The sequence below is a fragment of the Miniopterus natalensis genome, chromosome 11 (genome assembly GCF_054644295.1).
Source record: "Miniopterus natalensis isolate mMinNat1 chromosome 11, mMinNat1.hap1, whole genome shotgun sequence".
NCBI classification, from domain to species: Eukaryota; Metazoa; Chordata; class Mammalia; order Chiroptera; family Miniopteridae; genus Miniopterus; species Miniopterus natalensis.
Window position 1 is genome coordinate 38,133,166 of NC_142091.1, and position 106,990 is coordinate 38,240,155.

A 106,990-nucleotide genomic window follows, 5' to 3' on the forward strand; every position below is an offset into this window, starting at 1 on the left:
GCCTCCGCATGTGTTCATGTTGTCATGTTTTTGGGAAATTTGCTAAGGTAAGATGCTTTAACCACAGTCAGTTAAGGTTACTAGTTCGTTTCACTCCAACTTCCCTTATGTCCCAACTGCCCTTCATGTGAGGTGGTTGGAGGGGCCATGGGCATTTCTGGGATCTGGCTAAGGGGAAGTTGAGTTGGGGATCAATTTAATTTGGGTTCATTGAGATATAATTATGTGGTTCTCAGTCATCTCTGCATATAGGTAAATCATTGCCGGCCACCTCTATATGCAGAATGGCTTCTAGGAACCTTGCTATGCACCATCCAACTCACTCAGAATAGTGACATCACGATGTCATATCCAGAGGTCATCTCATGACATGAATGCTTTTTATGCCACCTGGCCCTGGAAGCGCATGGACAATGGCGGAGAAATGGGAGAAGCAGGTTTGAAATGTATAGAAACAAAAGCTAGTCTGTGGGAAATCCTTCCAGTTGTCAGGGGGAAATTATGTTAGAGGTGTGCACTGCAGTTAGTAAAAAATACTGTGCTATTTTTCTAAATTGTGTGATGTAGTTGTTTCGACTTTTTTTCCTCATTCTAGGTAAATATTCACTTTCTTACCTCATTTTGTGTTCTTTTTCTTAGAGGGCTCAGTTCCCACAAAGTCCAGGTCTAACCCTTGTGCCATCATTTGTTTTCTGTGTGACCTTGGGCAATTTGAACCATTTCCTCTTGGGTAAAACGTAAATGACGGTTTGCACAGGTGAGGACTCAGAATGCCTCCTGCCCTTATTCCATTTCTGAAACCATTACTAGAGGAAGTAGCCCAGCCAAATAAAAATTAGACCAGAATATACAGATAGGGGAAGATGTAATACACAAGAAATACGGTGAGCAGTGAATCCAGTAAAACTTAAATCTAAATAATGGGAAATAATGCGGTTGTTGCAAATTCTAATGCAGTTTGTAAGAAAGGATTTTTGTAATAGGAGAGACATTGTGCAAGGACAAATTTAATAACAAGCTGTATCTATAATTCCAGGTTATTTTTGCAAAACCTGAGAAACAAGAGGGAAGGAGAAGGAATATAAACATACAAACAGCCTCATCTTGTTGGAGACTTTGAAATTCTTGACATTCATAAATACAGGCTCAGATATTTGTTAAACATTTAAAAGTATCAACAAATAGTGGAATAAAATGGAAATCAGAACCTCTGATCTTCCCTCTTCTTTCACGTGAGATAGTCTCAAAGTCTGCTGCTGAGAGCTGCTCAGGGGCCCCAGCCAGTTGTGTTCCCTGTCCCCTCAGCTTCTCCCAGCCCCCAGCACGTGGCTGGACACAGCGCCTGGGAAGCCACTGCTGATGGCTCCCTGTCTCCTGCCTCTGGGGCAGCAGGTCCCAGACAGGTCAGATAGGTGAAGGCAACAGAATGGGCTGGGAGCAGATCAGGAAACTCCCTCCTGATCCATCCCAGGAGGATAACCGGGCCTGGACATAAAATCAGAGAAGGCCTGGTGTGCACAGGCCCAGTTCATTTAGATCCAAGCATTCCACGTACTGACTCACTGCACGGAGCCGAGCGTCACTGCTCCCAGCATTACAGGCTGGGCATTACAAAGAGCTGGTCCTTATGCCAACCCAGGCATCGCGGAACCAGGCATCCATAGAGCCCCAGGTGGCACAGACTCAAGCCCCTAGGAGGAAATGGCAAAATTAGGATTCTAGTTGCAAAAGTCACAGTGACTTTGGGGGCTAGAGGGCTGGCCAAATGTGTGAAATCTCCACAATGCACAGGGTACCAGTGAGTGTGCGTTGGGTGCTTTTGGTCTTTGAAGTTGGAAAATGCCCAAGTGAGGGGCCTAGTTCTCCCTCTCCACTGGAGCCCCTTGCCCAGACTGTGGCTACCTGAGGGCAAGGTCTGAGACTTCCAGAGTCCAGAGAGTGAGTCTCCCCACTAAGCTAAGACCGCTTGGGGCCCTCATACCAGATTTCCTAAAGTCCCTGCCCAGCCTGGATATCCTGAGTGTGAGGCCACTTCCCTCCCCGTGGATCTCTCCTCAGAGCTCAAAGCTCTGCCTCCAGGGGGCGCCAAATGGACACTTCTTGACGAGACTGTCCTGGCCCCACCCCTAGGCTGAGTGGGGCGGGGAGGAGACCTGAGTCCATCCTGACTGCACAGATGGACGCAACTGGAAGGGGGCTGAAAGCTGGTAAACCCATTTCCACCTGATGGATGGTGGCTAAGGCTCAGAGAGGGTGCTCCAGGCAAGCAGCAGAGCAGGGCTAGGATCTGGTGTGCAGGGCAGCCTGGCTTACTGTTGTCCACTTCTCAACTCTAGGGCTCTGGGGAAAAGATGCAGCCCCTCCACCCCACCCAGGAAAGCCTGGTTTCAGGTGAGCCTCTCTGGCTGGGGGTGAAAGAGGGATGACCTTCTTGCTTCAGAAGTGGCCAACATAGCAAACCCCCAAGTAACTCCTTGGTTTAGATGAGCAAACCACACCCAGAGAGGGTCAATGACTTGCCTGAAGTCACACAGCAAGTTAGTGGAGGAGCCAGGATTGAAAAACATGGCTCCTGACAACCAATCTCAGGCTAAGGGCCTAGAAGAGGTACTTGCCGTGGCACCACTCTTGGCCAGGGTGGGGTCCTGGGACAGCTCACATTGTGGATTCGACAGACTTCTTCTCTGGTCCGGGAGTTAATAGCTGCTCCTGTAGGCCAGGGCATGTCACCACCTTGGTCTCCTCCTCTTTGTCCTGCTGCCTTAGGATAGCCAAAATCAAGGCGAAGCAGACCAGGGAGCCCATCTTGAAGAAGAACTGGAGGCCAATAAACCTGGGAAAGAGCAAGTGACCCTTGGGATCAGGACCTCCTCCTGTTCAGGGCTTGGATGTCCTTGGACTGGAAGCAGAACAGTGTCAGTAATCATCACCCATTATGCAGTTGAAGCCATTGAGGCCCTGAGGGGAGAAGAGGCCCCCAGCCCCAGTGGCATCGATGACACCTTAGCCTGGAAGAAAGGGATAGACTATGCAGGAGGAACCCTGGGTGGGGAGCAGAAGCCTGGGCACCCTCCCTGCCCTGTCCCTGACTGCCCTGTGGCCTGGGCCAGCCCTGCCTCTGTCTAGGTCTCTCTAAGGACTCAAGGGGGCCAACTTTGGATCACCCCCCTCCCCCCCACCACCACCAAAGGAAAAAGAGGAGTCCTTCTCCCCCATTTGTCTAACTCAGTGATGATTTTCAACTGGTCTGCCATAAGAAATTTTAAAACATGTAACACTTGATTGTTTAGTCAGGGGAACTGACCTCTTTTCCATTAGGTTGTCAATTGAACACATGACAGCAGCCAACACAGCAATAGCCATCTGGTGTGAATGAATCAAAATTATACCTATATTTTTGGTCAGCTCGGCAAAAAATATATTTTTTGGTGTGCCACAGAATTTTAGTAACTAGTTTATGTGTGCCATGGGATGAAAAAGGTTGAAAATCCCTAGTCTAACTCACCACGTCTCTCATTCGGCTTTTTCTGCCCTAGGAAGTCCCTGGACAGTCCCAGCCCACAGGAACCATGCCCTCCTTAGAGCTGGAAGTGACCAGCTCCATGCTCCCAATCCTGCCAGCAAGTCCCCCTTCCCCAACCTTCGCACCCATCCCAGGGCCAGCAGCCTCTCTGCCTTCAGGTCCCTTTGGGCTTCCCATTGTACAAGTGGGAAGACTGAGCCCTGAAAAGGCAGGTCTCACAGTGAGGGAGAAAGAGCTGGGCCTGGATCCCAGGCCTCCGGTGTTACAGATAGGACCTTCTTCCTACCCCACCCCAATTTCCTTTCTCTCGCAACCGGGCTGCTCTGGTTCTCCTCACACTCAGCCATGACAACGCATGTTCCTGCACTGACTGCTGTCAGATGGCTTGGGTTCAAGGCCCAGCTTCGCCTGTTATCAGCTGTGTCTTTGAACCACTTTAACTCTCATTTTTCTCTTCCATAAAAGGGGGAGACAGTGTTGAGTTGGCAGTACTGTGAGCACAACACTGGATATAGCATCTGTCACCAGCAGGACTTGCCCTCCCTGCTGATGTCCTGCCTGGGACTCCTCTAGTACTTTCAGCACCCTTCCCACAGTCCCCTGGCAGCCCCCACCCTAGGTCTCACCGGTTTCGGAGCAGGTCATGGTCATAGTAGCGGCAGACGGCCCGACGCCCACAGCTCTGGGCCCAGTACACACAGGTGGTGTCGATGGCACTGCCGTGGATCACAGGGCTGGGCATCCAGGCTGGAGGAGGAGATGTTCAGGGGACAATAGACCTGGAATTCCTGCACCCCCACCCCCTTACTCCCTGCCATACACAAGCCCTTAGGGGCTCTGAGCCACTGGAGGCCTCTTGGCCTCTATGTCTTTGGCTCTCAAACCCACCCCTCACCCTGGTATCAGAGGCTGCCTCTGGATAGGCTGTCTAGCTGCTTACACACCCATCTCTGGGTACCTGGGTCGGGTCTGTTTCCCCATGGGTCTGTGAACCCCAAGGTCAGGGACTGGGTCTCACTCATCCCTGTGCCCCCAGCCCTGGCACACAGTATCTGGACCAGTGGTCCCAAGTAGGTCCTTTACCCAAAACTCTCAGGAGCATGAACTGGATTCCCACAGCCAAAGTCTTGTCTTCTTTCTTCACTCCCCTAACAAGCAGGGATATAGGTGACATGAGGATCGAGAGGGTTCCAGCCCTCAAGAGGCTCTCACCATTCCTTCTCTCCCACCATCCAACACCAGCCTCCCCCCCCCCAACCCCCCAAGGTCCTATGGCGGGATGGGACCAGGGCCTCAGGCTCCACACTCCATTTCTGATCAACCTACAGAGCTTGGTCCCCATGTACCAGGCACAGCCACTGACCATCAGGGCCCTGTGCTGACCTCCCTGCGTTTGTGGTCACAGGTGCCTCCCTTTTCCCCCCACCCCTGGCTCCACCAAATTCTCCCTCCCTCCTACACTTGAAAAAACCTGGAGCTGGGCAGCCAGACATGACTTCTAACTTCCTCAACCACTGTAACGCTGTAGCCCAGACACTCTGAAAAGCTCTGGCTCCTCTCCTAAGTGATACCAGTGGCTGGCATTTACGGAGGGCTGACAGCGAGCTCAGTCATTATTGCAGCTCCCACCTCACCCTGTGAGGTAGGTGTATCATTAGCCTTGTTTTACTGATGAGACAGCTTCTTGGCCAAGTTAAGTGACTTAGTAAGGATTCCACGGCTGACGGGCGCCAGGAGTTAGAATTTGTGCAGCACGTTGCCTGCCTGAACTCCTCTTAAGCAGAATGCCTGCTGGGGTGTCTGATTCCTCTACTTTCTTTCTGTGGCCAGACTCTTTAATGAATCTACATGTCTTCTAATATTTGTAAGGGGCTCCATCTCCATTCTAATTTTCTAGAAAACAAATAGGGAATAAAATAATCCCAGCATAATGAAAAATTGATATTATCCTTCTATGAGGTCCCCTTATTGCAGCCCCCCATCCTAGGAGCTGCTGACTTTGGCCTCAGGTGACAATTTGTCGGTCCCAGCAGGCACCTTCAGGACAGTAGGCAGAAATATCTTGGACCAAGAGGCAGTGCTCAGCATAAACTGATTCCGCAGTGGGCACTTAATAAGTGGACCACACTGATAGGGTTCGGTTTTCTGGATGCACCTCCTATGGCCCGCCCCTGACATAGGGAGCAGAGAGTCAGGTGACACTCCTCTGCTTCCTCACCCTTGGGTCTGGGAGGCAAAGGCAGGACCTAGGGTGAGGCCTCCCCTCCCCTGGGGCAAATAGGGGCCTGGGCTCTGGGCTCTAGCACCAGTACTATTCTACTTGCTGCCCAACACATGCTACAGGACCTGGGGTTAGCTCCTGAATTGCTCTGAGCCTCAGCTTTCTTATCTGTAAGATGGGAGAAAACCTCATCTTAGTGGTTGCCATGAGGATGAAGACAGGACAGTGGGAGCCTGGTCTGTTGCGGGGCCCACCTATACACTTTCTTAAAACTCCTGCCTCAGGATTCCTTGTCCTGCCTGTGGTTAAGGACCTCTTGGAACCCACCAGCTCTGGCCCGCCCCTGCTTTCACCTTAGGATGAGCATGAAGGAGGGTGTGTGGGTGACACTGGCCATGGCTGCACCCATGCCAATCAGGAACATGAAGGGTAGCACCAGGTGGCTGCAGGTCGACTCGCAGGAGCCCGCAGGCACAGGGCCACCCCCCACCACGCAGCTGCAGTTGGTGTAGAAAACCTGGGGGGACGGGGGAAAGAGCTTTCAGGAACCTCCAGGAGCAAGCAGCTGGCCAAGGGCCTGAGGCCCCAGAAGCCTTGAGAGATCCAACCAGCTGGGGCAGAGCTGATGGGAGGCTGGGATTTCTGACCCTTTGGCTGTCAGGATGGCTGGAGCAGCCAGGCAGGGACCTGGGCTCAGGCTGTCCATCTGCACACAAATGGGGGAGCGTGCGCCGAGGCGGTGGGGAGAGAGGCAAGTGGAAAAGAGAAAAGGGAGAGGGGCCTAGGAGAGTGTTACCCCAACACACCACACATCCACAGACACACACACACACGTTCACACATACATGCCCACACACATCCACACATCCTCACATCGACGCTCACACATATACATTCACACACACCATACATACACACATCTGCACACATCATATACACACACACATAATTCACACACACCATATACACATATACACATGCATATTTGCACACACACACACAAACTCATTCTTTTACCTGGTGACGTCAGAATGTTCCAAATTCCTGACCATATGTGCAAGGAATCAAAGCAACAAAGAGTTTTGGGAAAGGAGCTATGATTTTTCAGCTCAGTGTCCTCCCTCCCCACTTTCCTGCATCTCCCAGGGTGCTGCGCCCTACAGTGGACTCTCAAGGACAGACTGAAGCAGGATGGAGATGGAGTCAGCCCTGCAGGAGGAAGGCTTTACCAAAGAAGGGTATTGGATTTGGGCTTTGTGGAATGAATAAGAGTTTGCCAAGAAGAAAATTGGAATGAGTAGAGGGAGGGTCACCTGTAAAGTCACAGTGGCATGAAAGATCCAGCAAACCTGCCTGGAGCAGAGAGCGCAGCAGAAGGCTTTGGAGAAATGCTCGGAGGGTGCACTGGGGTGACGCTGTGAGAGAGGAACCTGGAGTGCTGTTTCCAGAGACACAGGCGACCAGGTGCCCCGCCAATCATACTGCTGACAAGTTAAAATACTGGATAAGGCATTGAATGTATTTTCCTGAATGCACTCACAAGCTGGCAGAATGTGAAAATACTGGGGTTCAGTACTAAGTGAGGCCAGCCCAGAAAGATGAGCAGAGTCCTAAAACAAGCTTTGGCAGCGGAGTATAGCTTTCTGAGGTTTGGGGGACTACAGGACCAGAGCACGAGTCCCAGCCCTCCCTCCTGCCAGGGTGAAAAGTCTAATAGGGGACCCCCAGAAAACTGGGACCCCTCTAAGGGCTGAAGTAGGAGTAAAAGCTGACTTCTTTCCAAACTGCAGGGAGCCATCCCAGTCTGGCTAAGGGTGCATTTGATTGCAGCCCTCATTCCTACCCTTTAGTGGCCTGGAAAACCTTCAGCCAAAGATTCTTTCAGAAGTGGTCTAGACTGGCAGTGCCCTCAGGAATCCAGAAAAAGCAAAACTAAGCCAGGAATCCCAGGCTTTTCTTTTGTTCCCCATATACCAGAGTTTCCTGACCAGTGTGCCCCAGGGACCTACGGGCTGCAGCCGGTAGACAGGTGTGCAGGAATCGGTCCCAGTGTGGCCTGGCTGGCCTGGGGCAGCTGGAATGCTCTGGGCCTCTCACCTTCAGCCCTGGCAGCCTCAGTCACTTCCCAGTGTGAAAAGGGTTGGGAAGCCCTGAGGTGGATGCTGGGAGCCTTGGAAAGATTTTAAGCATGGAAGAGAAAAGACCCAATGGTACAGAAGCTGCTCTGGCAGCTGCAAGGGGATGGGCATGGAGAAAAGGGTATTGATTTGAGGGGGGGGGACACCCAGGATTCAGGCTTGGGGAAGTGGGTACTCTGTCCTGCTCTTTCCATTGCTCTGCAGAGCTCCTATGCATGGTGAGGCTGTGGCACCACATGTGTGTGACCCCCGGAGCACACATCCTGTTCCTCTAGTGTATCCACAACCCAGTGAGTCGCTTCACCTACAGGCTGAGCAACTCACTGGGTTGTGGATACACTAGCGGGACAGGAAAGTGGAGAAATCAGCCAGGGCAATTTCACTGGAAGAGAAATACCCTGCCCTATTCTTTTTCTGAGAGGCTGGGGTGGACATAAAAGCTAGAGGCCTTTCTCTTGGGGATTTTCCCAGCCCCTCACTCACATTCATCTAATTCTATGGCAGAAAGTTATTCTTATAAATGACTTCAATCTCTCCATCTGCTTCTGATTCAGCCTTACTCCCTGAGCTCTAGATCCCACCAGCCACCACCGTTCCCCATCTTTCCCCAGTCACTCATAAACAGTTACTGAGCACAGCTGTGCTGGACACAGACCCACCCACCCCTGGGCCCAGGAGCTCACAGTTGGCCAAGGAGGCAGGCTCACCAAGAGACGATTCCAGGCCCAAGTGACAGTTCCTGAGTGCCGACCAGGGCTGGGCTGCACCTTCCTCCAAGTACTATACCAAAACACAACCTCTGAGGGTGCTCTGGCAAGGGGCCTGGGCTGGGAGGTCAGAGCCCTGGGCTCTAGTCCCAGCTCTGGCACTAAGACTTTGAGTGATGCCTAGTCCTTTCCTGGGCCTCCATTTCCCATCTGTTTAATGGGCATAAATAAGAGTGGGTATCACTGAGTGCTTAAAATTCCCCAGGCACTGTGTTAAATGCTTTTCATGGATCATGTCACATGGCTCTTCACTTGTTATTTAATGAATGCATCTGGGGAAAGCATTTAACACAGTGCCTGCCATATAGTAGGCAATCACTACTATCACTTCCATTTTATAGACCAGGAAACGGAGGCCCAGATGAGTTTGCCTAAGGTAACAGAGGCAGAGGCAGAGCAGGGATTCGAAACTTTGAACCATGTGGCTTGGCCTCAGCGCTCAGGGGCCCATATTCACAATTCACTGTCCCCTTGGGGATCCAGCCCCAGCCACTAGGGCCTGGAGTCTCTTGGAGTGACCTTGGGGAGGTCAAACCAGGTCAGGACAGTGAGTGATAGGAGTCTCCAAAGGGTTGTGTTGTGATTATTTCGAATGCAAACAGTTTACACAGCCCAGGTGCCACCTGTCTGGCTTCTGAAGCGCAATCAGCAGGTGCTTCACTCTGCACCAGCCAGTGCGGACCAGGTCTCTCCCCGGAGGAGCTGCAGGCTTAGATAGTGGTGCCAAGTAGGACACAACAGTAGCTGGGGGACTCTGGAGAGAGGGAAGTATTGTAACAACAAGCCTGACCCTACACACACATTCTTTACAACCTGGGGGCTGGATATTGTCCCCCTTTGTCATTTGGTGAGACTGAGGAGAAAGGAGAGGAGGAGCCAGCTGGCCTCGGTGGCCTTTCCAAGGTTCACACAGAATGCACTACTGCGGGTGACGCTGCCCCTTTCCCACCCTGAGAGTTCCTTGAGGGCAGGGCCCCTGGGGTCTGGGTCCCTGACCCAGAAGATGGCTGACTGTGCAGCCTCCCCTCTGGTCTTCTGTTTCTGGGCCTACACTCTGCTCACCTTCCTCCACACCATGGCCTCAGTGTGATCAAACACAGGTCTGGCTGTCACTCCCCTGCTTAAAGGTCATCCAAGGCTCCTCATTGCTCTCTGGATAAAGTTCCCACTCATCGCCTGGCATTCAAGGCCCTTCTTGGTCTGGGCCTTGCTTTCTCTCCGTGAACCCTAGCTTCAGCTTCAAAAGCTCTTCTCAGTTTCATGAAACTGTGTGTGAGTGTGAGTGTGAGTGTGCACGCGCACGTGCGCACCATGTGAATGTGAATGGGCTTGCTTCCAGACTCGGCTTCTGCTCTTCCCCCTGCTTGGAAAGCCCTCCCCCAGTTTGCCTGCTCATCCTTGAATATCCAGCACAAATGCCACGTCCCGTGAAGCCTCTGGGACCCTCCCAGGTGGCTGAATCTCCTTCCATCCTTGTCTGTATTTGCGGGCACCACTTCTGCCCAGCAGCACCCCTGGCATTCCTGAGTTATTTCCTTTTGCATCTCTCCTGCATGGACAGCTGGAGCCAGATCTGGTTCCCCTGTGTTCTGGGCACTGGCACATGGCGGGGCCCAGGCTGGCAATGAAAGCTTATTGAGAGAGTAAAGTTCTACATCTGCCAACAGAAGGAGACAGACAGAAGAGCCAGAGAGTGAGCACATTCAGAGTTGGGGAGTGTGACAGGCACACACAGAAATGGAAGGGCAGAGCCCATAAGAGGTAGAGGGAGCAGCCAGAGGCCTGACCTACCTGGCTTTTGTCCAGAGACTCTTGGACCACCCTGTTTGTGCAGCCTGCGTGGCAGGGTGTGAGGTACTCCACATGGGTGCTGGGGTCGCAGACCGGGTTAAAGTCATCTGAAGGGCAGGAGCAGGGCTCCATGCAGTCTGGAAAGAGCTCCAGCCTAGGCTGGACACTGGTGGGAGAGAAGACCAGAGGGTTGGTCTGGCTCTCCCTCCCTCAGGCCACTAGCTAGATACACCTCAGCCCTCAGCCTGGCTCCCCACCCCAGAGAGCAGTGGCTAGAGATTTCCACCCCATATGGGTTTTTCACTGTCAGAGCTGCTCTACGACTTGGTGGTGAGCTCCTTGCAGTGGAGGTGTGCAAGCAGGAAGGTGGCTGGAAACTTCGGCGACCTCTCGATGGGAGTGATGGGGCATAGAGTCTGTCTGCTCCAGAGGCCTCTGAGATCTCCTCCAGCCCCAAGAGCCTGTGAGTGTTTGAACTGCTTCAGTGAACATCTCTGCTTTTCCGTGGCCCTTCTTTAGGGAACATAAGATAAATTCCTTCCAGAATCTGGTCTTAGATGAAAACGTGCCTTATCTCGATGTAGCTGGATTACTTCATTTTCTTCGGAGAGATGTGTGTGGAACTCAGGATACCGACTAGCTGTGGGGGCTCTGACCTGCTCCTGCCTCTCTCTGGGCCTCAGTTTCTTGGCCTGCCACTTTGGCTGAGGATCCCCCGCCCCATCACCATCATTTGACTCATGACCTCTCACTCTCACTACCCTGTTCACTGTGTCGAGGGCACGTTTTTGTCCCAGGAGAGCCCCTACTTTAGTCAGCCAGGGCAAGATGGGGCAGGAGATCAGGAGAGAGGCTGAGTCCCAGGCGCAGGTCACGCTGGGAGGGGGGCAGAGGAGCCCGTGGGACAGCTTGGAGGGAGAAAATCTGCCAAGGAACCAATGGCCCAGCTGAGAGGAGGAGGCCAGAGGGGACAGCTGGAGGTCTTGCGGGCTTGGGGAGGGTGTGGGCAGAGGCCCAGGCAGCGTGGCAGGTCTGTTCAGCTTAGTGAAACCTCAGTTCCCTGGAGAGGAGTGTTAGCAGGGGCCGGGGAGGTGGGTGGGACAACAGTTGAAATGACCTATCGCCAGAGTTGGTGGGGAGGTGGGACAAAGGTGAGCTCTGCTCTCCCTCTAAGGTGGGATCTCCATCTGAGGGGGCAGAAAATCATGGGCCAGCACAGTCCTCTCCTCCTTTCCCCCTGCGAGGTGGCGCTGTGAGTCTCACACAGTATGGCACTGTCTGAGCTGAGGGCCCATCAGGAGGCGGCACCAGGAGTCTCTGCCCAGGGGGAAGCACTTTTCAAAGCTTCCCTGCCAGCAGCTGTAAGGCTGAGCAGGTGAGAACTGGGCTGTTCCTCAGCCCCTTGCTCCTATGGGGAGAGCTCTGGCTCCAGGCCCTGTCCCCTCCCAGCCAGGCAACCCTGGGTGCACAACTTCACCTTTCTGAGACACACTGTCCTCATCTGTGAAGTGGGGATAATGGCAGGACCCATCTCAGAGATGCTGTGAGGGTGCAGTGAGATGGAAAACAGGGAGAGCTGGGCGGGGCGTTGGATGAGAGGCTGGCCTCTGTTCTTGGCAGCCATCAGTATCATTAGTTGGGCTGGAGTATGAGAAATTCCACTCAATTTGCTCAGTTGGTCCTGAAACGCTTTCTCAGTGAATTAGAACCCAAAGTTCAGTGAGTAAATTGCAAGAACACAGATGAGAACACAGGCAAGATGAGATGTCAGAGTCAAGGTGAGAGGGAGAAGAAGAGAGAAATAGGCTGGGATGTGGTACAGGCTGGCTTTTTTGTTTTAAATCCTCACCTGAGGACATGCTGTGAGAAAGGGGGGGGAACATGGATGTGAGAGAGAAACGTCAATTGGTTGGCTACCTTATGCTCCCCAGCTGGGGACTGAACCTCCAACCCAGGTATATGCACCAACTGGAAATCGAACCAGCAACCTTCCAGTGTACAAGATGACACTCAACCAACTGAGCCACTCTGGCTGGTATAGGTTGATTTTTTTTTTCCCAACTGTGGTAACATATTCATTTACTTTTTATTCCAAAAATCAAGTCAAGGCCCTGACTCCCTCCTCAGACCCAGGGCCTGGCTGAAGCACTGCTGCTGTGCCTAGAACAGGGCTCTGCACATAGAAGGCCCCACCCTGGACAGCAGAGATTCCTCATTGTTTGGAAAAAGAGAAGGAAAGGAAGGGGAGGGGGAGAGGCAAGGGGAGGGAGAAAGGAAAGGGACGGGGGAGAGGCAAGGGGAGGGGGACAGGTCAGTGAGGTGGGACCTGGGACAGAGAAGGCCAGGGCTGAGCATTTGTGCAGCCTGAGCCAAGCCCCCACCCCCACCCCCACCCCTGTCACACCGAAGAAGCCCCAGGTGCAGAAAGCTGGCACCTGGGTGGAGGGAGGAGATGCCCAGGGAGAGGCAGGTACAGAGAAAGTTGGGGAATTCTAGCTGAGTGCAGGCCAGCTCAGGCCTGGAGCAGTTCCCAGAAAAAATGAAATCATTCTGGAGAAGAGTCAGCAATGTAACTTCCAACATCCTCTCCAAGATGCTCCCTACGGGGTATGTGTGGGGTGGGGAGCGGAGTGTGGGAGAGGGAAGGGAGATAGGCACCAGAGGATTTCCTCCTGGGGGGTGGATGCAGGTGCTCCCACAGATGTGGGAAAAGAATTCTGGAATTTTAGGGCCATGGAACAACAGAATTTAGCTCCCAGGCTCTAAGAACCAAGATCTCCAAGGTCTCCAGGCCAACCCCTTCCCAAAGCATAAGTTTCCTCTGCAGTGTCCCTGATAGGGGCCTCCCAGCCCCTGCTCACCCCCTCTTCCCCCCTCCCCACCCCAGGGATGGAGAGCCTGCTCCCTCCTGGGTAGGCCTTTCCTCTGCCTGAGAGCAAAGCCTTCCTTAGGCTGATGGAGGTCCTGCTCCTGAGATGCGCCCCACCTTCACTGGCACACAGCGCTCGTCCATTCTGGAGATGCCATGCCCACAGGCGGCTTTGCCCTGACTCAGCCTCCCTCCCTCTGCAGGCCTGAGCTGTCCTGCTGGTGAAGTTCCTTCCATCCCTGCCCCTTCCAGTGCTGCCTGACACTTTCACTGGAGTCCCACTGCTCACAACTGAGGCCAGTGGGGAGGGGAGGAGACAGGGCTGCGAAGGAGGTGAGATTGAGGTACCCCACTGACCTGGCCTTGTCTGGGCACCCCCTTCCTTGTCCCACCCTCTTCCACACTTTCGCTTACACGCTCTCGCACATACTCACCGCGGCTGGTGGATGATGCCTGCGATCTGGTGGGTAGGGCAGCCCATGAAAAAGAGGGGCAGGTTGAAAAGCAGGCAGAGCAGCGCCCCCAGCAGGCAAAGGGCACTGCAGCGCATGGGGCCCATGTGGAGACGCTTGACCAGGATGCCCCCCACTACGATGCCCACGATGGCTGAGGGGATGGTGAGGCAGCCAATGAGCATGTTGGCGTAGGACGCTGTGACGGAAAACTGGCGCTCTAGGAACTTGGGCAGGAAGGTAGCCATGCCCGCCACCATAGACGACGTGCACACCTGGGACAGGACCACCAGCAGGAAGATGGGGTGGCGCAGGGTTCGCAGCAGCACCCTGGGGAAGACTGTTGGAGTGAATGGGGGGAAGGTCAGGGTGCGCAGCCAACCACGTCATTCGTTCCCGTCCCATCCTGCCCTGTTCAGTTGACACTGTCTCGTTCCTTCCATCCCATCTCATTCCATTTAATTCCGCTACATTCAGCTCTATCCTATTACATATGATTCCTTCCCACTCAATTTCAGTCCATTTTTGAAATTCTGTTTCATTCTATCCCATTGGGTTAGATTGTATTTTATTCAACTGTGTGTCTTTCCATTCAGTTCTGTTCACAATTCCAGTCCATGTCTTGTGCTGCGCCGTCCCGTCCCAGTCTAGTCGTTCCTGCCGCCCCGTCTCATTCCTTTGGAGCTACTTCTCTTCGCCTCTTTCTTACGCGGCCCTTTCCATCCTGTCCTGCTCTAGCTCTTTCGAAGCCAACCAGGCCTTTGTCTTCCCTTCTGCGTCCCCAGCACAGGACAGCATCCCCTTCCCTGAGCTCTCCATCCGTAGTTTATGTTTCTCTTCTCCACGGCACTTTACCTAACATACTGCACATCGTACTCGTTGGCCACTTTTTCTGTCACCCCACCAGCAAGCAGGCTTCACTTAGAGCGGGGATTTTTGTCTGTTGGGTTAATTGCTGAATTTCCAGAGCCTGGGGCACAGTAAGCACTCAACAGATATTTATAGAATGAGTGAGGGAATGAATGAATGGACATACAGACTAATAGGTGATCAAATATCAAAATGTTGGGGCAGAAGCCGAGACCTCCAGATACGGTGAAACCTGAGCGGGCCGGGTGTGGGCGGCTTCCCGGAGGGGAGGCCTGAGGAATGGGAGGCTCGGAAGAGCTTGAGTGAGAAGGAAAAGGGATTCCTAATAGGGGCACAGCAGAGACAGATGCATGGAGGCAGAAATGGAAGTGAGGAGCTCCCCAGTCTCCTGCTGGCCCCTAAACTGGTGCCTGGGTGCAGGTTTCCTCACTGCAAGCCTGTTAAACTGAAGGGCACATAACACTGGGTAAGTCCCAAGCTCTGGGCTTCAGGGCTTCATCAGCAGGGGCTGCCAAGGTCACAGCCAAGAATGCTTCTGTCTGACCTGTGTGACTCTCTCCCCACTAATAACAAAAGAGAAAGAGGTGTGTTTCTACCAGCAGGAGGTACGGTGGAGAGAGGAGGAAAGGCCTTTCTAAGAACAGGTATCAGATAGCAAGCCACTCTCCGGGCTGGGCTGGGCTGGGCTGGGCTGGGCTGGAAGGATGGCCATGGGGCTTCTCTGAGCCAAGTGGGTGGGGTGGGTTCTTTCTCTTCCTGCAGCAGCAAGACAGAGGGCTCTGTCATGGGAGATTTCTGCTTGTCCTCAGAGCATGGTCAGAGTCCAGCCAGCTGATTCCCCTAGCCCCCTGGGAGGGGCCTGGAGCTGTCTTCTTGGGAGCCAAAAAATAAAGACTAAACAGTCCAGGCAGGGTAGGTGGGAACAGGGCCTGTGGAATTCCCCATCCTTTATGTCCCAAGCCTGCCTCCTGTCCCTAGTTCCTTGTCACATACAGAGTGCATTCGGCCAGGATTCAAAGCAAGGAGATGTGACGCCAGGTCTTCACCTCCCGTAGCTGCTCCAGTCTCCCTCTCTCCATGACCTGCCCTGTCCAGGATTGGGCTGGGCTTGGCCCAAGCTGTACAGGTGGCAGGGACTCATCCAAGTTCACCTGTAGAGGCTGGGGCAAGGCCAGGAGTTGCCAGGAGGTTCCTAACTCTTAGTATAAGGGCCTTTCCCCCTTCCACCCTCCACCCCAACCCACATTCCTCGATCTCTAGCTCCCTGACTCCACCTATTAATGGTCTCCGTCCTACTCTCTGTCCTACTCTCAGCACTAATCACTGTGGCCCCATTTGTACTTACTCCCTACCTCCAGCATCTGAGGCCTGTCCTTAAGACAGAGGGAAAATTCCTAGAGGGCAGGGCGGTGCCTTTCACTTGGATAGGTCATACCTGAAGGGCAACTCCAGGGTCCATCTCTAGCTTAGAAGTGTGTCTTCTCTATTAGACTGGGGCTTCCCTCAGCTTAGCGCAATGTCTCTCCCATCAGACAAGCCAGGGCCTCCCTCAACTCAGACACTATGTCTCCCTTATGAGACAGGGGCCTCCCACAGCTCAGAGGCCAGGTACCCTCCCTCAAATAAAACAGGTCCCCCTCTGTTTAGGGACTATGTTTGTTCCACTTGTCAGGGACCTCCCTTAACTTAACGACCATGTTTCCCCCATCAGACAGGGGTCTCCTTCAGCACAGAGGTCAGGTCTCCTCCATTAGGTAAGGCAGGTAGGCTCTCCCTCATTCAGGGACTCCCATGTATCCTCCATTGGAGAGGGACCTGCCTCAGCATAGACACTTGTCTCTCCCTTCAACCAGGGCCTTTCCCAGCTCAGGAACTATGTCTCCCCTATCAGACAGGGGCTTTCCTTAGCTCAGGGACTGTCTCCCTAAGTCTTTAGGGCTCCTCCAGCTGAAGGACCATGTTTCCATCTCCCTCTGCTTTCCCCATGGTTCCAGATGGTCAAGGCCAAGCCTCAGGGTCAGACCTGTCCCTCTGGAGCTCAGCAGAAAGCCCAGAAGCCAGGTTGGCTGATCAGCCACAGATTTGTGGCCAGCCCTGCCTTGGCTTCCTCTAAGCTCATATGGAAGTTGAAACTACCAGAGACAGTCTGGCCCAGGACACCCACTCCAGGATTCAGTTTCAGTGACTGGCTCCAGTTTCTCTCTGGGCAGGAGCCAAAGCAATGATTAATAAGATCTTCCATGGAACAGTGGGCCAGCACCCTCCAGCAGCTGAGGGTGACTTGAGGTTAAGGACCAAGCTCTAGTCCCAGCTTCATGGGGTCTATGTCCCCTTTCCCTGGGGATGCTGGAGAACTGGGGCCTAGATTACCAGTATCCCAACATCATGTCTTAGGAAACGTTTCCCAAGAATTGCGCTTAATTAACTTCCTGTTGCAAAAGTCCTCAGTGGAAACATGATGCAAACCATGTGGTTATCACCCCTTAAACCACAGGCAGCTCAATTTACAGTCCCAAGACACAGTCAGAATAATAACTGTAGGGCAGGAGTAATAATTGAAATAATAATTGTACCTTATATAAGTACAGTTGTTTTTTTTAAAATAATACACAAAGGGCTTTCCATTCATCATCCCATTTGGTTTTTCTAATAGTCCTTGAGAAAGGCAGAGCAAGGATTACAGACCCAATCTTTCATGTGAAGAAACTCAGGTTAGGGGAGGAAAGGAACTTCCCTAACACTGTATACGGGTCCGTGTCGGGGCGGGCCTCTAATCCAGGTCTCTGACTTGCTGTTCAGGGCTGTACAAGAGCCTGGCTCACAGAAGGGAATCAATCAATGGTCAGAATATTTAGAAAGGACCTCCTGGTTACAACATGGACCCTGGTTACTGATCAATTGAGCTCATAGTCTCAGGATCAGAATGACATGAATCTTAGATCATTGAGTCTACCCCTCACTGCACAGATGGGAAAACCGAGGCCCAAAGAGGAGCAATCACCCTGGACAAAACTCCAGGTTTCTGCACTTTAGCCCAGAGCTCCCTCTACCCATACCACAGCCTAGGAATATAATCAATATTTACTGAGAGCTTTCTGTTTGCAGGCTTAGTGGTAGCTGGGAGAAGGATCACAGATGAGCCAGCACATGCCCTGGCCTTTAAGAGCTCACTGCTCAGGGGAAGGACTGGACAAGTATGCAGCACAGGTCTAAGCTGATCTAGAAGCCCTAGGGTTCGGAGCCCTAGAGGAGGAAAACCAGGCTAGGTGAGCGAAGAAGAGAAGTGGCACTTGATTTTGACTTGGAAGGACAGGAAGATTTTGATGGATAGCGATGAAAAAAATGATGTTCCAAGCAGAGGAGATCATATGAGCAAAAACTCACAAGGAGTATGTATGGTGCTCATAAGGGACCTGTAGGTATGAAAGGTGGATCAAGAAAGGCAGGAATGGGCTAGATCTGGTACAGTCTCAAATGTCCTTCCAGCTGCACCTACCCATAGTCTAGCCCGAGCTCACCTACCTTTGATGAACTGGGTCACCGTCAGGTCTGGTGCAATCTGGGCTGGGCTGTCTTGCTTCTCTGGGGACCCCTCAGGGCTCTGCTCAGAGGAGAGATCTTCACACTGGGAAGACACAACCAAGGGAAGTCAACTGAATGAGACATTCTGCTCAGAGATGCTTGTGGGCTGGGGAAGGGAACTCGGAGAGAGGAGAGGGTGGGGTTCTGTCACTTCCTCGGGAGCAACAGGAGCCAGCAGTGTTCCATTTGTTCTTGACCTATAGGTACTTAACAAATGGGGTTTGTTTTTTTTTGTTTGTTTTTTTAAGAAATCAAATTTTATTGTCCAGCAATTAAAAGTATTCAAACATGTATTTTCTACATAATTTATTGTTAGGTGATCAATGTTAAATAAAATATTAATTTTCTTCATTTGCTTCAACTCACGGCTGCTTTGTTTTTTTCTTCCAAAATGTCACATGAAACACCTCTGAGGCAATGAAGACTTTTTAAACACCACAGCTAAGAACTTGATCATTCATTCATCTGTAGTTACTATATGCTTGTCACATGCAATTGTCTCCTAGTGGTTTAGTCATCCTCCATGATAAATTTGTGGAAAACATTCATCATGCCAAGTGGTTTTGAAAAAAATGGATATGGAATTCCTGTGGTTAAACTTTGTCATCACTGGCACTAACATCATAATAATCACCAACATTACCATGAAAATTACCACCATAACTACCATCATCATCTTTATTCCCATCATCTTAAATATCACCCCATTCATATCACCAGTATCATTATGAATAAATGAGCAATATTATTCTTCTATTATCATGGTTTCTGTCATAGTCCACCCACCACCAGCCAGCACAATCATCATCATCATTGCTGTCACCTGATGCTTCAGAATCACTAATGAAATCATGGCTATAAGAATCACCAATACCACTATCATTGTCTCTAACATCATCGTTTTCCCTGCCACTGTCCTTACCGCCATCAGCATCAACAGCCTCTATCGGAGGTTAACGCCACACTGCTCTCCTCAGTGATTACGTCACTCATGGCTATCATCACTTGGAAAGCCACCCTAAGCAAGAGCCTCCAGTGAGCTATGCCTTCTTAGGGGCTGGGGTGTTTGGGGCCTATAGACTTATCTGTTCTGTACCGGCTGCTGTGACAGGAAGAGAACTGTGTCCTGTGTCGGGGGAGCAAGAGGCAACAGCTCCTGTCCTCCTCTTGGCTGAGTCAGGCCACACGCGGAGAGGATTGCTCAGCTCTACCTCCACACTAGGAGGAAGCTCACGGACACCCTGGGGTGTGACCTTCCCTCTGCCTGAGGAGGGCCTGGAGTGTGACCTTCCCTCTGCCTGAGGAGGGCCTGGAGTGTGACCTTCCCTCTGCCTGAGGATGGTCTTTTATCCTGCGAAGGAAAAGACTTCAGAGCCACAGCCACAGTCTTCTGATTGCCAGAAAGGAAGGAGGAAATAATGATAATGATGGATGGTTACTAAGCACCTATTCAAGCCCAGTGCTATTCTAACGACTGACTAACACATTAACCCATTAACACCTCATGGCAATCTTCTGAAGTCGGTGCCATTATCATCCCTATTTTTAGGGAGTAAAACTGAGACGCAGAGAGATGAAATAACTTGCTTGGCTCCACAACTAGTAAGTGGCCTGGCTGTGATCTGAACTCAGATAGCTTGACTCTAGAGCCTCTATGCCTTGGCTGGTTCACCCTGAGGGAAGGGGAGACCAAGGTCACTGAGTGCTGGGTGTTCGACCTTCCTTGCTCTAATACATTTTCGTGCAGGTATTAGTATTGTGCACATTTTTATTTTATTTTATTTTATTTTATTTTATTTTATTTTATTTTATTTTATTATTTATTTATTTATTTTTAAATATATCTTTATTGATTTCAGAGAGAGGAAGGGAGGGGGGAGAGAGAAATATCAATGATGAGAGAGTCGTTGATCGGCTGCCTCCTGCACAGCCCCCGCTGGGGATCGAGCCCGCAATCCGGGCATGTGCCCTGACAGGGAATCGAACCTGGACCATAGGTCGATGCTCAACTGCTGAGCCACGCCGGCTGGGCATTGTGCACATTTTTTAGATAAGGAAACTAAATCTTGGAGAAGTTGTTACTGGCACAGGATCACTGGAATATAAGTGATCTAGGGGGTCTGATTTTACTACATTTTTTTATGTAGTCTAAGACCAGAATTTGAAGAAATAAGTTCTTTGGAGGAAGACTAAAGCCTAACGTAAAAAGCACTCTGGATGAGACGACCCTGGGAGGGAGTGAGTTCCCCATACCTAGCAGCATGCAAGCAGACGCTGACTTCTTCCTGGTCATGGGGGAGGGCAGGCTGGGCTGTAAAACTTCTCTGGGGGTCCTCTGGTTCTGCCTCTTATGGGCAAAAAAAAAGGTTCTGTAATAAAACTGACAAGTCTAGTGATGTAAAGTAACCTCACAGGGTGATGTGATCATAAATTCCGAACTGGGCAGGTCATGTGGACATTCATGCCCAGGCCTATGACATTTTTAGTAAAAGATTTATCTCTGCCTTAAGCAAGCCCTGTCCATTGTTCTTGTGCAGCTAGGTTAACACACCTTTGAAATGCCAGAGTAATCCTCTTTTTCAGACCCCTCAGAGACATCCTCAAGAGAACACATAATCTTGTTAACTATCTTGTACCTTGCTTTCTCCCACCTTTATTGCTCCCTAATTCCAAATGTATAAAGAAAACCTCAGAACTGTTATTCTCTGGAGCATTTGAAATCTTGCTTCCCAGCAGTTGTCATCAGGTTGGCTCAAATAAATCTTATAAAGCTCTTCTCTTCCCATGGAGCCTCTTTCTCCACAGACTTTACCCTCTGGTCTGTGTCTAACACTTTCTCTTTCCTTTCTCACCTTTTTTATTTTTAAGGGAGCTTCTGGAGGCAAATACTGGATTTTCCCACATTTCAGAACCTCGTGCCCGCCCCCACCCCAGGGGTACCCTGTTCCAACCTTCTTCCACCTGGCTCCCTGGTGCTGGCTGGCTCAAGGCTAGCCTTGCCCAGCAGGGAAATTCATTCAAACGTCAATTCCTGTGTGTTTTCCCCTTTTGGGCCTTTCCCTTTCTCCTCTCTTTTATTTCAGCAGCTAACAAGGGCTCTGGGTTTCCTGGCTTCAGGGGAGGTTTGTGGTAGGACAGAAAGCAGTGCTTTACTGCCAGATTTTCCTTCCCTGCGTTTGTTTCCAAAGCCTGATTCCATTGGAAAATTATGCTGGGTGTTGTGGGGGATGGGAGGAGAAAGGGAGACCTGGGGAATGGCGGGTGAAGGGGTGGGGCCTAGCAGTTGGTGGGTTCCACGAGCAGCAGAGCCACATAGCCTCTGAGACTGCCCAAGGAAGCAGTTCACCTCCAGGGGCAGTCTGCAGGTTGACCTAGGGAAGCTGAGTTCCCTTGTCCTCAGCTACATCAAACTCCTATGCCCCAAGCATGCTGAGGGGACCACATGGGCCAGGATGGATTTAGGCTGATGCCTGCTGAGTGGGGGTGGGTCTTCCCTCATGCCTGGGCACCCTGTAAGACCGCAGGACCTTTGTTTCACCCTAGTGGAGGAGCCCTGAGAAAGGCCGAGGTTGAATTTCTTGCTGATCTGGCAGGATAGGTGTTCTGAGTGGAAGGTGATTGTCAGAGAAAATAAAGAACTGTCTATCTTACAAACACTTGAGTGTGAGTCACACTTTGTTTATTGTCTCTCCTCTGCTGGTCTCTGAGATGTGCAAGAGCCCGGACCATATTTACCTTGTTCTCTGTCAAAATGCTGGTGTTTAGCCGAGGGCCTGAGGCAAAAAAGCAGATATCTGATAAATACAGAAAAGAAGGAATGTAAACAGACTCTTGGACTGCTGCTGGTTAGGGGAGGGGCACAGAGAGTCCACAATGAGCACCCCAGGGGCCTAGCAGCATGGAGATTCCAGGCATGCCAGTAGGCTCTGCACGCGGGCTCCTGCTCAGTCCTCACCAGGACCTGCAAAGGAAGGAGACTTAAACATTCCACACACAGCAAACAAGCTGTGAGGTTAGGTAACTTGCTCAACAACGCAGAACTAGAAAGTGGCAGAACTAAGATCTGAGCTCAAGCCTGCCTGAGTAGAAAACTCATGCTTTATCTGCTAAGCTCTGTGAGTCAGAGGCCCTGGTGCAGGACTGGCAGAATTAAGAGGCACCTTTGTGGTGTGATGTAAAGGGGCCTGAAATCCACCATTCTGTCTTAATGCTCCTGGTGAGGCACTGAGGGGCTATTACTCATTTATGCCCTAGAGCGGTACTGTCTGAGCCAGCACCGCCAGTCACGTGGCCACTGAGCACTGAAAACATTGCTAGGCCCAACTGGAATGTTCCGTAAGTATAAAATACATATTGAATGTCACAGACTTAGTATGAAAAAAAGAATGGATAATATCTCATCATTAATGTGGACAAAAAGGAAGCTCAGTAATAAAACTGGTAAGTCCAAGTAAACTTACAGGGTGATCTGATAAAAAATTGCTAACTGGGCAGGTCATAGTGCGCAATCATTCCCCAGGCATATAACTTCTTTAGTAAAAGTTTACCTTTGCCTTAAGCAAATTCTGTCCACTGTTTCTGTTCATCTAGGTTAACACACCTTTGAAAAGCCTTTTTTTTCAGACTCCCTGGGAAGCATAACCACCCTTAATGGAGCACATAACCTTTTTTAAAAATATATGTTTTTATTGATTTTAGAGAGAGAGGAAGGGAGAGGAGAGAGAGAGGAGAGAGAAACATCAATGTGAGCAGGAAATAGAAAACATTGATAGGTTACCTCCCACATGTGCCCTGGCTAGGGATCAAACCTGAAATCTGGGTATGTGACCTGACTCAGAATCAACCGGCGACCTTTCAGTGTAGGGGGCGGCACTCAACTGCCTGAGCGACGTGGGCCGGGGCAAAGGAGCACATGATCTTGTTAACCATCCTGTAATCCAGTGCCTGCCTTCCTACCACCTTCGTGTAATCTTCCTTACATTCCCTCTTTAATTCCAAATATATAAAAAAACCACAAAACTGTCATTCTCTGGGCCTTTGAGATCTTGCTTCTGGGCATTGTCATCAGTTTGGCTCAAATAATCACATAAAAATTCTCTACAGGTTTGGAAGTTTCTTATGCTGGCACTAATTTTTTATATTTATGATATGCTAAAAAAGAGAATATTTTAGATATAGTGGGCTAAATAAAATATATTATTGGGGAATTATTGATTCTCCAAGCAAATAACACCCACAGAAAAGCAGGTGTAGCCATGTTTATATCTAACAAAATAGATTTTAAGATAAAAAAAGTAACAAGAGACAAAGATGGACATCTTATAATGAAACAAGGGACACTACATCAGGAAAACATAACACTTTTTAATATATTTGCACCCAATCAGGGAGCACCAAAATATATAAAACAACTACTCACAGAACTAAAGGGAGAAACTGATAAAAATACAATCATAGTTGGGAACCTTAATACTCCATTGACAGCTCTAGATAAATGATCCAAACAGGAAATCAATACAGAAATATCTGCACCTTAAATGACACATTAGACCAAGTGGACATAATTGACATTTACAGAGCATTTCATCTCAGAACATCAGATTATACATTCTACTCCAGTGCACATGGAACATTCTCAAGGATAGACCATATGTTGGGTCACAGAACTAGCCTCAACAAATTCAAGAAGACTGACGTTATACCAAGCATAATCTCTGACCACAGTGCTTTGAAATTAGAAATCAACTGCAAAAAAGGAATTAAGGAAACCCACAAATACATGGAGATTAAACAGCATATTACTAAAAAATAACTGGGTCAAAGATGAAATGAAAAGTGAGATCAAAAGATATAGAGAGACAAATGAGAATGACACCACGACAATTCAAAACTTCTGGGATGCAGGGAAAGCAATAATAAGAGGGAAGTTTATATCGCTACAGGCCTGTCTCAAGAAACAAGAGAAATCCCAAGTAAACATCCTAACATCACATCTTAAAGAACTAGAAAAAAAGCAAAAGCAACCCAAAGTCAACAGGAGAAAGGAAATAATGAAAATTAGAGCAGAAATGAATGAAAGAGAGAACAAAAATACTATACAAAAAAAATTAATACAAAAAGAGCTGCTTCTTTGAAAAGATTTATAAGATTGACAAACCTCTGGCTGGACTCACTAAGGAAAAAAGGGAAAAGACTCATATAAACAAAATCAGAAATGAAAGAGAAGTTGCCACAGACATCACAGATACACAAAGGATCATACTAGAATATTATGAAAGACTCTATGCCACCAAATTCACTAACCTAGAAGAAATGGATAAGTTCCTAGGAATATATAACCTTTCTAGACTGAATCAGAAAGAACTGGAAAATCTAAGTAGACCTATCAGCAGTGAGGAAATTGAAACAACCATTAAAAACCTCCTAAAATATAAAAGTCCAGGACCAGATGGCTTCGCCAGTGAATTCCACCAAACATTCAAAGAAGATTTAAAACCTGTCCTTCTCAAACTCTTCCAAAACCTTGAAGAAGACACAGTACTTCCTAACACACTTTATGAGGCCAATATAACCTTAATACCAAAACCTGGCAAGGACAACACACACACAAAAAAACTACAGACCAATATCTCTGATGAGTACAGATGCAAAAATCCTAAACAAAATACTAGCTTATCGAATACAATGATACATTAAAAAATGATACATCACGATCAAGTGGGGATCATTCCAGCGGCACAAAGACGGTTCAACATATGCAAATCAACCAGTGTAATACACCACATTAACAAAAAGGGTAAAAATCATATGATCTTATCAATAGATGCAGAAACAGCATTTGATAAGATACGATATTCATTTATGACCGAAACACTCAATAAAATAGGCAAAGAAGGAAAATATCTCAACATAATAAAGACCATACATGACAAACCCTCAGCCAATATCATACTCAATGGTGAAAAACTGAAAGCTTTTCCTCTAAGATGAGGAACAAGACAAGGATGCCCACTCTCACCACTCTTAACATAGTTCTGGAAGTCCTAGCCAGAGCAGTCAGGCAAGAGAAATAAATAAAAGGCATCCAAACTGGGAAGGGAGAAGTAAAACTGTCACCTTTTGCAGATGACATGATTCTATATATAGAAAACCCTAAAGACTCCACCAAAATACTATTAAAAACAATAAACAAATACAGCAAAATTGCAGGATACAAAACCAATGTAGGAAAATCCACTGCATTCCTATAGACTAACAATGAAACTTCAGGAAAAGAAATGAAAAATACAACTCTTTTTGCAATTGCAAAAGAATAAAATACCTAGGAATAAACTTAACAAAGGCTATGAAGGACCTATATACTGAAAACTACAAAACCTTATTAAAAGAGATTGAAAAAGCCCTGGCTGGTGTGGCTCATTTGGTTGGAGCACTGTCCCGTACACCAAAAGGTGGCAAATTTGATTCCCAGTCAGGGCATATATGCAGGTTGGGGTCAGATCCTGGTCAGGGCGTATAGGGAAAGCAACCAAAGGCAACTGATTGATGTTTCTCTCTCTTTCCCCTTCCTCTTTCTCTAAAAATCAATAACAATATATCCTTGGGTGAGGATTTAAAAAGAGAGAGAGAGAGAGATTGAAAAAGACACAATCAAATGGGAAGATATTCCATGAAAGACATTTGGTGTTCCTGGATTGGAAGAATCAACATAGTTAAAATGGCCATGTTACCCAAAGCAATATACAGATTTAATGCAATCCACACCAAAATCCCAATGTCATTTTAAAAAAGAAATTGAACAAAAAAATCATCAGATTTGTATGGAACCACAAAAGACCCCCAAAAGCCAAAACAATCCTGAGAAAAAAGAATGAAGCTGAAGGTATCACACTACATGACTTCAAATTATACTACAGAGCTCCGAGAATCAAAACAGCATGGTATTGCCTGGCCTGTATGGCTCAGCGGTTGAGCATCAACCTATGAATCAGGACGTCACAGTTCAGCGCACATGCCCTGGTTGCAGGGGCATGCAGGAGGCAGCTAATCAATGACTCTCATCATGTTTCTATCTCCCTCTTTGTCTCCTTCCTTTCTCTGAAATCAATAAAAACATATTTAAAAACAAAACAAAACAGCCCTGCCCGGCTTGGCTCAGCGGTTGAGCGTCAACCTGGGATCCAGGAGATTGGGGTTTGGTTCCTGGTCAGGGCACACGCCCGGGTTGTGGGCTCGATCGATGACTTTCTCATCATTGATGTTTCTATCTCTCTCCCTCTCCTTTCATCTCTCTGAAATCAATAAAGATATATTTAAAAAAAAAAAAACAACAACAAAAACAAACAAACAAAAATAACATGGTATTGGCAGAAAAACAGAACAATGGAGCAGAACTGAGAGCCCAGAAATAAAACCACAGGTATGTGAGCAAATAATTTTTGACAAAGGAGCGAAAAACACACAATGGAGAGAGAAGGCCTCTTCAATAAATGGCGGCGTTGGGAAAATTGGAAAGCCACATGCAAAAGAATGAAACTAGATTACAGTTTGTCTCCATGTACAAAAACAAATTTTAAATGGATCAAAGACCTAAATATAAAATCTGAAACAATAAATTACATAGAAGAAAACATAGGTACTAAACTTATTGACCTTGGCCTTAGAAAACATTTTATGCATTTGACCCCAAAAGTATGGGAAGTAAAGGCAAAAATAAATGAATGGGACTATATCAAACTCAAAAGCTTCTGCACAGCAAAAGAAACTGCCAACAAAACAGAAAGGCCATCAGCTGAATGGGAGATGATATTTGCAAACGAGAGCTCCAACAAGGGGTTAATATCCAAAATATATAAAGAACTCATACACTCAACACCAAACAAACAAACAATCCAATTAAAAAATGGGCAGAGGACCTGAACAGACACCCCTTCCAAGAAGACACACAAATGGCCAACAGATATATGAAAAGATACTCAACTGCACTAGCTTTTAGGGAAATGAAAACTATAATGAGATACCACCTCACACTTGTTAGAATGGCTATTATCAACAAGACAAGGTTGTGGAGAAATTGTGGAGAAAAAGGAACCCTCATTCACTGCTGGGAATGTAAACTGGTACAGTCACTATGGAAAACAGTATGGAGGTTCCTCAAAAAACTAAGACTAGAGCTACCATATGACCCAGCAACCCTTCTTATGGGTATCTACCTGAAGAACTTGAAAACATTTATTCACAAAGATATATGCACCCCTGTATTCATTGCAGCATTATCTATGGTGGCCAAGACATGGAGACAACCAAAGTGTCCTGTAGAGGACTGGATAAAGACCGTGTGGTACATATATACTATGAAATACTACTCAGCCATAAGAAAAGATGAAATACTTCCATTTGTGACACGGATGGACCTATAGAATATTATGCTAAGTGAAATAAGTCAGAAAAAGCTAAGAACTATATGATTTCACTCATATGTGGGATATAAAACTGTAACTCATAGACACAGACAATAGCATGGTGGTTACCAGAGGGCAGGGGGTGGGGGAGTAGTAAATGGTAAAGGGAGCCAAATATATGGCGACGGAAGATGATTTGACTGTGGGTGGTGAGCACACAATGCAATATACAGATCATGTATCATAGAATTGTACACTTGATCATCAGAGAGATGCAAATTAAAACCACAATGAGGTATCACCTCACACCTGTCAGAATGGCTGCCATCAACAAATCAACAAACGACAGCTGCTGGCGAGGGTGTGGAGAAAGGGGACCCCTGATACACTGCTGGTGGGAATGCAGACGGGTGCAGCCACCATGGAGGTTCCTCAAAAAATTAGAAATGGAGCTGCCTTTTGACCCAGTGATCTCACTTCTAGGAATATATCCTAAGAATCTTGAAACACTGATCAGAAAGACTATATGCACCCTGATGTTCATAGCAGCACAATTTATAATAGCTAAGATCTGGAAACAGCCCAGGTGCCCATCAGTAGCTGAGTGGATAAAAAAGCTGTGGGACATTTACACCATGGGATACTACGCAGCTGTAAAGAAGAAGGATCTTGTGCCCTTTGGGACATCATGGAGGGACCTGGAGAATATTATGCTAAGTGAAATAAGCCAGGCAGAGAAAGACAAACATCACATGATCTCACTTATATGTGGAATCTAAAGAACTTAATAAACCGATGAACAGAAGTGATTCAGTGACATGGAAGCATGGATCAGACTGATGAATCTCAGAGGAATAGAGGCGGGGGCGTGGAGGGGGCGAGAGTAACCAAAGAACTTATATGCATATATGCACAAATCAAGGACACAGACAATGGTGTGGAGAGGGACTGGGGAGGGGGGTGGAAAGGGGTGGAATGGGTTACTGGGGAGAAAAAGGGACATCTGTAATATTTTAAACAAAAATTAAAAAAAAAAAAGAATTGTATACTTGAAACCTATATGATCCTATTAACCAATGTCATCCCAATAAATTTAATAAAAAACATATATTATTAAAATTAATGTCGTTTACTTTTGAATGTAGCTACTAGAACATTTAGAATGAACAGATGTGGCCCACGTGATGTTTCTTTTGGACGTGCTGCCTAAAGAGAGTGAGAATCTCTGTCCTGTCTCAGTCCTGGCCGAGCTGTGGGAGAGCAGCGGGGGAGAGCCATCCCAGGTGCTGGGAAGGTCCTGGCACCTGAGGGAGAGGGTGCTGGGAGCGGGGTGCTGCCCTAGGAATGGAAGTAGGAAGGGCTGGGAGAGACTAATAACTTCCCAGCTTTTCTTAGCACGCAGGAGCAGGATTTCTCCTTAGAAAGGCAGAATCTTGTGAGTTCCTTGCCTGGCACTCCTCGCCCTCAAGTAAACAGTAAAAACAACACAACGTCATCTGCGGCCACATGTACAACCCTATATGGTCTACACTGCACTTTCACTTCCACCATGTCGGTTAATTCCCACAATAGTCTGGGGTAGGGGTTATTACTGCATCTATTTCATAGAAGAGGAAACTAAGACCCAAAAAGGGGAAGTGTCTCCCAGGGAGTACTTGGAAGAATGGGCTCTTAAACCCAGGTCCTCTAGGAGCCTCACCTCATTCCAGTCTCCTGCTGTGAAAAGGAACATGGGGACTGGAGATGGAAGGGGAGGGACAGACTTTCAGGGGCTGGGGGTTCAGGGAAGGCATCCAGGGAGAAGAGAGGTTTGAGATTTGGATAGACAGGGAGGGAGAGGTTATTCGAAGCAGGGGCACAGTGGGACAGGCTAGTAAGCCAGGACAAGTGGAATAGGGAAACTGAGACAGATAATGAAACATCCTAGCAGTTTACAGCCATCTAGTAAATTACAAAATCCTATCTTCCCTAACCAAGGACACTTAAGAGTAAATGGTTTAGCCCTGGCCAGTGTGGCTCAGTTGGTTGGAGCATCGTCCCATATACTGAAGGGTCTAGGGTTCAACTGTCAGTCAGGGCACATCCCCAGGTTTCCTTCGGTTCAATCCCTGGTTGAGGCTCGTGCAGGAGGCAACCAATCAATGTTTCACTCTCACATTGATGTTTCTCTCTCTTCCCCTCTCCCATCTTCTCTATCTAAAATTAATTAAAAAAGCATGTCCTTGGGGGAGGATTTAAAAAAAAAAAAAGAGTAAATGGTTTACACATCTCCCCCTGGTAACCAGAGGGTAAATAGCTTAAATCACCCAGCTCAGGATGATAGATAATAAAAATCCAATTAGTGCCATTTGTGCCAACCCCACGCAAGGACGGATGAAATCAGGTGAATAAAGCTCATTTTGGCTCATCAGTATAAAGCTGAAGACTATTCTATTGAGATTCTCCCCTAAGAACCTCCCCTAAACCCCCAGCCTTTAAAACCCTCAAGACCAAGCACCCAGCATGTGCCTTCCCTTGCTGGAGCATGCCCACCCACACCTTTCCTTCCCCCATTCTTCCTCCCCCAGGGGAGTTACCTTTGCCTTTCTCTCTGCTAAGCTCCAAAGGCCCTTTTGCTTCTGTAACTCGTTTCCTGAGCCTCTGCAGCTCAGCTGGCTCAACTCTACTACCTCCATAACTTTCTAAGTAAACTTTCTCTTATAATTTGAGTTCCTGGCTCTGAATTCTTTCTTTGCTAAACTCATGAACTGAGGTCTGCCCTAGCTGGTTTGGCTCAGTGGGTAGAGAGCTGGCCCATGGACTGAAGGGCTCCGGGTTCGATTGAGGCCAAGGGCACATAGCTTGGTTGCAGGCTCAATCCCTGGCCTGGGTCAGGGTGCGTGCAGGAGGCAACCAATGGATGTGTCTCTCTCAGATCGATGTTTCTCTCCCCCTTCCACTCTCTCTGAAAAGCAATGGAAAAAATATCCACCAACATCTCCAGTAACAACTGTACCTGCAAAAGTGTGTGGGAGGTAGTAGGGAACTAATTTGACTCCGGCCACGAGTCTCTGAGGCAGGAGCTGAATGGTTTGGAGGGCCAGTTCTAAGGCACTTCGGCCTTATTTGTCCCTTGGGTAGCAGGAGCACTGTCTGTCCGTAGGTCCTGTCTCTGTGCTCTCCACAAATTTTCACCCCCCTCCCTGGAACTGTTTTGAAGACTCTTGACTAATAGTGGGCTCCAGAAAAGGAAACGAGCCTCTGCTCAGAGCAGGGCTTGGAGTATGACCCATCTGGCTGTGGTTTGCCCAGGTCAGCAGGCTGGGCTGAGGAAGCTGGTTAGAATCCCTTCCCCCCGCCCCCGGGGCTATGTGCTGACTGCTGCAAGCCTGCAGGACACAGGACACTGTGGACTGGTGCATGGAAGGCCCCACTGTCTGCTGGGCCACCAGGGATCCAGGAGCTGTCCTCAGAGGAAGCTGAATTCCTAGAAGGCTTGGACCCAGAGCTGTGTCCCCAGCCCCAAGGAGCCAGGGCTGACCCTGGCGAGTATTGTGGAGCTCTCTGCCAGCCCTCAGCTTCCATCACATGTGGCCACGGAAAGCAGCCACAGGGATGAGCTTCCTGTCCACTACAGGAGGGAGGTGGTGTTTTGTAGCAGAATGCCAGCGGATCTGAACTTCTGCAAGGAAGGTGACATGCTTCTAGCTCTCATATAATGAGATTCATGCCACTGGCCATGCCTCTCTTTCCCTTTGGCTGCCAGAAAGCTCTCAGAACTAAGTAAGAGGTTCAGTGGTATCAACTGAATTTATCTTTATGGTACACGCTTTGATGCTTCTTTCATCCTGATAACATTTTTCTGTGATTTCTATTTTCCTGCTTCTTGGCCTTGATTGAGTGGTTCAGCACAGCTCTAGCAATGCACTTCCTGGGTCTGAATCCCAGCTCCAACATTCACTAGCCACTTGATCAAGTTATTTAATCCCTCTGTAACAGTCCCTTGGGTGTAAAATGGGAGTAATAACTAAACCTACTTCATAGGTGGGTTACAAAGATTAAATGAGGTGCTTCGTCAAGGGCTTAGAACTGCACATGGTGCAGAGTAAGCAATTCCCGTTAGCCTGATTTCCCACTCCTTTACTAGTACTGTACATGTGTTTGGTGTAACTGTCTTAAACCTTTTATGGAATATAGTGAAAGTAGAATATAGAAAAGCATATGAAAAGAAAATTTTTCCTCTTAAGAGTTGGCTTGATGAGAGAAAGATACGAAGAACAAACACTCCTGGTTATTGAACCTGCGTGTGAGGCATTAAACCGCCTACCTCAGCACTTTGTCTCGTTTCATTCTTACAAAAAACTCAAGATGCAGATTTTATGATTATACCCATTTTACAGATTTCAGAATTAGTATGTGGTAGAGCCAAGATTCACACCCGGGCCAGTATGGTGCAGACACCGTGCATCTAACTTCTGCAGCTGTTGGTACCCCTTGGGCCACATCAGCTACCAATTACCTCTCTTCTTTCGCCTCAGTCTCTTCCTCTGTCAAATGGGGGTATTGGACTAGATAAGTGTTTTTAAAACTGTTTCTTTAAGTAACAGAACCCTTTTCTTAATTGAAATCTCACTCAAAAGACTGGAATAAAACCCACAAAAGTAGAACTTGTCTGACTGAAATGTGTGTGTGTGTGTGTGTGTGTGTGTGTGCATGCTCACACATGCACTTGCACTAGTCTAGAGGGATAGATGGCCCTTAGCCTTGCTGGGGACCACCTTTACTCAGTCTCCCTACACTTGGGGTTCTGTGGGGAGCAGATCACCTCAAAGGGTCCTCCAGCCCCCCCGGAAGCTCTAACATGTACCAGGCTAGGGAGGAGTAGCCTCTCCTTAGCCCTTTGGGGCCAAAACCTGGCCTTGTACATACTGGTTGGTACAGGGGGAGGGTGCTGGCCAAGCTCTGGGCACAGCCTTGACCCTCTCTGGATCTCAATCCCTCCATCTGTAGATGGAAGGGGGTTGAACTGAATGATCACACAAGACCTTTTATCTTAGAGAGTCGAGATGGGGTCAGGGTAGAGTCCCAAGGCCTAGAGGGCCAAGCATAGAGAAGAACACAGAGGGTCTTTCAGGCCAGCTGAGAGGGGGCTGGAGGGAGTGATACGAGGCACAGGAAAGACCTGAGTCATATCGGACTTCACAGGGCCTACAGAGGGAGCACAAAGTCCAAAGGGAACAGGAGCCTCCTGGCTGGGCAGACCTCAATAGAGCAGTCACATAGTCTTGGGTTTTAAGGGCCATTGTAACTGTCACTGCCCACTCCTGTTCCCATTCTTGACCATTCTTCCAAAGAAGCACATCGAGGTTAATGACTGGGAGACAGTGGATTTCACAAACTCTTTGGCCAAAATTCTAGTCATTTAGAAATGTGAATTTTGGGAATCACACACCATTTGAATCATAGAATCTTAGAATGATAGAACACAGGTACCTGAGAATCTTCAACTACTAGAAACAGAATTTTTAAAACATAGAATCCCAGCCCAGCCGGGCGTGGCTCAGCAGTTGAGCATCGACCTAGGATCCAGGCGATCAGGGTTTGATTCCCAGTCAGGGCACATGCCCAGTTGGGGACGTGCGGGAGGCAGCCGATCAATGACCCTCTCATCATTGATGTTTCTATCTCCTTCCCTCTCCCTCTCTTTCCCTCTCTCTGAAATCAATAAAGATATATTTAAAAAATAAAAACAAAACAAAACAAAAGAACATAGAATCCCAGATTCTGGGAGATAGCCCAGAATAACAGACATGGAGACTCCCAAGAAATATAAACCACAGGAAGGTGGCAGAGACCAGTGGTGCTTAGAGGCTGGGCAGGGACAGGGAATCTCAACAGAGGAAGCCCTTCCCAGCCCCAGCCCAGCCCCAAGGGCAAGCACTCAGAAAGACCTGAGGGTGTGGAGGGCACAGGAGGGTTGCTGGCTGAATGGGGCCCTACCACCACAAAGCCAGATGGGGTCAGATGCCCTGCTGGGGAGCCCCTAAAAGACAGTCTTTATTCCACAGGTTCTGCAGAGCCATCTGCCAGGAGTCCTGGGGCTTGACAGGACCTTAGAGACTGGCTGATTGCACACAGGGAGACTGAGGCTTAGAGAGAGGTAAGACCTGTTCTGATTCACTCCTAGAAAGATGTCTGGTGGCCATCAGAGCTCTAAGGTAACAGATTCATGGACAAAGCCAAAGGCAGGAAAGCAGAGCTCCTGTCCCCTCCCATGCTCTGTATGCCCCGCTCCCCTCCCTCATCTCATAGTCTTCTCTGTGGAAACTAATGTTCCCCTTCCCCCAGGCAGAGAACCCTAAGCCCTGGTCATGGGAGAAACCGAGCTGTCATTCAGTCACACCCTGCTTGTCTGCACCTGGCCTTCCTTCACTACCTGAGAGCTCTTTGGGGCAGGGGCTGTGGGATGCACCCTTCTGTCCTGCTGTGAAAATGCTCTAGAGACAGGGAGCCATTTAGAGGAGACATCATTGAGCCTGGCAGGCCTTGTCCAATCTTCTGCCCATTGTACAGACAGGGAAACTGAGGCCAGAGACCTTCTCTGGTCACATAATTCTTGTGTTACATACCACCATCTCCCAGATACCCTTAGAAACTGCATTGACTACTAGGAGGGTATTTAGGGGACCCCTGGGCCAGGGAGAGGGTGCTCAAAGGGATTTCAGGAGTAGTTCCTTCTTCCCTTTCTCCCCCTGCCTGTTCCCGCTCCCTTCAGAAGATAACACATCCCATGTCTGGGGACCTGCACTTTCTGGCAGCCGATTCCACCTCACTAGCCCTTCCTCCTGGTCCATCCACCCCCCCATCAGTGGCCTGAGTGGACTGGGCCAGCCCGAGTAACTGTAAGCACACACCGAGTAACTGTAAGCACACACCGTCAAGGCAGCCTCAGGGGGCAGGGGAACAGTTCCTCCCACATCAATATTTATTGCTTGAGAGCTGCTGGAAGCAGATCATCACGTTCTTAGCCTTGGGTTCTTTTTTAAGAACCTCTCACCCCCTTCCCTCCCCACTCCCCATCCCCAACGTGCTGACAGAATGAAGCCAGCCAGCCAGACAAGTTCACAGCCCAAGAACCAGGGTTTCAAGGCATCACAGAGACACAGCTCTTAAAATCTGAATCTCTGCATCACAGCAGCTTCCACTCAAGGAATCACACATTCTCCAAATCCAGCTGCACAGAATATGCTCTAGAATCCAACCTCAGCATCTTACACAACAGAACAGAATACAGAAGTGACTTGCTCAGGGTCACATGACTCACATGTGACGGAGCCCAGCACAGACAAATCTCTTCCACCTACTCTACCCCAAGGCCCACGTGCCTGTTCTTTCTGTTTCAATTTAAGACTCAACTTGGTAATTATCCATGACCAGCAACCCAGGCTCTCCCCTTCCTCTATGACTACCCTCACTTCTAAGAACTCTTCCCCAAGTTCTAGGAATTCTAGCTCATTCAGATTTTGGCCTGAGCTGGGCAGAACTGGGAAGGACCATCTGTGGTTCCAAGCTTTCTTTTCCCCTGAAACTGGTCCCTCTCCAGCGTGTGCCTCCCCCTATCTCTGATCCAGCATCACCCCAGCCCTTCTCTGTCTCTGGGATGTCCCATACCAGAGCAGCCCCAGGTCTGTGCAGTCCCCTTCTTGGGTGGTTCCTGGACTCATTCCCATGCCCCACCTCACTGCCAATCACTGGTTCCTCCCTGGACCAAGGCCATAGCTGCCACTCAGTCTCCCTGCCTCCAGCTGCTCTCTGCACACGCTACCGTCTATTGCAGTCCAGTCTCTGCACCTGGTGATAGAGCTCAGGACCCCCTGCTTACCCTCCCTCCGGGGCCACCAGCTGCTGTTGGAGCTGGCGGGCAAGGCTTTTCCTGTTCTGGCCCCTGCTGGCTGTTTCAACATCATTTTTCTTTGATCCCTGCGTATACACCCTGTGTTCCAGCAGGGGGATAAAGCAGCCTAGTCTGGGGGCAGACAGACTTGGGCTCAAGTCTCAGCTTTTCTAGGCAGAGACCTTTTCAGTCCTTTCTCCTAGGCCCAAACTTGCTTGCTCTAAGAAGGAGGCCATATCATATATTACAGCAAACATATTTAAATGCACCAACCTGCCACATTGAATAGAATTATTCTTGCTGCAAAATAGTCAACATGATTTTTATAAATGTCCCTTTGAAATTAGAACTACTTATCAACAACCAACTTAATTTATGCTTGTGATTTCTCAACAACGACTTTGCTGCAAAATAATTATATATCGTATATTGTATATAATATATTAAATATTATACATATGCAGGTCTCTGCACCCGGTTCCTGACAGAGAACTCCTAAAATTTTTTTAAATTGTTATTTATTGATTTGAGCGAGAAGGAGACATCAATTTGTTGTTCTACTTATTTATGCATTCCTTGATTGCTTCTTGTATGTGCCCTGACTAGGGATCAAACCCACAATCTTGGTGTATGGGGACGATGCTCTAACCAACTGTGCTACCGGGCCAGGGCCTAAAACTCTGGTAAATAGGTGTGCTAGGAGGATTTTTTGTTCTGGACACAGAGCTCCTAAGATCTCTGGAACTTCCTGAGTGATAGGAGCATCTTTTATTTTGAATAGGAGATTTTAGTGGACTCCTGGATGAGGGCTGGTTTCCAGAAAGACCAAGTTATGATGACAAACTTGGAACTTTCAGCCCCATCCTTCCATTCTTTAAAGAGGAGAGAGGAGCTGGAAATGGAGTTAATCACTGATTGTGCCTAGGTAATGACGCCTCCCAACAATGTGGGACTTGGGAACTTCCAGGTCAGGGAAAACAGCCTGTAGGTGACCTGCCTGTAGGTGACACACCCCAACTCCACAGGGACAGAAGCTCCTGTGCTCGGGATCCTCCCACACCTTGCCTACGTATCTCTTTATCTGGCTGTTCATCTGTATCCTTTATCATATCCTTTATTATGTAATAAACTGGTAAACCTAAGTGTTTCCCTGAGTTCTATGAGCCATTCTAGCAAATCATCAAATCCAGGGAGGGCATTGTGGGAACCTCCGATTTGTAGCCAGCTGGACAGAAGTTGTGGGTAACCTGGGACCTATTCCTTGAGGTTGGCCTCTAAAGTAGGAGCAGTCTCATGGGACTGAGCCCTTACTTTGTGGGAGCTGATGCTATCTCCAGGTAGATAGTGTCAGAATGGAGTTAAGTTACAGGACACTCAGCAGATGTCAAGGAGAATCTGGTCATGGAAGTGTTGCGTGTGTGAGGTGAGGAGAAACACAGGAGTGCTATCCCTTTACACTCCCATGCTTGGGGAAAGAAAACACCTAATGCACAAATTTTCAGAATATAATAAAATTTGTATGATTATTAAGGAAAAATGAATGAAATTGACATTCATGGTGTAATTGAGCATTTATAAAACATTTCTATTTTGCCATTTTCTTTTGTATTTTGGAGCCAATGTATTGTTTTTCAGGCCTTATGTTTTCGTGGGTATCTGGAAAATTTGAAGCCTCCTGGCCTGGAATCATCCCTTCTGCCCAGTGACTCACATGGTCCTGCCCTCTCTTACCAGTTGTGACATTGGGCATATCCCTGTACCTGCTGAGCCTCAGTGTCCTCCTCTGAGGAAAGACCACCCACCCCACAAGCCGAGCAGGGGAGTTCAGTGAGATACCCCTGGAGTACCCCACCTGTTGACCTGTTGCAGTGAGTCTTCGTCCTGACTAGGCTGTGCCTGTTTTAAGGGTGGAGACCACGTACTGAGCTCCAGTGTCCAGCCTGATGCCTGGCGCAGGGGAGGCATTCAATACATGTTTATCCCCTCACTGTCTCTAAATCTGTCATTTCTATCGCAAGTCTTTTGCCCAAGCTGTTTTCACACCAGGAATGCCCCTCCGTCTCTTTCCATGCTTCCACATACCCTCCTCCCAGTTCTCCACATTGCTACAGTATGTTCAGAATTTACCAAAAAAAATGAAGTGACAGGCAGAGAGGAAGTAGCGTGGAAGTTAGAGCTAGAGCCATGGGCTCAGATGGGCTTGGGTTCTCGTCCCAGCACTGCCTTTGCGGGACTTATGACCTTGGGCAGGTCACGTCCATGCCCGGCCCTTGATCTCAGCTGTGGGAGGGGCAGGAAACGCTCCCTGCACCAGGCTGCTGGGGCTGCAGCAGAGCCCTGCATGAGCGGCTTTGTCAGTCGTGAGGCGCAGTGTCCAGGAGGGATGAAGTGTAATGCTACAGAGGTGGACACGCTGGTGGGGGCTGGCGCCTGGACGAGGGTGGGAACAATGGGGGAGCTTACTTTGCTGACAACTGCCAAGACCTTTTGCCGGAAGTGAAGCTCATCTTTCTCCTTGGCCATCTCCCTGGGAAAGAAGAAGTAGGGGACAGCAGCCAGGGCCACGGCAGCAGCAGAAACGAGGAAGCCCAGCCACCAGGCACCCACCCATCGGGGGTCCTTTGAGGTCAGGTTGATACCACCTGGAAGAGAAGAGCATGGTGATGTTAGGTCCAGGATGGGCTGTCAGTTCTTGGCCACCCCCCTGGGATTGACCCTTGAGACATAAGGAAGCCTGGCTGGGGAGTCAGAAGACCTGGGTTATGATCCTGGCTCTGCCATTTATGTCCTGCATGACCTTGGGCAAGTCCCTGACCATTTGTGCACCTCGGCTTTTTCAACTACTAAGGCAGCGTGTGTAGTGATCAAGGTCATGGACTTTGGGAATGGACTGCTGGGTCTGAATTCCATTACTAACATAACTTTGAGCAAGTTATTTAACCTCTTTGTGCCTCAGTTTCTTCCTATGTAAAACACAGATATTAGTAGTACTTACATCAGAGGGTTGTTGTGAAAATCACAGAAAGGAATGCATGTAAAAAGCACTTAGAATAGTACTGGAACATAGTATGTTCTATATAGGTGTTAGCTCTTTTCCATTTTACTGTTACTAGTGTGCCCACCTCCCCCATCAAACCTCTCGACCCCAAGGCTGAGTTAGGTACCCCCTCGGTCAATCGCTACAGTACCTGCAAACACTTTATAATAATATGGACGCATGATGACACCAGCCCCGTGGGACAGACTGGTTCCTAGGAAGTTGGTCTTAGCTCCTCCTGGGCAGAAGCCAGAGTGCACAGTCAGCACTCAATAAATGTATTTGTAAAGCTGGGGATGGAGTTGGCTTTAGCACTGATTCCCTCCTCCACTTATTCTTCCACTTCTGTGCCAGGCTGGTGACAGCATTGCCCCAACTCCTCCACTTCTCACATACCAGTCTGTGCCTGCAGTAGGCATGATTTGCCCACCCCATGAAATCCCCCAGAGGGAAAGAAAGACTAGGAATGTCACATCTGCCTGTGGAGGTGCCACATTTGCAGGATGATGCCAGAAGAGCCAGAAAACATGCCCTCTTGCCCTGAGCTGGGGTGTGTCTTAGAAACCTAGGGAAGCCTTGACTCCCAGGAGTTGTATTTCAAGGGAGAGAGAGGAGTTACTGCCAGAGGTCACATTGGGCTCCTAGGCCCAGCTTTCTAGAAGAAAGGGAGGTGGAGGTGGGGTGGGGCTGTCCCTAGTGACTCTTGTTCAGAGCTGCCCAGACCTGTCCTAGCTGGAGGCGCTGTTGAATAAGACCTGAGACCAAGAAGCAAAACTGCATGGTCACCTCTTTGTATAGGTGTCATCTGAGGCTTCTAGGGCTTTCTGGGAAATCTCCAGGTGAGGGACAGGACTTCTGAGCAGCTGAAGCCAGAAGGCATAGTTAGGGGCTTGGTGTCACAAGCAGGTAGCTGAGATGCCACAGTGACCTGTTCTAAAAGGAATGCTCTCCCACTCCCCGCAGGGCGCCAGAGCACCAAGACCCACAAAACTCCTCCCTTTTGGCTGCCTTCATACCAAGCTTTGGTCCCACTCTTTCGCTCACTCTGACCACTACCTGGATCAGAGACCACTGTTTTCCAAATGTTGTCTTCGACACAGGTTCCCAAATTCTGAGGTTGTCAGAACTAGAAGGGTCCTTAGAGGTCACTCAGTAAATTCTCTTTGGAGAGAGGCCCAAGGGAACTGAGTCCTGCTCCAAACGCTTTCTCTGACTTGCCAGTGTCCTCTGTTTCACCTGGGTCTTTTCCCCCTAGAGATGGGAGCTCCCCACAGGCTAAGAGAGCATTGCCCCTGTCTGCCCACAGTGTATCCGGGCACAGGACTGGGAGCCTGGGGGACTCAGGGATGGAACAAGGTGAAGCCACAATAATAACAGTGACGACAACCACAGCTCCTCATCTGATGTCGCTTTACAGCTTATCTCCATTATCTCACTGGATTCTTGGTTGAGCCTTTGGGAGGTGGACGGGGCAGAAATTATCTCAAAGATGAGAAAAAAAAAAGAGGTTAAGAAGCATGTCCAAGGTCAGTGGGATTGCTGGGATTTGAACATGGACCCCCTGGTTCAGTGTCTCCTGTGAGATCAGTGATCAGTGAGCTAGTGTCTGTGTGCCCTGGGGACAGTTGTGCCCTTGGGGCTCACCTTCTGGCATTCGGTCAATGTCCACATAAAGGCGAAGCATGAGGCCACCCAGCCCAAAGGCCATGCCTGGCCCCATCATCGTCACTGCAAACAGGATCCCTGAAACACAAGACCTAGGTTAGGCCATCTGGCCCTGGTTTCCCTCAGCAGACCAGTGCCTGCCCACTGGGCAAGAGCAGCCTGTCTCCCGGGTTGGGTCCTGGAAACTTTCCAGGGCTTCTCCAGATATTTATTGGCCACGTGGGACAGAAGCCAGTCCCCCTCACTCCAGGCCTCTGGTCCTCCCTGAGCCGGGCCCTCCCTCAGAGCTGAGGGGTGGGACCATTCCTCACCAAGGTAAAGGGGCGAGTTGTTGTTGTGGGCAAAGTCATCAATATAGGAGATGCCGAAGGGCTGGATGGGGACACTGCCCACACCGAGCAGGGTCTGAGCCACAAACATGATCCCCACCACGGTCAGATGCTGGGTCTCCGTGTAGCTTGAACAGCTGCTGCTGTTGGAGTGGGCCAGGGCCCGGGCCGAGGTTGCGGGCAGGCACAGGGAAGACTCGAAGTCCTGCGGCGCGTCTGCTGAGAGGCGATGAAAAACATGACTGTAGCTAAGACTTATACAGCGCTTCCTGGACGCGAGGGACTGTTCTTGCATGTTTCAATCATTTGTCCCCCCTACCCCTACAACAAGCCTCGGCGATGGGCACTCTCATTCCTCTGATTTCACAGATGAGGAGGCTGATGCTCAGGCAGCAACCAGCAAGGGTGGGGTTAGGACTGGGACCCAGGCAGCCTGGCGTTGAGCCCGTGCTCTGAAACCACCCTGTGCTGCCTTTCTGGGCAGAGGTATGTGCTCTTGGGTGGGGTGGGCTGTCAAAGGAGGTCGATTTTGACCCGGGTCAAGAAGAACAAACAAGATTTTCCCAAAAAAGGTAGGGAGGGCTATTCCAAGAAGCAGCCACGGTACATGGCAAACCCAGGGACTTAAGGAGTTCATCACTGAGGGCCCCGGAGCGTGAGGGGCAAGGCCAGGGCTGGAGGCGGGGATGGGCAGGGCAGGGGTGCTGGGCCTGGGTGTGGAGGGCTCTAGTGCCCTTGGCCTTCATTCTGGGGAGGGCGCAGTGTCAGCTCAGGACACAGATGCAAAGTTCAGTAAAGGGGCACTTCTTAATTTAGTACCAGACATATGTTCCCTGTAGCTCACCAATATTTAGTGAGCAAACTTAAGGAGACCCTCATGCTATTATTATCCCAAATGTGAGTCTAGAAGTGGCCCTCCCTCTGTGGCCTGCCAGGCCCTTTCCAGGAGCTGGGCTCTAAGGAAAAGCTGGGTGAACCAAAGTTAACAACCCGGGCCTTCAGTGGAGGCTTCCTGGGCTGAAGACTGTGACACTTTCAGCCCCCTGGGCCTCTGTTTCCTCACCTCTCAAGAGTCTCATGGAATTCAGAGACAAGATAATTCAGTGTTCAGAGCAGGGGTTCTAGGACCAGGCTGCCGGGTGCCTTGGGGAAATGCTGCCCTCTCTGAGCATCGGATTCCTCACTTGTAAAATAGGATAATCAGAGGATAACACCTGCTCAGAGGGTTGTAAAGATGAGGAGTGGTGAGTGGTGGGTGGGTGGTAAACTGGTGGATGGGAGAAGGAAGGAAGCAAATGCTCAGGCCATTCTCTGAGGGCCGGGCCAGGCCTCCATCTGTCCAGTAGGGTCTGGGCAAAAATCCCACTGAACTGAGCAGGGGCTTCACTATTCCTGTATGAAATTCTTTCATTTTTAATTTGTTCATTCACTCATTCATTCTTTCTTCCATCAGCATCTTAGCTTCTTGCGAGGACTAAACCCATCAGTACATGCAAAGTGGTTAGAACAGCACCTAGTATGTAGTAAGTGGTGTGTGACACTGTGACTACGCCAAGGACGTTTCCTGACGACCTACTACTCCCAGGCCCCAAAGTGGGCTGTGGTACAAATTCACCTCCACCTCACAAGAAGCAGTGACATACAAGCAGGCCCTCACCAAGACTGGCCCACAGAGCCTCACCGCAGGCCCACACCCTGCCCCACTCCCAGGCCCACTGGAGCTGGACTGAGGGAGGCAGTGGGGTGGGAGGACTGGCCGGTGTCCTGGGAAACTGGGCCAGGATGAAGGCCTGGGCCCGGGCCCGGCGCACAGCGTGCTGCTCCTCATGTCCGCCTCCTGCCCGGCCCCTCCGGCTCTTACCGGGGCTGGTGCGGTCGTAGCGGTACGGCTCCGAGATGAAGTGCGGGAGAGTCATGAGCAGGCCCGCCAGGGCCACAACGATAGCCCCACAGCCGATCAGTCGGGGTCGGTGTACCCTGCTGCCAAAATAGCTCACGAACACAATCAGGGCTGTGTTCCCCACCTGCAGAAGGAGGAAGGGACCCATTAAAGTAGAGCAGAACCCAGAGCTGAGGCCTACACCATCCTCGCCTCTATTGCCAGCCTCAGTGCCCCCATCTGTATAGTGGACTAGCAGGCTAAGTAAGAAGCAAATTCTGGGTCCTCCTAGGAAAGACCCCACTGCCCCATTAGGGGAGAGATATGAGGGCAGAGTGGACAAGGTTAGAAGTTCAATTTCATTCTGGAACATGGGTTGGATCCCATATTACAGCAATTTTCAACCGGTGTGCCACAAGAATTTTTAAAACATGCAATATCTGACTATTTAGTCAGGGGCACTGACCTCTTTTCCCTTCGATTGTCAAATAAAAAAAATGACAACAGCCAACAAAACAATAGCCATCCCGTGTCAATGAATCAAAATTATGCCTATTTTTTGTTAGATCGGCAAAATATAATCTATATTTTGGTGTGCCGCAGAATTTTAGTAATTAGTTTATGGGTGCCATGAGATGAAAAGGGTTGAAAATTGCTGCCCTATTAGAATATGAAGACAGGCAGTCAAGGAAAGGGGTTTTGAGTTTCTGGGATGTCATGAGTGAGAGAGACAAATAACAAAAATCTGAAGCCAGATGACAAAGGCTTGGAATTTTGAGCCTTGGAATAAAAATCCTAGGATGTGAGCACTGGAGGGGACTCGAGAGCTGCAGGGAAAAACAGGCTCCTCCATCAGCAGCTGGGGTGTGGCTCCCCCTGCACTGCTTACTGGCTGCTGACTGTGGATGGGGTCCTCACCCCCAGCCCCACGCTCCTTGCTGGTGGAGTGGGCCAGTATCAGCAGAGGGGTGGGAGGACGACTGGCCCTGGGAAGGACCATCACTCTCCATTTTATAGACAGGACACTGAGTCCCAGAGATAGGGAGTGACTTGACCAAGGTCCCAGAGCTAGATGATGATGTTCCTTTCCCACCCCTGAGATCTGGAGGTGGGGTCTAAGGGACATCTGGGAACTCTCTGTAGCTGGCAAACTTTGGTTTGGGAGGAATGAGGCACATCACCCAGAGGGAAGAGAATTTCACAGAAATCTGCTGGGGGTGGGGAACGAAGAGAGTGACCTTTGGGCAGTGGCCTTCTCCAAACATCTGGGGGGGGAGGGGGCTGGCACAGCTGGACTTTGATCTCCAAATCCATCCAAAGCAGTTTATCTACTCCTCCCTGACTGTTGGCCCCAGAGGCAGGGGCTGTGGACTCTTGGACAACTCTGAGGACAATAAATTCTTCCTGCTTTGGTATCACACCCTCCCCAACCACCCCAAGGTTCCAAAGTTCTGCCTTTGATCTAATGTAACCCTCTCTGTTGAAGTGAGTTCCTCTGATTCCTTCCTGTGCCGGGCAATAGCCAGGTGCCTGAAAAGGAAAGGGAACCAAAGGGAGAGGGGGTGGATATGGGGACGCTGGCTAGCTCTAAAATACCCTCCTCCCACTAAAGTGCCCCCAAGGTCAGGATTGCCAATACTGTGACTTTACATGGAGGGGGGGGCTCTTCTCATTAGCCCCTGTCCTAACACATGGCTTGTCCCTTTACTGGCCAAGACAATGCTGAAGGAGCTGGCTAAGAAGGTTTTGGGAGGCAGCTGCGATGGGGTAGCCTGCAGGCACTTGGAGGGGAAGGATTTATGTTGGAATATGAGGGGGGGGTTGGTGGGGCTGCAACTGGGGCAGGGCCAGTACCTCATTGAAGGCAGCCAGCAGCCCGGAGGTCTGGCTGGAGAGGCCAAAGCGTTTCTCCACCGTTGAGATAGAGCTCTTGAGGTAGCCGGAGATCATGAGCTGTGCCAGTTGCAGCAAACTGTGGCACAGGATGAAGAACTGCCGGAGGGAGGGCCGTGGCGATGGCAGTGGGCAGAGGGACAGGGAGACAGTAGGCAGTCAGTCAGGGGAGTGGAGAGACAGAGATGGAGTTGGGGAAAGAGGGAGAGTAAGGCCATAAGAGGAGCAAGGAACAGAGATGGGGACACAGTCAGGGAGACGTACACACAGGAGGAGAGAGAGCAAAGGAGAGTCAAGGACAGGAGAGTGGGGGGAGAGGGAGAGGGAGAGGGAAGAGGAGAGAGAGGGAGGGAGAGAGAGAGGGAGGAGTTATTGGAGTAGCCATAGCTTCTCACACAAATGAGAAAAGCTATCAGAGTATCCTCAGGGGCCTGGGAGTTACCTGAGGCCCACATGACTGAAAGCAAGGCCTTCATAGGCCTAGAATGATGAGAGCCCCTCTGACCACCTCCCTGCTCCACCTCCCTCCCCTTTATCCAGGAAGCTATCACAGATCCTTCCTCACCCCCCCATCTTCCCCCAGAGCTCCCTTGGGAGACAACCTGTAAACACAAATCCACAAGCTGCTCACCCCACCCTACCCAGCCCCACCTCAAACATCCCCTCCTGCTTCCTAAAAAAAATACAGAATTCCTAAGAGAAGAAAAACTAGCCTCAAAGTATTAAAAAATAGAGTTTTTATGCCAGAGCTTAATAACATTCACTCTGTTCTTCTAAGTCTCATCTTCTCATGTACAAAAAGGACATTGTTCCGACCCCCAGGGTTACTGTGAGAACTAAATAAGGTCATGTGGGAACAGCACTTGGCACAGGTGCCAGTGGATACTTGCATGTTGAGGGCTGCCTGTGTTGGAGCCAGAACTTCCCGTGTTCACACAGGCTCAGGATCCCTGGGGCCCTTCTCTTTCCCTCTAGGGAAATGAGAGGTAGAGAGACTAGTCCCTCCTGCCACAGAGCAGCACCCTTTTCTGGAAGGCAAGAACATGGGCTAGGCATCTTCTATGTGCCCCAAACCAAGCTAAGTGTTTTCATAGATCATCTTTTTGATCTTCACAGCCACCCATTCTACAGATGAGGAAACTGAGGCCCAGGAAGGCAGCAACTTTCTTGGTGTTACACAGCCAGTTAAGTGTCAGAGCTTGCCCTGCTGGGCTTACATGGCCCTGCAGTGACCAGGCCCTGAGAGGTACCTTGATGTTGTGGAACACACTTGGCCGCAAGTCCTGAGAGTCTGGGCTGGCTTTGTTTCCAGGTGTGTCTTCTGTGCCCATCATGACCTTGATGTCCTTGTCTGGCACCTGGGGCTCTATACCCACTGGCCCTGTGGACAGATAGCCAGGGGGTGAGAGTGAAGATGGAATTCCAAAGAACGGCCCTGATCCAGGTAGCCCAAGTATTTCAGGGGTTGATGAGGATCTGAGAGTCAAAGCACCTCCAGACTTCCCGAGTCCCAGGTGCTGGAACGGTCCTTCATAAGAGGTTGTGTGTTTCTTGTGCACACTTTGGCCAGATCCTGACTGGGACCACCTGTTTGACACTTTCATTCCATTCCTAGCATAAACTTGCCTTTAGGGAAAAGCTGCTGACCATGACACAACCTTCGAGCAGTGGCCCCAGTGGTAGGGACGCACAGTCTCAGCCCGCCTTGGGCCTACAGCAGTGAGAGATTGGTGCTCCTGGAGGCTGAGTCTGGGTCTGGGTCTGTCTGGCTTAGCCTAGGGCCAAACATCTGGGGTCAGGTGCAGGGTCAAGGCTTGGTGCACAGTCAGGGCATAGAGACTTTTCCTAAGGATAGTCTGAAACAGATAGCAACACCCCCATAGGACAGCACCTTGTGTATAATCACAGAGTTAACCAGCCCAGTCCCCAAAATCATACATCAAACCATGTTGCTGATTAGCGCAGAGAGGGCCCTCAGAAGTCATCTTATTTACACCACCCCCAAACTGAGGCCCTATGTCAGGTGATGACTCAGGAGGCAGAGCTGTGGTAGAACTGGACACTGGCCCCATTACACACGCCAGTTTTCTCCCATGGCAGCCACTCACTGCAGTGAGAGGAAAGATGAGCCCCTTCAGCCCAGCTGGCATGGCTCAGTGGTTGAGCCTCAACCTATGATCCAGGAGATCATAGTTCGATTCCCAGTCAGGACACATGGCTGAGTTCAGGCTGGATCCCCAGTGGGGGGCATGCAGGAGGCAGCTGATCAATGACTCTCTCATCACTGATGTTTCTCTCTCTCTCTCCCTCTCCCTTCCTCTCTCTGAAATCAGTAAAGACATATTTAAAAAAAAAAAAAAAAAAGATGAGCCCCTTCAAAGGCATCTCCTAGGGTCTCCTGACGTTTAATCTCAGTGAGGAGCCAGAAGTCCAGCCTTGGGGGACTCCACCCTCCACTTAGATGGAAACCCTCTGTATCTTCTGGCAGCCCAGGCCTCTTTGACCTTTCTCCCCTCCTGGGGCCCCACTTCCTGCAGAAGCCTCCTCCATTGTTTTGCATGCCTTTTAACCTGGCTGGAGTTTCCTCTCATTCAACAAGCTCCTTCTGGAGCTTGAAAGCTGACCTGAGGACACTCTGACCACACCTGGAAGGCAAACTCAGAGAGGGGGCTACAGAGGCTGGGAACTGCCACTGCAAAGGGTTTGTGTTCCTTGCACTAGGTACCTGGGAGCCTGAGGAATTTTTTTAATTGAGCTATAATTCACACACCATAAAATCTGCCCTTTTAAAATACACAATTCAGAGGTTTTTAGTATAGTCAAAAAGTTATACACCATCACCACTATCCAATTTCAGAATGTTTTCATCACCCCAACAAGAAACCCCAGACCCAAGAGCAGTCACTTCACATTTCTCTCTCCCCCAGCTCCTGGCAACCACAAATCTTTTTTCTGGCTCTCTGGGTTTGCCTATTCCAGATATTCCATATAAATTCATATCAATGAAATCACACACTATGTGGTCTTTTGTGACTGGCTTCTTTCACTTAGCATAGCTTTCAATGTTCATCCATGTTAAAACATACAACACTTCAGTCTTTTTGACAGCTGAGTAATATTCCATTGTATGGGTATATTTCACATTTTGTTTATTCAGTCATCTGTTGATGGACATCTGAGTTATTTCAGGTACTCTGAACATTCATGTACAGATTTTTACTTAGACATATGTTTTCAGTTCTCTTGGGTGTATATATATAGCCAGGAGTAGAATTCCTGGGTCATATGGTAATTTTACATTTAACTCTTTGAGGAGCTGCCAAACTGTTTTCCCAAGTGGCTGCTCCATTTTATACTCCTGCCAACAATGTAAGATGGTTCCAATTTCTTGCCAGCATTTGTTATTGTCTGTCTTTTTGATGACAGCCATCCTCCTGGATGTGAAGTGGTGTCTCATGTGGTTTTGATTTGCATTGCCCCGAGGACTGCTGAGGTGGAGCATCTTTTCATGTGCTTGCTGGCCATCCTCAAAGAAGAAATATCTGTTCAAATAGCTAGAGGAGCTTGCCTGAGGAAGTGAAAGTGTGTGTGGCTGGGGAGGAGTCCCTTTTGGGGACGTAAACACTCAGAAGAAACAGGAGATATTGAAACAAAAGTGACATCTGACAGGGAGGAGACAAGGGGCTGGCATAGTGAAGGAGAGCAAGGGAAGCCCTGCAAAGCTCACTGAAGGGTTCCAAACAAACTCTCCCAGATGATATCTATGGGACCGTTTCTAAGCCCCAGTACTCTCACCAGCAGAGACCGGTGAACCACTATTGCAGATGCTGTGCTCCACACCCCAAATGCTGGTGCGGACTCTCCACAACTCCCTGCCTTTGGCGCTTTCGTTGTCTCTGTGCTTCCACTGAGGACGCCAAAGCTCAGAGCTAACTGGCTCTGCTGGTTGACACTGGTACAGGAACTCAAGCTCAGGTGTTAACCTCAACATCACTCGAAGCTCCTTGTGCAGGTTTGATGAGGGCAAGAAGCACAGTGCTCCAGCCCAACCCAACCTAGCCAGGCCACCCCGAAGGCAGCAGTGCCCTCCAGCCAAGGGGCCGGGCCAGCCAGATGGTGGGGCCGGAGCTGAGGTTGGGAAGGCAGAAGTCACTGACCTGGAGCCGCAGCTCTGGGAGAAGCCCAAGGGATGGATGAGGGAGAGGGACAGAGGATCAGGACACAAGCTCAGAACCTTCCACCCCCTTGTGGCCCAGTTCACAGCCTGAGCCTCTGAGCAGAAGAGGGAAGCAGTGGCCCGACCCCCTGCTCTGGGTTCTGAGAGCAGCCATTAGTCAGTGTATTGAGTGGTCAGCTGGTCACTGAATGGAGCTGGTCAGGCAGGTTGTCAGTCCTCTCTGAGCCCTTCCTGTGGGCTGAGGCCTCTCCTGAGGGACCAGCCTCAAACTCCCTGATAGAGATCAGAACTCCCCTTAGAAGGAGGACCCCCAGTCTAAGGCTGTATGTCCCCCTCGTGTGACATCCTTGAGGTCCTTCCCATCCCGTGAAGACTGTCAGGGGCCAGCCTTGACAGGAGGGGAGCAGCTGTGGGAGTGAATCTGGGCTGGGCCAGGGTGGCCTGTAAGAATGAAGGGAGAGGCAGGGAGCCAGATCCCAGGGAAAAAAATCCCAGCCCCTTTCTCTCCAGGTAGGAAAACAAGTTTTGGGGCTTCAGGTGGTTCCAAGTGCTGGAGCCCACGGCCCCAGGGCTGGCAGGCAAGGGGCCTGCGTCCCTGTCAGTAGATTGCATGGCTAGTCATTCACACAGACCCATGCATGTCTATCAGCTGCAGGTCACCAGTCTGGCTGGCCTTTCAGGAGATTAGTCCACTTGGGCTGCCTGTCAGTTGGCAACTTGCTCGCAGCTGCTCTGCAAGCTGGTCAGACCATCGCCCTGAGACCTTGTTTATCAGTTCAGTCTGACTCCAGAGGGAGGTCCACAAGGCAGAGGGTCTGTCTCTAGCTATCCCCTCCAGGGGCAGGAATCTTTCTTCACACCAGCTGAGTCTGGAGTGACTAGGGCCAAGTTTTCAGAGAGCTGTGTGAGAGGGAGAGCTACCTTTCCCACCTGCTCTTTGCTGGAAAGGCTCAGGAACCAGCTTCCTCCATCACTTCCAAGCTGCCAAGAGCAAATCCCAGGCAGATGGTAGGTTTCCAAGTCCTCAGACCTGGGTCTGAGCCCCAGCCCCACCGCCACTGGCCTGCTATATGAGCCTAGATGAGACCCTTCATTTTTCTGAGCCTGTTTCCTCATCTGTAAGGTAAGGATACAGCATCTACCCCAAGGAGATAAGGCATCTAGAGCTCCTGGCACAGGCCAGGCCCCACTGAGGGCCACTGCCCTCCCCTCTCCCGATAAACTTCAAGACCCCCAAAACTACAAAGCCCACTGATCTCATCCCCTTCCATGCACACCTGACTCCTCCAAATTAACACCAGCTCTGGATTTTCTCTCTCCCTCTCATTCTAGTCCCAGTCAACCATAAGACCTGAGGACCTGGACCCCTTCCTTCCATGCACACTCACTGTCTTTGGAGGCAAATGCCCAGGTTCCACTCCTCCAGCTGCAATCTTGGTGCGTGGCCTTGGACCAGTGGCCCTTTGGCCTCTTCATTCACAATGCAGGGGTGAGTATCCCTACTTCCCAGTGCAGACAGCGTCCGCTGGGAACCAGGCCCTTCCACCCCATAATCAGCCAGGACACTAAAAGCCCCAAACTACACCTTACAGTCCACATTAACCTGACTTTGATATTCCACTCTCTTCATTAGCATTTTTCTCCTTACTCTTCCCCTTTTGACCAGACCAAGCAAATGGCTTGATTGTTTATGACAGGAATTTCCTGAAAGACCCACCCACTTTTCAAGGGAAACCATCAACAGGCTGTGTACCCGAAAATTCTTTGAATCTCTCTTCCTAAAATCCTTACCTTGCTGCTTGCACCCACAAATCTTGCACTGTTGGATCATGATTCTTACCCAATCCCAGTCAGGCTCCCCTCACCCACCTCCCTCCCTGCACCAAGGACCTCCTTAAAACAAACTTCCAACTCTCAGCAAATGCAGACCTTTCTTCCCACTCCGAGACACTGCCAAGGCTCTGAGAAGTGGTGTTGTCATTGGGTTGTGTCAGTAATGGGTGGAGAGCCAGCACAGATAGATGCAAAGCAGGTATTCAGTAGACTGTTTTCTTCTCAGTCAGGCAGCAAGACTTTATGTCGGCTCTCTCCTGCCATGAGCACCTATCAGCTGTCTGTCCTGCTACAAACACCCTGCCTGCCTCCATACTTGCTTTGTGACAGCAAGGAGCATTGTCACTTCTAGAATCTGAGAACTAGAAGAGTTCAACCCGAGGGCTGGAAGGTGGGGGCTGGGAGGCCCAGCTCTCTGGCTCCCCTCACCTTCTATAGGAAGTGGCCTGGTTGGAGGAGCTTGTCCTAAGAGCTTCCATAGTCAAGCAACACTGTGTACCAGGCTAAGCTGGGCACATTCACCCATCCTCCTAGCAGTCGTTTCAGGTAGCTGCTGTGACTCCACAATACAGACGAGGAAACTGAGGCAGAGAGAGGGGAGGTGACTTATCCAGGGTGTGGTGAGAAGGACATGCGGGCCCCAGTCCAAGGGACCTGAGTATGGTGGGAGTTCAGGACTCAAAACCAAGGCCCACATCTGAATGTGGGACATGTTGAGCAATGCCTGAGGATGAAGGTCTTGGATCAAGTAGAGACAAGGCAATGACACGTTCTCTCTAGAATGTTCCAGCCTGCCCCTCAGCAGAGAACAAGACCTGGGATCACTTAGACTGGGTATGGCCTTGGGCCAGTAATTAGACCCTTCTGAGCCTCTAACCTAGAATAACAGCCTTGCCTCTCAAGCCTGTGTGACGATCACACAGGATAAGTCCTTTGTCAACTCCAAGATGCCTCATAAATGCCAGTTTTGTCAGCCTTTGCCTCAAACTCACCAGGGAGTCTATTTCCAGGTCTGGCCACCATGCCTCAGAATAACTTCTTTTCCTCCCTGTGGGACACTCAGCCCCAGCACTGTTTTCCCACCTCCTTCTGATCCTCGAATTGATACCAACCCCTCTGGATGCCCCCCTCTGCTGTCTCTTATCCTAACCTCACCCCATCTCCACCATCTGCATTCCAAGACCTCCCCCCACCCGCAATCATTTCTCTGTGCAAGAGAAGGAAAAGTCCCTCCCCACACTTGCCACCACACACTTTGCCAGAGCCATCAAAGAAAGGACATGGCTGAGATAAAATATAAGGCCGAGGTTACAACGAGAGGCCCTGGCCCACGTGCAGCTGTGTGAGCTGTGCACCATGGGGTGAATGACGCCCCATGGAGCTGTGCAACGCATAGCAGTCCTGCCTGGGGGTACATCTGACTCCAGATATTTTTTGAGGGCTTGCACAATGCTTGGCTTGCTGAGTGCTTTTAAGTTAGTTTCCAGAATTTAAAAATCAGGGAATTTCACATAAAACTCCAGATTTTATTTTATTTTTTAAGATTTGCAGATCTGGGAACAATGGGCCCACATTCCCATATGGCAATACTCAGCAGTCCAAGCTGCTGGGCCTGCCCGAAGCAATCAGCCCTGTTGGAGCCTCTTTGAGGGTGCCTGCCTGGCCTGCTTCCTGGACCCTCTTCACTTGCCTGGAGGATTCCCCATCTGTGACCCCACAGCAACACTATGCCTGGGGAGTCTACTGGACAAGCAGCCAGGGCTGGGTTAACCCTTTGCAGAGTGAGGAAACAGAGCCAGAGAGGGCCATGACTTGCCCAGGGTCACCATGGTGGGGACAGAGCTGGTCTCTGCTGATTTAAGAGTGAGAATGAAAATTCATTCCACACACTGACAGCTTCCCAAAGCAAAATTGCCCAGTGAGCCTGAGGAGTCCCCACCATGTGGCCCAACTAAGGAAACAAAGCAAAAGAAGGAACTATCTTGGAACTCTGTTCAGGTGCCAAAGGGGGGGCAAAATGTTTCTGGAAAGTCCACCAGCCTCCAGCACTAACACACTCAAAGTCCAAGCCTGCAAATGGAAACATTCCTGGAAGCAGATATTGGTCAATCCATCCCTCATAGTGATGGCACACACCTCTCTCTGGAGGTGCCTGGGTGGAAGGAGGCGGCCTCATCATGGCCAACGCCTGCCCTGAGCCTTTCCTACTGCCTCGACTGCCGGGGTTTCCTCAGCCTGCTGGCCCTCCTGCCTCGCTCCTGTGGTCCAGGCCAGCTCTCTCCCTTCATAAAACTCCCCTTGGGGGCCAGTTCCCTCAGCCCTTTCTCTGGGCTTCAGTGCTAATCACTCCCTTGTATTAGTTATGCCCCCTCTTATCTGATTAGGCAATGATCAACCCAGCAGGGCAAAGGCTGTCCTGAAGCACCATGTTAGGTCCCTGTTGAAACTCTCTGGGTCAAAGACTTCGGGTTCAAATATTTGTTTTGCCACATTGTGGCTGTGTGATCTTGAGGTTTATTTAGCTTCTCTAAGCCTCAGTTTCCTTCTCTGGAAGTGAGAGAAGTGACTCACATGAAAGTGCCCTGCCAGTTACACAGAAGTCCTCAACAAGGGTCAGCCCTGCCTCCTTCCCACCCCATCTGCAAAACTTGAGTACAGAAGCCACAGCCTCAAGGAGGTCAAGGCCACTGGGAGCCACTCTGTCTCATCTCCCCACTCCTACAAAACATTTTTCTCTGGCCCCAGTAGATGCTTGCCGCTCCCCAAGTTCATTCTGTTTTTTTCCACCTCTCAGCATGTGCACGTGCTGTACTCAGCCTGGAGTGTTCTTCCTCCTCGGCAAGCCACTTATCTTTCAAGCCACTTATCTTTCAAGCTTAAAAACATGATTGTTGAATGAGGTAAACTGAATGAGGGAGAAAACGGGGGAGAGGGGGGGTTGTAGGGGAAGCCTAGGGTGGGGTGGGGGCTCTGTGGGGGTCCTAAGTGCTCCAGGTCCCAGTGTGGAGGGCCGGGTGTCTGGAGGGGGAAAGCTTAAAGGCAGGAAGAGGAGGCATAGATCTTGGCTGTCATCTTTGGGAAATTCCTCCTCCTACAGGACCCTTGGGTGGTCTGCTGGGAGGACAATAGCCTGCTTGAGGCCCAGCTGTTGCAGGCCTCCCAGCTGTTGCTTCTTGAAGGAGATCCATGCAGGGTGGGGGAAGGAGTCAAGCACTTTCTGGTGGTTTCCAAGCCAGGTCAGGGACCCTGTGCTGGGACTTTCTGTTCCCGGTTCTGGCCCCAGATACCCATCTAGACTCAAGATGACCCTAAAAATAGTGATGAGGGCTTAGGGGGAGGGGGAGCCCTGAACCCAGTTTCCTTAGGCTTAAAACACGGAGCCTGAGGCTCAGAGATAACTGTCATTGGCCCAAGCCATGCTGCCTTCTCCAACCACTAGTCCCAGCTCATTTCTCTCTGTGCTTTACTCCCTATGAGCCCTGCTGCACCCCACCTCACTCCATATCATGAGTCTCCAGGCCTCAATTAGAGTAGGCTTTCAAAACAGGTTGGAGGGAGGGAAGGAATGTCATGAGCGGAGGGGGAGCATGAAGAGGAAAGAGGCCAACTTAGTACTGAGCCTTCCCCAGTACGGCCTTGGCCCAGTCTCTGCTGAGTTCTGAGGCCTTAGGAATGGATCGAATCAAGCCCCCCCGGAGCTCCCAGTCTGAGGCGAGTGTTCTTTATCATTTCAAGCCTTAGTGCTTAGGGCTCTGGGCTGCAGCCCATGAGGGGTGGCAGGAACCAGGTTTACTTTCTCTAAATCACCAGGGTGTGGCTAAGGCCCAGACTGGCCTGGAGATAGCCAAGCCTCCTAACACTGAAGGGAAGATCTGACCCTGCCCCTCAGCAGAGGCCTCTGCTCCTTCCAGAGACAAAACACTGAACTTCTCAGCACAGGAAGGGACCAAGTGACCACCTTGGCCAGCACTACAAATAGAGAAAGTAAGTCCCAGAAAGGGACAGATGCAGACTGAGCATTGGATGCCTGGCACATGATCATGGGGTTGAAGCAAGTTCTCCATTTGGTTCACAGCTGCCTAATATCTGGCCCAGCAAGCAAGGCCCGACCTGGAAGAAAATATTCCTCTGCTCCCACACACTACCCACTCCTCAGTCACTAGCACCCAGAGAATAGCTTGCTTTGTCTGGAGCCAGCCGAGAGGTGCCCAACATGGGTGGAGGCTCACCAGTGTGGGGTCTGTGGAAAGACAGAGGAAGCTCCAAGAGCATTGACACAGAGAGGAAAGGGTTTTGGCATCAGGTAAAGCTGGCTTCTGGCCTCCACTCTGCTGCTTTGCTTGCAGGGTGACGTTGGGTGAGTCACTTTCCCTCTCTGAGCATCTGTTTCCTCGACTATTAGAAAGGGCGTGAGCATGTCACTGCATTCTCATAGAGCCAGTGATGCAGAGCTGAAATTTGAACCTAAGGCAGCAGGTGCTTTCTCTTGCCCCACCTATCTGCCCTGGATTGCCTCACATTTGAACCCAGAAGAGCTGGAGAGAGCAATAGAAGCAACACCAGGAACAAAGAAGGGTCAACCACAAAGAAAGGGTTAACAGCATACGGAAGAGAGGTTGCTTCTAGCTGGGAGAATTGGTCTTCCAGACCAGTTGGTTTCCTGGAAGAGTTGGTGGTTGAAGGAATTGGAAAGCAGGGCAAGTTTCAGCAGAATGGGATGTGGGCGGGGCACGGGGTTTGCTGGTGAAGGGAAAGCTGAGCAAAGGTGTAGTAGAGGTGGGACAGTGGCTTCTCTAAATCACAAAATGGGCCTGGCCTTAGGAGAGCATTTCCTCCAGCCCCTCCCCCACAGACAGGGACGCTCTGCCTGATGCCTAAGGGCACATGGTAAGCTAGTGGTGGGTCTGACTGAGAGCCAGGTCAGACCATGACCCTTTTCTCTTATGTCTGTCCCTGGCTGGGACAGCTGGCGCCTCTCCCTCCAGCGAGCTGGGACAGAGTCTCCTCAGGATCCAGGCTCTGTACCTGTCCCACCTGCATCCCCACATCCCTCAGAATGCTCTCAGACCAGAAAGAGAGCCTGGGGGAAGCCTGGCAATGGCTCAGGTTGGGGTTCAAGGAGATAGGCCAGGTGTGGCTTCTGGTGGCAGAGTGGGCAGATGCTGAGATCAGCCTCCTGCTTTGTGTGTAGGTGGTGGTAATGGTAGTTGGGTGTGAGGGGGAGGGAAACTAGAAAATATTCCAAAACTGAGCCTTGCAGGGGTCAGAATAACAGGGATAGGGCAGGGCTGGGGGGCAGGTGCAGTATAGCAAAAGTCTCTAATTTAGTTTCTTCCCGTACCTATACGATCACCAACCCTCCCATCCCATAGCTTGCCAAGGCCTATTGGGAATTTGGTTTGTCAGTGGCCCATCTCCAAACCAGCCTATCCAAATCTGACCTCATTGTCATTTATCCTGTGAGACCCCAGAGGAAGTATCTATCCCCACCCTTCCTGCCTCGAGATGGTCCCCAAGCCATGGCTGTGACATAGTCTTAGTCTGCCTGCTGGGCCCACAAAGCCCTCCCTACTCAGCCCACACAGCTTTCCCTGCCATGCTCCAGAGAGCAAGCTTGGCCTTGCCTGCATGGGTATGAGGCTAACACAGTTAGGCGAAGACAGACAGCTGGAGGGAGGCCAGAGGTGGTCGCTGCAGGGTATCTACCCAGTCTGGGCCACGCTGTCCAAAGATCCTTTGTTTCTTCCACCTCCATCGCCCTGCCTAAGAAATGCTGAGCTGGGCGTTCTGTTCAGAACCACCGACCTCTCCACTTGGTGCTTCAGCCACTCTCCAGGCCTGGCTTCTCAGGCTTCAAGACATTTCCCCTCTGGCCTCCTCCCCGCCCCACAGCCAGTGCACATCGGTCTCTGCAGTCTTGTCTGTGCTGATCTTTCTGTTGCTCCGTCTGCAGATCTGTATGTCTGTCCTGTATCTGTGTCCGTCTCCTTCTCTCCCTCTCTCTTACTGCCTCGCTTCTCTTTATTTCTCCCAGTCTCCCCTGCAGCCCTCTCTGGGGCTGGTCTCTGCGTGCTTCCTGGTCCCTGCACGTTCCCGCAGATACCTGCTAATCTCTGTCTTCTCCCTCTGTCTCTGTCCTTCGGTCTTGGCCTTTGTCTGACGTTGCATATCTCTGGACTTGCTGTCTCTGACTACACTTCTCTCTCTCTTTTTCTCTGCTGTGTTTGTCTCCATCTTTGGCTGCTTCAGAGAGGGGAAATAGGGCTTGGTGAAGGGTCCAAGGGGGCTACCTTTCCATTGCCCTGTTGGTCGCTGTGTCTGTTAAGGGAGGTTAGGCTGGCTTCCCTGTTTCCAGCTGAGTAAACAGAGTCTCCTCCTGCCCCTCCCGCAACTCACTCATTCATTCAACACACTCTCACCAGGGCCAGCCACGTGTCAGGCTGTGTAAGGAACCACAAGCCCCCCCTCACCCCAGCACACTCATTTTGTCTCAACAGCTGCACCCTCCACATTGAGAATGTGGCCCCCATACTCCCTCCCGATACCCCCTCCTTACTTCATCCAGACTTACCTATCCTGGGTCCCATGACTGCTAGGGTGCAGTGAGTTCCAGCTCCTATTTCAATCCCAGGACTGGAGCTTAGCAGGAAAGAGAGAGAGAGCCCTTATTGGGGACTCCCAGAGACAGCAGCCTCAAGCCGCAGCAGGGATGCAGTAACGTGGGGACTCCGAGCACTGGGCCAATGCTTTTTGGACCACACTGCACGGCAGCTCCCTTTCCCAGGTGTGGGTTAGGAAGTCCTGCTCAAACCTGACCCCACTCTCCAAGTGCCTGTCTGCCTTGTTCACTTGTTTCTTCTCTCTCTCTGCCCTGGGCCCCTCTCTGTGCCCCAGCTTGCAAACTCACAATCTCTCTCTCTCTCTCTCTCTGGATTCCTCTGATCTCTGACTGGGACAGCCCAGGGCCAGTTATGTAGGAGGCTGGGTTTGTTTAGATCCAGCCCCGCTGATGGGAGGAGGCTGCTGTCTCACAGCCCTTCAGCCGGCCTGTTCCTTCCCAGCCTCTTCTCTCAGCATTTCCCTAGGATATTTTCTCCTACTCTGTTAGCAGTGGAGAGGTGTGGCCAAAGGGAATGTCACCAAGCCCTGGGATCACTCAGTCCTGACTCTTCTCTCCTCACTGTGCTCCCTGATCCACTAACCACTTGTCCCCCTCGCTGAACTTGTTGCTGTCCATGAGTCCCACAGAGAGCCCCTGTTTCCCCACTGTCCTCCACTGAACCCCTGTCCTCCTCAAGCTCTGGTTTCCTCTCACTGACCCCCATCTCCTCTCTGAGCTCCAAGGATTTAGAGCAATGAGGGACTCTGCCCACTGGGAATCGTAGTGGCCAGCCCGCCTGGCAGGGACTCACGGTAGCAAGGTCCATAAAGCATGGCCACCTCGATGTGGGGGTGGGGTGGGGGTGGGGGAGGAACAGAAGCGCAAATATGAAATTCCCAGAGTTTCCTGGACTAGGCTGAGGATGGAGGACTTGGAGCCAGACAGACCTGGGTCCCATCTCAGCCCTGTCATTTGCTGATCAAGTGGCCTTAGGCAAGTCTCTGCACCTCTCTGAGCATCAGTTCCTTCATCTATGAAGAAGGAACAGCATTCCTCACTTGCAGGGCTGCTGTGAAAGTTTAGCGAGCAAGAAAGAAGCCAAGTCTGAAGGCCTGGAGCTCAGTGAAGGGGGCGGCAGAGGGGGCTCAGAGCCCGCAGCTGGAGGGGAAGCAAGCCCGCCTCTCCTCTTCCCCCTTACTCAGCACTCAGCCCATCGGCGCCCTGCTGTTGAGCTGTAGGCCAGGAATTTGTTCCCTCAGGTGACAGATAAGGGACTGAGTCTCTGGGTCTGCCCAGAGGTTGCCGAGCTAGTAGGTGAAGCCGTCCCAGTTCCAGGAATGAGGTCTTCGCAGGAAACTGGAATGTGGGTTTAGAGTCTGATTTTCAGGGCGCAGTGACTGAGAAATACTATCAGTGCCACGTGGCTCCTGGTGGCTGTCTAAGGATGTTAGGAGGAAGTGAGGAGTATTTGGAGTAATCACAGATTGGCCTAGCCCGTGGCAGACATCGCGAGTCCTAGTAAGATTGGCGGAGGTGCAACTTTCCAGATTCCAAATGGAAGGTGCACGGCTGAGAGAGGGAAAGTCCCTCCAGGCTTTCTGGAAGTCCAGCTGCCCCCATCTTGGCCTTGGGGATGAAGGAATTGTACACATGCATTAGTCTGGGTATGTGCTGGGACTACATTGCCTGGAGAAGTTCACCTCATCAACACACAGCACCCCACAGGGCATGGTGAATGCAGGAACTGTCTTCACGTATCACCTCAGCCTCCCCAGGCGGACACGGCCTGGGCCAAGAATGTTCCTGAACTAATTTGTGGACTTGAAGCAAGGGTCATGTACCAGAGAGCCTCTGGGAGTTAGTCAAACAGGCTCTCAGATGGCTCTTGGGCTAATCCTGCAGTGAAGTCCCACTGTGGGTGGCCCAGGCTGAGGTTTGACCAACCCGTTTGCATCCCAGCTTCGCTACTCGCCAGGGTGGCATTCACTGAGCCCTGTGCACTTCACAGAGCCCCACGATGAGTGTGGGTAGCAACACCATCTGCCAGTTCCCCAGTTTGCAAACTTGATACTTTTTCTGAGTCCGGTGCTGTTGGCAAAGCCTGGCATGGTTTGCAGCTCACAGGGCCCCGTGATGTTCGCACAGTCTTGTGTGTTTGTGCCAAGCCTGAGGCTGTTAGTAAAAATCTCAGGCTGTTTGCAGAACCCAAGCCCTTCTCCTCTCTACATCTATCCAAATAGGGAAGTGCCTTTTTGCAAACCAGGCAAAATAGGAGACTTCATTTTACAGAACTCTCTAAATTTGGGTGGAAGGGAAGAATCCTGGGCTCCAGACTCAAGACCTCAATTCTGGTCCCAGCCCTGTCACTACCTTGCAGTGGGACTTTGAGCAAGTCCTTTCTGCTCTCCGAGTCTCGGTTTTCTCATCTGTTTAAAGGCAATTGTGAGGTCAAGCTGCCCATCCTCTGGACTGTTATAAGGATCACTATGAGGATGCCCAGAAGACACAGAGTGGAGGGAAGGAAGAGTGGCCAGAGGCTTCTTCCCGAAAAAGGTTCCAAACTGCCACCTCAGCACCTTTGCTCCCACTTCCCCCTGGCCTGGCAGCCAGGGAGCGGATATCTATAAATGAGCCCTCTTCCTGGCAGACAAGTGAGAGCCTCAGTCAGAGCCTTAGCCTTCCCCACTCCCCAGATGCTGCCTAGGGGTTAGACGCCAAGCTGTGCAGACATGCTTCCATGCATGGCTCATTAAATCTGCCCAAGGAAGGCAATGTCATAGTTATTTCACCATGAGGACTCTGACATTCCGAGGGGCCATGTAACTTGTCCAGGACTATAGGTCAGGTATATAGCAGAGGTTGGGATCTGAGGAAAGGACTCCAAGGATGGATGTAGACACTCAGGAGGTCAGAGCACGAAGGAACCTGAAGCTCATTTAATTCAACCCTCCCCTTTTTTAGATTGGGAGACTGAGGTCTGAAGAGAGGCAGGCTCTGCTGTGTGTGTTGTGACTGTCTGTCCTTAGGTTTCGGTTTCTCTCTCTGGTGAATGAGATACAGACCCCATCCTGCCAAACATTCAGGACTTCCCCATCTTTGTTGGCACGGCTCTTGGATCAGAACACAGGAAACTTCTCAACCCTGTGAGGAGAAGCTCAGCTAGGCAGGTGGATGTGTACGTAGCCTGGCTCCTCAGCCCTACTGTTGTAGGCGGCGGAAACAGCACCAGGTGTTAGACATGTTGGGTCAGGCTGGACCTGGGTTCAGCAACCTCGGTACTTATGTTCTGGGTAGGAAAGAATTCAGAGTCAAGACTCAAACTATAAGAGAACATTTATTTATAAAATCACAGAGATGGAAGAAGTAATTCATAGAAGAAATGGGCTGAGGAAACAAGTTACAGAAGCAAAGGAAGGACCCTTGAGAGCTTAGGAGTGAGGAAAGTAATGGTAATGTGCCTGAAGGGAAAGGGAAAGGAAAAGGGTAAGGGAAAGGCCCAGGCATGCTCTCGGGAGGGACAAAGCACTGGGTCCTCTGTCCTAAGGGTTTTTGGAGATTTTAGGGGAGATCCCAGGGGAAGACCTCAATAGAAATCTTCATCAGCTTTCCAGGTGTGTCCTTTCAGGGTCTAGGTCTCCACTAATTGATTGGTAGGTGCCCGGGCAGGGGGTCATTATCCATTACAGCTGGTCAGGTCAGCTGTGAGGTTGCTGGTCTGATTTTACTGCTTTTCTGGGCCTGGAGCTGAAATACAACTGAGGCCTAATGTTATCTCTAGAGAGGAAAGATCAGGGGGTCCAAACTGCATGACTAGGGGAGGAAAGGTCCACCCTTGGGGCAAGGTCCCACCTTACAACCGTCCTTGACTAGGCACCCGGGCCTTTCCACCCTGGTGACCTACTGTACCTGGCCCATCGTCCTTTCTCTGCTCATGTCTGTCTAACTGCCTACCATACCACCACCTTGGCTCAGCATAGCCAGCTTTGCACAACTCATGCTGAACTCTCTCTACAGCTTAAACCCCTGGAGGTTCCTCCACAGGAAGCCCTTCTGCCCCAACTGCAGCCTTCCCGTGGGTCCAGCTGCCTCCACTTCCCACCAGCCTCTCCCCCCAGCCTAGAGAGAATACATACCATGCTAGAAGCTCTGCACCCCTCCCTGAAAGTGGCAGCCCTATGCCCCGGAAAGAGCATGAGCTTGGGCATCAGATAGTTCAATCCTAACCCAGTAAGAAGATCTCTGAGACGCAGTTTCCCATCTGTAAAATTGAGATGACAGGAAACCTCCCGGAAGAACTGCACTAAATCTCATCATCTCAACTTATCTTCAACTCAGAATGTGCATAGGTTCTCTCTCCCAGGAGATTGTAAACTCCCCCGAGGCCTAGCTGGGTGACCTGAGGCTAGGTACTTGCCCTTTCTGATCCTCAGTGCCCTGGTCTGTGCAATACCTTCCCATGGTTGTCATAAGGCTCAGATGAGCTGATGGATGAATTAGTCCTTTTAAGTTCTGAGAGCTGAGCAGACACAAGCCATTATTATTATGGTGATAAAGGTAATGGCCATGACTTATAGTTCTGATAGCAGAGGGAAGAGAGAAGTAAATTAGGTGTGTGCCAGGTTGGTCTGACCTGACAACCCCATGAAAATAAAACACAGGGAAAGGCTCCCTGAGCTGGGAGGGAGCTCCAGGCAAGATTGGGGTTCAGCAGGCAGGTGGAGTGTTAGCAGGCCATTGTTAGCAGCTGTTGTTCTGTGAGTACGACAGAGCTGGGCCCTCTTATAGGGTCCAGACTGGGCATTGGCTGGCTCATGGCCCCCTGCTCTGGCTCTGCTACCAGTGCCAACACACTGGCATTGGTCAGGTACCTCAGTTGGCCTGGCCCTCAGTTTCCTTATTATAAAATGGTGGTGGGGAAATAAAAGAAAGTTCTCATTCTGCTCCATCCCTGCCTTTTGGGAAGGACCACATGAGATAATGGATGTGCCATTGCTTTTGTACAGTGTCAAGTGTAGGACATGAGGGATTACAGTTATTAATAATTAGGCTCCTGGGAGAGAAGACATGGGGGAGGGGATGCCGGGAAGGCTAAGAGAGAAGACAGGGAGCCAGCATATGCCCCTGGCTGCAGGTTGTTTGGAGCAAAGCCCCAACTTCCTGAAGCCTTTGCAACACTGCCCCCTGGGGGCCAGAGAAGAGGTCTGTGCCCAGGTGATCAGGGAAAGTGGGCTGGAAGGACTACTGTCAGAGGAGGCTGAAATGGATAGGCCAGGAGACACCCCGTGAGAGCAATCACTGCCTGCTCCCCCCTCTCCCTCCTCTCCCTCCTCTCCACATAGTCTCTTCCACTTCACAAGTCTCTCAAACCGGCCCACTTCTTCCCAGTGTTATCACCATTCTGGGCTCTGTCACCAGCAGCTCTGGCTGGGCCCTGCCCCAGCCTCTCCCCACCTCCGGTCTCACCATGCCCCTCCTCCCTCCTTAAAACCCTGTCCCTGCCCCCGACCCCAGCCCTCAGGATAAACCCACCCTTCTCAGCCTCATATAGAGCGCCCCTGTCCCTCTGTCGCTGTCTTCTGCCAGTTCAGTATCCTCACTTGCAAGTGAGATGAAATAGTGGGTGGTCAAGGACAAGGCTTTGTGGCAGGACCGTGTGGGTGTAACTCCTGGCTTCTCCACTTGGGGGCTGTGCTACTTAATTCTTTGTAGGTGGGATCTTTTTTGTTGTGGTGGTGGTAAATATTCACAATATCAAATTTACCATTTTAACCATTTTAAGTGTACACTTCAGTGGCATTAAGTACATTCACAGTGTTGTGCAACCATCACTGCCATCCGTCTCCAGAACCTTTCCATTGTCCCAAACTGAAACTCAGACCCACGTGTTACTTCGTTCTTCATGCCTCTGTTTTCTCATCTGCTGGATGGCGCTAAAATGGGCATACTTGGCACAGTTCCTGATAGGTAGGTAGGTCGTCCACAAATACCACTATAATTTTTTCTGTCTTTTTTTTTTTTTAGACAAAAAAAACTATACAAACTAGACAAAATAGACTATATTTTTAAATTTTTTTATTGAATTTATTGGTTAATAGAATTATATAGGTTTCAGGTGGACAATTCTATAATACATCATCTGTATATTGTATTGTGTGTTCACCACCCCAAGTCAAGTCTCCTTCCGTAACCATTTATCCCCCCTTCACCCTCCTCTACCTCCCCGTATGCCCTGTTCCCCCTGGAAATCACCATACCTGTCTGCGTCTATGAGTTGCTCTGTTGGTTTTGTTTTTTTGCTTCATCCCTTCACCTTCTTCATCCAGCTTTTATTCTCTAGAGGAAACTGCTCTGGAAAGGAGGTGGGTTATCTGTAGAAATCCAAAGGCCAGTCCTGTCCAACACTGGGGTGCCAAGACCACTGAGCAGACCCTCGCTGACCATGCTCTCTGGGGCGCTGCTTTCTGCTCTGAAGAACGCCACCCTCCTCAGTCCAGGGGTTTTGCAGGCAACAAGGATCTTTCACGCCGGGCAGCCAAGTCTTGCCCCTGTACCACCTCTTCTTGAATGTGGAGGCAAGTTCATCATGGGCTGACCCCTGAGGAATTCTTCCAGTTTCTTTATCCTGACACTAGTGTAACAGGGCCCTATGTGTTCAGAACTGGGCTTATCCTAAAGAAATAATTGTGACTACTCCGGAGACCAGCTCTGCCATATCAACAATAGGGTTGATTGTCTACCTAATTAAAAAAGTATGGTGCCTCTATTGGGGAATTTGCTGATAAACTCAATGAGCAAAAAATTGCCCAGCTAGAAGAGGTGAAACAGGCTTCTATCAAAAACATCCAGGATATAACTGATCTAGAGAAGTCACAGCAGGCACTGTTCAAAAGCGCCATTACCTTTTTGATGTCCAGGGGAATAACATTGCTATGGCCTGGAAGGTTACTCACTGGGAATGGCTGCATAGAGTTTACAAGGTGGTAAAGAGTCACCTGGAATATCATATCTCTGTGTAGAATATGATGCGTCAAAAAGAACAAGAGCACGTGGTAAATGGGTGGAGAAGCACGTGGTGCAGGGCATCTCTGCACAGCAGGAAAAGGGGACAACTGCCAAGTGCACTGCAGACCTAAAGCTGCTTGCGAAGAAGGCTCGGCACTGCCAGTTCTGTAGATGCATTTATCCCCATGGAGATGCTACAAACAGTTGACTGACTAAATGGAAATTAGGCTGTAGTATCATCTTTCTGGTGCGACAGTTTTCCCTACCTAAAAGTGAAAAGCTTAGTTTCAGCTAGTGAGAGAATTAAAACAATCTATTGGCCAGTGAATAAAGGGAAAAATAAATAAATCCATAGGCCATTACTGCCCCGATTCGTTTCTGTGACTGGGCAGAGTTTAGGACAGCTGCTGGGGCAGCATGTCCACGTGCTTCACTAGGAAGACGAGTCACTTCCGCTCCAGGTGGGGCTCCGAGCCTGACATGGGGAAGGCAGGGAGCAGAGTGAGTGTGGGCAGCTGCCTCTCAGCCAGGCTGCCCCTCCGCACATCTCCAGTGAGGAGTGCACGGGCAAGGAGAATTCTGCCTGGCATCAGGCCCGGGCTGGGCTGGCATAGGACCCCTGGTTTGCCTCTGTTCTAACTCTTTTGGGAGGGGCTGGAACAAGCTAACTTGTTTTCATCAGTGTTGTTATTTGGAGCATTGTCAGCTTGCGTTTTGCTTGATTCTCTCCTTTTCATGTTCCACCCAAACACGACTACTCTGTCCACTCCATGCACACTTTTTCTAGATTGGCTCACTCCAACCAACTGTTCCTGGCACTTGTGTCTAAAATTCTGTCACCATTCCAAGTGGTATTGTCCGTATTTACATGCCTGCCCTATTCCCCCCCACCCCGCCCCCGGGTGGAACACAGATCTGTCTACCTAGGGGAGGGGAGAGACCAGGTCTGAGGTGTCCCACACAGAGCGGGCCTGGCCTTAGGCAAGGGCAGCATACAGGCTTCATAGTGGTGTTGTTACCAGATGGGAACAGGCCCTGAGTTGGTCTGCCTTGGGCTGGCCTATAGTGTGTGGGTTCTTGACTTTGTGCAGGAAAGATTTCACAAGTCTAGATCATTTTGAGAGTACATTTATTAGAGCTGGGGACAGTGAAACAAAGGAGGAGCTTAGGGTAGAAGAAGCAACAGAAGAGAGCCTAGACTGCTTTGGCTTTCTAGAAACGTTGTAGGAGAGAAGTGAGCCATGCTGGGCTGTGTGAATTCCCTGAGAAGTAAAAATTATAGTGCAGAAGTGAGACAAGGTGGGGCTGCTTTTAGCTCACTGGAAAGTCAGAGAAAAGGGGGACGGACCTTGGAGACAGGTTCAGGGGGTTAGTCTGGGATGAGCTGCCACTATCTGCTGCTCCCCTGGTTGCAAGTCTCGTGGGGATTCTTAGTGTTTAGGAGAAAGAAAGTAAAAGTTCATGCCTGAGAAAAGGCATGCGCATGGTCTAGAGAGAGCCCGCTCTGGGTCCTTTGTCTTGAGGCTTTTATCTCTCTTCTGAAGGGTATCCTAGGTGAGGTCTTGGTAGAGGGTCTTAACAGAATATTTATTAGTTTTCCAGGTGTGTCCTTCAATATGTTGATTCATCAAAATGAATGTATAGAGGAGTCAGAGTCATTCTCTGGTTAGTTTTATCTTTAAAAAATGTCATTGAAGAGGGACCGGGATGAGATTGGTCTGTCCCTGCAGTGTCTGAAATATGTAAATCATTTGCTACTAAGTATCTTTGGTTAGGGAAGATAAGACCTTGTCTCAGTTTCCCTCATTCCACTTGCCAACGAATTTTCCTAGCTTCTTACTGTCCTGCCTCAGTGTCAGAACCAGAGCTGGGCCCAGACAGGGAGCCTAGAGGACCACCGGATCTCCTCTAAGGGCTTTAAGTTGGGTACTCCTGTCTCTTGAGTTAAAAGCATCAACCATTTCCAGAAATAACTGCAAGAGAAGGCACTTCAGCATCAGCAAACCAATGCAATATTTGGAGTCATGCAGGCCTGAGCTGTGCCAGCAACCAGCTATGTGGCGTTGTTGCCTCAGTTTCCTTAACTATAAAATGGATATGATAATTAGGACCAACATTCATTACATGTCAAGCACTGTTCTAAGTACTTTACTTGCATTAATTCCATTAACATTACCAACTATCCATTATAATCCCCAGTTTACAAATGAGGAAGCTGAGGCACGCAGAGGGTAGGAGACTTGCCCAAGGTTACACAACTGGTAAGAGACAGAACCAGGATTTAACCTAGATAGTCTGGTCCCAGAATTCATGTCCTGAACAATGGGGCTTAACTGTCTCAAAGGGCTAGTTTGATGTCTCAGTCATCTGCCCACCAGTCCCTAGGCCATGGGGTTGAGTACAGAGTTTAGTACTAAGCTAAGCACCTTAGAATGGATTCCAGGCCTTTTCTATTGATGACCATCTGAGTGACCTTCATATGTCACTTTCTTCCTCAAATCTCAGGTTTCCTTCCCACAGTAGGAAGAGCCTAAACCCCAGCTGGTAATCCCTAGGTTCTGCTCTGAGCTCTCCCTCCTGATGTTCACCTGTTCCTGGGGGTCCCCCAGGCACCTCCAGCTCAGCAAGGAGGTCATCACTGGCCTGGAAACCTGGCCCTCCCAGGTCCCTGCTCTGAGTTCCCAGTCTCACTGGAGTCAAGCCCATCCCTGACTCCCTTCCTTTCTCCCTCCCCATAGCCTGTGGCAACTCTAAGGCCCTTCACATTCCCATCTCCTCCTCCATCCTTCAAGTCAGAGTCCCCTCCTCATCTCTCCTAGACCCTTGCACAGTATCCTTACTCTTCTGTGACTCCAGTTTCCCTGTCTTAATCCATCTCCCACATTCTACTGGAGTCATCTTTCCAAACCCTGATCTTACAGCACCCAGCCCTGCTCTTCAGAGCAAAATTTATTTCTTAGCCTAACATTTGATGTTCCTCATCACATATCTATAACCTACCTGACCAATTCTCTCCCCTCCCTTGGCCTGATCCCTCCCAGAGCACACCAGGCACACTCATGCCCTGGTGTTGATTATGCAGGTCCCCCTGGTCAGATGCCCTTCCTCCCTTCATCACAGGATTAGCACTCACCCTTGAAGGACCATCTCCAAGCCTCCACCAGTCCCCTCTTCATCCCAATGTTTACTGACTCCCCCAGAAAGAAAATGGACGAGGTCAGGATCATATCTTAGTTTTCTACATGGCCTTGGTCAGTGAGCATTGTATAAGCTGGCCAGACCCTTGAGGAGCTTTCCATCAGCCAGTTCCTCTGCCTCCAGCCAAGAGCCAGCTTTGAGGGTGAAAAATCACAGAGGGGAAGACATCCAGGGGATGGCCTCTCTGCAACTATGATGATGATGGCAATGGAAATCTCCACAGCACTTCACAGTTTGCAAAGTACTCTCACCAGTATTGCTGGCACTGTCACCCCACTTCACAAAGGGGAGACAGAGGCAGAGACAAGTGAAGTCACAGTTGTCGAAGTGGAGCTGGTAAATGGAGGAGCTGGAATTTGAACCTAAGTGTATTTGGCACCCAAAGTTGATGCCACTCTGCCTCCTAGTGTCAGGAAGGCTGGTGCTGGTGATGAGCGTGTGGGAGGCCCCAACAGTGGGCCCTGATTCTGGACTCTCCCCTCCAGAGCTCCAGGGGCCTCCTGCCCATAGCCAGGAAGGCAGCGTGGGCTCTCCCTGGACATATTTATAACTTCCCTTCCCTCCTTGGTACTTTCCTTTTCCAGTCTCTCGTGTCTGTCAGAGCTTCACACCGGTGAGGGTGAGGAGCAATGGGGGTGAGATGGAGAGAGACAAAGCGTCACTGATGACTTTCCAGGGCAGGCAGCTGGCCTCCACTCTGGTGGGACCTTCAGAGTTGTTTTCTGTTCTGAGCTCACAAATGTTCCTGAGATACAAGGGCTCCTCCTAGAGACGTTTCTGAACCTCCTCATTCTCTGAGGAGGGTGAGATCTGGTCTGTGAATGTTACGGACCTTCTGTGGTACCAGGAGAGAGGGACAGGGCTTGTGCAATCTCGGTGGGAAATGCTAATGACACCTGCTGGTGTCCTTCACTCTTCTCAACCTGCACCACACTAGCACAGAGCTTGCTCTCAAGAGATACTTATTCAATGAACAAACCCATTTTACAGAAGAGGAAGCAGAGTCTTCAAAAGCTAAATGCCAGGCTTGAATCCACATCAGTCTGGCACCAAGATCCGAGCATGTATTTACTATATGGGCACCCAGTCCCATTAGGAGAGAGAACAAACTCTCCCGCAATCTCAGCGGCTTCACAAAATCCTCCCACCACTTCTGTCTACATGAGACTTGTCCCCTACTTGGGCCACTAGATCTGCAAACTTGTCTTTACCCCCCCCCCCCCCTTTTTACCTTCTTCTCTCCCACATGACTCACGAGGAGATGCATCAATTGGTTGCTTCTCACAGAATCCCTGACTGGGCTGGGGATTGAGCCTGCAACCAAAGTATGTGCCTTTGGCCGGAATCAAACCCAGGACCCTTCAGTCCAAGGGCCAACACCCTAACCACTGAGCCAAACTGGCTAGGGCTCTCCTTCTCTGTTAACCATCCCTTCCTCTCCCATCCCTTCCACCTCTCTTCCACTAGCTAATTCCCACCAACAAATGGTGGGAAATCTGCTCAAAATCTCCAATTTAAAAATTCAGCAAAATCCTCCCTGACCCCTCATTACCCTCCAGTCATCCACATCTCTTCACAGCCACACACCTTGAAAATGTTGTCTACTCTACCTACTCACTCCCTAACCTCCCATACCCACTTCCACTGGACCTGCTCACCAGTGACCTCTTCCCTGCTGGATCCCCTGGGCACTCGTCACCTCTCATCATCTGGTCACATCAGCAGCTTTTACTGCTGCTGGCCACATGTTGGGGCTCCTCTGGGCTGTCATCCTCTCCCGGGTTTGCATCACTCTCTCCCGCCACTGTGTCACTTTCCCGCCATTGTTTTCTCAGCATCATTTACAGACCCTTCTTGTCCTGCCTGAGCCTCGTGCTGGTTTCCTCCAAGGTTCTGTCCCTCTCACTCTACACTCTCTCTAGGCTCCATAGAGCATAGACCTCCCAGATTTTTGTTTGCAACTCAGTTCTCCCCTGAGCTCCAGACATAAACCCATACACATCTGCCAGATATCCCCACTTGGATGCCCCACAGGCTCCTTAAATGCAACATGTCCAAAAACAAACTCAACCTTCTTCCCATCTACACTGCCCACCGCCCACCACCATGCTCTCCACCTCAGTCAGTATCGCCACCATCTGTCTGCCTTGTCATCCAAACCAGAATGCTGAGCGCTGTCTTGGATGCTTCCAATGATCAATTCTGACCGTTCTGCCTCAAACATTTCTCTAAGCCTTGCTAGTTAAGAGGTGTGGGCCGTGGAAATAGATAGGATTCTAACAGCGACTCACTGTTGGCCCAGAGAAAGGTCCAAAGCTGGCTTAGTTACGTAACCTCTCTGAGCTTCCTCACCTATAGAGCACGAGTAAGCACCGAGCGAAGGGCAGCAGCTCTGTCATGATTGTCATTGTTACTTCTCCTCACTCCTCTCCTTGCTATCCAGCTCCCTGCTGGGTCTCCCTGACTCTAGAATCCTCTCCCACTCGAATCCATTCTCCATGTGGCAGCGGATGTGATCTTTCTGAAACATGCAGCAGACTGTCAGTCCCCTGCCTGAAGGCCAGCCCTGGCTCTCCCATGTCCTTGTATTGAGTTCCTATTCCCTGGCCTAGAATTTGAGACCCTGCTCACTCTGGACCCTGCCGACCTCTTTAGCCTCATCGTTTGAGACTCCCAATCTCTCCCTCAATATTGCATCCCAAACACACTTGGATCTGCCCTTTAATACGCCTCCTGCTTTTTTTCACCCCTTCCTGACTTTGTCCCTGCCTTATTGGTCTAGAGTGCTTTCCTCATCTGCTTATAATTCATACCCACCCAAAAGATGTCTTCCATGATGCAAGCCCACTCTGTTACCTCCTCTGAGCCCTTCAACTCTGTAGTAGTGACAGATCATACTGGATATAATTGATGGTCAGTTTATTCATTGGCTCTCCCACTAGATTGTGTCAATTCACTCTGATCAGGCACTCAGCAAACTGACAGCTTCATTCAATGTAGAATGGATGTTGAGCCTCAGTTCTCCTAATCTTTCAAATGGGCAGTATACTCAGCCAATCTGGTTAATCCAGAGATCTGTGCCCCAGTGAGGACAATTAATCTTGTTCTAATATCAGCAAAGCCCAGTGGTAGGTAGCTCTTAATCAGTCACTTGGGAATCCCTAGAAAAACATTACTTGGAACCCCAGTAGAAGGGAACCTCAGAGGACAGGGCCCCAGCAGGTAAGGATAGGCAAGGCCTGGGAGTTGAATGGGACCAGGCTCAGCCCCAGTCTGGTCCTCCCCATTGAGGCAGCGCCGGCTTGGGGAGAGGAGGGAGCAGCTGGAGTGGCCTGGGTTGCAAGTGAACTGGGCCACCTTGCAGAGGTCTTGGGCATGGAGGCTATAAGAAAGTGCCCAGAGCTGGTCAGAGCCCAAGGAGGGACAGGTTCTGGGAAGGCAGGGTTTAGAGGGGCAGGCAGTTAAGGACCCTTAACCCATTGTGACAGGGGCTCTAAGAGAAGGGAGATGGGCTAAAATATTTCTACCCCAATTATAGCATTCTGGGCTGGCTGGCTCTGCTGCTGACCTGCTAACTGTGTGATGTTGGCCAGGTCATAGCCCCTCTCTGGGTCTCCCTCGCCCTTTCAGCAACAGTACAGGAGCAGGACCAGAAGCTCTCCATAAAGTCAAGTATTGTCTGACTGCAGGAATACTAGAGAGAAAGGCCTGAGGTGTCAGGGTGGCCATGCTCCAGTCTGTGCCTGTGGAAACACTGAAAGCAAAGTGCTGGGCCCCACTGAGACGCTGGTTTTAAAGGAAAGGAGTCAGAGCCAACCTCTACCCCGACAGGCAAACCCCCAGGCAGGTGAGGGAAACAGAACAACAACACTCAGAATGATCTGGGCTGCCAGACAGGGTCGCTTCAGTGCCTCTCCCATGGTGGATTCTTAGGAGCTCTAGACAGGCGTCCTGGGCAGGAGCCAGGAGTCTGGCTTCTAGTGCAGCTCTGCCAACAACTCCCTGTGTGACCTTGAGCAAGTCACTGCCTCCCCTGAGCTTTTTTTATTTGAAAAATAGGGGAAATGGGGATTGGGCGACATTGCTTGCATTTTAAGGACAATTCTGGCTCTGACATTCTGTGATTGCCCAGCAAACCCTGCACAACCAGCTTCATGGGCCCGGTCAGTTGGGGGAACTGCCTCTCAGGGAAATGCAGTTTGTATCAATTTAGATGCTAAAATAAAAGAAAATAAAAATCCCTTCTGACTAGTCCATTATGCAGAAAAGTTCAGTTTAACCCAGGTTGACCCATTCATTTCTTAATTCATTTACTTAAAAATATTTGTTGAGCGGGTTATTATGAGCCTAGTTTCCCCAGGCACCAGGGGTACCACACTGCTGCTCAGGACGCGGGGCCGCTACCATGACCCTTTTCCCCACAGATGTGCCCAGCCTATCTCTTCCTTAAGCCATTTCTTGAAAAGAGCATTTTTTCTAACCACGTAGAGCCTCTATTTAGTAACCAGCCCACCTGAAACTGAAAGTGCCCTCAGAACAAGAGAGAAATGTATAGTTGTCTCTGACATCAGCCTAAGAAATGGAGAGAAGAAAATCAACCCTTTCGTCTCATTCCACCCCCCCCCCAAGTGGAAACCAGAGCTCCCAAATTCTCCAGGTGGCCTAGCTTGGTGGGCAGAGTCCAAGGCCAGAGCCAGGAGGCCTGGTTCCCAGGACCAGCCCCAGCACTGACCGCTGCTGGCCCTCGGGGCTGCTCCCCCTCCCCATCCCCATCCCCATCCCCATCCCCACCCCCACCCTGATTTTTCATTTGTGAAGAAAGGTTCAGGGCCTGAACTATCTGCAGGGCCATTTCCACTGTTATATATTCTGTGACATGAGAAGGGTTTTGCTAGAAGGGGGAGAAAGTGGAGGTGGCTTTTCAAAACCAAGTAGAACTGCTCTGGGGTTTGCGGGGGCGGAGAGGCTGAAAGTCAGCAAAATCTGGCCCTGGATCGCTTAGTCACGGCACAGAATGATCGGCACTTCCTGCCGCTCAGCCTGTGGGCTGGGGACCCTCGCTTCTGGGGTCCTGGGCTGCCGTGGATGCGCCCTAACCTCTCCACTGCAGGGCACTTGGCCTTCTCTCCGACACTGGCTCTGAGGCTTCAGTGCTCTGTGGTGCCCTCCGAGCTGGGGCCAAAAAAGGAAGGCTCCAGGGCGTGGGCGTAACATGGCTAAACAGTAGCAGCTGCCGGGCTGCAGCGGTCAGGAAAGGGAAGACACATGGAGTGACTCAGGAGGTACCTAGAGTCTGTTTTTCCCCAACAGGGGGAGAGTCTGTCTTCAATATGGATTCCGTTCAGGAAATGACTCCTTCCACCAAAGGCATAATGTCTCTATCCTCCTGGGGTGACCAACATCTGGGTTTTCTGGGAACTGAGTGATTTCCTGGGATATGGTACTTTCAGTGCTAAAACTAGGCAGTTCTGAGCAAATCAGGATGGTTGGTCCCTAAATATGACTAAGAGACAGACTACAAAGATAGGTCACAGGGCACCCAAGTTAGACTGAGGCAGACAGAGAGCCCCAGCAGCAGGTTAACCCATTCTTGGGTTAAGCACACAGCATCCTGGAGTGCTCCCTGGAGGAAGAGGCACCCTATCAATATCACAATAAGATATCACAGAAGGGGAATCCTCAAGTGAATGGAAATGTACACACAGAACACTGATTCAAGAAACACAATATCCCAGCTCAGAAGGAATGAATGAGAATGGCGTGGGGCATAGAAGAGGAACCATACAAAACTGTACGGAGTGGTTCTTCCAGCCATCGCTGAAGCAGGGTCCCGCCAGTTCCTTAGAGCTCATGAGCTGAAGTCTTTATCAGAGGCCACTGGCAATCATCTGGGCCCAGAGGTACATAAGCAGAGTCAATGGAACTTTAGAGTAAAGTACACGGAGTTTTCACTTCTGGGTTTAGCTTAATCACTCTCAACCAGTCATCCTGTTGTCTTCACAAGGCCTCAAGTTAAAGGCCTCCACCCAGGAACTGCTGTGTAGAGATACCTGGACAGGATGGGCTTGTGCCAAAGGACAGCAGTCAAGATTCCCGTGCTGACAGCAGGCAAAATCTGGCAAGTGGATCATCAACATTACCATACCCAGAGTGTCCCCAAACCTGTGGTAGCAGGAACTGGGCTACTACATCAGACATCCTTAAAGGGAATGAACTAATAAAGAAGCTACTTGGTTTTTTGACATTTGAACATAAGTGGATGCTTCTCAAGAATATTTTTCTTAGGTAGAATAAATTTTTCCTCCAGATCCTACAATCTGATTGATGCGGTTCTTTTCTGTTGCTTTTTTAAAAGAATCAATGGATCCAGGTTTAGAAGGTTGCTTAAAGGTCTTTACTCTAGCTCCTATCCAAATATTAAACTTCCTCTGTAGCATTTCAACCAAAAAGACCCCAGTTTTAGCATACCTCAGTTACACGGAATTCGCTAATTTTCAAGCCACTCTTTTTCCTAATGGGATAGTTCTGATTATAAAAAAACTTATTCCATATGTGGGGCTCTCTTCTCTACCAGACAAGACCTGCTCGTTCAACCATTGCTCATTAGACACCTCACCATCTGGGCATCTTAGTTGTGCAATGAAATTCCAGGCACAAAGAAACTGTCAGGATTGAGATCCATGATTGGAAAGAAAAGTATGCATATTCTAGTTAATGTTTCCCTGATTGTTCTGATTTCCAGATGTGCTGATGTTCCCAGTGTCTGTCTGCAGACATCCAGCCGGGACCCACTATGGAACCACTGTAATCGATCAGAGGACTCCTTACCTGTCTTCTACCTACCTGGCATCCCATCTCTATAAAAGTCCCTCTTCCTCCCTGTCTTCTTCATCTTCCTGCTCTTCTACCTGCTCATCTTGATGGGTGACAGCCTGATCCTGGTGACTATGGTGGCAGAGCCCAGCCTCCACAAGCCCATGTACTTCTTCCTAATCAATCTCTCAGCCCTGGACATCCTTTCCAATACAACCACCGACCCCAAGATGCAGTCCCTAGTCCTGCTTGGGAACCTGTTCCTCAGCTTCTCTACCTGCTTCCCACGGATGTACCTCTTCATGGCCTCAACTGTTCTGAAGCCTTCATCCTGGTGGTCATGGCCTATGACCGCTATGTGGCTATCTGCCACCCACTACACTACCCTGTCCTCATGACCCCGCAGACCAATGCTGCACTGGCAGCTAGTGCCTGGCTCACTGCCCTCCTCCTGCCATCCCAGCAGTGGTGCAGACATCCCACATGGCTTTTGGCCCAGGTCTACCACTGCTTCTGTGACCACTTGGCTGTGGTCCAGGCCTCCTGTTCTTACACCACAAGCCAGACCATCATTGGCTTCTGAATCACTATGGTAGTGTCCTTCCTGCCCCTTCTGCTGGTGCTTCTCTTCTATGCCCACATCTTGGCCTCAGTGCTTCAGATCAGCCCTTAAGAAGGACACTTGACAGCCTTTTCCACCTGCAGCTCCTACTCCCTGGTGGTTGGCACCTATTCCTCCTCCATTGCCATAGCTTACATGGCCCATGGGGCTGACCTTCCCCTGGACTTCCACATCATGGGCAATGTGGTGTTCACCATTCTCACACCTGCTCTTAATCCTCTCATCTGCACACTGAAGAACAAAGATGTCAAAGCAGCCATCACCAAAATGGCATGTCCCCAGGACCCAGGGCATTCTGGGGCCTTAATCCTTGGATGCAACCAATCCAGTTCCCTGGATACCAATGACAATTCCTAGCACCAAATAGAAACACAAATATTTTTCAATGAATTACAGCAGCCTAAATTGGCTTCATTTAGTTGAGCAGAAAGCTAAAACCTGGTCTTCAAATACTAGTGGATCAAGAAACCTTCCCACTGATGCTATAGAATAATTGTAGTCTTCACAATTTTTACCAGTTGTTAATGTAATGAATAAAAAGTCGATCATGCAATCATTTACAAAAATATTTACTAGGTGCTGGAGACAGAAATAAACCAGACACAGCTGATGCCCTCAAGGTATTCATTGTCTACTGGGGGAGTCAGACTCAGAGAAATAATATAAGGTGATAGGAGAGAGAGAAGCAAAGGGGTTTGTGGGAGTCAAGAGGTTAGCATTTAATTCAATGTCAAATTTTTTTCCTGTAAGTTCTTATAATTTTGGCATTGGTATCACTTGTTTGTTAGTGAGCACTCATGTATCAGCAATATAGTTGGGGGCAGGTGGAGGCTTGAAATGACTGCATAAGAAAACCACTAGCTGCTCCAATTGGGGAATGGTAATGGGTTCATGTTCCTGTCCAATGGGAAGGATCCATTTTCAGCATGACTGCCCATTAAAAAAGGATGCTTCCTGCCAAGAATCACTGGGTGGAAATTAGAGTGGCTTCACTCACCATTACCCACAGTGACCCATTTGGGAGAATTTGTGCTTCAGTCCCAATGACTTTAGACTTTGTGGATTAAGCAGTCCTGATACCACAGGAGACACAGTAAGTCTCACTAAATGTGTAAAAAGAAAAAAAGTTACCATATTTGCAAAAGTAATTAATTGACCTCAATCTTCAAGAGAAAGTAAGACTGCTCTTCTACAATGAGGGCTTGGATGTTGGCTCTCAGGCACAGAAGCATTTCTTGTTTCTTCCATGACAGAGTTGAACTGTAAATGGGCAATTAAAGCAACCATAGCCTGGTGAGACATAGTAACCAGTGAGGAGGGCATGAGCAGGCTAGAAGGGAAGCCATCTAGTACAGCAATTTTCACTGGTGTGCTGTAAGAATTTTTAAAACATGTAACACCTGCCTATTTAGTCAGGGGCACTGACCTCTTTTCCCTTAAATTGTCAAATAAAAAATGACAACAACCAACACAACAATAGCCATCTAGTGTTAATGAGTCAAAATTATATCTACTTTTTTTTGTCAGATCGGCAAAAATAGGAGGGGAAAGAATTAATCCCATCAACTCTTCTCTTAGAGATTTTCCTTCAAATTGTGGGAACCCTGTGTCCAAATGGAATGAACGTCTCATGATAAGTGAATGAATCTGAGGGGTTCAAGGGGTAGACTGTAGTAGACGCAATTGTTGGCTGGCCCTCCAGCAGCTGAGTGTTAGATGCTAACAGCTCACGCACATACATCCTAAGATATAGTATAATGGCACTAACCCTATTGCTTTCCTTTTGGGGGAGAAGGAGCAAGAGAGTAGCTTCATAAGCAGAACAAACCAACTACTGAGTACTAAGTAGTCTAAGCTCAGGTGCCAGCTGTTGACTGCAGTTCCTGGTAAAGCCAGATGTTTGGCATCTAGAGACCATAAGAACCCATGAAAGTTACATCTTATCTTGCAGGAGATGGACAGCCACAGTCCCCTGGGAAACTGAATATAGCAGGAAGCACCTCCTCTGTGCCAAGTGTTACAAACAAAACTCCTGTAGTAATTTTCAAATAAGCATGTTCCACTCCAAGTACCCTCTAGCCCTTATCTTGTAAAATCCTCTCAGAAACTCTCTGAGATGGGTAATATTGTTCGGTTCCATTGTACAGATGGAGGAACTCAGACTCAAAGAGGTTAAGCAATGTACAGATGGTGTATCGTAGAATTGTACACCTGAAACCTATATAATTTTATTATCCAAGACCACCCCAATAAATTCAATAAAAAGTAAAAATTAAAAAAAAATAAAAAGAGAGAGAGAGATTAATTACATAAGGTGACATAGCTAAAATATACTAAAACTGGTATTCAAATTCAGGGCTTTTTACTTTAGACCCTATGCCCTTACCCATGGTGGAATAGTGCAGAGCACAGGCCTGGGGATGCAGCCCTGGGTGTGACCTGCGGTTCTGACACTAAACGTCAGCATCAGCACTGGCAGGTCATTTCACTTCCTGGACCTTACTTTCCTCCTCTTGGGCTGCTGTCTCCCCTGGCTGTTCTGGGGACCAGATGGAATAATGTCAATAAAAGTTGCTCTGTTGGTTGTAAGGTCTGGAAGCACCAAGGGTTGTTAACAATGCTCTTCTCATTATCAGTAAATCCCCAGGGCAAATCCCCTCCCAACACATGCTCTGGTGGGGCCAAAAGTTAATCCTGCATGAAGGGGTGGAGGGAGCACAGTCCCCAAGGAGCCCCATATTGAGGGAGAGGGCCCCAGCAGACCTGGCTGAAAGGAGGGATTAGAGGGTTTAATGGGCCACAGGCTCAGCACCCGCCTGGCTCTTCTCTGCCAGGCCAGGTTGGAAGATACAAAGGAGACACCACAGGAGAGACCAAAGTGGACAGGGCTTGGCAGGTGAGTGAACTTGGGGGTAAAGTGCCAAATCTCAGCAAAGACCAGAGTGGAGAGACAGGAGCAAGATGTAGGGAGGGGAGGTGTAGAACCAGGGTCAGGTGCCCAGAAAAACTAATTGCATCCTTTTAGGCTCTAAGCACAGGGCTGCACCACTCAGATGTAATTCAAACTAAAACAAGAACCCTAACCTGTAAAATAAGTGTAAGAAAATCCAGCCAAATTCAAATATTTTCTATGATCTAGTTTTATGGTGCTTTGAAATATCCAATGTGAAATTCTTTCAGGAAGTCTTTTCGGTGCCCCTGCCTTGTGGTGACCCAGCATGTACCTGATCTACCTGTTGGATAGTCCAGCACCGCCTGCCAGGGAAAAGCCATGTGCCACCGCTCCACCCGAGTCTCAGCATCCCTACCTCCATCTGCAAAGCAGTAAGGCAGAGGAGGCAGGAGAGGGGCAGCTGGACCTGATGGCCCCTCAGGACCCCCCTAGCTTTGGCTCTTTATGTTTCTGCCCTCACCTGGGACCATCAGCCATGACTGCTTCTCTGAGAGCAGAAATGTCCAGGGCAGTGCAGTTTGCATCCCTTCAGGTGTGAGAAAAAAACCTGGTGACAAACTTGGAATGGGATTCTGGTTAACTAGGGGATAATCATTTAAAATGGAGACAATCAGGTTTACCCTCTTGCCCAGGTCATGGGGTGGGGGGTGGCCTCTGAAGTTTTCTTTCAAGGAGTACACACCCAGGCTGGTTTCTCCTAAGCTCATTTTAAACAAAGCATTTGCCATTCATCACTTCCAAATCTAGAAGCCAGACTACACAATCCAAATCAGTATCAGAGCAAAGCAGGAAAATATTAAAAGGTGGTGAGGAAGTGGAGAGGCAGGGGAACTGGGTTAGAACTGAAGATTTAAAAAAACCTTTTTTCGGTTCTGATATTGTATGATTCTGGAACATGAAAGGTGGTTTTTGTTCATTTGTTTTAGAAAAGAAAAAAAGATAGATGTCGTTTTAAAGAACTCAAAGGGAAACTGCTTGTGGAATCACTGGGGTTCAAACAGCAGTGATGCAGATGTAAATATGAAGCTGCCTGGGCCACTCATCAGAGGCCATTGGAAGTGGGACCTAGCCAGTATTGCCTCAGCCCAAGTCTAGCAGTCCCGGTGTTGACCCCAGGACAATTTAGTGACCAATCTCTATTTTAGGGTTCTTTTGTCTTTGAGAAGCCACAGCTTTCAGGTCTCTGGGTCCCTCCTAGCAGCAATGGCTCTCACAACAACTCCCCGTGGCTTCTTCTTGCTATTACAGGAGCCCAGGGCAGAGTGGGCATAAAAGAACTAAACAGAACACCCATTGGGCCATAGCAGCCACGAGGAAGGAAGATAATAGAGCCAAGGTGTGCCTGAGCAGTGGGAGATGAACCGTCAGCTTGGGCTCCATCAGGAAGAGAGTTGTCCTACAAGAGGGCATTTGCCCCTCCTGCCACTGAAACGTGAGTGGGGGGGGCACCCCGAGAACTCAGAGGCAGGCGGAGCTGCTGCACCTGGGCATGAGAGAGGAGCCACTCCCTGGGTAATAAGTAGACTGAGCAGCAGCATGTTACAGAAAACCTTGGGAAAATCAGCCCTTGCTAGTGATGTGGTGATAGTGATGTCACTTAGTAGAACTTTAAGCAAGAGCAAAAGAAAATACAGTAATGTAGGGATTTAAGAGCTCATCTAAGATCTGATGCCCAAAAGATACTATGGGGCGTGGAGCAGACAAGGGGCAGAAAGAAGCCCTTTCAATGCACTCAGCACAGTTGTTAACTAGATAATTAACTGTGGGATTGGATGTTAAACACATCACCCTTTTAGTAGAATGTAAGCCTTGTGAAGGCAGGAGCCTTGAGACCCTTGTTTTCCTTCTCACAGCCTTGCGCATGGCAGGCACTTGCTAAATAATTGCTAGAAAGAAGAAGGAGTGAATCGTGAGTTCAGATGAAAGAATCAATATTGAAGGGTACCACCAATCCTCTAAACTTGGTCATAAATGATTTAAACTGTACAGAATTCTCCTTCCAAACTCCTGGTTTTTCCCATTTCCAGATGCTCTGGCTGCCTGTCACCCTGGCACACAGCTCGGTGCTACCATGGAGGCCACAGCCTGTAATAGATCAAAAGACTCTTCGCCCGCCTTCTACCTGGTGGGCATCCCCTCTCTACAGGAGGCCCTCTTCCTCCCTGTGTTCGTCGTCTTCCTGCTCTTCTACCTGCTCATCCTGGCAGGTAACACCCTGATCCTGGTGGCTGTGGTGGCAGAGCCCAGCCTCCACAAGCCCATGTACTTCTTCCTGATCAACCTCTCAGCCCTGGACATCCTCCTTACCACGTCAACTGTCCCCAAGATCTTGTCCCTACTCTTACTTAGGGACCACTTCCTCAGCTTCCCTGCCTGCTTCCTGCAGATGTATCTCTTCCACGGCTTCACATGCTCTGAAGCCTTCATCCTGGTGGTCATGGCCTATGACCGCTATGTGGCTATCTGCCGCCCACTACACTACCCTGTCCTCATGACCCCGCAGACCAATGCTGCACTGGCAGCCAGTGCCTGGCTCACTGCCCTCCTCCTGCCCATCCCAGCAGTGGTGCAGACATCCCACATGGCTTTTGGTTCTGTGGCCCAGATCTACCACTGCTTCTGTGACCACTTGGCTGTGGTCCAGGCCTCCTGCTCTGACACCACGGGCCAGACCTTCATGGGCTTCTGCATTGCCATGGTAGTGTCCTTCCTGCCCCTTCTGCTGGTGCTTCTCTCCTATGCCCGCATCCTGGCCTCAGTGCTTCGCATCAGCTCCCAAGAAGGACGCTCAAAAGCCTTCTCTACCTGTAGCTCCCACCTCCTGGTGGTTGGCACCTACTACTCCTCCATTGCCATAGCCTATGTGTCCTACAGGGCTGACCTGCCCCTGGATTTCCACATCATGGGCAATGTGGTGTTCGCCATTCTCACACCTGTCCTCAACCCCCTCATCTACACTCTGAGAAACAAGGATGTCAAAGCAGCCATCACCAAAATGGCATGTCCCTGGGACCAAGGGCACTCTGGAAACCTTTGATCTTAGATTCTGCTCCCAGGATACCAGTGTGCTAAGAACAGAGAATGACATCAAAATGTTTTTTGAGGGAAAGAATGACTTACATAGCAGGGCCAAAAGTATAACATTGGGACTTCTATTTCCATTAATGATAAGTTGGCTATGAAATCAACCCTTCCATGGAAAGAAAGACAAATATCAAATAAACAAATATCCAATAAATATGGAAAAAGTTTTCAACCTCTTTAGTAATAGAAGAAGTGCAGATTACAACAGCAAATAGATACCATTAGAAACCTATTAGACTGGCTAAAATGTCAGATAAAATATAAGAAGTATCTGCTTAAAAGAATCAAATAGATTTTTCAATATTAACAGGGCTACATGGTAATAAAGATGAGAATACAGAGAGGTTAGTTATTAAGACATGGATAGACATAGAGATTAATGAAACAGAATATAGAGCCCAGAGACAGACCCTTAAATATATGGACAATCAATATATAAAGAAGTGACTCTGTGATCATGTAGAAGATGGACATATAATAAATGGTATTAGTACTATCTGGTATCCATATGTCAAAAACGAAATTTGTCTCTTACCTCAAGTGAACATAAAAATCAATCTCTCCCCCCTATTCTTTTTTTTAAAAAAGATAGAAGTATGAGTCATCATGTTGAGCTGGTATTTTAGGCCCCATTCACATACAAGATTGGACCAAGTTGCTGATAAATAAATATATCTAAGGCTTAAATAAATTACTTGAAAAATGCCTGATCGAGAAGATCATGGCCTCTTCCTTCACTTTAGGGAAATGACCTTCTGAATTTTTATGAGGAAGTTTCTGGAGACCTGGGCAGAGGATCCAGCTTAGAGATCTTCATGACAGATCATCTGGACCATGGTTCTTATGTATGGTTCTTACGTACCTATTGAGCTCACATGCCACCTTGAGAATTTGAACACACTTAGACACTTCCACATGGTAATTTGCACTATCAGCTACCTGATCTGGGGTCCAGACTTTAACATTTCACCTAGTCTACCTCGCTCATTTTGTAGGTGAGGAAACAAACAGACCCTGTTGCTGTCCTGGGGTGAGGAGGAGCAGCATTAGAAATGGATCTTCTGACTGCTGGGAAATGCTTCTTCCACCAAATCAACACAACTGCCATGGACTCTGTCTCGAAAATATGTCCCTGCACTTGCTCACTGTCTACTGTTTTCACTTGTTGGGTTTCCCTGATCCCATTCTTACCTTGTTAAGTCCATTATCTATATAGATCCTGGCATTGGCTTACTAAAATATATATCTAAGTCAATCCTGTGCTTATAACAAAACAAAACAAAAAAAACAACCTCATTAAAGACCTAAATATGAAAGGTAAAACTATAAAACTATATAGGAGACTATAGTACTGATCTTGGGATGGGAAAATATTTCTTAAACAAGATTTTGTTTTAAAAGCTCTAAGCATAGAGAACAAGAAAGTATAAATTTGCCTGCTTTAAAATGTAGAATTTCTGTTCACCAAAAGACACCCCTCCTTCCCCCAAAAAGTGGAAAGCTATGCTACAGAACAAAAGAAGCTATTTACAATGCATGTAACCAACTAAAGGACTCAGGAGTCATAGCCAGAATATATATAACGAATCACTTCAAGTCAATCAGAAAAGGCAGTGAAGCCACTAGAAAAATGAGCAGAATAGTCATAAGAGAGAGTAAACAAATGTCCAAAAAATATATAGGAGAAAGTGTTCAACCTCATTTAGTAATAGGAGAAGTGCAAATTACAACCAATAGATACCACTAGAAACCAGACTGGCTAAAATGTCCAAGTCTGATGATACTTGGGTTGACAAGGTTGTGGGTCATCAGAGCTCATACATTGACAGTGGGAGCCTTCGCTGGTACAAATACTTTGGAAAACATTTTATCCCTATCTTATAATGTTGAAGATACACATACTTTATGATCTAGCACAGCAGTATTTCTCTAATTTGTGAAATGTTCATAACTTGTAACACTATATGTCCATAAAACATGAAAGAATTACATATACATGCAACAACATGGAGGAATCTCACATCATGTTGAGCAAAAAAAAATCAGGATCCACATAGATATATATGGTAGGATTCCAGTTATAGAAATTTTAAAGACAGGCAAAACCACAGTATTTTTTAATCAATGCATGCAGATGTCATACACTGTGAAGAAAACAGAAGGCATACTTATTATAAAAACCAGAATCATGGTTATTTCTGTAGGAGCAGGAGAAGGTTGTAATCAGGGAGGGGCAACTGGGCCTTAGGAGGTGTCAATGTTTCATTCTCTCCTGAATGATGGTGACATGATGTTTCCTTTACAATTAAACTTTTTGCTTTACAATTAAATATGTAGGCTTTATATGTTTTTGCTCTGTATGAATACAAGATTTTATAATAAACCCTTAAAAGGCATCATTCCATTGGGCACATCTGCAATAGTCATTCTTGATGGTTGATCCAAGTCTTCCCCTGGTAGACACAGTCCACTGACTGTGGTAGTTTTCACATTCATGGTAAGCATCAAGCTGCTGAATATAATCTTCCCCATTTGGTCATTCATTTAAGAAGCCTTGACTAAGCATCTAGGAGGTGCTAGACCATGCAGTAGAAGGCAGAGACATAGAGATAAATCAGGACAGTTGCTGTCCTCAATTTGTTCACAGTCTAGTGAGAGAGACAGACGTGGGCAGAAATAGCAGTGTGTTGGGTGCCATTTCAGAGGGAAGCCCAGGGCATGGTGGGAGTACAGAGGGTGATATTTAATTCAAGGTAAAAATGCCTTCCATAAGTATTTTTAATCTATGGCACCTGCTACTGTTTGTTTGGGAGTCTTCGTGGAGTTCACAACAGGGTGGGTGTGGACTGATTTACCAGAGATGCCCTGAGCAGCTCCCGCCAGAGGAGGAGAGGTATTTTTCCAGCACTGATGGGGTGTGGTGTGACAGTGTGGCATCCTTTTGCTACCTGTCAGGGGGGACTAATTTTTTGTGTGTGCCTTTATTGATTTTAGAGAGAGGAAGGGAGAGAGAGGTAGAAACATCAATGATGAGAGAGTCATTGACTGGCTGCCTCCTGCACGCCTCCTGCTGGGGGCTGAGCCCGCAACCCGGGCATGTGCCCTGACTGGGAATTAAACCACTATCTCCTGGATCCTAGGTCGATGCTCAACCGCTGAGCCATGCCAGCTGGGCTGGAGGGACTAATTTTTAGCACTGAGAAATGGAGTTTACACTCAGTTAAACCAAAGGACTTTAACACTCAGTTCCCTACAGGAATCATCTGGGTCAAAAAGGGGCCAGGGATGGGCAGAACTACAGTGCTCCCCGAACAGGCAGAAAGGAAGCCATTCTCCAAAAGTGAACGGGGCAGGCAATAACCTTGTCATGGCACATGTAACAGGGAAGAAAATCTTCCACAGAAAATTGTGATAAAGATGCAGAACTTATAACCTTAGGTAAAGGCGTTAGCAGAGAGTATTTCAGCAGATAGTAATGAGAGTCTTCATACATGACTTTTAAAGTCCCAATTATAATAACTTTAAACCAAAATGATAAAACAAGGCATTTTTAGTGAATTCTCACCTCCATTCTGTTTCCTCCGCCTGTGTTTTGGTTTCCATGAAGTTTCGTACTCAGCGGTCACTTAGTGATCTCACATCCTGTGGTTGTAAGTCTATAGTCAGTCATGATGCATTATGGATGGATCTGAATACATTTCTCCTGCGTGGTTTTCTCCTGGTTCTGGGTGCAGCATCGGGCACCGGTGCAACAGGGTCACCTCAGTCATTGCTGTGGTTCGGTGTCCTCACAGCCTTGAGATCTGGAGCATCGGTCACTGCACATACACACTCTATTCCATTTGAAAATGTGCTTACTGCTTGGCCCAGAAGTTCTACTTCTAAGGATCTCTGTATCTCAGAGGAATATTTGGGCACATGTGCCCTAAAATATATGTTTAAGAGATATTAATTATAATATTCATAATAGCAACAATCAGATACAACTCAAATGTCCATCAACAGGGAAATTTTGGGCAAACTTCATCATATCCATACTACCAAATACCAAAATTCAGATGAAAAGAATGAAGAATTAGATCAGACACAGAAAAATTCCAAGACTTGTTAAGTTAGAATGTGACAAAATAAATACAAAATGATTTAATTTGTGTTAAAGGAAAAACAAAACAAAGCCCTCCCCCCCCCCACACACACACACAAACGCTTAGAGGAGGCCTGGAAGGACCACACCAAATCAGTGATAGTGATTACCTCTGGGGAGGGAAGGGGAAATAGCATGTGAAATTAATTGTTTACATTTTACACATATTAGTGAAAGAGTGACAAAGTCAGGCACAGAGAGCTTTGGAGCCCTAGGAGGGAATCAGGAAGGGTGAGGAAGGGACAGACCATCTGTGACTGGGCTCTGGTCCTGCCTGGGGTTGGGGCACAGCCACCACCTCACATTCTTTCCACAGAGCCTTTGCGCATTCCTCATGGCACACAGCAGCAGTACATCCCAGCCATGCAGCAGGGGTTATGACTTGGGTTTATTAAAATAATAGCCCTGGGCTTATTGTTTCTTACGCAGGAGGCACTGGGCAAAGCACCTAACCCTTCCCAGGTGCCTGTGAGATAGGCAATGCTGTTACAGGTAAGAAAAGAAAGGCTCATTTCGGTTACAGAATTTGTTCAAGGTGACATAATTGGAAAGAACTCAGGTCTCAGCCATTAGACCATGTGCTGCTGAACCGCTGAACCGGAATCAGAGACTTGGGTCCAAATCCCAACCCTGCCTCCAGCCACTCGTGTGACCTTGGGCAAGTCATGTCTCTTCTCCAGATCTTGGTTTCCTCAAATGTCAAATAGGATAAACAATTCTGACTCTGCCTGTCTTCCTTGGCTGTTGTGAGACCAGATGGGAAAACAGGAGTACAACTGCCCCATTAGGATAAAGTTTGGAACCCATGGGGGTCGTTAATAACACTGTTTTCATTATCTGCAAAGCCCAGGGCCAAGTCCCCCACTCCACCCTAGGAAATTGTTCCCAGTTGGCGGGGGTGAGGTCCCATAAGAGAGCCAACTTGAGGGTAGGGTCCCTAGTGGGCCCTGGCTCCAGTGTTTAATGGGCTGTGGCTCAGCCACCTACCTGGCTCCTTTCCCGGGGCCAAGTGTTGTGACTCCACAGAAGACACCAAGGTGGATCAGACTGGTAGGTGAGCTGGGCCGGGGAAGCAGGGCCCAGAAACAGTCAAAGGCTGGGGCGAAAAGACAGGCTCGGGAAGCCCAGGGGCATGGAGAGCCAGGGTGAGGAGCCTGGGAGCACAAACAGGATGTGTGAACGTCAGGGTCCCAGTGTGCACACACAGTCTGTGTGACCCTGGGTCAGACACCCTGGCAGGGATGTGCAGTAACAAGCAAGAGGCTGATGAGCTTGTAAGAGTTTCTTACAAGGGGGCAAGGCCTGTGACAGTAAAGGAAATAGAAACTTTTAATAAGGTCCCTGTCAATATTATGAGTCACAGATGAGGGAACTGCAGTTCAGAGAGGGAAAGTGGAAGGTGGTGGAGCCAGAACGGAAACCCAGGTCTTTCTAACTCCAAAGCTAATGAACCCGAACTCTGTAATTCACACATATCCTGCTCCTTTTCTATGGGAACAACACAGTGTGGTGAAAATATGAGAGAATGGCATGGATTTGGGAGTTATAGTGAAGTGTAATGACACAATGACTGTAAGGAATCAAACATACAATAGAGGCTTAAAAAGTGGGGGCATCCCCCCTCTCTCTCCTCAGAGGCTTGGGCCATGAGATGTCCATCTCTGGCCCCTCACTGGGCCAAAGACAGAGGTGACACTCAAAAATGTTCTTTGAGCTGGAGGAGATCATCTCTTCCAAAGCCCTCATTTTATGGATGGGAAAACTGAGGCTCAGAGGCTCAAACCACAGCTGGTCCAGGAGCCGGGCCTGTTGGTTGCCAGGCAGTCCTTGCAGTAGGCTGACTCCAGAACAACCTTTGCTCTCACAGCTTATCAGCCATGGCCTTGAACAAGGGTTTGACCTTCTCCGACCTTGTTTCTCATTTGTTGACGGGCATAACCACTGCCTGCAGGTTGGATGATGGGAGGAGGTGATAACAGGAAGTGTGGCATCAGGTTGTGACTCCGGATGGGGACTGGACCCAGAGTGGACTTGCCTCAGACTGGCCTGTAGTGTGTGAGTTCTTGACTTTGTATAAGAAAAATTTCAAAATATAAGTCCAGGTGATTTTCAGGGTACATTCATTAAAGCTGGGGACAGTGAAACAAAGGAAGGACTTAGGGTAGAAGAAGCAACAGGAGAAAGCCTAGGCAGTGCTCTGCTTTGGCTCCTTAGAAACATTATAGGAGAGAAATGAGCCATGCTGGGCTGCATGAATTCCCTGAGAAGTAAAAGTCACAGCGACAGAAGTGAGCCAAGGCAGAGCTACTTTTAGCTCACTGGAAAATCAGAGGAAAGGGGGGCCTTGGAGACAGGTTCAGGGGGTTAGCCTGGGATGAGCTACCGCTGCCCACTGCTTCCCTGGTTGCAAGTCTCATGGGGATCCTTAGAGTTTGAGAGAAGGAAAATAAAAGTTCATAGCCGAGAAAAGGCGTGGGCATGCTCTAGAGTGAACCAGCACTGATTCCCTTTGTCTTGAGGGGTTTTATCTCTCTTCTATGGTTATAATCTTAGGGGAGGGTTCGGAAGAAAGCTTGCCAGGTTTATTTTTAATATGCTAATGTATCAAAATGAGCATATAGGGAACTTTGGGATTATTCTTTGGTCAGCTTTACTGTTTTACTTCTATCTTCGGTCTGTCTGGCTCTAATCTGTTTTTGTTATTTGTTCCCCTGACTTTATCCATCCTTGGGCTTGGCTGGCACAAATGGCATTTATTGGGTCTCTGTGCTCTATCTCCCAGACCAGGGTGATTTAAGCTACGTATTCTCTGGTCAGGGAGGAGAGGTATAAACCATTTGTTCTCAAGTGTGCTTGGTTAGGGAAGATAAGGCCTTTCAATTCACTAGCTAGCTATAAATCTGTCAAATTATTTGGCCTTCTTTAATTAACTTGTCTCAGTTTTCCCATTCCACTTGCCCAGGAATTTTCCTAGCTTCTTACTATTCTGCCTCAGTTGAACATTCAGGTGATTGGTTTTTCTGTCTTCTCTGTGTCCTACCAGCACTATAACTGGCTGGTAGATAATCCTGACCAAGACATTGTCCCCTAACAATACTTTTAGTGTTCTTATGCACTGAAAACATCCCTGTAATATGTATTCAGAATAAAGTCAATTAATCTAAACCACAAAATAAATATAAAGAAGTCCAGCGACTTTCTGATTTTTGCTATGATGCTACATCAATCCTTTTTTAAAACACTGAATACTAAATTCTTTCAAAAACATTTCAGTGCTCCTATCTGGCGGGCACCCTAACCACATGCTTTGTCCGTTACATAAGCCCAATCTGCCAAAACAGAAGGTTAGAAAAGGAAAGGTGTGAGCACATGAATCTCAACTGGTTGGTCTTTCCTGTGGCCCCAAGTAGGTGGGACAGCCTGGGTTCATTGTGGAGTTATTCCGGGTTCAACGTGATAATCCAGCCCTGCTGATAGTCTAACTCTGGTCCTGTGGCCCACTTACTGTGTGACCTTGGGTAAATCACAGCCCATTTCTGAGGATCCCTTTCTTGTCCCCCATCTGTATAAGAAAGGCATCAGACTAAGACTATTGAATTGCCGATGACCCCTTCATTCTCATTTTATGATTCAGCAGCAAAACGAAGCCAGGTAGGGAAGCTGCATTCTAGCTCCTGCCTCTGGAGCACCAAGCTTCTGGGAGGGGTTGAATGCGTTGTTAAATAGAAACCACCAGGCCCCACGACAGCCCCGTGAGTGCTCCCCCTCTGGTGGAGCCATCAACACATACATAGACGGGGACAGAAAGCCAAGCATGATCATAGTGATGACAAAGGAAAGCACAGGAACTGGGAGAGCCCAAAAAGAGGCCCCTGAGCCTGCCAAGACTTCCTCATTGGAGAAGGAATATTTGAGCTGAGTTGGGCAGAAGAATGAGGCAAGAGCAAGGAGTACGGAGAAGCATGCTACAAGAAGACAGGCTCTGAGTGGCAGGCTGAGGAATCACCTTCACTCATGAAAAGCCTATGAACTGGGTGGGAGCGAGGACACTGTGTTCAAGACACACTCTGCCATGAACTTATCGTTTGGCCTTGAGAAGACACTATTTCTGGAATTCAGACTCAGAGTCTGTCTCCCCTCTCTTTAACAGAAGTGGGCAGAGGAGGAAGGGGGAGGGTAAAATTGGACTTGATTGTTGCAAGGTGCTGCCCCGCACACCCCAACTCAGCTTAACTCAATGACATTTAATCCAAAATTTACTTCTCTGAGCTCTAAAAACATGCGGAAAAATGTATTTTGCGTCAGTCTGGGTATGAGAAAAACCTGACAATCGACTTAGGCAGCTTGGGTCTGGTTAACTGAAGGTTAACTCTTTTAAGTTGAGATGCAATCATTTTGCTTTCCTTCCTAAGTAATGGGGGCCGACCTCTAGAACAATTTTCTTTTTTCTTTCAAAGAAGTATTCACAATGAAGGGGTCTGTTCGTTCCATGTATCTTTTTATAAATTGAGTTTATTAGGGTGACATTGATTAATAAAACTATATGTTTCAAGTGTACAATTCTATAATACATCATCTGTATATTGTATTGTGTGTTCACCACCCAAAACCAAGTCTCTTTTCGTCACCATTTATCCCCCCTTTGCCCTCTTCTACCTCCCCCCTTTCCCTCTGGTAATCACCATACTGCTGGCTGTGTGTATGCACTGGGTTTTTTTTTTCTTAATCCCTTCCCTTTTCACCCAGCCCTACAACCCCCCTTCCCTCTGACAGCTGTCAGTCTGTTCTCTGTATCTATGAGTCTGTTTCTATTTTGTTAGTTTTATTTTGTTCATTAGATTCCACATATAAATGAAATCATGTGGTATTTGTCTTTCTCTGGCTGGCTTATTTCACTTAGCACAATACTGGTCCATCCACACTGCTACAAAAGGTAAGGTTTCCTTCTTTTTTATAGCTGAGTAATATTCCATTGTGTAAATGTACCTTAGCTTTTTTATCCACTCATCTTCTGATGGGCACTTGGGCTGCTTCTAAATCTTGGTTATTGTAAATAACACTGCAATGAACATAGGGGTGCATATAGTCTTTCGAATTAGTTTTTTGGGTTTCTTGGAATATATTCCCAGGAGTGGAATCACTGGGTCATAAGGCAGTTCCAGTTTTAATTTTTTGAGGAAACTCCATACTGTTTTCCACAGAGGCTGCACCAATCTGCATTCCCACTATGTATTTTTTTTAGAAGGACATTTACCAGCCTTCACTCCCTAACACAAACCAGACTACCCACCACAACTTAAGAGACTAAAGAACAAATTGAAATTTATGGTTGTTACTGACAATATCAGCTTAGAAATAGAGGGGAAGTGGGAAGAAAACCTTTGGCGCAATCTCTCCCTACATAAAAACTTAAGCTTCCAGATTCTCTAGGGAACATGATACAGAGAAAGAGCCCTGGTCTGGAGGACAATGGTCTTAGTTCCGGTCCAGGCTCTGTGGCTGACTGGCCATGTGATCTTAGGCAAGTCCTTGCCCTTTTTGTCTATAAAGGAAAAGTTGACTGGACATTTCCAGTCTTGGTATTTTTATGCTTCAACGGCATGAGAAATGACTTATCAGAAGTAAGAGAAACAGGACAGTTCTAGAAAAACCAGAGAGGGAGTACTCTTAGAATCATCAGGGTTGAAGAGGCAATGATATAAATGTGACCATGGACTTGCTCTTGGATTGCTTATTCAGAGGGACATCCCCAACATTTTGGATGGTCATTACTCTCCCTCAGTTGAAGACCTCTGGGTCGTTGGTGGACAGAAGCACACATCTCCCCATCCTTGACAAGAAGAGAACTGCTTCTGGTGGTGGGTGGTGGTGGTGGGTGGGGATTTTACCTTTGGCATTTGTCACAAGAAGAGTTCCTCTCTGGCAACAGTGGCTCACAAGACTCCTAAGGTTCCAGATGAATGTAGTACCTTCTCAGCTGGGGTAAGGGAAGTCTACAGGCTAGCAATTCATCAGGAACATCAGAGCAGCAGTAGCAGCTAGGGGGAAGACCAGCGGAAATCTTTCAAAACCACTTTTCACCATCATAATTCAATAATCAACTGTTTAGATCTAATTTTCCCAGTAAAATTTAACTCTAAGGAGTTGGAACTTTGTCTCCCTTCTCCACTTTCCTCACTGTATCACCTGAATGCAGCATTGTTTAATTAATAATTAATATTTGACCAAAGAAGAAAGGTAGAAATTTGGGGTTCACATGATAGAAGTCAATACCACAGCTCATCATCAGTCTCTAGAGTTGGTTGTAAATAATTGTGCTTAGCACATAAACATTATAGAATATCACTCTGAAATCCTTTGTTTCTGTGGTTTTCAGATATTCCCAGTATCCAGATGTTCCAGCTGCCTATTTCCCAGAAATCCAGCCCTGTCTCACTATGGAGGCCACAACCTGTAATGGCTCAGTGGATGGCTCACCGGTCTTCTACCTGGTGGGCATCCCCTCTCTGCCAGAGTCCCTCTTTCTCCCTGTGTTTTTTATTTTCCTCCTGTTCTACCTGCTCATCTTGGCAGGTAACACCCTGATTCTGGTGGCTGTGGTGGCAGAGCCCAGCCTCCACAAGCCCATGTACTTCTTTCTAACCAACCTTTCTGTTCTGGACATCCTCTTTACCACAACCACTGTCCCCAAGATGCTGTCCTTATTCCTGCTCGGGGACCGCTTCCTCAGCTTCCCTGCCTGCTTATTGCAGATGTATCTCTTTCAAAGCTTCACATGCTCTGAAGCCTTCATCCTGGTGGTCATGGCCTATGACCGCTATGTGGCTATCTGCCACCCACTGCGCTACCCTGTCCACATGACCCCACAGACCAATGCTGCACTGGCAGCCAGTGCCTGGCTCACTGCTCTCCTCCTGCCCATCCCAGCAGTAGTGAAAATCTCCCAGATGACTTATAACAACATTGCTCACATCTACCATTGCTTCTGTGATCATCTGGCTCTTGTTCAGGCCTCCTGCTCTGACAAGACTCCCCAGACCCTCATGGGCTTCTGCATCGCCATGGTAGTGTCCTTCCTGCCCCTTCTGCTGGTGCTTCTCTCCTATGCCCACATCCTGGCCTCAGTGCTTCGCATCAGCTCCCAAGAAGGACGCTCAAAAGCCTTCTCTACCTGTAGCTCCCACCTCCTGGTAGTTGGCACCTACTACTCCTCCATTGCCATAGCCTATGTGTCCTACAGGGCTGACCTGCCCCTGGACTTCCATATCATGGGCAATGTGGTGTATGCTATCCTCACACCTATCCTCAACCCCCTCATCTACACTCTGAGAAACAAGGATGTCAAAGCAGCCATCACCAAAATGGCACGTCTCAAGACCCAGTCTGGGATAGGAGCCCTTGGCCTTTAGATGCAGCTAATCCTGCTCTCAGAACACCAAATAACAGTGCCCAGTACAGATTAAGGATTCAGGAAATATTGTTAAATGAATAAATTAATGAATATAGTATGGCAAAAGAAAAATCAGTTAAGCAGACATCTCTAACAGTGGTTCTCACACTTTGGTCCAGGGCTTTCTCCCTGGTACAATGGAATATGTTAACCTTTATAGGAAATCTTAAGTTGTTATATAAGAATTTCATGGTGTTGTGACTGAAACCCATCAATATGGCAATGATAGGCTGTGGCCTCTTGCTGAAAAACCTCCAAATGCAAGAACCTGGTAACTTAAGGGAGATTATTTAAAATGTGACCAAATTGCAAAGGGTTTCAAATATGAGAAAGCTGAGCCATTTGAATAGAACTGCCTTATGACCAAGCAATTCCAATTCTGGGTATATATCCAAAGAGACCCAAAACACTAATTTGAAAGAATATATGTACTCCTATTTATTGCAGTGTTTTTTACAATAGCCAAGATATGGAGGCAACCCAAGTCTCCATCAATAGACCAGTGGATAAAAAAGTAGTGGTACATGTATACAATGAAATATAACTAGGCCATAAAAAAGAATGAAATCTTACTATTTGCAGCAGCCTGAGTGGACCTAGAGGGTGTTATGCTAAGTGAAATAAGTCAGTCAAAGAATGACAAATACCATATGATTTCACTTACATGTGGAATCTGAAGAACAAAGAAACCAAACAAAACAAAAATGGACTCATGGGTACCGAGAAAAGATTAATGGTTGCCAGGGGGGAGGAAGATGGGGGGACTGGGTGAAAAAGGTGAAGGGATTGAGAAGTACAGGTTGGTAGTTACAAAACAGTCATGGAGGTATAAAGTACAGCCTAGGAAATATAGTCAATAATATTGTAATAACTATGCTTGGTGCCAGGTGGGTACTGAAACTACCAGGGAGAACATCTTGTAAAGTATATGATTATCTAACCACTATGCTGTACAACTGAAACTAATACAAAATAATATTGAATATAAACTGTAATAAAAAGTTTTTAAAAACCCAATTAAAAAAGAGTTTTATATAAATGGAATCATATAGTATGTACACTTTTGTGTCTGGATTCTGCTCAATATGTTTTTAAAATCACCCATCTCATAGTATGTATCAATATTTTATGCTTTTTATTATAGGAATTGTTTCATTATATGGATATACATATTCATTCACTGGTTGATGGACACTTGAGCTTTTTCCCAGTTTTTTGCTTCCCTTTACATTTTCTTAGTGCTGTCATTTGAGGAGCAGAAGTTTTTAATTTTGATAAAGCCTAACTTTACTAATTATCTTTTTCTCCCCTGTTACGTGTTGTGTTTTGGGGGTCATATTTAAGAAATCTTTGCATACCTCAAGCTTTCAAAGATTTATCTTCTGTTTTCTTCTGGAAGTTTTATAGTTTTAGTTTTTAACATTTAGGTTTATCATACATTTTGAATTAATTTTTTTACATGGTCTGAGCTAAGGATCAACTTTCACTTTTTTCTATCTGGATATCATGAAAATCACATTGTATATGTCCTCCCAATTTTTCTTCTTTTTCAAAATTGTTTTGGTTCTTCTAGGTCCTTTCCATTCCCATATTAATTTAGAATCAGCTCTGCAATTTCTACAAAAATGTCTGCTTGTATTTGATAGGGATTGCATTGATTCCATAGAACAATTTGGGCACACTTGACCTCTAAACAATGTTGAATTTTTCCATCTATAATTATGGTTTATCTCTCCATATATTTAGTTCTTAATTTTTCTCAGCACTGTTTTATAGTTTTGAGTACAGGCCTGCATGTATTTTATTAAATTTATCACAATCTATTATATGTTTTTGATGTCATTACAAATGACATTAAAATTTTAAATTTCCAATTGGTTACTTTTTGTATACAGATACTTTGTTAGTGATTTTGTATATTGTTATCTTGCTAAACTCACCCATTAATTCTAGAAGCTATTTTAGGTTCCTTAGGATCTTTAACATATGATCATGTCATTTATGAATAACGACTTTTATTTATTCCTTTCCAATATTTATGCCTTTTATATCTTTTCTTGCCTTTTGGCACTGGCTCAGATGTCCAGCATAACATTGAATAAAAGCAGTGAGAGAAGACAGGCTGTCTACTTTCTGATCTTAGAGTAAAAGGCATTCAGTTTTACACCATTAAATAGACTAGCTGTGGATGCCCTTTATCAAGCTGAGGATGTTCTTTTCTATTTCCCATTTTGCTGAGAGACTTTAATATGAACACTATTTTGGAACTCTAATAGGATTTTTGGTGAGTATAAAATTCTAGGCTAGGAGGTTTTTCTCTTTTAGCACTATAAAGATGTCATCCCATAGTCTGTGGGCTTCCAGAGTCTCTATTGAAAAGACAGCTCTCAGTCCTAGTGTTGCTACATTAAAAGAAAAGTTTCTTACTTTCTCTGGCTATTGTTTAGTTTTCCCTTTAACATTGGTTTTTAAAAGTTTGGCTATGATGCAATGTGGATCCTTTGTGGGTTTTCGTTTTTTGGCTTGGGGTTTGCTGAGCTCCTGAAATCTGTAGGTTGATTTGTTAGTAGTTTTGGAGAGTTCTCAGACATTATCTCTGTACAAATTGTTCCTGTATCACTTTTCTCTCCTACGTTTGGGACTTAAATTGCATGGATGTTAGGTCTTTTGAACAGGTGCCCCAATCATTTGTGCTCTTCTTAATTTCTATTTATTTATTTATTTTTAAAATATATCTTTATTGATTTCAGAGAGAGGAAAGGAGAGGGAGAGAGAGAGATAGAAACATCAATGATGAGAGAGTCATTGATCGAGTCCACAACCCGGGCATGTGCCCTGACCAGGAATCGAACCCCAATCGCCTGGATCCCAGGTCAACGCTCAACCGCTGAGCCACACCCGGCCGGGCTATTTATTTATTTTTAATTTATCTTTATTGTTAAGAGTATTACAGGTGTCCCATCCCCCCCCAATTGACCCCCTCCACTTCGCTCCCACCCCCTCCCCAAGCCTTCACCCCGTTATTGACTGTGTCCATGGGTTATGCATGTATGCATATAACTTCTTTGGCTAACCTCTTTCCACCCTCCACCTCCTTTCCCTTTTTCCTCTGAAATATGACCGTCTGTTGCATGCATCAGTGTCCCTCAACCTATTTAGTTCGTCGGATTCTTTTGTTCATTAGCTTCTTCTTAAAGAAGACCCTTCAACTTTTCCTGTAGTGCTAGTCTGGTGGTGATGAACTCCTTTAGCTTTTTCTTATCTGTGAAGCTCTTTATCTGACCTTCAATTCTAAATGAGATAGCTTTGCTGGGTAAAGCAATCTTGGTTGTAGTTCCATGATTTTCACCACTTTGACTATTTCTTGCCACTCCCTTCTGGCCTGCAAGGTTTCTGCTGAGAAATCAGCTGGCAGTCATATGGGTGCTCCCTTGTAGGTAACTAACTGCTTTTCTCTTGCTGCTTTTAAGATTCTCTCTTTGTCTTTAACCTTTGGCATTTCAATTATGATGTGTCTTGCTGTGGGCCTCTTTGGGTTCTTCTTGTTTGGGACCCTCTGTGCTTCCTGGACTTGTAAATCTATTTCTTTCCCCAGGTTAGGGGAAGTTTTCTGTAATTATTTTTTCAAATAGGTTTTTAATTTCTTGCTCTCTTTCTTCCCCTCTGGCATCCCAATAATACAAATGTTGGGCCTCTTGAAGTTGTCCCAGAGGCTCTTTATACCATCTTCATATTTCTGGATTCTTTTTTCTTTTTGCTCTTCTGGTTGGGTGTTTTTGGTTTCCTCATGTTCCAAATTGCTGATTTGATTCTCAGCATCCTCTACTCTAATGTTGATTCCCTGTAAATTATTCATTTCAGTTCATGTAGCCTTCATTTCAAATTGGTACTCTGTTATCGATTTTCTCAGTTATTTCCCTAATAATATGCTTAAACATCCTTATAAACAAAATTCTGAACTCTCTATCTGTTAGCTCACTTGGATCTATTTCATTTAGTTCCTCTTCTAGAGATTTCTTCTGTTCTTTCCTTTGTGACATGTTTCTTTGCCTCCACATTTTTGGTGTCCCAGCCTTGTGGTGCCCCAGCATATGACTGGTCTACTTGTTGGATAGTCCAGCCCCGCCTGCCAGTGCAAAGCATGCGCCACCTCTCCACCTGGGTTTTAGCATCCCTACCTCCATCTCTAAAGCAGTGGGACAGAGGAGGCGCGAGAAGGGCAGCTGGACTTGATGGCCCCTTAGGACTCCTCTGGCTTTGGCCCTCTTTGTTTCTGCCCCATAGATCCCCCACTCTGCCTGACCTGGGACCATCAGCATGACTGCCTCTGAGAACAGAAATGTACAGGGCAGTGCTATTTGCATCCCTTCAGGTGTGAGTGAAACCTGGTGACTGAATTTGTTGGATGGGGTTTGGTTAACTAAGGCATAACTCTCTCAATTTGGGACAAAGCAGATTCACTCTTTTGCTAGGTCTTGGGGGCAGATTTTGGATCATTATTTCAAAACAAGGATTTGCATCGCCAGGTACCAATTCTTAATTTAGTACTTACCATACATAGACTCAGATAAAATTCTGAAATGTAGATTTGTCTCATGTTATCAATAAAAAATAAAAAAATAAAAAACAGAAAAAGCTTTGGTCCTCTATTTTCTCCCCTGGTACTTGAACTTCTGGATTCTCCAGGAAACATGGCATAGAAGAAAGAGTCCTATCCTGAGAATCAGAGACCTGAGTTTTGGTGTCGACTCTGCAGCCAATGCCTATGGCACCTGAGAAAGCCCCTGCTCAGTCTCTGCCCTTCAGGGGGGAAATTGGTTGGCCTTGAAAATAAAAAAATATTTTTCCCCCCCAGTTTTTACATCTATGATTTTATGCATAAGAGGTGTTATGAGAAGAGAAAGAAATTAGAGGTGACTTGAGGAAAATCACAGGGACACTGCTCATGGGATCACCAGGATCAAAGAGGCAGCCAAACCAATGTCAACATGAACTTGCTGGGGGAAAGGGGGGGTTGCTTAGTGAGGGACAAGTCTAAAGTGGAGGGTGGATCAGTACTTCCTTTAGCTCCAATCCCCCAGGTCTGTGGGTTGAAAATACTCCCTTCTGATTCCACTGAGAAGAATTCTTTGGCTTTGAGCAACTACAGCAAGCAGATCTCTAGTTCCTATTAACCACGCTTCCCAAGCCTTCCCGAGTCACATGACAACTTCTGACCAGAGGCTAGGGAAGCCTGCTGAGTAGTGGGCACCCAGTGGTTAAACAGGAGCACCTGCTGAGCTGCAGCAGCCAGTAGGGAAGTGAGTTCAGTGGAGTAACACAGACATTGTCTTCTCTGTTGCTCTCCAACTGTGGAAGAATCCATTGTGAGTTCAGACTCAAGTCAGGAATGGCTTTTCCCACCAAGAGCACGTTCATTGTCACTTCTCTCACTGTAACATGACAAAGAACCCCACACCCAGAGACAAGATACAAACTACTCAACTTAGATGGAAACAAGCGGAACCACAGCACCAAGCAAACGAGAGAGAAAGGAGCCATCCCCTGGTTAATAACTATGTTGTTGTAAACCTTGGAGAAATCAGCCCTCCCTAGCAACATGGTGACAAAGATGTCACTTTTTTTTAAAACTTAAAGCAAATGACAAAAAAGAGAGGAGTTTAGAGGCCTTGTTTAAGAGATCTGATATCCCCAAAAGGATCATATGTGACATGGAAAAGAGGACCAGCAGAAGTTCTTCCATAACACTTAACCCAATTGCAATTAAATAATTATGTGATTTATTGTGTAATATATTTCTCTACCACTAGAATTTCAGCTCCATGAGGTTGGAGACCATCTCTGTCTTGTTCAACTTGCCTGCTACATACCTAGCATATAACACATGGTTTTGTATATCATAGGTACTTTTTCCATACTCGATTATAAAAGGAGAGAGGGAATTCTGGGATAAGATGAAGACAGGGCCCGTCATCTTTTTTTTAAAGTCATTGTAAATACACGTGGTTACATTAACTATACAGTGATCATTGTTTAATTCTCACTGCAGAATTACTGATTATTCCGGTTTCCAGATGTGCCTGGTTCCCACCTTCTGGGCATCCAGCTTAACCCACCATGCAGATGGCAGCCTGTAATGGATCAGAGGATTCCTCGACCATCTTCTACCTTACGGGCATCCCCTCTCTGCCAAAATCCCTCTTCCTCCTTATCTTCTTTGTCTTTCTCCTCCTGTGCCTGCTCATCCTGGCAGGTAACACCCTGATCCTGGTGGCTGTGGTGGCAGAGCCCAGCCTCCACAAGCCCATGTACTTCTTCCTGATCAATCTCTCAGCCTTGGACATCCTCTCCAATACAACCACCGTTCCCAAGATGCTGTCCCTATCTTGCTTGGGGACCGCTTCCTCAGGTTCTCCACCTGCTTCTTGCAGATGTATCTCTTCCATGGCTTCTCCTGCTCTGAAGCCTTCATCCTGGTGGTCATGGCCTATGACTGCTATGTGGCTATCTGCCACCCACTGCACTACTCTGTCCTCATGACCCCGCAGACCAATGCTGCACTGGCAGCCAGTGCCTGGCTCACTGCCCTCCTCCTGCCCATCCCAGCAGTGGTGCAGACATCCCACATGGCTTTTGGTTCTGTGGCCCAGGTCTACCACTGCTTCTGTGACCACTTGGCTGTGGTTCAGCCTCCTGCTCTGACACCACGAGCCAGACCTTCATGGGCTTCTGCATCGCCATGGTAGTGTCCTTCCTGCCCCTTCTGCTGTGCTTCTCTCCTATGTCCGCATCTGGCCTCAGTGCTTCGCATCCCAAGAAGGACACTTGAAAGCCTTCCCACCTGTAGCTCCCACCTCCTGGTGGTTGGCACCTACTACTCCTCCAGTGTCATAGCCTATGTGGTCTACAGGGCAGACCTGCCCCTGGACTTCCACATTATGGGCAATGTGGTGTTCGCCATTCTCACACCTGTCCTCAACCCCCTCATCTACACTCTGAGAAACAAGGATGTCAAAGCAGCCATCACCAAAATGGGACGTCCCCAGGGCCGAAATAATGAGGGGAAACCCTGATTCATAGGTGTAACTTGATCTACTCACAAAAATCAATTACAATAAGAGGGAAAGTGGACAATTGAAGCAGCCAGATAGTTAGAACAATAGCTCTCCAAATACAGTCTTAAGTATTCCTCCACTGTAATAAAACAATAATTTCCTTTTCTTAATGCACAGACAAAATGGATAGGAGTGTTCTATTTAATTTATAAGCTGTGAATCCCAATTTCACAAGACTGTGAATACAATTGTGGTCACATTTCCTCTAATTCAAACTATTTTTATTTTCAGAGACTCCAAGTATTTGATCAGCAGTAAATTCAGTCTTTTTCCTTGTATTTCTTCCAGTATTTCTAAACATCCCCAGGATTGTTGACACCTAGATGTGAACCAGTCTTGCCCCTATGGCTAGAACTGTAACTTAGAAACCCTTTCAGGGATAAAATCTGACACTGCTACCATTTCAATCCTTGTTGCTAAAAATTCACTGCCTCTACCAATATTTCAACACCAGTCACACAAGAAACTTACCTCTGGTATCTAGTCCCTCATGGGGTCATTAAAGAACACGCCCTTCCTCTAGCTTATGTTTAGGCAAGTGGTGTCCCTTACCAAATCTGTATGGGCACCAAGCATTCCACTAATTCGGTTCTCAGCCACACCATAGTTTTCCCATCCATGACAACGGGGCGCTAAGTAGAGAAGTTTCCCCTAATCATTAGGATCCTGTGTCCAGGACCTCTACTCTTTCTCAAAATATTGTCATAGGAATTTCTCTTTAGCCTTAAAAGCCAGCCCAGGCTCCTTATTCCCGCCCCCTATGCCACATTTCCTCTTGAAGCCCTGCCCGTTTATCTATCCAGGAACATGTAGAACATATAGTTGGAAGTGTTTTGGGGGAACCTGGGTGACAGGTATCCTCATCTCTGACTCATTACAGATATTCCCATTCCAATTTCTAGGGTCCAAGATTTTGCCACTTCCCAATGCATAAACCCAATGTCAATGAAAATTCAATCGATGATGCAATTCAGCAAACGACAGGACTTGCCCCCGGACTCAGCTTTCAGCAGGCTTGGAGATCTTGCTATAGTCAGAAAGGGCTTCCTGAAGCAGAATGATAAAAAGGCTCTAAGTTTCCTTGCTTACTGACTCTTGGCAACTGGAATTGGGACTCACGCCCTTTTATTCAAACCTTACTCAACCTGCAGCACTTCTATTCCCCAGTCCTTGAAACTGACATCGGGACCTGAGTAGGACTACAGTCCTCAAGGTCTAAAGGAGGCCTTCATAAATTGCCTTGCCTCTGACTTCCATGAGCTATTAGAATTTAACTTACGGGCTTGGAGAGGAATTTTTTTGCTCTCTACTCCACTACTACCCAATAAACAACTCCAAAAGTACCCCCATGTTACCAGTAAAGTTCTGTTTTGTGCAACTTCTCTTCTGGTTTCAATTTTTGTTTCAGTTCAGACTTTGGTTTCCTGTATCCTTAGATGAGCTTATGACATCGTTTAATGTTCAGTTCCCCTTCTAGATGGAACAATGAATTAATCACATGGAGAGCGGATCATAGCAATATGGTATCCCAGGCTAGTTCCACCCCACTCACTATTACCTTGTGGCTCCTCCTAAATATTTGTCATGAGAGGACATGAAATAACAATGACAACAATAACAATAATAACAATGTTTTTCACCTGTAGCCTTACCTGCTAATACAGTCTCTCTGTATTTCCCAATTAAAAAAATAGTTTTAACTTTCATGCATCAAAGGACACTATCAAGAGAGCGAAAAGACAACATGCAGAAAGGGAGAAAATACATCTGATATATTTTCTTGCAAATCATATATCTGATAAGGGATTAATGTCCATAACATATAAAGAACTCCTACAACTCAACAACAATGAAAAACAAATAACCCAATTCCAAAAATGGGCAAAAGACTGAAATAGATACTTCTACAAAGGTGTACAAACGTCAAATAAGCACATGAAAAGATGCTCAACATCACCAGCCATCAGGTAAATTGAAACCATAATGAGCTACCACTTCAATCCCATTAGGGTGGCTATTACAAAAAATAGAAAAATAGCAAGCATTGGCGAGGATGTGGAGAAATTGAAACCCTTGGGAAAAATGGTGCAGGCACTGTGGAAAACAATACAGTGATTCCTCAAAAAATTAAACATAGAAATACTAGATGATCCATCAATTCCTCTTCTGGGTATATAGTCAAAAGAATTAAAAGCAGAGTCCTAAGAGATATCTGCACACCTATGTGTATAGCAGCACTATTCACAATAGCCAAGAGGTGAAACCACCCGTGTCCATCAACGGATGAACAAGTAAACAAAATGTGGTGTATACATACAATGGAATATAATTCAACCTTAAGTAAGAATAAAATTCTGATACATGCTACAACATGAATAAACCTCGGAGACATTATGCTAAGAAAAATAAACCGGATACAAAAGGACAGATATTATATGATTCCACTTATATGAGGTATGTGGAGTATCCAAAGCATAAAGACGGAAAGGGAAACAATGGTTCCCGGGAGCTGGGGGTAGAGGGAAAGGGAGAGGTATTGTTTGGTGTGCAGAGTTTCTGCTCCGAATGACGGAACACTTCCGAAAATGGACAGTGTGACGGCTGCAGGACACTGTGCATGGACTGAATGCCACTGCATATTACATTTAAACCATGGTTTAAAATAGTAGCTTTTACATCATGTTTATTTTTCCATAATCAAAATATATTTAAAAAACAGCGTCACCAGGCCGTAGGTCAGAATTCCCAGGGTAGCCAGGGGCCTGGCTGCTCTTGTCAGATGCCCATCTCTGGATCCATAAGCTGCGGCCGGAGGGAGATGCATGTCGTTCAATCACGCGGTTTAACACGGACACAAACATTAGTGGAGCAGTTTGCCTTAAAATGTGGGGTGGGGGGCAGGCATTTGACAGCCGGCACCCTCCGAGGAGTTCCCCTGTCTGCGTCAGGCGGTCGAGGTGGGGATTTGAGCGAGGGAGGTAATTTCCTCTGCCCAGCATCTCCACACCGCACCTGCCCTGCACGCCCTCGGGGGAGCCTGGCGCAGTCACGCCGGCCCCCCGCGCCCGCCCGGCGCTCCGTGGGCTTCCCACCTGCAAACCTGGTTGCCGCCCGTGACTTAAGGCCCGAAGCGACCTCTCGGACCTCAGATCTACCGCTGCCCCGCTCTTGGCCACTCTGAAGGCCCTTCATTCAGCCTGGCAAACACGCCGCGCCTCTGCGCCCTTCCCGCAGCCCCGGTCCTCGGCCTGTGCAGCTGGGGCCTCACTGGGCAGGCTTCTCCCAAACTCCGCCTTCTCGGGGAGCCTGCCCCCGCGACGCCAGGCGGGCGCCGTTCACAGGTCCTCCCTCCGCACTTTCTCACGCCCCCGCCCTGCCCTTCTTTACTTCGGGGCCTCGGCAGAAGAGCCCTCCGAGCGCCGGGGACCCAGGAGCCCGAGCGCGCCCCTCGCGGCGCCCTTCGCCTTCCTCTTCCCGCCAACCCCCAGCTCCCAGCCCAGCCCCCCTCCCACCCACGCATCCACTCTGATGTGCTGGGTGTGTGTCTGTAAATATAAGCCTATCCTTGTAAAATACCTAATGTTGTTTTATGTATGTGTGTACACTTTTAATTTATATAAAAAGAGTTGTTACACATCTGGGTTTATTTCTTACATTTGCATTCAGTCCCATGTTTTAGATCTGTCTGTGTAGCTGTTTGTACATCTAGTGTCATTGTTTCCAATTGATGTATAACATTCCATAGTATGATTTCATTGCATCTTACTTTGCTCTTCTCCTAGTGGAGGACACATAAATTACACCAACTCTTTGCTACCACAGTGTCTTCATAAATGTCCGTGTGTATGTCCTTCTATGGGCCCCTGGAGGCTTTTCCCCTAGAATATATAACAAGGAGTCGGGTTAGTCATGAGGTACGCATCAACTTTAGCTAAACATAGTCTGTCCTCATTATTTGCAGATTCTGTATCTGCAAATTCCTTTACTCACTAAGCCCCAAACCAATACTAATGGCACTTTCAGGGTCACTCACGGACATGCCCAGAGCAGCAAAATATCTGAGTCACCCATGTGCACGCCCCCAGTTGAGGTCTAATAAGGCAACACTCTGCTTTCTTGATTCAGCTTCTACAGCACCCAAGTGTCCTTTTCATGGCCTATTTAGTGCCATGGGTTTTGTTGTTGTTGTTGTTTTGCATTTTTGTGCTTTTGGGGATCGGGTAATTGTGCCGTTTAAAATGGTACCCAAGCATAGTGCTGAGGTGCTGTCCAGGACTCCTAAGCACAAAAAGTGTGTGACGTGCCTTATGGAGAAAATACATGTGTTAGATAAGCTTCATTCAGGCATGAGTTCCAGTGTTATTGGGCGAGTTCCATGTTGATGAATCAACAATATATATTAAATAAGGTGCTTTTAAATAGAACACACCTAAAACAAGGGTATGTACTTGATCAGTTGATGATGATGTGACCAGAGGCTCACATGACACTAACCCTGCATTTCCCCTAGAAGAATGATTCAGCATTTGCTAATTCAGTGTTCGAGCTACTTTCTAGAACTTAATACCACAAGTAATGAGAATGGACTGTACGTTAATATTGTTTCCTAGAACAGTTGTACCATTTACACTCTCAGCAGTAATGGACTACGTAGCTCCCATCTCCCCACATACCCAGTAACATTTGGCATTGCCCAACTTTCTAATGTTTTGCCATCCTTAGCAGGCTAAAGTGGCGCCTCATTCTGTTTAATCTGCATCTCTCTGGCTTAATGTATCATCTCTGTCAATACTTGTTAGCAACTAGCATTTACCCTTATGTGAACTGCTTATTGAGAACAGTTGCTCAATTTCTCTGGATTTTCAGTATTATTGTATTGCTTTCAGGTCTTCTCTATGTTTGTTCCTTGACAACTTTAAATATTGCAAATATATTTTCAAATTTGTGATCCATCCCTCATGTAGCAGAAATTCTTAATTTTGAAATACTCAGATCCATTGCATTTTTAACCTTTTGATACGTGAGTTTTTAGCCTTTTTTTAACCACTATTGCACCAAGGTATTTGCCAATGTTTTCTTTCATTAGTGTCCTGGTTTTATCTTTCACATTTATACTGGAATCCACGTGGAATTCCTCTCTGTTTAACATGTAAGGTAGGAATTCTGTTTTATTTTTCTTCATGTTGAAAGCTATTTTCCCCCCAAAGCTATCTAGAAAAAATATCAATTCTTCCTCATTGCTTTACAGTGCCATCTTTGTTAATTTTAGATTCCTATACTCCTTGTCTACTTCTGAGCTTCTATTTAGTTCTATTATCTACTTGCCTGTGGCTAGGTGGCACCATATTATTTTATTAACATAGCTTTGGACTTTGTCTTTTTACCTATCTGATTCAGGACACCTCTCTTCACCTTTTATATACATGTTAAAATTGAATCAGCTATTTGTCTTTATTCTTCCATTTAAATTTTGGAATATATTTGTAAGCTCCCTCAAAAACGTAGCAATACATTTTTTGAGATTGCATCATGCTATCCCTCCCACTTATTTCATATAGCTCCCCATTTATTCAAACCTTTTATGTCTTTCATTTAAATTTTTAAATTTTTTCAGCAAACATGATAGTCATTTTTGACAGTATAACTTCTGTTACTGTTTTCAAAGGTATTAAAATTTTTGTTCTAGTTGTTATGCTAGAAAAAGAACAACAGTTTCTAGCTAGTATAAGAGGTTCCCAATCATACCCTTATCACACTGAATTAAATTACCCTGTTATTACTTGTATGTGATCTTCATTGGACAACAAGCCACATGAGGATTGGCACTGGGTCTGCCTTTCTTTATCTTTGTATGCCCAGCACCTCTCACAGGGCCTGGCACACAGTGGTAGCTTAATAAATGGCTCAATCCTTGACATGTGGTATCATTCAGCATTAGTTCCCTCCCACTCGCTGAACAATCATCTCATCAGATGCCACGTTGTAGAGATGGATGGCCTCACACCCAGAGAGAGAGGGTATATTTCCCAAGGACTCGGAGTAAATTAAAGAAAAACTGGAGCCACAGTTCAGGTCTCCTGGCTGAGATCCATTTCATCTCCATTTAGCTGTCTCTGCTCATTAAGTGCCCCTCCTCTTAATCTCACTGGAAGAACAAACAGCAGATTCTTTGAGAGATGGAGCAAAGAGAACAAAGTTATCATTTGAATGCCTGGATCAGCCTTATCAAAAGCCAAACTATGGCCTTGGACTTCCCAGTTAAGTGAACAAATAGATCCCAGGTTTTACTCAAGCTGCTGTGTTGGATATTTGTCATTGTGTTGGACAGCAGAAGACCACAGCTCCAATCACACTTCATTGCAGCCTTGCTGTGTGTCCCTCACCAAGTCTTTACCATCTTTTCTCTCTCTGTAAAAGGAGGGGTTTGGACTCTCTAGGATGCTAAAAGTTGCTTATAGATCAGGGGATCTCAAAGCTTTAAAAAGGGCTGGCCTTTTGACCCAGTGATTCCACACCTAGGAATGTATCCTAAGAATCCTGAAACATTAATCAGAAAGAATATATGCACCCCGATGTTCATAGCAGCACAGTTTACAATACCTAAGATCTGGAAACAGTCCAGGTGCCCATCAGTAGATGAGTGGGTAAAAAAGTGGGTGGGACATTTACACAGTGGAATTCTATGCAGCTGTGAAGAAGAATCTCGCACCCTTTGGGACAGTATGGAAGGGCCTGGAGAATATTATGCTAAGTGAAATAAGCCAGGCAGAGAAAGACAAATATCACATGATCTTGCTTATATGTGGAATCTAAAGAACTTAATAAACTGATGAAGAGAATAGATTCAATGACATGGAAGCATAGTTGAGACTGATGAATGTCAGAGGGATGGAGGAGGGTGGGTGGGTGGAGGGGGAGAGAGTAACCAAAGAATTTATATGCATATATACACAACCCAAGGACATGGACAATGGTGGGGAGAGGGACTGGGGAGGGGGATGGGACGGGGTGGAACGGGTCATTGGGGAGAAAAAGGGACATCTGTAATATTTTAAACAAAAATAAATTTAAAAATTAAATAAATAAATAAAAAATAAAAAGAGCTGTGCTTCCCTGGCTCGTGTGGCTCAGTTGTTAGGACATCAGCCTGCACACTGAAGGGTCACGGGTTTGATATCTGGTCAAGGGCATATACCTCGGTTGCAGGTTTGCTCCCCAGCCCGGGTTGGGGTGCATGCGGGAGGCAGGCAATTGATGTGTCTCACATTGATGTTTCTCTCTCTCTCACTCGCTCTCTCTCCCCCTCCCTCCCTTCTACTCTCTCTAAAAATCAATGGAAAAAATATCCTCAGGTGAGGATTAACAAAAATTAAAAGCTGCCTTCAGTGGACATTCTGAATTAATTACTTTCCCCACTGCCATTTCCTTTGGATTAAATTGGTAACATTCATTCATTCAACAAACATCTATAAAGAAAAATATATAGCTAGGCATAGAAAATAGAAAGGTGAACAAGAAAATATTCTTGTCCTTGTGTAATGTACATTCAAGCACAGACAAGAAGTAAATAAATAAACGAGATAATTACAGCTTATGTAGCGCTATTAACGAAATAAACCATCAGACATGTAGGTGGCAGACCTAGCTAACAGCGTGACTTCAGGTAAGTCACTTTCCCATTTTGGGTCTGATTTCTTTTTCTGGAAGG

The 106,990-nt window shown here is 48.0% G+C and overlaps 3 protein-coding genes and 3 pseudogenes across 3 annotated transcripts; 5 read left to right on the forward strand and 1 right to left on the reverse strand.

Annotated features, from left to right (window-relative positions):
• Positions 1-998: 998 nt before the first annotated feature.
• Positions 999-57,212, reverse strand: SLCO2B1 (solute carrier organic anion transporter family member 2B1). The gene is made up of 15 exons (XM_016196380.2): positions 56,872-57,212; positions 45,541-45,671; positions 44,252-44,389; positions 42,380-42,542; positions 40,501-40,737; positions 40,169-40,267; positions 37,951-38,129; positions 18,154-18,256; positions 13,744-14,101; positions 10,441-10,606; positions 6,098-6,261; positions 4,607-4,671; positions 4,150-4,270; positions 2,616-2,833; positions 999-1,691 (listed from the first exon to the last, which is right to left on the reverse strand). Exons 1-14 carry the CDS (start codon positions 56,885-56,887, stop codon positions 2,656-2,658), a joined length of 2,118 nt encoding a protein of 705 aa, XP_016051866.2. The 5' UTR covers positions 56,888-57,212; the 3' UTR covers positions 999-1,691; positions 2,616-2,655.
• Positions 57,213-63,340: 6,128 nt separating this feature from the next.
• LOC107524476 (ATP synthase peripheral stalk subunit b, mitochondrial pseudogene) lies at positions 63,341-64,111 on the forward strand (annotated as a pseudogene).
• Positions 64,112-72,856: 8,745 nt separating this feature from the next.
• LOC107524477 (olfactory receptor 2AT4-like) lies at positions 72,857-74,893 on the forward strand (annotated as a pseudogene).
• A 4,667-nt stretch (positions 74,894-79,560) lies between these two features.
• LOC107524478 (olfactory receptor 2AT4-like) lies at positions 79,561-80,526 on the forward strand. The gene has a single exon (XM_016196400.2). The coding sequence runs from the start codon at positions 79,561-79,563 to the stop codon at positions 80,524-80,526; it is 966 nt and encodes a 321-aa protein (XP_016051886.2).
• Positions 80,527-91,154: 10,628 nt separating this feature from the next.
• On the forward strand, positions 91,155-92,126 carry LOC107524492 (olfactory receptor 2AT4). The gene has a single exon (XM_016196411.2). It carries the CDS (start codon positions 91,155-91,157, stop codon positions 92,124-92,126), a length of 972 nt encoding a protein of 323 aa, XP_016051897.2.
• A 6,158-nt stretch (positions 92,127-98,284) lies between these two features.
• On the forward strand, positions 98,285-99,240 carry LOC107524479 (olfactory receptor 2AT4-like; annotated as a pseudogene).
• Positions 99,241-106,990: the final 7,750 nt, after the last annotated feature.

What these genes read in the sequence shown, in the direction of transcription:
- SLCO2B1 (XM_016196380.2), bottom strand. An exon ending in TCTTGGCAGTTGTCAGCAAA is followed by an intron (nt 18,257 to 37,950) that starts GTAAGCTCCCCC and finishes GTGTCTTCCCAG; the next exon opens with TGTGAAGATCTCTCCTCTGA. An exon ending in GGCATCATCCACCAGCCGCG is followed by an intron (nt 10,607 to 13,743) that starts GTGAGTATGTGC and finishes CTCTCCCACCAG; the next exon opens with TGTCCAGCCTAGGCTGGAGC.
- LOC107524478 (XM_016196400.2), top strand. Translation starts at nt 79,561, where the DNA reads ATGGAGGCCACAGCCTGTAATAGATCAAAAGACTCTTCGCCCGCCTTC.
- LOC107524492 (XM_016196411.2), top strand. Translation starts at nt 91,155, where the DNA reads ATGGAGGCCACAACCTGTAATGGCTCAGTGGATGGCTCACCGGTCTTC.